This window comes from Oreochromis niloticus, linkage group LG12, assembly GCF_001858045.2.
Source record: "Oreochromis niloticus isolate F11D_XX linkage group LG12, O_niloticus_UMD_NMBU, whole genome shotgun sequence".
Classification (NCBI taxonomy): domain Eukaryota; kingdom Metazoa; phylum Chordata; class Actinopteri; order Cichliformes; family Cichlidae; genus Oreochromis; species Oreochromis niloticus.
Window position 1 is genome coordinate 28,749,629 of NC_031977.2, and position 142,491 is coordinate 28,892,119.

The 142,491-nt window shown below is 39.5% G+C and overlaps 8 protein-coding genes and 3 long non-coding RNA genes across 22 annotated transcripts in view; 4 read left to right on the plus strand and 7 right to left on the minus strand.

Moving 5' to 3' along the window:
• Positions 1-4,121, minus strand: part of LOC100701704 (UDP-glucuronosyltransferase 2A2) — a 7,643-nt gene extending 3,522 nt beyond the window's left edge. The window contains exons 1-4 of one of the 2 annotated variants that reach the window (XM_025896952.1): positions 3,279-4,121; positions 1,812-1,960; positions 1,536-1,667; positions 326-413 (exon numbers count right to left, since the gene is read on the minus strand). In XM_025896952.1, the coding sequence (XP_025752737.1) occupies positions 326-413; positions 1,536-1,667; positions 1,812-1,960; positions 3,279-3,996 (1,087 nt within the window). In that variant the 5' untranslated portion in view covers positions 3,997-4,121. The remainder of the gene's footprint in view (positions 1-325; positions 414-1,535; positions 1,668-1,811; positions 1,961-3,278) is intronic. The other variant, XM_019365540.2, reaches the window with a different exon arrangement.
• Positions 4,122-16,712: 12,591 nt separating this feature from the next.
• On the plus strand, positions 16,713-20,687 carry LOC112841802 (uncharacterized). 2 transcript variants are annotated; one of them, XR_003213179.1, is made up of 3 exons: positions 16,713-18,189; positions 18,267-18,331; positions 19,308-20,687. It is a non-coding gene; the product is annotated as an uncharacterized LOC112841802 (long non-coding RNA). The 2 variants fall into 2 exon arrangements; XR_003213178.1 differs by having other exon boundaries at positions 16,713-18,331.
• On the minus strand, positions 20,607-38,881 carry LOC112841656 (UDP-glucuronosyltransferase 2A1). Of its 5 annotated transcripts, XM_019365538.2 has the most exons (9): positions 38,793-38,881; positions 38,671-38,713; positions 35,490-36,250; positions 28,764-29,390; positions 28,455-28,603; positions 28,179-28,310; positions 25,170-25,257; positions 24,290-24,509; positions 20,607-20,892 (listed from the first exon to the last, which is right to left on the minus strand). In XM_019365538.2, the coding sequence occupies exons 3-9, from the start codon at positions 36,205-36,207 to the stop codon at positions 20,607-20,609; spliced, it is 2,220 nt and encodes a 739-aa protein (XP_019221083.1). In that variant the 5' UTR covers positions 36,208-36,250; positions 38,671-38,713; positions 38,793-38,881. The 5 variants fall into 5 exon arrangements, with proteins under 5 accessions (XP_019221083.1, XP_019221077.1, XP_019221078.1 ...); XM_019365532.2 differs by lacking the exons at positions 20,607-20,892; positions 24,290-24,509; positions 25,170-25,257; ... (1 more) ...; positions 28,455-28,603; positions 28,764-29,390 and adding exons at positions 31,926-32,771; positions 33,595-33,814; positions 34,061-34,148; positions 34,876-35,007; positions 35,152-35,300 and having other exon boundaries at positions 38,793-38,875; XM_019365533.2 differs by lacking the exons at positions 20,607-20,892; positions 24,290-24,509; positions 25,170-25,257; ... (1 more) ...; positions 28,455-28,603; positions 28,764-29,390 and adding exons at positions 32,486-32,771; positions 33,595-33,814; positions 34,061-34,148; positions 34,876-35,007; positions 35,152-35,300 and having other exon boundaries at positions 38,671-38,805.
• A 107-nt stretch (positions 38,882-38,988) lies between these two features.
• Positions 38,989-40,799, plus strand: LOC112841805 (uncharacterized). The gene is made up of 2 exons (XR_003213182.1): positions 38,989-40,048; positions 40,189-40,799. It is a non-coding gene; the product is annotated as an uncharacterized LOC112841805 (long non-coding RNA).
• Positions 40,352-54,529, minus strand: LOC100692828 (UDP-glucuronosyltransferase 2A1). 5 transcript variants are annotated; one of them, XM_025896947.1, is made up of 8 exons: positions 53,802-54,529; positions 48,293-48,302; positions 44,939-45,565; positions 44,617-44,765; positions 44,341-44,472; positions 42,965-43,052; positions 42,499-42,718; positions 40,872-41,157 (listed from the first exon to the last, which is right to left on the minus strand). In XM_025896947.1, exons 1-8 carry the CDS (start codon positions 54,507-54,509, stop codon positions 40,872-40,874), a joined length of 2,220 nt encoding a protein of 739 aa, XP_025752732.1. In that variant the 5' UTR covers positions 54,510-54,529. The 5 variants fall into 5 exon arrangements, with proteins under 5 accessions (XP_019221076.1, XP_019221082.1, XP_025752732.1 ...); XM_019365534.2 differs by lacking the exon at positions 53,802-54,529 and adding an exon at positions 48,043-48,113 and having other exon boundaries at positions 44,939-45,690; positions 48,193-48,335; XM_019365531.2 differs by lacking the exon at positions 53,802-54,529 and having other exon boundaries at positions 40,352-41,157; positions 44,939-45,690; positions 48,193-48,431.
• Positions 45,692-48,036, plus strand: LOC112841803 (uncharacterized). Its single transcript, XR_003213180.1, has 2 exons — positions 45,692-46,529; positions 47,707-48,036. It is a non-coding gene; the product is annotated as an uncharacterized LOC112841803 (long non-coding RNA).
• Positions 54,530-58,727: 4,198 nt separating the features above from the next.
• tal2 (T-cell acute lymphocytic leukemia 2) lies at positions 58,728-60,719 on the minus strand. The gene is made up of 2 exons (XM_025896954.1): positions 60,539-60,719; positions 58,728-59,954 (listed from the first exon to the last, which is right to left on the minus strand). Exon 2 carries the CDS (start codon positions 59,938-59,940, stop codon positions 59,602-59,604), a length of 339 nt encoding a protein of 112 aa, XP_025752739.1. The 5' UTR covers positions 59,941-59,954; positions 60,539-60,719; the 3' UTR covers positions 58,728-59,601.
• A 3,811-nt stretch (positions 60,720-64,530) lies between these two features.
• Positions 64,531-77,761, minus strand: shoc1 (shortage in chiasmata 1). 2 transcript variants are annotated; one of them, XM_005473588.4, is made up of 28 exons: positions 77,518-77,759; positions 77,135-77,210; positions 76,932-77,061; positions 76,272-76,362; positions 76,023-76,192; positions 75,765-75,927; positions 75,568-75,682; positions 75,361-75,502; positions 75,163-75,267; positions 74,866-74,995; positions 74,587-74,681; positions 73,649-73,894; positions 72,612-73,037; positions 71,885-72,070; positions 71,143-71,337; positions 70,943-71,035; positions 70,334-70,515; positions 70,148-70,220; positions 69,928-69,991; positions 69,335-69,510; positions 69,151-69,250; positions 68,735-68,846; positions 67,882-68,003; positions 67,626-67,713; positions 67,309-67,440; positions 66,536-66,685; positions 65,475-66,183; positions 64,531-64,684 (listed from the first exon to the last, which is right to left on the minus strand). In XM_005473588.4, coding segments are annotated over exons 1-28 (4,359 nt in total). In that variant the 5' UTR covers positions 77,520-77,759; the 3' UTR covers positions 64,531-64,598. The 2 variants fall into 2 exon arrangements, with proteins under 2 accessions (XP_005473645.1, XP_005473646.1); XM_005473589.4 differs by lacking the exon at positions 65,475-66,183 and having other exon boundaries at positions 77,518-77,761.
• A 4,223-nt stretch (positions 77,762-81,984) lies between these two features.
• On the minus strand, positions 81,985-94,579 carry krt1-c5 (keratin, type 1, gene c5). Its single transcript, XM_019366173.2, has 9 exons — positions 94,432-94,579; positions 93,183-93,577; positions 92,870-92,952; positions 91,335-91,491; positions 88,639-88,803; positions 87,588-87,713; positions 85,814-86,031; positions 84,636-84,670; positions 81,985-83,098 (listed from the first exon to the last, which is right to left on the minus strand). The coding sequence occupies exons 2-9, from the start codon at positions 93,567-93,569 to the stop codon at positions 82,983-82,985; spliced, it is 1,287 nt and encodes a 428-aa protein (XP_019221718.1). The 5' UTR covers positions 93,570-93,577; positions 94,432-94,579; the 3' UTR covers positions 81,985-82,982.
• A 10,280-nt stretch (positions 94,580-104,859) lies between these two features.
• lhx6b (LIM homeobox 6b) lies at positions 104,860-113,961 on the minus strand. The gene is made up of 9 exons (XM_019365218.2): positions 113,755-113,961; positions 112,997-113,127; positions 112,303-112,434; positions 111,795-111,916; positions 109,683-109,903; positions 108,438-108,538; positions 108,247-108,342; positions 107,332-107,503; positions 104,860-105,566 (listed from the first exon to the last, which is right to left on the minus strand). The coding sequence occupies exons 2-9, from the start codon at positions 112,997-112,999 to the stop codon at positions 105,484-105,486; spliced, it is 930 nt and encodes a 309-aa protein (XP_019220763.1). The 5' UTR covers positions 113,000-113,127; positions 113,755-113,961; the 3' UTR covers positions 104,860-105,483.
• Positions 113,962-130,755: 16,794 nt separating this feature from the next.
• The window catches only part of ptgs1 (prostaglandin-endoperoxide synthase 1), a 12,052-nt gene continuing 316 nt past the window's right edge, over positions 130,756-142,491 (plus strand). Inside the window, exons 1-11 of the mRNA XM_003454164.5 lie at positions 130,756-130,886; positions 130,970-131,056; positions 135,328-135,444; positions 136,055-136,195; positions 136,457-136,600; positions 136,672-136,853; positions 136,952-137,035; positions 138,822-139,068; positions 140,179-140,465; positions 140,921-141,068; positions 142,030-142,491. The exon at positions 142,030-142,491 is cut by the window's right edge and continues 316 nt beyond it. Of these exons, the coding sequence (XP_003454212.1) occupies positions 130,880-130,886; positions 130,970-131,056; positions 135,328-135,444; positions 136,055-136,195; positions 136,457-136,600; positions 136,672-136,853; positions 136,952-137,035; positions 138,822-139,068; positions 140,179-140,465; positions 140,921-141,068; positions 142,030-142,379 (1,794 nt within the window). The 5' untranslated portion in view covers positions 130,756-130,879 and the 3' untranslated portion in view covers positions 142,380-142,491. The remainder of the gene's footprint in view (positions 130,887-130,969; positions 131,057-135,327; positions 135,445-136,054; positions 136,196-136,456; positions 136,601-136,671; positions 136,854-136,951; positions 137,036-138,821; positions 139,069-140,178; positions 140,466-140,920; positions 141,069-142,029) is intronic.

Below are 142,491 nucleotides of genomic sequence, written 5' to 3' on the forward strand. Positions count from 1 at the left end.
AAATAAACCGCAATGGAGCAAAATATGGGTGTGTGTGTTTGGAGGATGTGTTTGTGCGGGGGGGGGGGGGGGCGCGAACATTTTTCTTGTAAAACAAAGGGGGGCCTGGCAAAAAAAGTTTGGGAACCACTGAACTAACCAGAGTAGATTTACACAGGGTGCAATATGTAATCAAGATCACATCTGTTAGAAAAGTAAATAATTTATCACATTTCCTTGTGTTAATAAACAGAATGCTCACAACCTGCATTTAATTTTAAATGCACGTTTAATTTATGTTATTGCACTTTTAAGAACTTCTGTGGTTGGTAGCAGGTTTACGTACCCAGGAGGTCATTCTGAGGGATCCAGTCATATATTCTAATGTTGGCACTCAAGGCTTCTGGTTTTTCTCCTCTGTACCTCCACAGCACCTATAAAAATAACACGTCTTAGCTTGCATGTTTTTTTTCTGTGGTAGTATACTTACAGCCCAACTTTAAGTAATATATCACAAAATATTATTCCTTCTATTTCCTGAAGAAAATGCAGTGTGAATGCTGATAGTTGAATGTTTTGAGCTGGAATGTCATGATTGTTGAATGTTCAGTTAAAAATGTTGAATGAGCTGAAGAAGAGAATTTTTCACCTGAAAATAAAAGTGCAAAACTGTTGAAAGATGACACAGAAGAAGTTTCAAAATGAAAGTAGCTAAACATGTTTAAAATACACATTAGAAAAAGCTGAGTAATGACAAAAGAAAATTTAGAGTCAGAAAACATCTGAATGAATATTGAAATCTGATATTCTTTAAATGACTTGGAAGTACATATGCGAAGTGTCAAAAAGAAAAACTTGAATCAGAACTAATCTGGATGAGTGTTGACAGCTTATATTCCTTAAATTGGTAGAAGAGTGGAATTATTTTTTTAAATGCCTAAACCCAAGAATTACAAATGAAAAAAAATGAATATTTGAAGAACATCTGCTGACTGTGTGTGTGTGTGTGTGTGTGTGTGTGTGTGTGTGTGTCAGAGTAAAAACAGAGATATTAGATGAGGTTAGATGAGTTTAAATGTGGGAGAATCCACTAGTCGCTGCAGTAAAGGCCTGGCAATGCATTAAAAAGGAGGTAACCCACTGTCTTGTGATCTCCTTGAGTTCAAGACTTCAGGCTGTCATTGTCAGCAAAGGGTTTTCATTAGAAATGAACATTTTATTTTAATTTTTATTCATTGTAATTTGTCCAATTATTTTTGAGCCCCTGAAATGAAGGGATTGTGTGTGTGTTTTTTTTTAATGCTTTAGTTCCTCACATTTTCATGCAATGTATTTGGTCAACCCACTGAAATAAAGCTGAAAGTCTGCACTACAATGGCATCTGAGTTATTGTATTTCAAATTCATTGTGGTAATGTACAAAACCAAAATTAGAAAAAAGATGTATTTGTCCAAATATTTATAGACCTAACTGTATATTGAAGGGTCTGAAATATGAAAAACTACTCAATGCTTTGCTCAAATTGATTACAGCTGAAACAAAGATTATCCTCTGACCTTTTGTGGGATCTGAGCGAGGCCTGAGGCTATCATGTTTGCCTTCTCCTTGGTGATGTTGTTGATCATGGATCCTAAAGTGAAGATCACAATGCCATCATCTCCAGAACTCTGCACAAATTCCTCCAGATCCTGTAACAAGTCAAATATTATCCCACTGCCAGCCAACCAGCTGTTTTTGCATTTTTGGTCAACATTTTGATGGCTTCACTGCTCCTGGCAGGAATATTCTGTGATGTAATGATTAATCAGATGGTAATAGTTGAGTGTCCTTACCTCTGGTAAAAGTTTAGCAGGTCTGCAGTGGATCCCACCAACATATTTGAAATTGGGGAGGAAAGGACGAGGGAATTCAAAATCCCAGTAGGTTCGGATTAGCCAGATGTCTGCTTTGCTCATCAACTCACAGGCACTTGTGGGAGTTCCTGTTGCAATGCATGAGTAATGGACATCAATGTATCACCAGTAGATAAAACTGAGGTTATTGTACTCGGCCCTGAAAATCTTAGAAATGTGGTATCTAACCAGATTCTTACTCTGGATGGCATTACCTTGGCCTCCAGTAACACTGTGAGGAACCTTGGAGTCATTTTTGACCAGGATTTATCCTTCAACGCACATATTAAACAAATATGTAAGACTGCTTTCTTCCATTTGCGCAACATCTCTAAAATTAGAAATATCCTGTCTCAGAGTGATGCTGAAAAACTAGTTCATGCCTTCATTACTTCCAGGCTGGACTACTGTAATTCATTATTATCAGGATGTCCTAAAAACTCGCTGAAAAGTCTTCAGCTAATCCAAAATGCTGCAGCAAGAGTCCTGACAGGGACTAGAAAGAGAGAGCATATTTCTCCTGTTTTGGCTTCCCTTCATTGGCTTCCTGTTAAATCCAGAATTGAATTCAAAATCCTGCTCCTCACATACAAGGTCTTAAATAATCAGGCCCCATCTTATCTTAATGACCTTGTAGTACCATATCACCCTATTAGAGCACTTCGCTCTCGCTCTGCAGGCCTACTTGCTGTTCCTAGAGTATTTAAAAGTAGAATGGGAGGCAGAGCCTTCAGTTTTCAGGCCCCTCTTCTGTGGAACCAGCTTCCAGTTTGGATTCGGGAGACAGACACTATCTCTACTTTCAAGATTAGGCTTAAAACTTTCCTTTTTGCTAAAGCATATAGTTAGGGCTGGACCAGGTGACCCTGAATCCTCCCTTAGTTATGCTGCAATAGACGTAGGCTGCCGGGGATTCCCATGATGCATTGAGTTTTTCCTTTCCAGTCACCTTTCTCACTCACTATGTGTTAATAGACCTCTCTGCATCGAATCATATCTGTTATTAATCTCTGTCTCTCTTCCACAGCATGTCTTTATCCTGTTTTCCTTCTCTCACCCCAACCGGTCGCAGCAGATGGCCCTGCCCCTCCCTGAGCCTGGTTCTGCCGGAGGTTTCTTCCTGTTAAAAGGGAGTTTTTCCTTCCCACTGTCGCCAAAGTGCTAGGGGGTCATATGATTGTTGGGGTTTTCTCTGTATGTATTATTGTGCGATCTACTGTACAATATAAAGCACCTTGAGGCGACTTCTGTTGTGATTTGGCGCTATATAAATAAAATTGAATTGAATTGAATAGTGTATGCAAGGCATCATATTTTCTTAATCAGAAAATTTTAAAATACTGTGTTTACATTATTAGCAAATTTTAAAAAAAGTTTTAAATCAGTGCTTCACGTCTATTTGCTCACCTTTGACATCAGAGTAATATCTGTCTAATACGTTCCAAAAAGTGTGATCAATCACGATGTCATGGAAAGCGTAGAAGAGAAAGTTCAATACTCTCTCTGAGAAGTCCATCTTATCTGTGAGTTTGCTCATAGCACCAGGCACAAAGGATGGTGGAGCAGGCATCTGACCACAATGTCTCTCCCAGTTAGTAGCTACAGAGAAGCGCAAGGAGAAGACGAGTGGGATCCCCAAAATATCTGCTACTAAGTCACTGCCAGGTTTCCAGGGGTCAGCCAAGAGAAGGTCATAATTTCCCTCTTTCAAGTTCTTCATGATGACTTCTGATTTCACCACACTGTCCAAATACTGGATACTGTACTGAAGGTTTGTCTTTGTAATGTTAATGAATCTGATGTAGATCTCCAAGTAGTTCATATAATCAATCTCGTATATGGAGAATTGGAAGAACTCTTCTAGACACTTCTTATAAGCCTCCAATGAGAAAGAGACGTTGAAGGGCTCATAGTGAAAGCGGGCGGGTTCATCGGTGTTCATGTATATTGACGAGCTCGGAACCAGTACAGTTACCTGGTGTCCTCTATCAACTAGCGTCTCCAGAACAGGCTTCATGTTTATCCAGTGGCTGCCTTCGGTGTACCACACCAAAACGTTCCCTCCATTTGCACTCCATGTCGCACAAAGTACCAACAGGATGCAGGCAGAGAGACGCAGATCCATGGTGTCTGAATGTCAGCAGGAAAACCAGCTGTGGTCTGATTCTTTGGTGAAATTATTTTAGGAAAGATAATTATTAACTCAGTAAAGCTGAACTTTTACTCACTTCTGTCGGTGATTGCACAGACAGAAGTTAAAAAAGTTAAATGGTAGCGATGGTAAAGTTGACTGTACTGAAGAAACGACTGATTTCTACGGTGGCCCCTAGAGACAAAGCACGTACAAACTCCAAAACATGTACAAACCTAAAAAAGCACGTACAAACTCCAAAACACTTACAAAACTCCAAAACAATTACAAACTCAAAACACGTACAAACTCCAAAACACGTACAAACTCCTAAGCTTGTACAAACTGCAAAGCACGTACAAATTCCAAAGCATATACAAGCTCCGAAGCATGTGCAAACTCCAAAACACAACGGAAGTGCTCCAGGACGCTAGGGGCAGTGTTGAGCTCGATTTGCAAAATACACGGCAAGTTTGTTGCAAACACATGGAGTTGGATACCGGTGGAAAACACCTGCAAGGACAGAACAACCACACTCATTTTTGTAATTATTTGAATATTGTTAAAATCTCCCAATTCTTTTAATCTTTGGGCTGAAGGAAGGACAATACTCGGTGTATAAATGCTCAATCAACAATACTTTATTTCCATATAATTCAACACTTAAGAGCATAAGAACCATCATGATGGGGAGACCTGCCTGCAGAGGGTCACAGCAAGTCTCAAAATGGTGACGGGTTACTCAGCTTCTTATAGCCTCTAGTAGCCCCCACCTAGTCGTAAAAGCCTAAACATTCACATGTTTTCTCTCACACGGCGCCTAAGTTATGACCTCGGCTCCCTGTCTTTCTGCTCTCTGTAAAGGTGGGGGCATGGAATGTAGTCTGTTTCTCCCATTATCAGTACAAGGCCCTCTGCACCCAACATTCTCTTCATGATTCAGCAGTATGAAATGTCAAGAAACAGTGTAACACATTCAACAGTGTCGAGTAATACAGGTCAATCCAATAGATCTAATGATTTTCACACTCTTTTAAGTCAGAAGTATAATGCAAACTAAAACTACATACTGATCACACACTCTATATTAAGGGGTATAATATGATCTACAGCAGTATCATAATTCAACTACTTTGATTACATATATAAGGTAACATATGATAACAGAATAATCTCACAATTCCCCCTTTTGATCTCTTTTTTAAGAGATCACTTATAACATACACTCCAGCGTTACAAGGTCCAGTTCTTCTTGGTCCTGAGGCCCTCTGTCCCCCTTTAACGGGTGGACCATATGTGGGATGACCTCTGTGTTTACGCAGTTCAGATGCAAGAAAAATTAGATTTACAACAATAACAGCAGTTACAGATGACACTCCCATCACTCCCCAATTCTCCCACAGCTTTATTTTGGTTCTACAGTTTCCCACTCCCATTTCTGGTGCCACCTTATACCTTTCAAATGTACTCAGACTAGAACCTCTGTCTAAGGAGCTTTTAACCTTTATTTTATTGCTGCAGCTACCAGTATCTTCCAGTTGGGTGATTCTCAGCTTCTTTCTTCGACCTCCGGGGTTAGACCACCCTTTAGTCTTTGCACAGATCAAGGGATTATTCTGCCCCGATTTCAAACAAAGATCTGTGTATTCTGGGGTCACTGCCGTGTCCCCCTTTTGCCAAGAACCTCTTGAACCTCGTTGGTCTGGTGTTCCTAGATTTTCGCCAACCCCTTCATGGTTATTGCTGTGTTTATGGGATCCATCTTCTCGAGGAGCCCAAACGCCATGACACTTGACCCCAGTTGCTGTCTCGGCAGTCCCTACATCTGTCTCTGCTGTGAAGGGTCCTCATATCTCCGTGTCCCCGTCTGGTGTCTGTTCCTTTCTCTGTAAGAGACAGAAAACCAAAACACCTCTCTCCCTAGCCTTGATAATCTAATATTGCTATCCATTGTTCTTCTAATGATTCAAATTTGGTTTAGAGTATCATGTTCAGGACTCTCTGACCAAGGAACTTATTCTAATCATTATCTATGTGTGTAAGCGTGTTTGCATTTACCCCTCTGCACTCAAAGTCAATACCTACAATTTATCAGTCCGGACAGTCACGCCGAACGAAGCTTACGACCTTCAAAAGACTGAGTGTCAACTCATTATGAGCACATTTGCAATGTGTTTATGAAAGTGGTTATAACCACTTAGTTTAGTCAAGAAATCAAAAACAAAAACAAATTAACCATTTTTTTTTTTTTTTTTTATTCTAACACATTATAAGCTTACCATACCTAAATTATTAACCACACAAATAAAGTCATAAAAAATTTTTATATAACCATTGTTTGATGTTAAAACTCAACTTCTCAACTTCCCCCTTTTTGACACACTCCCATGTGTCAATTCATCGGAGCTAGAAAATTAAAAGAGAAGGTTAGTGACACCATATCTCAGAACTCAAAATCAGCAACCAAAGGGTTAAATCTGCAGTTCCACACTCTCATGTGAAGTTACCGTCTCCTCCTCCAGCCTCTCTTATCCTCCTGCTCCTGGAAAAACAAAACAAAACAGAGCGGAGCATCCACCCTTCTCTTGCCGGCTGGGTGAATTGTTTGTCAGCATTTACTAATCCTAAAGTTCGTGCAGTCTTTGTCTCAGTATCAAGTCAGTCCATCACAGTCCAGTCACATGCATTCATTCACACCCATTCATACCAGATGTTGCTGATAATGGAGTCTCACGCGCGACCTATTCGAGTATCCATCACCAGCAAGATGACGTCATCATTTTAAAGGAAAACAATTCCTTGTTTTTTGGACTGGATTGACTCGCTGCAATCCTTTTAGACTCAGGACTTCTCACGTGATCAGTGTCCCCTATAAGTGAATTTCTCTCAAGCCAATTACAATCATGGAGAAGCACACTTTGCAACTGTTTACAGTAATAATATTTTATAGCGCTTTAAATCTCAATCTTTCAGGCCTGGTTTAAAGAGCTGATTGTTAAATCATGAACTCACAAAATATCACCACCGGTGGATCACACCTCTCAGATGTTCTTATCTCAGTGCACTGTAACAAAAACGAAAACAGACGTAATCAACAAAATACTAATAAAAATAAGACAAACTAGGGCCCGTTGCAGACATGTTCAAGCATAAAACTATCCCTCTCTCGCTTACGAGAAAGAACACAAGCCAAAGCTCACTGATAAAATCAAGCTAGCGCTAAGCAAAACCAAAAAATCAACCAGAAATTCACAGGAAAGTTTTGCTTCCTGCCGGGACAACATTGTGTAGGAATGAGAACCTCAGGTACCATAGCACCTTTGTTCTTCCTTGAATTAAATCTCAATCACAGAAAATGCCGTACTCCGACCTAAAACTTACACTATTAGTTCATCATTTTCACTCTGTGCCACTGCTCCTCATCAGGCTGTATGAAGCACAGCAAAGAATTCAGTCAAGGCCTTGAGCCATAAACAGACATCACGCACAGACATTGTTTTCATAACCAAACTGTTTCAGACCTTACCCCTAAAATCTACATAAATGTCCTCTGGGTGACATAAAACACATCCTAAATAATCAACGATAATCAATGGCTCCTCATAAAAATTATGTATTGGGATATTTGTGTGCAGCATTTTGCATATCAGCATAAGCATTTGTTAGCAAAGCATTCTTCATTGCATCAGCGTGTGTGTGTGTGTGTGTGTGTCATTTTTCACTCAATCAACGAGTGCACATCTGTTCATGTGTGTGTTTCTTTTCATCAGTGTATGTAGATGTGTGTGTTTGTGTGTGTTTGTGTTCATCACTTTCCTGTTGTGGTGTCTTGGGTAAACCACAGCCTGAAGCGTGCCCTGGGGTCCTGCCCTCCTCCTTTTCAGTCTGTTTGCAACCATTGCTGCTGCTGCTGCTCGAAGTTCTGTCCATCCTGGTTCTGACCCCAATTGGGGCAGTCCTTTCTCCAATGTCCATGCTCACCGTAGGTGAAACCTGCATCTTCTTCTCCTGTATTTTTGTCCATTCTGAGGTGCCTTCTGACCTCACTTGCTCCTCCTGTCTCGGCCACGCCCCTTTTGCTGCCCGATCATGCGTGTTGGTCCATCACTGTCCTGCACAGTGTTAATGCAGAGTTATCAAGATCAGCATTCTTTTGTTCGGCCTTACTTTTCATTCGGGCTTGGCGGGCGTCTCGTCACAGCTCTGTCAGCTGAAGCTGTCTGAGAATTTTCCCCCGTGTAGTGAAACGGGCCTTAGGTTTAGTGCTCTCCGTCTCTGCTGCATGAGATCGCATTCCTGCAGCACTGTTGACATTTTCAGGTTGTTGTTGTGGGTCCAGCTGTTGCAGCATTTGGTCAGGGTCACGTAGAGGGGAGAGCAGGAGTCCAGGTCAGCCTCGGCTTTCAGGGCCGGCAAAGCAGCCTGTAATTAAACATAAAGAGAAAAAAAAAAAGCAAAAAACAAAAAAACAAAACAAAACAAACCACAAACAAACAAAAGTGTACGAACAGGAAAATGATGTTGTGTTGGCTGTGTTACAACGAGAGGGGAGAAACACCGGGCCAGGCCCTGTGTCAGCCTTCTCTCCCCCTTTTTTTTTTTTTTTTTTTTTTTTTTTTCACAATATAATCAACTCATAACCCACCAAGTTGACAGGACAACATGCACATGTTCAAATTCTTAAGATCATGTTTAAACTCACAAAAGAGAAATTTTCTTTCCGTCAGTAATCACTTGTGTTGTTCAATCAGCAGAACACATCTCACAATTTGACTGTTAACCACTAAATTTGTTGTTTCCTCACTGGTTGGTCATACCAGTCTCTTTATTTTCTTTTTCTTTGAAGCTTAAATTGTTGTCCTGCAACCCAGAGGGTTTATTTGTTAGTAATGGATAAACTTCATCATTAAAAACAAAAACAAAAAACAGGTGCATGTTAATTTTTGCTGCTTTAATCCTTGCTGGAAAATCTTCACATGTTCATGAGTGTAAGCTGTTTTTTCATTGCATGTGTGTGCATTTGTAGGCAGGTTAATTTTAACTTTTTCTCAAACTAGGCGTTACCTTAAAAGGAGCCTTTCTCTCACATTTCTCTGCTTGTGTGTGTTTTTGTTTCACCTTTTGTTGTGATGCTCCGGACGCCTTCCCAACCTCCACAAGTCTGTTGGCCCCAATTTTGTGTTAAAACTTCTCTTAATTTCTCCTCTAATTCTCTCCTCGCTGCTGTCTGTTTCACAGCTGCTGATTCTTGCTGGGTGTGGTTCCCATTACTATAATTTTGCTTCGGCCGCTGTGCTTGTGGGGGCAGTTGGTCCAGGTCCGTAGCTTCCTGTATTAACACACTAAGAGATTTATTTAATATCATTTTCATCATTGTTAAACAGATAAACAGGCAACACGCCCACCTTGACAGCGCAAACTGCACGCCAGTCTCCCAACACATTCCTCTCTCTGCTTCTCAATAATTCTCCACTACACACCTCTTACTCTCTCTCTCTCCTTTTTTTATTGTTTTTATTTTTATTACACCACGGAGTAATACACCCAATTATGCCCGTCTATCTCTATGTGGCTCCAAATTCCCTCTTTGTTCGTAATTTCACGCTATCAGGGGACAGGCACACAACAATTTTAACCACTGAAACGTCACTGAAACGAGGACTCTAACCTCTATTTTAAGAAATGAGGACTCTAACCTCGGTTTTCTTTTTGACTACTATAGAACTCAACCTTAGATGACAAAGCATTCTCTTGTTCTATTCCAGAATAAATGTGAACCCGTGATTACACGGCCGTTCCAGTGTTATTCTGTAGCTATGCGGGAGTCCTCAGTTCCCAAGTCGCCACCTCGGCACCCAGACGACGCTGGACCGGCCTGTGCGTCCACAGACAGGGGGGTTGCCACACCTTGAACAAAATTAATTTCCACAGGTACACTAGGCGTCAACCTTTGATCTTAAAGCATTCTCTTCGCACTAATGTCCTCCTATTCACACATCAACCGTCACTGTCACTGTGTTCATGCTTCACACACGGAAACACACCCAGAGCGCGCCTCACACACAGAGCAGCACCCAGAGCGCGCTTCACACACACAACGCCCAGAGCGCGCCTCACCAGCAGTGAGACCCACAGAGAGCGCTTTTCATCAGTGGAAATTTACACAGAAACCTCTGAACTCAACTGTTAGAACTCTTCCGAAGCACAACCGCACCATATACCAGGTACCCCTTTCACTGCGCTTATGGCCGCCACCACGGGGCAAAATCGCATCATAAAACAGAAGTGATGCTCGTCCCCGAGGCTCAAAATCGACACCATAAACCAGCGTCTACTTTACCTTTAATCGGGGTGAAGTAAATATTTTACTTATAATGTTATGGCCGCAACCCTCGAGGCTTAACCGACACCATAAACCACCGTCTAACCTCTTTTCAATGTGCTGAAACCAGCAACCCCTCACTACTGTACTTACGGCCGCATCACCAGAACACGGCCGTATCATAAACCAAAACCTACGGACGTGTTTCGCATTACGCGTTGCTAGCGCTTAACCGACACCGTAAGCCAGTATCTGCTTAACCTTAATTCTGTACTAATTTTATGACCGCATCAACGAGGGCTTATATCCGACACCATAACCCACTTCAAAACCTCTATTCAATGTACTGGACTTATGGCCGCGTCTCCAAAGATTCTAATGTATTATTGCTACAGAAGCCAGTCTTAGACAAAGTTAAATGTGGAAGGTAAAGTGGGCTGCAACTAGCTCAACGTAGTGTATTATTAGTTTCTTGGTAGAAGCAGTTTATCTAACACACTGGAATTCGGCCTCAACTTATGTTGTTAGTATCTCGCGCCAAAAACCAGACACCGACAAATTTAATGTGAAAATACGTGTAACTCAGCGAACAGATTAATTTGGAAAGCCCAATATGCACATTTCGTATTTATAATACAACAGGCTGTGCTTACCTTTTTGTTTAGGCCGGCCCTCTCACTGTAAAATCTAATTAGTTCCCAGAACTCAAAAAAATTATGGAAACTCGTTGCCTCAAAAAAATTGAGTAAAGCTTAGCTAAAAATGACTAAGTTAGGACAACTTATTTACTTTGAGTACTCTGTACAAGCTCATTTGTTCCCAGAACTCAAAAAAATTGGATCAAGTTTACGTAAGATGACCAAGTTAGGGCAACTTACTCATTTTGAGTACACTGTACAGCCGTGTTAGTTCCCAGAACTCAAAAAAATTATGGAAACTCGTTGCCTCAAAAAAACTAAGTAAAGCTTACTTAAGATGACTGTTAGGACAACTTATACATTGCAAGTCTGCAGTATTAACAATAACTTGATATTTCTGACTGTACAATACTAATTGTTTACCTACTGACAAACATGTTAAGTTCAACTAAATGAAAAAACAATTTGTGGTAACCTGAATATGATTAAAAATAATTAACAACACTTTTTGTAATGACGTTAAAATGAGCCCAACTTTTATTTTCAAACACAACAAAGTATAACAGCCAACATACTGGACAATGTTCTGCTGAACAACAAACAATTATATTGCCATCACTGTTATAATCTTACAATGAAACAAAGTCTCAGATTTAATTATTCTGAAAATAAGTTTAGGCCTACCACAAGTTTGTTTTGTACTTACATTACTTATATAATCAAAATAAAATATTTATTGTTCTGTCACAAGTGCAGTCTCTAATTTAAACAACACATTTGTTTTCCATTCCAACACATGAGCTGGAATGTTGTATTATTTTAAGGATGCTTGTTTCCAGTCCAGGCATTACTGCCTGAATGACTGTCATGGATCGAGGTGATCCAAATGTAGGTGCAGAAGAAAGTCTTTAACTTCCCTTAAGTACAGTGGCAGTGGATGTGGGTTGGAGATGCAATGAGCTTGAACCTGCAGGCGACCATCTTCACTGACAACACCATCTGTGACGGAGGACTCATCTCTCCTGTTGTCCTGCAAGCAAACAATCATATTTTTTGGAACATGAACTTAATTGCTTTCTTAAAACATTTTTTTCTGCATTTGGTATAAAACAGACTCCAATTTAGACGATCTCAGGCCCCCTCCCCACCGGAGAGGTGACATTCAATGTCCCAAATTGTCAGTCTGGATAGGCCTGACCACCACCCAACATACAATAATGTCATGAAAGCATCATTTTAAAAAGGGCTATGCAAACATGGCCAATAACTTTCATTCTAATGATGTGCAAAATGATTTTGGGCACAAAACAGATTTTGCTGTTAGAAAACTTGCAGACTTCACTATATACAGTGTAGACACTCTAAACTAAGTTTGGGGGATGTGATCTTTCAAGAAATGCAGACCAAACTGTTGTTGTTTGTTTACTTACACAGCATGTCTTGTAGAATTAACTGTGGTCACCAGCAACAGCATAGTGCAGTCATATCTCAAGTCTAATAACAGAAGACAGGAAAAGATCAGTAAAGAAACAACTTCCCCAAACCAAAGCACAAATAAAACAATAAGTAAAACAGGCTGATCTAAAGTATGATTAAAGTTCAGCCTGATTAATATAAATGTCACTGACAGTTGCTAATATATTGGAAAACCAAAATACTTACTGATGTCTTTCTGTCCAACAACAGGAGTGCTGGTCCCGAGCCTCAAAGACAGTAAGAAGCAAGCAGAGGGAGAAAAAACAGAACATTTTTCAGAAACTGATTTGATCCTTAATGGCTGTGCAATCATTGTAACATAGAGTTTGCTTATGTTGTTAAATAAAGGCTAGATTTGACATTAATAGATGCCACAGATATTCTAAAGCTGCCACAAAGCATGAAAAAAAAAATAGACGTCTCCGAAAACGTCGGAGCATTTTTGCAAATATGTGATGTCTTGATAAATCGAGCAGATATTTGAAATTTACACAGCTACATTCTCGCCTGAAAATATCTTAAAAGTTTATTTTGTGACCCAGAAAAAGTAACAAGTTTTTCAGCGGCGCTCCTCCGCCATTGCCGCGCTTACAAGTACGCACAGGCTCCGACAACCGTGGCCGACAAATGCGATCCTCCTTTTCCCCAGACTACCCTTTCTGGGTCACAAAATAACCTTTTAAGATATTTTCAGGCGACAATGTAGCTATGTAATGCTCAAATATCTACTTAATTTATCAAAATATCACATATTTGCAAAAGTGCTTCCACGTTTTCGGAGAGCTCTGTTATCCACCCCCCACACCACACCCCTAACGGCTGCACCTCTCGAAGAATTTTGTCTGGGCTCTTATCTCACTTATTTATTTCAAACAATCAACAGAAAATTTCACCACATAGTTTTATGTAAGGTTTTTAAGGCTGTGGTGTTAATTTTTAAGTAACATGAGCCCAGCGGCAGCAGCAACGCTAGGCTAACACTATCTAGCTAGCAAGATTTTAAACCTGGTGCTAAACTAAGAGAAGCCACAAAATCAGTTTGAATAAGAGTAAACATTTACTCACCAAGTCAGTGTATCAGGTAAAGATCCACAGCAATGACAACAATAATATCTTGAGCTGACGCTTCTCCAGGTTTGCTCAACATATTCCATAAAAAATGCACCTTGAACATGCGGACTGATCCGAGAGGGAGGAGGAAGGTAGTCACGTGGCATTTTCAAAACACATCTTTCGTCGTTCCGCACTGAGAGGCAAAACTTCCAGCTTACTTAGTTTTTCTAAGTTAAGACAACTCAAATAAATGGAGTTTATCAGCGTTTTTGCATAAAAAGTACTGGTAACTTATTTAAATTGAGTTCTAATAACAAATTGATAAAAATTGAGTTCAGCCTATTTAATATTTTTAATTAAACACAATATTACATTTTACAGTGCTGTTCGCCTCGCCCCACGATCTCACCACAGGCCAAATCTGCCCCTCCTCAGCACACCAAAGATCCGGGTCACCAGGCACCAAGTTGTTAAAATCTCCCAATTCTTTTAATCTTTGGGCTGAAGGAAGGACAATACTCGGTGTATAAATGCTCAATCAACAATACTTTATTTCCATATAATTCAACACTTAAGAGCATAAGAACCATCATGATGGGGAGACCTGCCTGCAGAGGGTCACAGCAAGTCTCAAAATGGTGACGGGTTACTCAGCTTCTTATAGCCTCTAGTAGCCCCCACCTAGTCGTAAAAGCCTAAACATTCACATGTTTTCTCTCACACGGCGCCTAAGTTATGACCTCGGCTCCCTGTCTTTCTGCTCTCTGTAAAGGTGGGGGCATGGAATGTAGTCTGTTTCTCCCATTATCAGTACAAGGCCCTCTGCACCCAACATTCTCTTCATGATTCAGCAGTATGAAATGTCAAGAAACAGTGTAACACATTCAACAGTGTCGAGTAATACAGGTCAATCCAATAGATCTAATGATTTTCACACTCTTTTAAGTCAGAAGTATAATGCAAACTAAAACTACATACTGATCACACACTCTATATTAAGGGGTATAATATGATCTACAGCAGTATCATAATTCAACTACTTTGATTACATATATAAGGTAACATATGATAACAGAATAATCTCACAATATATATTCAAATAATTACAAAAAAAATTTCATTTACCTGTTACTACCACACACCAAATCCGATCATTGGGGTTGTGTCCAAATTCATGGGCTGCATCCTCCTGAGGACCCGGCCTTCGCGGTCTACGTGGGCCGGGTCCTCAGAAGGTCGGGTAGGCCGGAAGTAAACGGCTGTGGAATTGGACGGTCTAGCCTTCTGATTAGCGTCACCGCTGTCTCGGTGGAGTTTAATAAACTCGGCTGTTTGCTCCTTGCTATCTAAAATATAACAGGACACTGGCGTAAATTCTCGACCGTCTCATACTTCTGTTTAATCGGTTTTCTGTTTGACGTTTATTCCGCTGTGTGGAAACCAAGGAGGAACCCACCCGGGGGATTAATAAAGTTTTATTTTATCTAATCTAATCTAATAACTTTATTCTCAGCCAAACTGATTTTCTCACGAACAAATAAAACACTGAAAAAAGCCAAACAATAACATTTTTAGGTTGTCTAAGTGACTTATATATTACGTTTAACCTGAGTAGCGAAAGTCCGCGGTGATCTGAAAATGATGTGCCGGGAGTTGTGCCGTTCTCGGCGGCTTCAGTGACCCTCGAGCTCTCGGCTAGCTATCGAGCTGGTGGGTAACAGACGTCTCCGAAAACGTCGAAGCACTTTTGCAAATATGCAATATCTTGATAAACCGAGCAGATATTTGAAGTTTACACAGCTACATTCTCGCCTGAAAATATGTTAAAAGTTTATTTTGTGACCCAGAAAGATTAATAAAAGTAATTTTAAAACTTAGTAGCGGCCGCCATTGCCGGAAACTGGAGTTTGGCTGGGCCGCGCTATGAATTCTGGGATATGGTGGGCCACGAAGGACACACCCGACCCATCCTTCAAATTCGGGGAAAAGGAGGACGCATTTGTCGGCTGCATTCGGAGGAGTCTGTCGCTACCCGATCTGTACCGGAAACCTGATCGGTACCCCGCATGCGCGAATCTTACGTCACTTCCTCTCTTTGCCAGCATTGCGACATTCAATATATTTGAATGATGCGGTTAGCGCCCAGTTAGCTCCTAGCATTTCTCAACAGCTCTGCCTCATTTTCGACTGCCCGGAACATTTAAACAATGGATAATCCGTATACAAACAAAATTCACGCTTTTCTCCTCAACAGAGAGCGTCTCCGATTGAACAACACCGCCGTAAAATAAGAAGAATGGTGCCGAATTACAGACTTAATAATTCTGACTTAGTAATGTGTCACGTAAAGATTCATCAGTGAGATTAAGTGTTTTCTGACAACTGACAGTGATAGCGGACATCATCATCACTATTCCAATCAATCCTCTCCGCACAGACAAGCATAAAAACACTCGACTATCACTAAATCAAATTAAACATGCATTTGTAATGACGCTGCTTCAGTTTACAATACGGTTCATTCGTTTGGTCAGCAGGTGGCGATATCCTTATACACTGGGGAGTAAACTGCAATTAAACGAACAGAAGAAGAAGAAACACCCTGCACATGCGCAGTACGGATCGGGTAGACCCGATTTGTACGGTCCGACTTTGCACATGCGCAGTAAGGATCGGGGAGTCCTGATCCGTAACTATCTTTTTATTTTTTTGTTTTTGTCTACATTATATTAAACGTTTCATTATCGGAAACGTTTTAAGGGACACTTATTATTCTTAACATCTTAACAGATACTCTGACCCGTAACTATCGTAAAATGCTTCGACCGGAAGTAGACACCTTTCGCGCATGCGGGGTACCGATCGGGTTTCCGGTACGGATCGGGTAGTGACAGAGTCTACGAATTTGGACAGACCTTCGGCGCGTCGCTGTGACGTAATCGGTCTACAAATGCGGCCTCAGGAGGATGCAGCCCATGAATTTGGACACGACCTGGTACTTCCTGGCTTGTGTAGCCACTAGGTAACAAAAGCTCAACACTGCCCCTAGCGTCTTGGAGCACTTCCGTTGTGTTTTGGAGTTTGCATGTGTTTTGGAATTTGTTCGTGCTTTGGAGTTTGTACGTGTTTTGAAGTTTGTACGTGTTTTGGATTTTGTACGTGTTTTGGGGTTTGTAAGTGTTTTGAAGTTTTGTACGTGTTTTGGATGTTTTTTTATTTGTGCTTTGGAATTTGTAAGTGTTTTGGAGTTTGTATGTGCTTTGTCTCTAGGGGCCACCGTAGATTTCTAACCTGTACCAGTACCCTAGGGTGGCTGCGGATGACCCAGTTATTGGTTTTTTGTTTTTTTTTTTTGAAAGAAAAAGAAAAGAAATGAATGATGTTGGAGCACAAACTAAGTGAAGTAATGTAAAACTGAACACTGTTGCATCATCTGAGGAAGTTATCGTTTCCTGTGCAACGGTTTCCCTGCATGCCACTGAAAAATGAGAGTCAGGTTTGTTAGGATCTAAACACACTGTAGCCCCACTGGAGATTTCATTAAAAAACTCAATTTGATTTCTTTATGAAATGTCTTTCACAGAAAGCCATCTTAGCAAACATGTTTGGACAATCAGTGAACAGTTTTACCTGTATCACTGAAAGCTACCCCATCGTTATTTGATTTGGATTGAGCACAGTGTCTTTCAGGGCAGAGGGCATGGCATGATTCACTACACTAGTTTTTGGTACAAAGTTATGTAACAGGATGTACTGCCGTTGTTGTAGATTAACTGGCATTGGTCAAACAGATGTGTGGTAGACTTGCTTTTAAGGAGGCGATACAGACAAACCAGCAAATAAACGCTAAATATTTAATCTGTGACATTTGTGAGGTTACTATGGGCTCAAATTGTGGTCACAAATATTTTGTACTTGTAAATCAAATGCGTAGCTGTGAACTGAGTTTTGTAACCTTGTAAACCCAAATATCTGAAACTTTTATATTTGTGCGTCTATAGATGAGAATTTGTTTTTGTAAAAAATATGAGTTACAAATTGTTTTTGTTAAGGTGTGGTTACAGATACAAAGCAAAAAACTATGTGTAAAACTGCTGTCAAGTTCCCTGGCTGTGTGTGAGTTTCAGCATGCAAGTATGAATTTTGAATTATGAATAGTCTTAACTTAATTTCAGCATCTTTACTTTGTAGCTGGATCTGCTAAAGTATGATGTGCCAGCTGGGGCCAGTGTGCAACAACAGTCTCTGGACAACTAATTGTAAGAAATCACACAACCATGAGACTTTTAAATGAAATTACTAGATTTAATACAATTTTCAATTTACCCATTTGGGGCAACATAAGAACAAATGGCAAAGAGCAGGGATGTAACAAGGTGAGCAAAAAGATTAATGTTAAGTACAGTACCTGTTTTGTACAGAGCTCTGGTTAGGAGGAACTGTCCAGCCACTGGCAAATGGACATGCTCAACTGTTGCCCATCCTAAACAGCAGGAGATTACATCCTGTGGTGTTTTTGTATGCAAGGTAGGTAAAATGCTCATGGTGTATTGTACTTGAATAAACAGATTCTAATGAATAGAAAATGGTCAGCTTGCAGAACAAATTCTATCAGGGACAAAATACACAGCCCTTATGAAGAGAAGGGAGTTGCCAGGCTCAGACTGGACAGAGCGCCCTGTCTGTTCCAAAACTCAGGTATACCCGAAAAACTGCATTTGGGTCTTCATATAAAATATTTATATGTATATCCTCATTGTGGCATATATTTTCAGATGACCTTTTCCAGCCATGCCGTGCCTGTGGCAAGAAAAGCTCTGGTGCAGAAACCGATGAGTGGGTAAGATAACCAAATTAATACCTAAGACTGAAGATGTCATGATAAGGCTGTGTGGAAGGAAGTTAACTGAAAGCACAGTTTTATTTGCTGGAACTCACTCACTATGAATACAAAACAAGATTTGGAACTAGAAACTAGAAAACTCAAACCTAAACACTAGAATACACACCAGAACTGGGAACTAGAAATAAACTCAGAACACGGAAGGAAGACACACAGCATGACGGGGTGTGGATGACGTTAACGACGCGACACAGAACTGAGGGAGACGCTGACATAAATACACAGAAAGATAACAATGGACGTGGGGCACATCTGACACCGATAATCATAACGAGACAGGGAAGGGGCAAACACAGCATGACGTACACCGAGGAAGACTATCAAAGTAAAATGGGAAGTACACAGAGATGCAGACTGGAAGGGGAGAGAGAGAACATGGAGCATGAGGGAGAGAGGCAGACATGATGGGCAGGGAAAACAAGATGGAATAAGACACAAGGGGAAACAAGAACTCACGCTACAATATAAACACAGACACACAGAGGGAGACACAGGGGCAAAGACACAAGGGGAATTCTAATAACCAAAAGCTAAACCGAAAAACCTAGGCATTATAGAATAAACACAGTGGGCCTAAAAAACAAATACTAACACCAAATGACAAAAATACAAGAGACTCAAAACACTGGGTCAAAAGGACCCAGGACCATGACAGTAGCACCTTAAATAGGTTACTTAAACATGACATGTCACTTTGTTGCACCAACGGAAAAATTATACTTCAGGTAACCTGCATGCCTTTGCATTTTTAAGACACTGGAGCACATAAAGGACACATGAAAACATCTAGTGATCCACAGATAAGAATTTTGCACACAAATGTGCAGTAACTGCACATTGAAACATGTTTAGTTGCTTCACTCAACAGCCTGACTTTAGATGAATGATTCTGACAATCTAAATTTTCTTTCAGATTGAATGCACCTGCTGTGGAAAGTCATACAAGGACTGTGCATGGACTTCCCCTGTACACAATGCGACTACAAATGTTGCGCAGGCTTAATACACAGAAAAAAATTATCCCTGTTGTCTTTGCTTAATGATTGGTTTAAGTGTTGACAATCCAAATTGCTGGCATTGCATCTTTCAGCATGTTTGTGGGTAGATCTGAATGCATCAGGTTTAAGTGCAGCAACTCAGCCTCTACTCAGGGTGGTCATAGAACCAGGTGCAGATGTGTCACAAGTTAACCTGGTAGTAGGCTAAGGCACTTGGCCACAGGTGGCAGTAGTGGACTAATGCCATTGTTGCCATTGTTTGGGGCTGCATGAGTGCTGCTGGCACTGAGGAGCTACAGTTAATTGAGGTAACCATGAGTGCCAACATGTACTGTGACATACTGAAGCAGAGCACGATCCCCTCCCTTCAGAAACTGAGCCACAGGACAACCATGTCTACAAACTTAAACCCTATTGAGCATCTGTGGGGCATGCTCAAGGGGAAGGTGGAGGAGCACAAGGTCTCTAACATCCACCAGCTCCATGATGTCATAATGGAGGAGTGGAAGCGGATTCCTGTGACACCCTGTGAAACTCTAGTGAACACAGTCCAACAGAGTTAAGGCAGTGTTGGAAAATAATGGTTGCCACACAAAATATTGACACTTTGACATGGAAAAACATGTTCATACAAAAGAAGTGTATAGGAAATTTTGTCATCCAAATGTATCAGGTTTTATCAACCTCTTTCAGAACATGATTTAGTGTGGGGGTTTTTTTGTTTTTGTTTTTCCTCATAATTTGTATTAATATAATTTATGTAAAATTGTAATTTGAACCTTTTATATCTATATGATTGGTAATGGCATGGATGTATGCCAAGATACTAAAAGAGAAACTTATGTTACTCGGCTAAAGGTATAGAACTAATTTTGTGTGTGTATTTTTTTCTTCTTAAAAAAAAAAGCAATCAGTAGGCATAGAATGAATTTTGTATGTATTTTCTTTTATTAAAAAAATAAACTCAACAGCCAATCAGCATTTGGTTTTTAATGTCAGATTAACTTCAGGTACATTTATGCAAATTAGCACACTTGTGCTAATGAGGTGGTACTCATTGCAAAAAGTTTGAGAACCACTGGTAAAGTTAAAGTCATTAGTGGTGATACATAAAGGAGAAGATGAGGGACATTCAACATATATGAAAGAAAGTCTCATGTAGGTAACAAATACTGCATTGGTACAACATCTCAGCACCTGTTTCAGTTTAGTTGTTATTCAGCCTTCCTTTTTGTCTTTCCTTTCCTGACACAGCACCTGTGCAAGCAGAAACTGCAGGTCTTGATGAAGATGAATATGAGGAGTAGAACTATAGTGAGGAAGAAGCCCAGAACATCCAGGCTGTGATACTGGTACCAGGTGAGCTCATGGGCCTGGACCCTCAAGTGCTTGGCCCCTTTGTTTCTCAGCGTGAACTCGATCCAGAATACTGCCTCTTCCAGAGCACTCATGGGTCTGTCGTGGTGGATGCTGGACAGCCGCATAGCATTTTCTTTGTACCTGTGAATGTGTATATAAATAAAAAAAACAAATCTTTGAATTGTTACATTTTTATTATTTTTTTCCTCGTTATTTATAGAATTTTTACATGTAGCTTGACATATCAGGGCTAATAAAACAAGTACCAAATGATGCAAAGATATACCTCATCACAGTTCAGGCAATGCGAGGTTAGTCATTAATATTCTGCTGCATGGGCTGGGCTGTAGTTACATCGTAAGGTTTTAAAAACTGAGCTTTAAAACGATTAGCAGTAATAAAAACTGAGAGAGGCCGACAGTGATCACTGACTGATTTTAGGGGCTTGTTTAGATTAAATAGAACAAAATACAAAGCATTAAAACATGTTAAAAACACAACAGCTTTAATAAATGCAGAGTAGTTTGGACCCGGAAGCAGCATTCATCAGGTCATCACTTAAAGATTGGATATCCCACCTGCTATGAATGTTTTAATGCAGTACAGTTGTTATTATTATCACTCATCACATCCTGTTTATGACAGCTAAAATAAATAATATTCATATAAGAAATAAAATTGTCTTGTGTAAACTGTATGTGGTGTTAAATAGACCTATACTACTGTACTTTAATGTCGGTCATAAGCATGGTACTTTAACAGCCATATATTTTATGAGGTGGTACTCATTGCAAAAAGTTTGAGAACCACTGGTCTAGATCTTGAGAAGTGCAATCTGTATACCGTCTGAAACTGAATAAGGGAGAGTCTTGCACATGAGGACGAGATATGAATTCTGTCATTTACTTTGTCCCAGTAATCTTTCCCAGACTTAAGGCCCAGGTCCTGTTCCCAACTGGAAGCATTTTTTGGGGGTTCAGTAATTGCCCAATGTCTTAATTAAGGTATATATTTGTGTTATAAGAGCCTTACTGTGAGGCTTCAGCTCAAATAAGTCTTCCCACCATTGCTTAGGGGGCTGACTTGGAAACTCTGGCAAGATAGAAGATGCACAGTGTCTTATTTGAAAATAGCGGAAGAAATGATACAAGTGCAAATTTTACAAAGAAGACAGGCCACTAAAGCTTAGAAAAGTGTTATCTTTAAAAAAAAAATCATAAAAACATGTAATACCCATCCCTCACGAACTCCCATATACACGAGTCCATGAGGGATGAACTCTATGCTCCTTGAGCATTAGGCTAATCTTGGTATGATACACATATTAACGAATTAGAATATAATAGTCTTATCACTCAGCAAGAATGCACTGCAACCTTGCTAACTTTCTCGATAATATCAAATGTGTCCAATAACTTGAAACTAGACGTAACCGAAACTGCAAATTCGATAATTTTGTGCAAAAAGCAGATAGCATTTTCGCTTTAAAATGAACAAATTTGAAAAAATTAACAAACTTGGAAAAAATGTCTTGAAAAAATCAAGTATCAACGTCAATAAAATGCTAATAAAATGCTAATACTTACCTATTTTCCAAATATGAAAACTGAGTAGCATGAAATCACAGCCGGATGCTATTAACGTGCGTTTTTGAGTTGTGAAATAACGGGTAGGATGTTTTGTGAGGTAGGAGGGATTCCCAGAACACCCGGAAGCCGCCCACATTTTTAGTTTTAAGTTATTATACTTTTTCTGCCTTATAAAATAGAGATGCATTTAAAAACTCTACAACTGATAAAACTCCAAGAACTCTGTGACCAGTATTTGAAGTTAAAATCAACATCAAGAGATCTTTTAATCTTGTTGTGAACTTTGAAACTTTGTGGTACTTGAACTTTTGTGCTCATTAGACCTTTATGGTATGCTATTAATCTGTCTTTTGAACTCTCTTATGAAGCAGAAAAATAATAGTTTGTACATAAAAGATAGAAGTAGCCATTGTGACATCAACCACTGATGAGTGAAATCTTGTTTTACAAATACAAATACAGGCCATTTACCATTTACCATTTGTTTTAAATTGTGAACTTGAGCATGGCCCTGGGAACCCAAGGGCATGTACATTCAGTGACTGGTGATTACTGTCCTTATCATCTTTCTATATAAAGCTCTCAGCTTCAGGCTCTGCGTGCGCTCACAGAAAAACAGGTGTTTTGTGGGTCATGTGACTCTTCTTCTGTATGAAATAATCCCTTTGAGTACCACCTACTCCAGTCAGAGATGATATCAGAAGATGATAAATTTGTTAAACATTGCTAAAGAACATAAAACTGCAAGAATAAACTGTTAAATGAGGCGAGAGATTAATGGTACAGAAAATCATTAATCTTGAAATTTATTGTAGAGAGCCCTTAACTCCAGTTAATAATTTAATCACTTTGTGCACACTCGGTGCTGCTGTTTATTTCTATGGAGACTGCTGCACGTTAGAGCTCAAACACCAGACTGGATCGAATTCAGTGTTAAATGTCATGGTCTCAAGGCCCAATAAGAGACATGGAAATAACTTTAGTTTGTTGCAGATTTAAGTGAAACTAATTTGATTGTGTGAATAGGTATTCTTGGTGTGTGTTCTACAAGTCCATGAGTGTAAAAGAGGTTTAACAGCAAATTAAAACAAAGTACAAAAGGATTGCTAACACTTTTTAACACGACCAGTGAATAAATGCAAGTACCCTGTACTTACGTGCAATTTGCAGGCAACAGTTTAGGTTTTTGCAAGAAACAATGAAACAAGTACACTGTAAGTACCCTGTGCTTTCTGGGGCATGGGTTGTGTTATGGTGTAACTAAAAAAATGTTGTACTTGTAGTCTAACAATCTAACAATTATTTTGTTGTTTCCTGCAAAAACCTGACTTGGTACACAACATTACACGTAATTACAGGCTACTTGTGCCTTAGTTGTGGGTGCTACAGTGTAATTGTTTCATTGTTTCGCAGGTGACTCCATAATATGGCTCGCATTCCAGAAAGTACAGGGTACTTATGGTGTACTTCTTTCATTATTTCCTGCAAAAAACTGACTTGTTGCCCACAAAATGCACGTAAGTACAGCGCACTTGCACTATATTTGTAGTTTGTGTTATAAAGTGTTGCCAAAACCTTTATACCTTTTTTTGTATTGCCAAATTAATACATGCACATTCCAGTGACAATAAAGGGCTCAGTGGTTTTAGTAAGGTACAGCATAACAACTTACATTTATAAAAAAAAATAATTGCCTTGCAAAGGCTCTATAAAGCATCCCAAAACATGCTGCAAATAAATTAAAAAATAAATAAACAAATGAGAAACCAAGACCAGATTGTGTTCAGTGTAAGTTGATCACTGTGACTTGAAATTGCAAATAATTCTAGTTTAAGGTATGTTATGTTTGGCCTTCATAGTTTTCATACTCTTGAGCCCACATTCATCTTTGCTATAAAATCTATACTTTCAAATCCTAATCAAAAGTACAGATAGTTCAAAGAACTCACGATTTGTCATTGATGACTGTGTTGATTGCGTCTCTAAGATCTTCAGCCGTCATGAAGTTCAAGTTGAGAATAACTGCAGCTCCTTTTTCTTTCATATGGACCATGTTGTCTGGCTGGTCAGCAAACATGGGGATGCCCACCATGGGAACGCCGTGGTAGATGGCTTCGTAAATCCCATTTGTACCTCCATGGGTGATGAAAGCTCTAGCTTTAGGGTGACCTAAGACATGTCAAATAACCATGAAACATCTGGAGTAGGATTTTCACACCGGGACAGCAAAAAGCTTTCAATGAACCTGAACAACTAATTTGAGCTGATTTGAGTATTTAAAACATAAAATATAAAAAAATCTTAGTTGGCAGTGTTACTGTGAACTTTACTGTAATGATGAGAGCTTTAGTTTTAGGGTGACCTAAGACATGTCAAATAACCATTATGCATTTAGTTACTTATTCCACACTTGGACTACTTGGGGATGCCAATAAATGTGAAGAAGCGATTTAAGCTGAAATTTAACTTGCAAGTCCAGACATCGGTTATAGTGGAACAGCTTGGAGAAAATGAACTAAACAACATGATTACATCTGAGAGAAAATTATATTCATCCAGTTCTACTTGTTTTTATTATAAGAAATGCTCACAGTCTCCAATAATACATTTAATGTTGAATGTGGCAAAATAAGCTCCGGGTATAGTTCAAAAAATATAAATGTTTTTAAAAGCTTTGTAGAAAATATTTCTGTTTAGTGTGCAGTGTAAATTTGCCATCTTTGTGGAATCTGTTTTTGCTAAGATAAGTTTTGATGGAATTAAAGTTTCTATACTGCCCATCATCTATTGATCCATTATTCATCTGTGATTGGTACCAACACTACTTACCCAGGAGGTCATTCTGAGGGATCCAGTCATATATTCGAGTGTTGGCACCCAAACTTTCTGGCTTTTCTCCTCTATATCTCCACAGCACCTATAAACAGTAAGACATTTCTTAGCTAACATGATTGTTTTTTTTGTATGCTAGTTTTATATTCATCCATCCATCTTCATCCGCTTTATCCGAGGCCGGGTCGCGGGGGCAGCAGCCTAAGCAGAGAAGCCCAGACCTCCCTCTCCCCAGCCACCTCCTCCAGCTTATCCGGGGGAACACCAAGGCGTTCCCAGGCCAGCCGAGAGATATAATCTCTCCAGCGTGTCCTGGGTCTGCCCCGGGGCCTCCTCCCGGTGGGACATGCCCGGAACACCTCACCCAGGAGGCGCCCAGGAGGCGCCCAGGAGGCATCCTTGTCAGATGCCCGAACCACCTCAACTGGCTCCTTTCGATGTGGAGGAGCAGCGGCTCTACTCTGAGCCCCTCCCGGATGGCCGAACTTCTCACCCTATCTCTAAGGGAGAGGCCAGCCACCCTTCGGAGGAAGCTCATTTCTGCCGCTTGTATCCGCGATCTTGTTCTTTCGGTCACTACCCACAGCTCGTGGCCATAGGTGAGGGTAGGGACGTAGATCGACCGGTAAATTGAGAGCTTCGCTTTTACACTCAGCTCCCTCTTCACCACGACGGACCGGTGTAGCGTCCGCATCACTGCAGCCGCAGCACCAATCCGTCTGTCGATCTCCGGCTACCTTCTCCCATCACTCGCGAACAAGACCCCGAGATACTTGAACTCCTCCACTTGGGGAAGGAACTCATCCCCGACCCGGAGTGGGCACTCCACCCTTTTCTGGCTGAGAACCATGGCCTCAGATTTGGAGGTGCTGATCCTCATTCCCACTGCTTCACACTCGGCTGCGAACCGTTCCAGTGCGAGCTGGAGGCCTTCACCTGATGAAGCCAACAGAACCACATCATCTGCAAAAAGCAGAGATGAGATTCTGAGGCCACCGAAGCGAAAGCCCTCCACCACTTGGCTGCGCCTAGAAATCCTGAGACTTCAATGCTCACGTGGGTAACAACAGCGAGACCTGGAGGGGCGTGATTGGGAGGAACGGCCTCCCTGATCTGAATCCGAGCGGTGTTTTGTTATTGGACTTCTGTGCAAATCACAGTTTGGCCATAACGAACACCTTGTTCGAACATAAGAGTGTCCATAAGTGCACGTGGCACCAGGACGCTCTAGGCCGCAGGTCGATGATCGATTTTGTAATCGTATCACCAGACCTGCGACCATATGTTCTGGACACTCGGGTAAAGAGAGGGGCTGAGCTGTCAACTGATCACCACCTGGTGGTGAGTTGGATCAGGTGGCAGGGGAGGACGCTGGACATACCCGGTGCACCTAAACGCGTAGTGAGGGTGTGCTGGGAACGTCTAGCAGAGGCCCCAGTCCGCGAGATCTTCAACGCACACCTCCGGCAGAGCTTCAACAGCATTCCGAGGGAGACTGGGGACATTGAGTCCGAATGGACCATGTTCAGCGTCTCCATCGCCGAAGCTGCTGCATTGAGCTGCGGCCGCAAGGTGGTTGGTGCCTGCCGTGGTGGTAATCCCCAAACCAAATGGTGGACACCAGAGGTGAAGGGAGCCACCAGGCTGAAGAAGGAGTCCTATCGGGCTTGGTTAGCCTGTGGGACTCCGGAGGCAGCCGACAGGTATCGACAGGCCAAGCGGAATGCGGCTCGGGCAGTGGCTGAAGCAAAAACTCGGGTGTGGGAGGAGTTCGGAGAGGCCATGGAAAAAGACTTTCGGACTGCCTCGAAGAGATTCTGGCAAACCGTCAGGCGTCTCAGGAGGGGAAAGCGGTGCTCTACCTGCACTGTGTATAGTGCTGGCGGAGCGCTGCTGACGTCGACTGAGAAAATTGTCAGGCAGTGGAAGGAATACTTCGAGGACCTCCTTAATCCCACTGACACGTCTTCCAAGGAGGAAGCAGAGTCTGGGGATGAGGGGAATGACCCGCCAATTTCCGGGGGCGAGGTCACTGAGGCAGTTAAACAACTCCTTGGTGGCAGAGCCCCTGGTGTTGATGAGGTCCGCCCCGAGTTCCTGAAGGCTCTGGACGTTGTAGGGCTGTCCTGGTTGACACGCCTCTACAATGTTGCGTGGAGATCAGGGGCAGTACCCCTGGATTGGCAGACCGGGGTGGTGGTCCCCATCTTTAAGAAGGGAGACCGGAGGGTGTGTTCCAACTACAGGGGGATCACACTCCTCAGCCTCCCTGGGAAAGTCTATGCCAGGGTGCTGGAAAGGAGAGTTCGTCCGCTAGTCGAACCTCAGATACAGGAGGAACAATGCGGTTTTCGTCCTGGTCGCGGAACACTGGACCAGCTCTTTATCCTCTCAAGGATACTTGAGGGTGCATGGGAGTTTGCCCAACCAGTCTACATGTGTTTTGTGGACTTGGAGAAGGCATTCGACCGTGTCCCTCGGGGTGTCCTGTGGGAGGTGTTGCGGGAGTATGGGGTGTCTGGCCCATTGCTACGGGGCATTCGATCCCTATACAACCGTTGCAAGAGTTTGGTTCGCATTGCCGGCAATAAGTCGGACTCGTTCCCGGTGGGTGATGGGCTCCGCCAGGGCTGCCCTTTGCCACCGGTTCTGTTCATAATTTTTATGGACAGGATTTCTAGTTTTATATTGTAATGTAATTTTTCAACAGTTGAAGGGTAGGGGACATCTCAAGACTTGTTATTAGAAATCATCAGCCGCAGACAAAATCTGACTTTTCACACCCTGTAAGAGAAAAACTGAGTGATGTAAAATTGGAGATGGTTGATTCTCACAAAGAACATGCAGCCTAAAATGTCCACAGTCTGTAATGTCATTAAAAAAAATGGTAGTTTTGGTAGTCCTAGTCAGAAGTAGAGCACTCTGAAACTGGTTATCTGAAATATGAAAAACTACTCAATGTTTTACACAAATTGATTACAGCTGGCACAAAGATTATCCTCTGACCTTTTGTGGGATCTGAGCGAGGCCTGAGGCTATCATGTTTGCCTTCTCCTTGGTGATGTTGTTGATCATGGATCCTAAAGTGAAGATCACAATGCCATCATCTCCAGAACTCTGCACAAATTCCTCCAGATCCTGTAACAAGTCGAATATTATCCCACTGCCAGCCAACCAGCTGTTTTTGCATTTTTGTTCAACATTTTGATGGCTTCACTGCTCCTGGCAGGAATATTCTGTAATGTAATGATTAATCAGATGGTAATAGTTGAGTGTCCTTACCTCTGGTAAAGGTTTAGCAGGTCTGCAGTGGATCCCACCAACATATTTGAAATTGGGGAGGAAAGGACGAGGGAATTCAAAATCCCAGTAGGTTCGGATTAACCAGATGTCTGCTTTGCTCATCAACTCACAGGCACTGGTGGGAGTTCCTGTTGCAATGCATAAGTAAAGGACACAAACGTATCACCAATAGTTCACACAAGGCATATTTTCTTTATCAGATCTGATGGGATATTAAAACCCTGTGTTTACAGTATTAGCAAATTTTAAATAGTTTTATAAATCAGTGCTTCATGTTCATTTGCTCACCTTTGACATCAGAGTAATATCTGTCTAATACGTTCCAAAAAGTGTGATCAATCACGATGTCTTGAAGAGCGTAGAAGAGAAAGTTCCACACTCTCTCTGAGAAGTCCATCTTATCTGTGAGTTTGCTCATAGCACCGGGCACAAAGGATGGTGGAGCAGGCATCTGACCACAATGCCTCTCCCAGTTATAAGCTACAGAGAAGCGCAAGGAGAAGACAAGTGGGATCCCCAAAATATCTGCTACTAAGTCACTGCCAGGGTAGAGGGGGTCAGCCAAGAGAAGGTCATAATTTCCTTCTTTCAACTTCTTCATGACGACTTCTGATTTCACCACACCGTCCAAATACTGGATAGAAAACTGCAGGTCAGTTTTCATTATGTCAATGAATCTGATGTAGAGTTCCAAGTAGTTCATATAATCAATCTCGTATATGGAGAATCGGAGGAACTCTTCTAGAAACTCTTCCATAGCCTCCAGTGAGAAAGAGACGTTGAAGGGCTCATAACGAAAGCGGGAGGGCTCATTGGTGTTCATGTACATTGACGAGCTTGGGGTCAGTACAGTTACCTGGTGTCCCCTGTCAACCAGCGTCTCCAGAACAGGCTTCATGTTTATCCAGTGGCTGCCTTCAGTGTACCACACCAAAATGTTCCCTCCATTTGCACTCCATGTCACACAAAGTACCAACAGGATGCAGGCAGAGAGACGCAGCTCCATGGTGTCTGAATTTCTGTAGGAAAACCAGCTGTGGTCTGATCCTTTTGTAGAAGTATCGCAGGAAAGATAATTATTAACTCAAAGTTGAACTCTGACTCACTTCTTTCTGTACAGTATTGCTCATTTCACAATGGGTTAAAAGTTAATGGCAATAAAGTTGACAGTACTGAAAAAAACAGGACTGAACTGGTATAAGAAATCCACTAAGAAATGAGTAAAAATGTCAGAGCTCGACGTTGTCGTTAGTCGGGGAGAAACAGAGTGAAGTAATGCAAAACAATGGTCATTTCAACTGTATAGGCTTGGACACTGTTGCATAATCTGAGGAAGTTGTGGGTGCCTGTGCAACTGTTTCCCTGCATGCCACTGAAACACAAAGGAGTCAGGATTGTAGGATTCAAACAAGCTGTAACCCCATTGGTGATTTGACTCTGCAGGTGTTGAGGTTCAAGGTTAAGCCAATATTTGAAAGGTGATGAGTTATCATTCACAACATATTTGGTAAAATAAATGTATTGATAAATGTTTAATTTACAGTCTGTGTGATGATCTCCAGATTTTTTGAGGAGGATGTGAAGGATGAAGTTGAAGTGCCCTGAGGGAACTGCTGTTGCGATTTGGCACCATATAAATAAAACTGAATTCAACTGAAATCACTTTATCAAAAGAACCTGTTGGGTTTCGTAAGTCCTGACTCCATTCTAACTGGATACAGCCTTAAAACGAACTTCTGTTTAATCAAATTTACCTTTCAGTTTCTTTTTATGTGGGCGACTGTGGCTCAGGGGATTGGGAAGCTCATCTTGTAAGTGGAAGGTTGCTGGTTCGATCCCCAGCTCTGTTTGTCTTGGTCGTTGTGCTTTTGGCCAAGACACTTCACCTACTGAAGCCCCTGATGCCCAAAGGGTTGATGATATGGCAGCCTTGCTTCTGTCAGTCTGCCCCAGGGCAGCTGTGGCTACAACTGTAGCTTGCCTCCACCAGTGTGTGAATGTGAGAGTAAATGAATAGTGGAGTTATAAATTGCTTTGATGGTCTCGAAAAGCGCTATATAAATACAATCCATGTATTAATACACAGCTGTTTCCACATTTGTTACAATCCTTACTGAAGTCTGATACACAAGTAACTGATATGAAACCACGTGAATGTTTTTGAAACCAGAAGCATGCATGTTTGTCATATCTGAAGATGGCGCTCTGAGTGCTTGTCAACGTAATTTCTCCCCCGAACTCATCTTTTATGCTACCCCGGGGGGGGGGTTATACAATCAAAGTATTCATCACGATGAACCCAGAAATACTGCAGTTATTTCAGATGTTTTTTAAATAGCACATACAAATTCACAACTTATTGGATTATTGGGTTTTCTCAAGCCCCTATAGCAGCACATGGTGACTCTTACTAGAAGAATGTTACCTTTAGAAATTTCTGAGCACTTTGATAGGATAAGATACAAGATACGACATGCCAAACACACAATTACTTGACAGAGCAACAGATATTGAAGCGGCATCATGCTCTTGTGGTCTTGTCCTGCAGAGCTGTAATTAATTGATTATGAATAATTTCTAGGCAAAAGTGTAAAAATATACAGTAATGTTTGGGACAAAAGTGATTTGGCAAGAACATGCATACAAGAGAAATCTCACTTTATTTCTCTCAGTCTTAACGAATTTCAATTTGACAATCTTAACTGTACTATTTGTAATGTCCCTAAATTTGGCTACAACTTTGACCACCACGTGGCAGCTGGAAAGTCTTGACGTAGCTACTCGCCCCTTTCTTGAAGTAGTAACAAATATTAAAGAATTTGCAACTAAGCTAATCATATAGCTTAATTCTATGTCATATTTTATTATATGAAAAATCTCTCAAAAAACATTTTAAAACCTGTTTGGACTGTCATTAACAGTTACATATTCGTAGATATCAGCATCTTTTATCACTCTACAAGAAATGTTGTTAATCAAGGATCATTTTTACTCTTGAAGAGCTATCGTGTTTGGGATTTGTTTTTTTTTGTTTTTTTCATAGGAAATGAGCATGGTGTCTTTCTGGGAGACTCTAGTGGTCATGAGGGCCTCCTTCCAGCTGTTTCAGTCATTGTATGCTGTCCCATTGACTAAAACACTGGTACTTCCTCTGCCTCTCCATTGTATTTCCTACATCTTTCAGGGCGGAGTTAATGCTGTATCTACTCACAAGTTGTTTAAGTACTGCTGGCTCTATTTCACATTAAATTGACATATCTATTGCATAAATGTTTTGGATAGTAAAATGTAGATTGCTTTTTTGGAACCAGTAAGAAAAGCTTATATAAAAGCTGATATCTTCCTATTTACTACAGCTGCTCCACGGGATGGTGGTGGATACGTCAGTGGTCACAAGCTGACCTTCAACAAGCTCACAGCTGAATACATCATAATGATCATTCAAGAGAGTGCTGGGTCACCACCATGCAAATGTTTTATTTGTTATTACAATATCCTTACAGAGTATCATCTCATGGCTGAGTTAATATTGATCAAAGATAAATCATCATCATACAGTGAAATTTGACTTTAAACGCCACAGAATCATGATGCAGATATCAGATTTATTGATGAAGATGTTGATTGTCACATTTCCTGGATTGAATTTGTTAAAAAAAAAAAAAAAAAAAAAGTGTAAATAAAATATATACATAAATAATGAAATGCTATTTAGGAAAATATTTCTGTATGCATTAAAAAAAAAAAAAAAAAAACACTTAGAATATACTGAATTCAATCTGATGTTAGTGTTTTTCTTTAAAACAAACAAAATGGCCAATCAGCATTTGGTTTTTAATGTCAGATCAACTTCAGGTTGTGTTACGCAAATTAATGCATCTGTTAAAGTCATTAGTGGTGGTGCATAAAGGAGAAGATGAAGGGAAATTCAACATATATGAAAGAAAGTTTCATGCTGGTAACAAATATTGCCCCAGTCCAATATTCACAGCACCGTTTCAGTTTAGTTATTATTCAGCCTTCCTTTTTGTCTTTCCTTTCCTGACACAACACCTGTGCAAGCAGAAACTGCAGGTCTTAAAGAAGATGAATATGAGGAGTAGATCTACGGTGAGGAAGAAGCCCAGGACATCCAGGCTGAGATACTGGTACCACGTGAGCTCATGGGCCTGGACCCTCAAGTGCTTGGCCCCTTTGTTTCTCAGTGTGAACTCGATCCAGAATACTGCCTCTTCCAGAGCACTCATGGGTCTGTCGTGGTGGATGCTGGACAGCCGCATAGCATTTTCTTTGTACCTGTGAATGTGCATATGGGTTCAAAAAAAATTAACCTTTGAATTGTTATACTTTGATTTATTTTTTATTTTTTGCCAGACAATACAGGGATGTATTTCAAAACTCTAAAACTGATAACGCCTCAAGTTAAAATTGACATCTAAGGATATTTCAATCATTTTGTGGCCTTTGAAGCTTTTGTGGTACTTCAACTATCGTGCTCATTAGACCCTTGTTCTCTCATGACCTGCTATTATGCTATGTTCATCATTTGGACTTTAGTATAAGCCACGCCCCCCAAAAAACTTTCAATCATGAACTTTATAAAAAAAGATGGAAGTAAAATAAGCTTTGAGACAACTGAGACCACACGACTTCACATTAGAGATGTAAAACTGGATCCATTTAAACAATGTTCTACAACCTAATAAATAAGAATTGGAAATCACTTCATCAAAATTAAATTGTTTGAATAGGTACTTGTCTTGGAAGTTCAAGTTTCTACTATTCCATCAGAGTAAAAGAGGCTTAACAGCAAATTAAAGTACAAAAACATTTCTACATTTTTTTGCATTGACAAATTAATACATAGACATTTAAATACATTTAAAAGTAAAAAGATAATAATTTTAAAAATTGGCCAAACTAAGACCAGATGGTGCTCAGTGTATGTAATTTCCAGCCAGTGGATTCTCTCCTTGCTGGAAATTCCAAATAATTCAAATTTAAGGTATGTTATGCTTGGCCTTCATACTTTTCATACTCTTGAGCCCACATTCGTCTTTGGTACAAAATCTATGCTTTCGGTACTTAATCCAAAGTACAGATAGTTCAAAGAACTCACGATTTGTCATTGATGACTGTGTTGACTGTGTCTCTAAGATCTTCAGTTGTCATGAAGTTCACATTGAGAATAACTGCAGCTCCTTTAGCCTTCATATGGGCCATGTTGTCTGGCTGGTCACCAAACATGGGGATGCCCACCATGGGAACGCCGTGGTAGATGGCTTCATAAATCCCATTTGTGCCTCCATGGGTGATGAAAGCTCTAGTTTTAGGGTGGCCTAAGACATGTCAAATAACCATGAAACATCTGAAGTAGGATTTTCACACATGGACAGCAAAAAGCTTTCAATAAACCTGAACAACTAATTTGAACTGATTTGAGTATTTTTATAAAAATTCTTAGTTGGCAGTGTTACTGTGAACTTTACCGTCTCTGTGGCATCTGATTTCATTAGGATTATTTCTCATGGCATAAAAGGCAGACATAGAAAGAAATAACTGTGACTGGTACCAACTTTACTTACCCAGGAGGTCATTCTGAGGAATCCAATCATATATTCGAGTGTTGGCACCCAAAGTTTCTGGCTTTTCTCCTCTGTATCTCCACAGCACCTTTAAATAGAAAGTTCATTGGTTTTGTTTTTATTATAATACATATATCACATTATTTTAATGTTGGGGTTTTATTTTAGAATACCACCATGGAGCAATTTTTAAATCAGGAAAGCATGAAGTTAACTAAACTTAAACTGATCTGCTAAGTAGCTGCGGGAGTTGTTAATCAGTTAAAGGTTGTGCAGGTAGTACTTCAATATGTCACATTGAAAGAAGGTTTGCTGACTCCCAGCACAGTGTCATGAGTATGGAGGAGTTTCTAGTTAAATGATATTTTGGAGAGGTATATCCATGGAGGGATGCATAGACCTACAGACTAGGCAACAGTACTTTTACTGCATTTAGGTATGTGGATAAAATCCTTGGACTCATTTTCAGACCCTACAATGATGCACTGGGCCCTGGGTTCTTCTTGATGCACAGCAATACGCAGGCTCATGTGGCAGGAGTATGCTGGCAGTTTCTGGAGGATAAAGGAATGGATACCGTTGACTGTCCCCCACACTGGCCTGACCTAAACCCAATCGAACATCTTTGGGACATTATGTTTCAGTACATCCGACTGCAAACCGACACCGCCAGTTTGCACCTCAGACTCTAAGGATCTAAGTCAGGGGTGGCCAACTCCAGAGCTGAAACTGGTTACCTAAAACATGAAAAACAACTGCATGCTTTCAGGGGTTGAACAAACTGATTGCAGTTGGCACAAAGATTATCCTCTGACCTTTTGTGGGATCTGAGCGAGGCCTGAGGCTATCATGTTTGCCTTCTCCTTGGTGACGTTGTTGATTACAGATCCTAAAGTGAAGATCACAATGCCATCATCTCCAGAACTCTGCACAAATTCCTCCAGATCCTGTAACAAGTCGAACATTATCCCACTGCCAGCCAACCAGCTGTTTTTGCATTTTTGTTCAACATTTTGAGGGCTTCACTGCTCCTGGCAGGAATATTCTGTGATGTAATGATTAATCAGATGGTAATAGTTGAGTGTCCTTACCTCTGGTAAAGGTTTAGCAGGTCTGCAGTGGATCCCACCAACATATTTGAAGTTGGGGAGGAAAGGACGAGGGAATTCAAAATCCCAGTAGGTTCGGATTAGCCAGATGTCTGCTTTACTCATCAACTCACAGGCACTGGTGGGAGTTCCTGTTGCAATGCATGAATAATAGACATTAACATATCACCAATAGTTCATGCAGGTTGTATTTTCTTGGGCAGTTTTGATGGGATATAAAAACACTACATTTAAATCTTTAGCAGACTTCAAATAATGTTGTTGTTGTTGGTTTTTTTTGTTGTTGTTTTAAACCTAGTGCTTCATGTCCATTTGCTCACCTTTGATATCAGAGTAATATCTGTCTAATACGTTCCAAAAAGTGTGATCAATCGCGATGTCTTGAAGAGCGTAGAAGAGAAAGTTCCACACTCTCTCTGAGAAGTCCATCTTATCTGTGAGTTTGCTCATAGCACCGGGAACAAAGGATGGTGGAGCAGGCATCTGACCACAATGTCTCTCCCAGTTATTAACTAAGGAGAAGCGCAAGGAGAAGACGAGTGGGATCCCCAAAATATCTGCTACCAAGTCACTGCCAGGGTAGATGGGGTCAGCCAAGAGTAGGTCGTAATTTCCTTCTTTCAACTTCTTCATGATGGCTTCTGATTTCACCACACCGTCCAAATACTGGATAGAAAACTGCAGGTTAGTTTTCATTATGTCAGTAAATCTGATGCAGATCTCCCAGTAGCTCATATAATCAATCTCATATAGACTGAATTGGAGGAACTCTTCTAGAAACTTCACTATAGTCTCCAATGAGAAAGAGGCGTTGAAGGGCTCATAGTGAAAGCGGGCAGGTTCATTGGTGTTCATGTACATTGACGAGCTCGGGACCAGTACTGTCACCTGGTGTCCCCTGTCAATCAGCGTCTCCAGAACAAGCTTCATGTTTATCCAGTGGCTGCCTTCAGTGTACCACACCAAAATATTTCCTCCGTTTGCACACGATGTCGCACAAAGTACCAGCAGAATGCAGGCAGAGAGACGCAGCTCCATGGTGTATGAATGTCAGCAGGAAAACCAGGTGTGGTCTGATTCTCTGGTGAAAGCATGCCAGGAAAATTAATCATTAACTTAATAAAGGTGAACTCTGGCTCACTTCTTCATGTATTGCATTGGTCATTTTACAATGGGTTATAAAGCAATGATAGTAAAGTTGACAGTACTGAAGAAACAAGACTAGTATCTAACTTGTATGAGAATTAAAAAAATAAATATGTGCAAGCCTGATGTTGTAGCTGTTATTTGAAAAAAGAGAGAGAGAGAGAGAGAGAGAGAGAGAGAAGCAATACAAAACAATAGTCAAAGTATTCAAAAGGATCCATCTATAAAGACTGCAATCATTTCAGATTTTTTTTTTTTTTTTTTTTTTTTTTAATTCGACATAAAAATTCACAACAGCTATGGACAGATTATTGATTATTATTATGGTCCGATTATTGGGCTTTTCTCAGTCCACTATGAGCAGCACATGGTGACTGCAAGAAGGGAAAAAACTCCCTTTGTCTCTCTTTAGAATAACCACCTATAGATTTTTAAAATGCTTATGAAAAGTAACAACTCTGTAACTAACTTCATGACAAGAACAGCGCCTCACCTAAGCAATCACGGCTATTAACAGCCACTATGTAACAGCAGACAGATGAAATATGATTGGTCAGAGCAGAGGAAGCTAAAGCAACCCTACCAGAATCCTTCAGAACGGCATCCCTTTCTCAAAGTACCTGCCCTTCAATTGTGCTACTATGTCTCTTAAAAACAAAAAAAACCAAAAAAATGCACCAAGGCAAGTGAGGTGGTTTTTAATATTAATACAACTTTTTAAAACTTTGGGGGCAGGGATAGCTCAGTAGGTAAAGTGGTTGCCCCATGAGCGCTGCCCACTGCTTCACTGGGTGAATGGGTTAAATGCAGAGGAGTAATTTCCCTACGGAAAATAACACATACACATTATTACGTTTTTTGTGTTTTTAAAAAACAACAACAACTTACACAATTTGATGCCTAGAACAGAATTAAAACGATTGCGGCACCGTCTATAGGCCCAGATGCTCTCCTAAAAATAAATATCTACAAAACTACTAAAAGGATAGTTAAGGGTAGGACTTAACACTATCTGGGAACCACACACACACACACGTACAATAGAGGGCCTTGTGAAGCAGTGCCCACCACCAGGAAGGTAACAAAGTCCACCTGTTGGCCTAATCCCACAAATCCAACAACAGAAACCCCCCAAGATGATTACTGGTCAAAGAAAACGTGACCACAAGACCGGAAGGCGTTAAAGTCGGTCCCTTGACGGAGACATGACCGAGCTCCCTAAAATAAAAGTATAAAGTATCAGTATGAATGTAACTGCTTGCACAACATGGGCAAAATGTCTCTAAGAGCAGTTTACCAGAGTAAAGAGACAGTGAATCCCGACAGCAGGTGACAGAACAGCGGCTCAACACCGCCGAAAGTAAACACGGGCTGAATCCGCTAAAACTCAAGGTTATGTGTATATAACCCTGGTTCTCTGAGTAACATGAGTGAGTGTCTTACTATGGGAAGGCCTCCTGCGTGACCTCATCAGAAGCTCAAATGCCATTATGCCAGCCCTTACAGGCTGGCTAAGGGACGCCCATGTCAGGAGGGGCTAGTGCCTCCCTATATAATAGGCTGACATAGTGTCAAATGTCATTCAAAACACAACGCATAACCCTAAGTTCTTTCATATCATTCCTTTCGTGTCTCACTATGGGAGAAATACCAACTGCCGGATTGCCAGACATGCTCCAAGTAGTTCATATAATCAATCTTGTATATGGAGAATTGGAGGAAATCTTCTAGAAACTCCTCCATCTGAATGAAAGAAACAAAGTTCTAATGTATTCAAAAAAACAAAAACAAAAAAAAACTAATATGCACCCCCTGTAGCTAGCCCAACTACAGAAACAGCAGCCACAGCTAGAAAAGGGGCCTCCTTCCAGTGGTGTAACACAAAAAACAAATGTTTACAAATCTAAAACAGTAAAGAAGCCAAATACACAACAAAATAAATTAAACCTTTGATCTAGAGCAGAAGGCGTCACAGTGTCACGCCAAATCATCCTCCATCTGACTGCTCTAATTTAATAATTCAGTCTAAGAAGCTAGGCAGCAACAGGGGAAAGGAAATCCCAAAAGAAAAAGGCAAAGCAGCAGCACTTCTGTCAGCGCAGCAGTAGCGGCTCCGCTGTAGGGCTATTGGCCGCCCACTGAGGCCCACACTTCCTGCAAGGCATCATATCATGAGTGTTTACTATAGAAAAACAATGAAAGACAGAGACTGTGACAAATCGGACTTACGTACCACTCAAACGGTGTCGCTCAATTCATTAACAGAGTGGCTCATAGGAGGCTTCTGCGGCTACAACCTATATAACCCATATTAGCACCGAGTAAGATTTTGCATGGTAACAAATAAACACATACCAGCCGCGATGGAGGCTTCAGGAAGATGATCCGCGGGTGATCGCTGTAACACGAACAACACAATCAACACGAGTACCGCCAATTCAGGCTGAGGCAGCAGCAACATGCACGCAAACCACTACCTGTAACACCGGGGGAAGTCAGGTGACCGAAAAGCCGGATGCGGCTGACAGCAGGTGAGCGATTCATGGACGCTCAGGTGGCAGCTACTATTTATAGCAGCGCCATCTAATGTGCTTGACTAATAATGGGATCAAAAGCCAGTAAATATAATACTCATTCTGCTACATAAAGGAACTGATAAAAGTTAATTTTACAGTCTGTGTGATGATCTCTCCAGATTTTTTAAGGAGAATGTGAAGCGCCCTGAGGCAACTGCTGTTGTGATTTGGCACTATATAAATAAAACTGAATTCAACTGAACTCACTTTAATAAGAGAGGTCCAAAAAATCCCGTTGAGTTTCGTATCAATTTTACCTTTAAGCTTCTTTAAAAAAATTTTAATACACAGATGTTTTCACATCTGTCAGTGACAATCCTTACTAAACTTTGATACACAAGAAAAAGATATGAAACCATCTCGATATTTTTGAAACCAGAAGCATGCATGTTTGTCATCTGAAGACGGCACTCTGAGTGCACACCTTTTATGCTACCAATTTCTTGACATTAGAAATTTCTGAGCACTTTAATAGGATAAGATACAAGACACAACGTGCCAAATACAATTACTTGACTGAGAGCAACAGATATTGAAACGGCATCATGCTCTTGTGGTCTTGTCCTGCAGAGCTGGGATTAATTGATTATGAATAATTTCTAGGCAAAAGTGTAAAAATATACAGTAATGTTTGGGACAAAAGTGATTTGGCAAGAACATGCATACAAGAGAAATCTCACTTTATTTCTCTCAGTCTTAATGAATTTCAATTTGACAATCTTAACTGTACTATTTGTAATGTCCCTAACCAAAATTTGGCTACAACTTTGACCACCACATGGCAGCTGGAAAGTCTTGACGTAGCTACTCGCCCCTTTCTTGAAGTAGTAACAAATATTAAAGAATTTGCAACTAAGCTAATCATATAGCTTCATTCTATGTCATATTTTTTATATGAAAAATCTCTCAAAAAACATTTTAAAACCTGTTTGGACTGTCATTAACAGTTACATATTCGTAGATATCAGCATCTTTTATCACTCTACAAGAAATGTTGTTAATCAAGGATCATTTTTACTCTTGAAGAGCTATCGTGTTTGTTTGTTTGTTTTCCATAGGAAATGAGCATGGTGTCTTTCTGGGAGACTCTAGTGGTGATGAGGGCCTCCTTCCAGCTGTTTCAGTCATTGTATGCTGTCCCATTGACTAAAACACTGGTACTTCCTCTGCCTCTCCATTGTATTTCCTACATCTTTCAGGGCGGAGTTAATGCTGTATCTACTCACAAGTTGTGAAAGTACTGCTGGCTCTATTTCACATTAAATTGACATATCTATTGAATAAATGTTTTGGATAGGTTGCCGTTTTTGGAACCAGTAAGAAAAACTTCAGACGTCTTCCTGTTTACTACAGCTGCTCCACGGGATGGTGGTGGATACGTCAGTGGTCACAAGCTGACCCTCAACAAGCTCACAGCTGAATACATCATAATGATCCATTCAAGAGAGTGCTGGGTGACCACCATGCAAATGTTTTATTTGTTATTAAAATATTCTTACAGAGTATCATCTCATTCTTGAGTTATTATTGATCCACATAAAGATAAATCATTATCATACAGTGAAATTTGACTTTAAACGCCACAGAATCATGATGCAGATATCAGATTTATTGATGAAGATGTTGATTGTCACATTTCCTGGATTGAATTTGTTAAAAAAAAGAAAAAAAAAGTGAAGAATATATTTATATAAATAATGAAATGCTTTTTAGGAAAATATTTCTGTATGCATTAAAAAAAAACCAAGTTTGAATATACTGAATTCAATCTGATGTTAGTGTTTTTTCTTTACCCCCCTGGTTTTTAATGTCAGATTAACTTCAGGTTCTGTTATGCAAATTAGTGCATCTGTTAAAGTCATTAGTGGTGGTGCATAAAGGAGAAGATGAAGGGAAATTCAACATATATGAAAGAAAGTTTCATGCTGGTAACAAATATTGCCCCAGTCCAATATTCACAGCACCGTTTCAGTTTAGTTATTATTCAGCTTTCCTTTTTGTCTTTCCTTTCCTGACACAGCACCTGTGCAAGCAGAAACTGCAGGTCTTGATGAAGATGAATATGAGGAGTAGATCTACGGTGAGGAAGAAGCCCAGGACATCCAGGCTGAGATACTGGTACCAGGTGAGCTCATGGGCCTGGACCCTCAAGTGCTTGGCCCCTTTGTTTCTCAGTGTGAACTCGATCCAGAATACTGCCTCTTCCAGAGCACTCATGGGTCTGTCGTGGTGGATGCTGGACAGCCGCATAGCATTTTCTTTGTACCTGTGAATGTGCATATAGGTTCAAAAAATTAACCTTTGAATTGTTATACTTTGATTTTTTTTTTGCCAGACAATACAGGGATGTATTTCAAAACTCTAAAACTGATAACGCCTCAAGTTAAAATTGACATCTAGAGATATTTCAATCATTTGGTGGTCTTTGAAGCTTTTTAGTGGTACTTCAACTATCATGCTCATTAGACCCTTGTTCCTTCATGACCTGCTATTGTCCATCCGTCCATCATTTGGACTCTACTATAAGTCACGCCCCCTAACAAAAACTTTCAATCATGAACTTTATAAAAAAGATAGAAGTAAAATAAGCTTTGAGACCAGTGAGACCACAAGATCATTGTCAGAGGGTTTACTGAGGTTATAGAAGTTTAACCCAGTAAGGCTTTCTTTGTGTTAGCTGGCTCCACAAAACTTAAAACCCCAGTTGGAGATGACAGGTATCACGACAATGGTTATGAACTTTCTTTGTTAAGCCAGGCCCTCTGCTTTAGGATCTGTGTGCGCTGAAATACAAATGTGTGTTTTGCAGGTCATTTGACTCTTGTTCTGCATACTAGAGGTGTTATCTGATGATAACATTGTCATTAAATTTTTCCAATCAACATAAAGTTAGTAATGAACTGTTGTAAAGAAAACCAGAGATTAATGCTGCAGAATTAGTTTCCATTTAGTTCCAGTTAATAATTCTATTGTTGAGTGTACTCAATTTTGCATGCTTTTTAAAAATGTTTTTAAAGCGCATTGTGTTCTGCGTCCTGATTGGCTGTAGACCATTGTCAATCAACCTCGTGCCGTGTCTCCTGTACAGTACAGAATGCGTTCAGCTTGTCAAATTGACATAAATCTTTGATCGCTAGCAGTGTGACTCTGGAGTGCTGTACTGTACGTTTGTAAGTTTTCTCCCCAACAAACACAACAATGCCGACGAAACGTTTTGCACCGTCAAAGGGAACCCTGGGGACCTTTGGTTTCATTCTATAATACTGGACTTTTTATTTTTTCTATGAAAGTTTGAAAGTGTTTAAACAAGAGAGAAAAGTGTGAAAATGTTTGTGCCTGTCTGAGAAAAGTGTATAAAGTGTGTAGTGAGGGGTTTTACAGCCTTAAAGCATCTATAATAATTGTAAAAAATAAAGTTGGCTACTTCGTGGATTTCACCTATCGCGGATTATTTTTGGAACGTAACTCCTGCGATAAACGAAGGACCACTGTAATCCATATTTATGGTATGTTTTGCTTGGCCTTCATACTTTTCGAGCCCACATTCATCTTTGCTATAAAATCTATACTTTCATAATCCAAAGCACAGATAGTTCAAAGAACTCACGATTTGTCATTGATGACTGTGTTGATTGCATCTCTAAGATCTTCAGTTGTCATGAAGTTCACATTGAGAATAACTGCAGCTCCTTTAGCCTTCATATGGACCATGTTGTCTGGCTGGTCACCAAACATGGGGATGCCCACCATGGGAACGCCGTGGTAGATGGCTTCATAAATCCCGTTTGTGCCTCCATGGGTGATGAAAGCTCTAGTTTTAGGGTGACCTAAGACATGTCAAATAACCATGAAACATCTGGAGTAAGTTTTTCACACATGGACAGCAAAAAGCTTTCAATAAACCTGAACAACTAATTTGAGCTGATTTGAGTATTTTTGTAAAAATTCTTAGTTGGCAGTGTTACTGTGAACTTTACCGTCTCTGTGGCATCTGATTTCGTTAGCATAATTTCTCATGGCATAAAAGGCAGACATAGATAGAAATAACTGTGATTGGCACCAACTTTACTTACCCAGGAGGTCATTCTGAGGAATCCAATCATATATTCGAGTGTTGGCACCCAAAGTTTCTGGCTTTTCTCCTCTGTATCTCCATAGCACCTTTAAATAGAAAGTTCACATGGTATTTTTTCATTATATCTTATCATACTTATTTATTGTAGTACATATATCACATTATTTTATTGTTGTTGTTTTTTTCAGCATAACTAAACTTACACTGATCGGCTAAGTAGCTGCGGGAGTTGTTAATCAGTTAAAGGTTGTGCAGGTAGTACTTCAATATGTAAATGGCCTGTATTTATATAGCGCCTTAACAGTCCCTAAGGACCCCAAAGCGCTTTACATATCCAGTCATCCACCCATTCACACACACATTCACACACTGGTGATGGCAAGCTACATTGTAGCCACAGCCACCCTGGGGCGCACTGACAGAATGTTACAATATGTAACTTGTAACACTGAAAGAAGGTTTGCCGTCTCCCAGCACAGTGTCATGAGCATGGAGGAGTTTCTAGTTAAATGATATTTTGGAGAGGTATATCCATGGAGGGATGCATAGACCTACAGACTAGGCAACAGTACTTTTACTGCATTTAGGTATGTGGATAAAATCCTTGGACCCATTTTCAGACCCTACACTGATGCACTGGGCCCTGGGTTCTTCTTGATGCACAACAATACGCAGGCTCATGTGGCAGGAGTATGCTGGCAGTTTCTGGAGGATAAAGGAATGGATACCGCTGACTGTCCCCTACACTGGCCTGACCTAAATCCAATCGAACATCTTTGGGACATTATGTTTCAGTACATCCAACACCGCCAGTTTGCACCTCAGACTCTAAGGATCTAAGTGATGCCCTGGTACCTATCTGTGAAGTCGTCTGTAACTACAGAGTACCCTGTTTGAGTTGCTGCAATAATATTTCAGCAAAATAGACTAGCCTGCCGCATCATTTTTTCATTTTCATTTTCAGTGCGTCTTTGAATTCAGCACTTGCTAGGTTGTCTTTCCCTTTACATGTTGTGGCAACTTTTTCCTTTTATTCCTAACAGTTTACCCAGTCAGTACCACTATAGATATTCAACATGTTTTTTGCACACTGAGATCTAATGGGTTTTCAAAGGGTACTTTTAAAATACACTGCTCAGAAATATTAATGTGAAATTTAAAAGAATAAGGATATAAAAATGAAGTAAGCGGATTCCCACAAGGTACATGCAACTTGAATAATAATTGTTAATTACAATACAAAATGTTAAGAAATAGTAACTCATTTATGATGGTCAGAAGTAGAGCACTTGGTAATTGGTTATCTAAAACATGAAAAACTACTCAATGCTTTGCACAAACTGATTGCAGTTGGCACAAAGATTATCCTCTGACCTTTTGTGGGATCTGAGCGAGGCCTGAGGCTATCATGTTTGCCTTCTCCTTGGTGACGTTGTTGATCATGGATCCTAAAGTGAAGATCACAATGCCATCATCTCCAGAACTCTGCACAAATTCCTCCAGATCCTGCAACAAGTCGAATATTATCCCACTGCCAGCCAACCAGCAGTTTTTGCATTTTTGTTCAACATTTTGATGGCTTCACTGCTCCTGGCAGGAATATTCTGTGATGTAATGATTAATCAGATGGTAATAGTTGAGTGTCCTTACCTCTGGTAAAGGTTTAGCAGGTCTGCAGTGGATCCCACCAACATATTTGAAGTTGGGGAGGAAAGGACGAGGGAATTCAAAATCCCAGTAGGTTCGGATTAACCAGATGTCTGCTTTACTCATCAACTCACAGGCACTGGTGGGAGTTCCTGTTGCAATGCATGAATAATAGACATCAACATATCACTAATAGTTCATGCAGGTTGTATTTTCTTGGGCAGGTTTGATGGGATATAAAAACACTACATTTAAATCTTTAGCAGACTTCAAATAATGTTGTTGTTGTTTTTTTAAACCTAGTGCTTCATGTCCATTTTCTCACCTTTGACATCAGAGTAATATCTGTCTAATACTTTCCAAGAAAACTGATCAATCACGATGTCTTGAAGAGCGTAGAAGAGAAAGTTCCACACTCTCTCTGAGAAGTCCATCTTATCTGTGAGTTTGCTCATAGCACCGGGAACAAAGGATGGTGGAGCAGGCATCTGACCACAATGCCTCTCCCAGTTATTAACTAAGGAGAAGCGCAAGGAGAAGACGAGTGGGATCCCCAAAATATCTGCTACCAAGTCACTGCCAGGGTAGATGGGGTCAGCCAAGAGTAGGTCATAATTTCCTTCTTTCAACTTCTTCATGACGGCTTCTGATTTCACCACACCGTCCAAATACTGGATAGAAAACTGCAGGTCAGTTTTCATTATGTCAATGAATCTAATGTAGAGCTCCAAGTAGTTCATATAATCAATCTCATATACATTGAATTGGAGGAACTCTTCTAGAAACTCCTCCATAGCCTCCAATGAGAAAGAGACGTTGAAGGGCTCATAGTGAAAGCGGGCAGGTTCATTGGTGTTCATGTACATTGACGAGCTCGGGACCAGTACAGTCACCTGGTGTCCCCTGTCAACCAATGTCTCCAGAACAGGCTTCATGTTTATCCAGTGGCTGCCTTCGGTGTACCACACCAAAATGTTCCCTCCATTTGCACTCCATGTCACACAAAGTACCAACAGGATGCAGGCAGAGAGACGCAGCTCCATGAATGTCAGCAGGAAAACCAGCTGTGGTCTGATCCTTTGGTGAAAGCATGCCAGGAAAAATAATCATTAACTCAATAAAGGTGAACTCTGGCTCACTTCTTTGAGTACTGCATTGGTCATTTCATAATGGGTTATAAAGTAATGATAGTAAAGTTGACAGTACTGAAAAAAACAAGAGTAATATCTAACTTGTATGAGAATTAAAGAAATAAAAAGGATGTCAAAGCCTGATGTTGTAATTGTTAGCTGAGGAGAGGCAGAGTCAAGTAATAGGAAACAGTAGTCATTTCAAATGTCGAATTCACCAAACTTCTCTATGATATGTCCACGAACCCGTGTCACATCTGAAGATGTAAAAAACCAGAGTATACTCAACAAAGTATTCAACAGGATACAACCTGAAATACTGCAGTTATTTAAGTTTTTCTAAAAATTTGACATAAGCCGGAGAGCCGGCACTGACAGATGAAATGTGATTGGTCGGGGCAGAGGAAGCAAAAGCAACCCTACCAGAATCCATCAGAACGGCATAACTTTCTCCAAGTAGCTGCTCTTTAATTGTGCTACTATGTCTGTAAAGAATACACCAAAGCAAGTAAGGTGGTTTTTAATATTAATACAACTTTTTATTTAAAACACCACCAACAACAAATTAACACATTTTTGGTGCCTGGAACAGAATTTAAAAGACTGCGGCACCGTCTATAGGCCCAGATGCTCTCCTAAAGATAAGTATCTACAAAACTCCTAAAGGGATTGTTAAGGATGGAACCATAAAATGACGGGGAAATGAAAGGACAAACACACTCAAGATGATTACTGGTCAAAGAAAACCCTAAACTGGATTTAACTAAGGAACTGACCTTAGTCTAGGTCAGGGGTCGGCAACCTGCGGCTCCGGAGCCGCATGCGGCTCTTTAGTCCTTATACTGCGGCTCCGCCTGGATTGGGCAAATACATTAGAAGTATTTAGCTGAAGTGTATTTTATTTATGTCAGTTCTTTTTAACTCGTAGTTCTAAGTTGGAAGATTATTGTGATATTGAAATATAAAAATAAAATTATATTCTATTATTTTTTCATCGCTCAAAATAAGAGTCACACTCGCGGAAGCCGGTATACCCGCCGAAACGCCGTGCATTTATCGAGACTTTCAACCCCAGGTAGGCCAATTATGGATCTTCGGATCCATATTATGTCAGCAGCTGTTCTCCACTGTAAACTATGTTAAAGACAAACACCGTTCACGCCTGACAGATGACAGTCCTGCGTAAACTGACTTCGTATAGCCCCGATTTGCGGACTCTGTGCGCAGAGGTTCAGGAGCAGAAGTCCCATTGTAAACAAATCACGGCAGACCCGACGATGTTTCCATGAACACGCTTTTGAGAATCTCTTTATTGACCACTTTTCACACACGGTTGCTGTACGCATACAGCCGGCTGTAGCTTTTCAGCTCACAGTCCGACATACACCACCAACAACACAACAGCATAGATAACGCAGACGTAAAGGCAGCGAGGCGTGATTGCGGGTGTCGCTCAGGTGCGTCCGCCTCCCCTGCAGCGGCGCTGCAAACCACGTCCCGCCGCACGCATTAACCAGGTAAAATACATATTTAGGCAGAATTTTGCAAATATCTATTTTTCATTTTCAGCAGCATAGTGCTTTTTTCCAATTATTTTTTAAGAGTCAGGTCAAGGCTCCAACAGCGCAAAGGCGATATAAGGGTGGCGGCTGACAACAGTTTTTGTTTGCTACATGCATCATTTTAGTTCAGCTGGGTGTCTTTCCTTTTGTTATATTTCTTTAAGAGTTCAAAATGTGTTGATTACATAAATATAATTTAATTTTCTCTGTAGCACTTCATGGATTTCATAAGCAGCACACCTTAGTTGTTCACACAAAGCATAAAGATAAAAAACAATATATACAGTGTTATCTTCATTTTAGATGTCAAAAAGTATTTGCGGCTCCCAGTGTTTTCTTTTGCGTGGAAACCGGGTCCAAATGGCTCTTTGGGTGTAAAAGGTTGCAGACCCCTGGTCTAGGTGCTTAACGGTGAGATATTGCAAATAAAACCACTGAAAAACACTAAAGTTTTATTCCAGGCACAAGCTTTATATCGTGTGTGTGTGTGTGTGTGTGTGTGTGTGCGTGCGTGCGTGCGTGCGTGTAAGTAAACAATTTCTAAGTTAGCCTGCTGCCTGAACCTGACATCAACAGCTCGATGGAACAAAATCCCCCTCGAAAGAAATTACGTTTCTGTCACGAGAAATACAAGCGAGAGAAAAAAAAACACAAAGCCACAAGGAAAAACAAACAAAAAAGTAAAGAAAACAATCTTCGAGAATGACAGGTCGCCAAAGTTGTGGCCGTTATACAACCTTGATTTAACGTGACCACAATACCGGAAGGCATTAAACTCGGGCCGCTGAAGGAGACATGACCGAGCTCCCTAAAATAAAAGTACAAAGTATCAGTATGGATGTAACTGCTTGCACAACATGGGCAAAATGTCTCTAAGAGCAGCTTACCAGAGTAAAGAGACGCTGAATCCCGACAGCAGGTGACAGAACAGCGGCTCAACACCGCCGAAAGTAAACACGGGCCTGAATCCGCTAAAACTTCCCTGACTGTCAAGTGACTCCGGACCGGACCCGCCCCGGATGTACCACAGGCTCAATACCGGATCCGTAACACCGGGTCCACTTGCACAGCGGGAAGGATCATGATCGCAGTCGCAGATGTGTGGAGTCATTGTGTGGAACAAATCATTTTCCAGTTCATCTGGTCTGGATCTGTGTTGGATCCGTTCGTAGTGGCTGATTTTTGAGCAGATCCTTTCAAGATGAAATGTAGCTGAGTAACATGTTCGTGGCTCTACAAAAGCTTAGGGTTTTCTTATAACACATTTGCCTTTGATGATATTTGCAATGCTACTTTGAAAGTTCAATGTGAAATGGGGTTTAATAGTAACTCAGTAAAACATCTCAATGCCCAGTGTCAGAGAGCCGTTGGCTATCAGTGAAGGCTGATATTAGTTCAGATTAGAGATGCTCACACTGGAGAATATTAAAACAGAGTGTTTTCTGATTATAATTTTTTTAATCCAGTTCAGAAATGTCAGAAATAATTAAATCCTCTGTCTAAAAAAGCCCATCAGTAAAATGTTCATAAACTGTACTAGTTTATTACTCTTAAGTATTTTAACTTTAACAATATTTTTCAGTACATTCATACATCAGCTTTAGACAATTAAGCGCAATCATTGTGGAATATCATTATTTGAACTAAATTATTTGCAACTCAAATGAACAAAACTAAGCAAATCAGTTAGGTTAGGTAGAAGTCATGTTTTGGAGATGTACAAAACAAAAAAATCAGTGTTTCCCACACAGCGATTTTAAGATTTAGGTAGATGAACGGCTGTTAGCCCCATTTCCTGTTTTTCTAGCTGGCTTGTCACCGTTGTCGCTGTAGTGACAATCCACTAAATCACTTAAGACTGCAGTTGGACAGACCACATTATCACCCTTATATTGACTGCAGCTAGATCTTGTTCTGCCCACGAGATCTGATGGGAACTGAAATTCCATCACCCAAAAAAGAGCGCCAAGTCGCCTGCCTTCGACATGGTGATGAAATGCCAATATAGTTGCCCACAAAAATCTTAAGAGTTGAAGCACCCCGACATTTTCAAAAAGATGTGCCACAGTGCCTGCAATGGACAGAAGACTGGGTCCAAACAACTGACCCTGCGCCATGAAGAATGAGATGTCACTCAAGTTCATATACATGTGAAGGCAGATGGGAAATAATGCAAATACTTTTGGCAAGATAGAGTATCTTAACTGTGCTATTTGTATCTTGGTGCATGCTCAATCATCCAGGTAAGTAAATTCCAAAAGGTTGATTCTGTTCATCTGGACGTGTCATTTTCAGTGGGAGAAATGTTTCGTCACTCATCCAAGTGACTTCTTCAGTCTCAGTTGACTGCAGGTTTCCCCAACATTATAAACAGTACATCTGCACAATGACTGAAATCAAGGAAAAGTGTCTGAACTTCTTTAAGTTTCCTTGAAGATGTTTCACCCAGATGTTTCACCCAAGAAGCTTCTTCAGTTTTAAGAACAATTGGTGGAGAGTCCCAGATGTTAAGCCCTGTGGGAGTGTCCCCAAGAGGGTCATGGGCACCCTATTGATCCTCTAAGACCATTGATCACTGATCAGTGACCATTGATCAATGGCCATGAGTACCATTCACAGAGAGTTGGGGAATGGCTACAGTTGGAGGTTGTTTGGTTTCTCTGATGTATAAGTCCTGGCAATCCTACTGGCACTTAACAGCGTACACTGCATTACTCTGTTTGTGTCGGGGGACCCGATCCTTGGGGTGGACCAATTTTTTGGGGCATCATGTTTTGGGGTTTAAAAGCCACAGAGACGCGGTGTTTAGAAAATCGCGTCTCAACTGTTCCAATACTCCTGACACATAAGGGATCACTAAGGGTTTTTGCTTAGGCAGCAGTTGACCATCTCTCCTGAATCAGCTGGAGCTTTCATCAACTTTTAAACGTCCCCCATTACTGATGGAAATCTCACAGTCTAAGAAGGCTAACCTGCTACTTTTCATATCCTCCCTGGTGAATTTGAAGCGTTGGTCCACCGAGTTAATGTGATCAGTGAATTGTGGTACATCCTGAGATTTGATTTTCACCCAGGTGTCATCCACATCCACATACCTGAACCAATGTGTGTGCTGTTTGAAATTACCGTCTGCAAAAATGAACCTAAAACTTTCACCACCAGGTGGCAACACTTTACTGAAATAGAAACAAATTCACAGTTTGCTCTGACATAATTAAGCTAATCATGAATAGCAACTGTGTTTGTATGAAACCGTTTCACAAAAAGCTATCTTAGCAAATGTATTTGAACTGTCCGTAACAGATTGCTATTCCTACGTGTCATCATAGGCAACAACATCTCTTATCTTATCAGTTCACAAGAAATGCTGTTAATTGAGTATCATTGATTCATTTTACTCTTGAACAGCTGTAAGCTGCTCCAATGTTATTTTCTTTGGAACTGAACATGTTATCTTCTGGGAGGATCTGGTAGTGATGAGGACCATGTTCAAGGTGTTCAAGTCACTGTTTGCTGTCCCCTTGAGTAGGACACCAGTGCTTCCTCTGCCTTGCATTGTATTACCTACATCTTTCAGGACAGAGAACATGCTACATCGACTCAGTGCACCATTTTAGTGGTATTACATGACAATATAGTGGATGCTGGGGAAGGTCAAAGAAGATAGAAAAAAATGATTGGAATAATATAATTCCTAAACTGTTTATAAATAAGAAGAAATAAAGGCACAGAAGGAATTTTGTGTGTGGGTGTGTGTATTTGTGGGGGTTTTTTCTTTTAAAAAACAAAACTCAACATCCAATCAGCATTTGGTTTTTAATGTCAGATTAACTTCAGGTACACTTCTGCAAATTGGTGCATCAGTTAAAGTAGTTAGTGGTGATACATAAAGGAGAAGATGAAGGACATTCAACATAAATGAAAGAAAGTTTCATGTAGGTAACAAATACTTTCCCCAGCCCAACATTCACAGCACCATTTCAGTTTAGTTGTTATTCAGCCTTCCTTTTTGTCTTTCCTTTCCTGACACAACACCTGTGCAGGCAGAAACTGCAGGTCTTGATGAAGATGAATATGAGGAGTAGAACTATAGTGAGGAAGAAGCCCAGGACATCCAGGCTGTGATACTGGTACCAGGTGAGCTCATGGGCCTGGACCCTCAAGTGCTTGGCCCCTTTGTTTCTCAGCGTGAACTCGATCCAGAATACTGCCTCTTCCAGAGCACTCATGGGTCTGTCGTGGTGGATGCTGGACAGCCGCATAGCATTTTCTTTGTACCTGTGAATGTGTATATGGGTTTAAAAAAAAAATCAGCTTCAATCATTTACTGTACGTAAAAAAATAAAATGGCCCATGTGACAAATAACAGATTAGTAAAGTCCTATTTTGAAGCCTTGACTTGAGCATGATTAACTGAGAATCTGAGGTTACTGCACATTCATAGGGTAATGATGCAAAGTAGCCATGCCCTAAAGTGTTGACATCTGTTTTATTTTAAATGTGACCATAATTTAGGAGCGTTTTGTGTTGAAAGAGCTATAAAGTTGTATATCCTCTTATATGGATTTCTGCAGAGGCAGACTTCACTTTTCATACTCTGAGCCTACATCCATCCTTTCTTTGAATGTTTTTTTGTTTTACAGTCTATGCTTTCAGTACCTAATCCAAAGCACAGATAGTTCGGAGAACTCACGATTTGTCATTGATGACTGTGTTGATAGCGTCTCTAAGATCTTCCGTTGTAATGAAGTTCAAGTTGAGAATAACTGCAGCTCCTTTAGCCTTCATATGGACCATGTTGTCTGGCTGGTCACCGAACATTGGGATGCCCACCATGGGAACTCCGTGGTAGATGGCTTCATAAATCCCATTTGTGCCTCCATGAGTGATGAAAGCTCTAGTTTTAGGATGACCTGACACATGCCAAATAACCGTGTGACATTGAAAGTTAGTTTTTTACATTTGGACAACAGGAGGATTTCAACAACCTGGAACAGGGGATTTTAGCTGAAACTGATTTGCACATTCAAACAGCTAACTCTATAGTGCAACAGAAGAAGAGAGAGAGAAAAAAAATCCCAGCCTAATCAACACAGCAGGTTTGCACAAGAAGTAATAAGTTATCAGGATAGTATGTCCGAAAATTCTCAGTCTTCAAATTGTTTCCTTGTGTCATAAAAAGTGCTCACAGCTTCCAAAAATACATTTAACCTCGTAGGACCTGGCATCCACATATGTGGACATGGCATTTTGGGTTGTCTAGACCAAAATACTAAATTTTGCACAACAAGGGCCTGATATCCACTTATGAGGACATTATACTGCCACTGTTCTATTGTAATTTTAAACAAACAATTTTAAACCTCATATGTGGATCTCATTTTTCTCAGAAACAAAAAACAGGTAAAAAAAAAAAAAACAAAATCTGGAAATTCATTGTTTTTACATTCATCAGGTCCCAACATGCCCAAATATAATTTATAATTTCTGTATAATTTCTGCCCATCCAAGCCCATATCCATGAGTACCAACATTACTTACCCAGGAGATCATTCTGAGGGATCCAGTCATATATTCTAGTGTTGGCACCCAAAGTTGCTGGTTTTTCTCCCCTGTATCTCCACAGCACCTATAAACAGTAACACATTTCTAAGCTTACACTGTGTTGTCAGTGTATTGTGGTGTTTTTGTTGGACACAGTGTATCAAGTTGGTGACAAAGAATTTTCACACTCTGAATTAAAAAACAAAACAAACTTAAGTTGGCTTGTTCCCACAAGGGAGGGGAACTTGAAATGTCCAATTTGTAATGTCATTAATAAATGTAGTTATCTGGAACATGAAAAACTACTCCATGCTTTACAAAAACTGATTATAGCTGGCACAAAGATTATCCTCTGACCTTTTGTGGGATCTGAGCGAGGCCTGAGGCTATCATGTTTGCCTTCTCCTTGGTGACGTTTTTGATCATGGATCCTAAAGTGAAGATCACAATGCCATCATCTCCAGAACTCTGCACAAATTCCTCCAGATCCTGTAACAAGTTGAATATTATCCCACTGCCAGCCAACCCGCTGTTTTTGCATTTTTGTTCAACATTTTGATGGCTTCACTGCTCCTGGCAGGAATATTCTGTGATGCAATGATTAATCAGATGGTAATAGTTGAGTGTCCTTACCTCTGGTAAAAGTTTAGCAGGTCTGCAGTGGATCCCACCAACATATTTGAAGTTGGGGAGGAAAGGACGAGGGAATTCAAAATCCCAGTAGGTTCGGATTAACCAGATGTCTGCTTTACTCATCAACTCACAGGCACTGGTGGGAGTTCCTGTTGCAATGCATGAGTATCACCAAACGTATCACCAATAATTCATAGAAGGCATCGTATTTTCTTAATCAGATCTGATGAGATATAAACCACTGCATTTATAGTATTAGCAGATTTAAAAAAATGTTTTTTTTAAACCAGTGCTTATTGCCTATTTTCTCACCTTTGACATCAGAGTAATATCTGTCTACTTTTCCAAAAATGTGACTCATCGCGATGTCTTGAAGAGCGTAGTAGAGAAAATTCCACACTCTCTCTGAGAAGTCCATCTTATCTGTGAGTTTGCTCATAGCACCGGGAACAAAGGATGGTGGAGCAGGCATCTGACCACAATGTCTCTCCCAGTTATAAGCTACAGAGAAGCGCAAGGAGAAGACGAGTGGGATTCCCAAAATATCTGCTACCAAGTCACTGCCACGATAGATGGGGTCAGCCAAGAGAAGGTCATAATTTCCCTCTTTCAACTTCTTCATGACGACTTCTGATTTCACCACACCGTCCAAATACTGGATAGAAAACTGCATTTGAGTCTTGATTATTTCACTGAATCTGATGTAGATCTCCCAGTAGCTCATATAATCAATTTCGTACATGGAGAATCGAAGGAATTCTTCTAAAAAATCCTGCATGGCGTCCTTTGAGAAAGAGACGTTGAAGGGCTCGTAGCGAAAGCGGGATGGCTCATTGGCATTCATGTACAATGACGAGCTCGGGACCAGTACAGTCACCTGGTGTCCCCTGTCAACCAATGTCTCCAGAACAGGCTTCATGTTTATCCAGTGGCTGCCTTCGGTGTACCACACCAAAATGTTCCCTCCATTTGCACTCCATGTCGCACAAAGTACCAGCAGGATGCAGGCAGAGAGACGCAGCTCCATGGTGTCTGAATGTCAGCAGGAAAACCAGCCGTGGTCTGATCCTTCTGTAAAAGTATATAAGGAAAGATGATTATTAAATAAATCTGAACTCTGACTCACTTCTTTCTATGAACCATTGCTTATTTTAGCGTGCGTTAAAACGTAATAACCATAAATTTGACAGTGTTGGAAAAAACAAAACAAACAAATAAGAGAAAAACACTAGGAAATGAAAAAAGTTTTCAGAGCACCAGTTTGTGGTTGTTAGTATAGTACAGGTAGAGTGAAATTTCAGTTATATAGGCTTATACATAACTCCCACAACATATGCGGAACTTAGTAAGTAATAGAGTTAGTAATATGATGTCTCATACTTCTGATCCCTTCCCTTTTTTAAAAAAGCCTCCTGTTTCACACAAAGTCTCTGCACGCCCTTCGTCACTACTTACTGCTACATCTACGATGTAAATCTGGATTATGGATGCTAGAGTTTTATATCTGACCTTGGAAAATGTTGCATCGGTGCATTCCTAGCTTAAAACTAGTGGTTAGTTCCAGCATCTCTGCAAGTTTGTGTGTTCTTTGTCTTTGTTATTTTTGTCTGGCATGTTAGGTGGTTTAGTGACTCTAAATTAAACCCAACATTGCCTGTGACCCGTCCAGGTTGCATCCTGCCTCTCTCTAAACATCAGGGGATGGTCCAGGCTACCAACCGAAAAAGTAGTTAAGAAAATAGATGGGTGAAGTTTTAGCTCTCAGTATCATGAACTGATCCTTACATTATTATGTTTGAGTTTCAACTTTGGTTTTTGAGCAAATACTTTCAGATCTGACAATATTCACTTGTGCCTCCAGTCCATATTTGGATAAGTCACCATGATACACTACGATGTTGAATTTTATACCATTAGCACTTAGCTGAAAGTCCTACAGTGTATAACTACACAATGTCTCCCAACATTTTAAAGACTCGTAGTAGAAAGATATCCAGGAGCAGAAAGAGGCAGCTGATTTCAGAAATCTGCTGAGGCCAGAAGGGTCGGAAGAGTTGTCAGCCATGCCTTCAGGAATCGTTGTTGTTCTTGGGAAATGTCACTGCTGACTGTTTGGGCGTGTAAATCTTAACTCTGGGTACTTTGTCCCCCTCATTAACATTGTAGATTCCTTTTGACACTGGATTCAGGAGCGTCTGGAAAAACAATAAGCATTTGAATATTGGATTCAATGGCCTGCTGAGGCAGTCACTGGCCATTCAGTGTGCGAGTGTGTACTGTTTTCAACCTTAGACCTCCCCTGGTGGTGCGGTGGATGTGTGAGAGTGAGTGATCAATGAGTGATTAACCAGCAGAATCACTGAGCCCCTAACTGTGCTTTTGCCCTCATATTTAATTTTCTCTGGAACTCAACAATCTACCATTTCCTGTTTGCATTCCTACTGCTTCCACTTCTTCCTTCCTTGCTCTGTCTTCCCACCACAGGGTAAGGGGTTACAGCGCAATGCTTTTTGAAGTAGACATTTGCATAATCAGATTAGGATGTGTGATTGTCAGTGGGCTCCCCCATCAGAGGGTGCTCCAGAGGAGAGAGGGTGCTGTCCAGCCCAACAATGGAAGACTCCCCTCCTCTCACTATCCAACCAGCCCTGCACCTGCATCCCACCCAGCCACCCAGCCACCCACCCACCCACCAACCCGTGCTGCAGGTCGGCAGCTTCGCAAGTCTATGCTTGGACTCGGAAGGGTAAGAGAGAGAGCGAGAGGAAGGTGCAGGGGGAGGAGGAGGGGTTCGAGTGCGTGATGGGAGTGGGAGGGCAGGGGTTGAGCTGAGATATTTAAACATGCAGAGTGTGAATTGGCTTTAAGGGGATAAAGAGCTCAGGGCCTATCGGTTGGCACCCAACTCCAGAAATTCTTTTTCATGGGCGCCTCAGCCGAGAGAGCGAGGGGCTGCCTGCACTGATCTGGCCCATTGTGATAACGGATTCAGACAGTGTGCTAGACGCTGATAAGGAAATGTGCTCTCAATAGACGATTGCCCACATACTTGGGAGAGAATAGTCAATCAGGCAAATATACTTGGTGGAGGGAATGAGAAGCGTACAGATTTGTTATTATTTCTCAGTGCATGGTTTCATAATCCTTGTGGAAAGTTGAGGTCAGAGTTATGCTCGCGCTGCCGTTAGGCGTTTTCTGTAAATAAGGTGGTTCAACAAAATGCTTTTTCACAGCCTTATAGCCTGTACGGAAAAGGCTTCACACGCCTTCAATGTCAGATGACTGAATTATGGAACATCATGATGACTTTCACCAAAACGTTCAGCCCACAAAGCAGTCCCCTGTTATTTTAATCTTTTTGCATTTTACCAGAAAGTTGCTCAATTTCCCGTTAAATTCCTCAAGCCATAAACAGTTCCTAAATTCATGTTATAGATGAGCCATACTGCTTGGTTGAAATATTTGTCATTCTGCCTCTACCATAGAATTCATTTAGTATTACTGCAGCATCACAAAGAGTCACCTGTCACTTCCCACAGGCCTGCAGTCACTGTGTCCAGCTGCCCTCTGCTCCGTTTACACACCATTAGCCGGAGTTTAACAGCCGGGGTGAAAGCGCCTAAAACCGACTCAGTGTTTACTCTGCAGCTCAGTTAGTTACTGCCTCTTGCCTGAAAACGGGGCCCATTTTCTGTAGTCACAATAGGCGATTAGACATGTAAATGTCTGACCTCAGTTTAACCGGCTGCCAAACAAGAAGACTGTTGATACTGTAGCTAGAGGTGAAAGAAATAATCCATTAATAGGTTTGCTGACTGAAAATTGATCAGCAGCTATTCTGATAATTAAAAAAAGGCCTAATTATTTACTGGCAGCAGTAAAAATAAGCAATGCAATGTAAAATTTCTTGTTTTTAAAGTACTGTAAACTGAATGTTGCTTTCAGAGTGTTTGTCGAAGAAAATATCTGAAGAGCACTTTGGATTATTAAACCCTATATATATATATATATTTATATATATATATGTATGTATATATTTGTATTATGTATATATTACATTTACTTTAGGGCTGCTAAATACTTTATGAAGCAACAGAGTGATGCTATCCTTTAAAAAATAAGAGAAAGAGAGCAAGAACGGCATTTGCACTCTGGTCATCTCAACAGTGTTTGACTCCAGAGCGACCTCTGACCTCAGAGGTTGCAAGTTAAGCGGTCACATTGAGCGCTCATCCCTCAGGCCTCTGGTCAGTAGACAGAGAGCAGAGGTCAGTTTTGTGTCCACACTGTCATCACAGGCGCTGCTGAAAGCAAATGTCTCTGGGCTTACAAAGACGCAGCAGCTTTGCTCTTAATTTCACATCAGCTGTGTTTCTGACTTAGTGTAAAAACCTACACTATCTATCTATCTATCTATCTATCTATCTATCTATCTATCTATCTATCTATCTATCTATCTATCTATCTATCTATCTATCTATCTATCTATCTATCAGAAATTATATATAGCATATTTATTGGTTATTGTTAATTATAAATTATTTTTGTTTTTTTTGAGAGTTTGTTTGTTTTTTGTTTTGTTTTTGTTTTTTTTTTACCTCAAAAAGGAGTAGGAGTGTCCACTTTCCTGTTTCCTCAAACAGTTTAGAATAGTGATTCCCAACCAGGGGTACAAATATCCCTGAGGGCACTTAATATTAGCATGACTAAAACAAAAAAAAGGAAACAAAATGTAAAAACAAAAATTATTGATAGCTAGAAGAAGTGCATAAATCATTTAAACACGGAGGATGGATGGGTGAAACAACTAGCTTTTGAAAATGAAACTGTTAGATAAAAAAAACAATAAAAGGTGGAAATGGCAAAGCAAATTAGTTAAAAGATGGAGTTTATTATCTAAAAGTATACAATTAAATTTTTGGTTAGCTGCATTGATACATACCTGGGGAAAGATGGGTAGAAGTCTGGATAATCTTTTTAACTCCTCTGAGCAGTTCATTTGTTGCATTATCTGATAATGATGATAATGCATTATCTGCATTATCTTTTATTGAAGTATCCTGAATGATTAGATTTCATATCAGCGCCTGGAGTAAATGTCAGACTGAAACTAGTCCAGATCCCCTTTTCTATAATAGGTTCAAATGATAAAATGTATCTATGTCTATGTGATTCAAAATTTGCTTACTGGGGGCTTTGAAACACTTTAGTGAAACAATTACTCATACTTAACAATTCAGAAGGTAACAAATCATTTATTAAATAAATAGTTCAAATAAATAACATACCTTATATTCACAAACAAACCAAAATAACTTACAAAAGAGGTATCAGAAGATAATCAGCACACTCTTAACAGGAGACAATCAACTTATTATTATTATTATCATCTTTGGCTATATGACATGCGTATTGTACAACAAATAACCAAGTGAAAACACAGCGAAGAGATTTGTGTACAATTACTGAAAGAAGATTGTCAGTTTTGCCAAAACCCAACCCGACTAGTAACAAATACTGACACTGTTGTGTGAAAGGGATGAGAAAAGGGGGAAAGGCTTTCGTAGGATTGATTTTTGTGAAGTGGTATAACCTTGATAATTGAAAAGAAAGGTCACATGTAGTCTTCTCTGGGAGGAGGGGGGCAGCATGTCGACTAGTGGGGAAAAAGTGCCCTTGGTTATTTTGAGATTATTTGCAGTCTTGGCTGAACCATTATCTATTCAAATTCCTTATTCAATCTTTTGCTCGAAATGAGAAATTCCTTAATCCCTTCCATTTTTCCTCATTGGCAAAACACCCCGATGCTGCAAAACTAAATTAGTTCCAGGCGGGCCGGCAACAAGGAATATTAACATAAAGACATGAGGGGAATAGTACATCCAGGTTTTTACACACCCATGCAGAACACAAATCAATTTCACCTGCAAATTATATTTCATAAGTTCAACACAGAGACGGTGCTCACTTTTCAGCCACGTTTGACTATCACACACTCTGCCCTGAGGGCAGACACACAACAGTCTTTACAGAGGACCAGATCAGTGCAGAAACCCCAGGAAGAAAGAAAGGGTCCAAAAGTTCACTCCAGAGTTGCTTCTGTTAGATGAGCTGCGGCTCTACCAGGCCTCAGAGCTGTCACAGCTGGATCCGGGCGACGGAGCCTCCGTGTCACTGGTCAGGGCCCAGGGGTGAGGAGGGGAGTGCAGCTGCTCCATGTTGCCTCTGAGAAAGGTGAGCAGGGCGCTGGGGGAGTGGCCGGCTGGCTGGCCGCTCTGGCTCTCCAGCAGCTGGACCAGGAAGTTGATGTAGCGCATGGCCAGGCGCAGGATCTCGTTCTTGCTCAGCTTCTTCTCCGGAGGATGGGTAGGGATGAGCTTGCGGAGCTCGGCAAAGGCAGTGTTGACGTTGTGCTGGCGCCAGCGCTCCCTCGTGTTGGTGAACACCTTTCTGGTCATGGTGCTGAGCTCAGCTGCAACAAGTGACACAACGTTAGGCTACTTAATTCAAGGCATGACAGTAATTTGTGTTTATTTTGAGTTTTTGGTTCCAAACTCAATGCAAGACAGAGAAAATGGATATAAAAGCTTTAAAATATATAAATAAGTAAATCATCAGTCACAGTGGTGGTGCTGAAAATGATAGGAGGAAGGTGGAGGCACCAGGAGCAGGGAGAAATTTGCAAATTGTTTTAAATCCCACAAAAGCATTTATCATAATTGATTCATTTGCTACCTATTTCTGCAATACGCAGCCTTTGTGTTTTTCTTCATATTTAAAGGCATATTCCAGAGTTTTTTTTGGCTGGCACAAGTGACACATCAAGTTCTTCTGCAGTGTTTACCATTTGCAAGCAATGAAGCTTTTAAATCATTAACAGATGGTATTTTAAACTACATTAGACACTATTTATTAAACTTCTTTTGCACTTAATATTTTGAAAACAAATATCTGCAGCTATCAAGCGTTTATTACAGCACATTAAATATCTACTATGCTACTATAAGTGGAAACATTGCCTCGGAGGAGGGAAAATCCTGGAGAATGAAGTCTCACCTGTACCTGTGTGTGGGAAATGTGCAGAAATCTCAGAGGCAGAGGTTCCTTTGTCATCAGTGTGTCCTGGAGACCAGTGTGAAGGTCCACTTAGACGCGTCTCCTCATGCTCACCGAGCTCCTAATGAATTAGAGGAGAGGGGAGAGACAGAGAGAGGGAGGGAGGGATGAGAGTGCCGAGTGCTCGCATCCCACATTTTTATAGCAGCGCGAGCTCCATTGTGTGACGTGTGCTGTCGTGGAGCCGCTGCGTGCATTGTGTGAGGTTGGTGTGATTGTTAAAACACATAACTCCTCCCTTTTCTGTCACTTGGAACAAGTGTGTGTGTGTTTATGATGCTGCTGTGTTTAAATGATTTGTCTTTATTTGTGGGGGCCTTTCTGCAGCTTTTATGATTTAACAGCTCTTTAAATGACTATTTGTGCTGCTTTTATGATTCATTGCTCATTTAATCCTTGAAGGTTAGCGCTAAAGGTGACAAATAAATTCCTATTGAAGTGAAACTGAGACGTTCATCTCTCTGATCCTTCTCTTACTGCTGTGGACACTTATTCCTTTCTGTTTCTCTGACATTAGGCATGGACAACCCACCGTCCCCTCCACCGAGGAAAAGACCTTGATATCAGTGGCTGCTCTGCTTTGAATCCGGCCTGATTGGGCCACAAAAGGTAAAAATACCATATCCAGATTGACAGTCGGACAATATGGGTTTTGTTATGACTAGGGTAATCTTGTTGAGCCATTCCAAGGGGCCACACATAAATTAGAGAGGAAACACGGAGAGCACAGCGTCTAACTCACCTCTCTGTAGCCACTCCTCACTCCCCCATCTCACCCCCTTCCTCTGCCTCCCACTTTCAACCTCCGTTCAGACAGAAAAACACATCTAGTTTAACCAATTGTCACTGTTCTTTTTACACCCTTCAAGTGTTGTTTCAAAGACGCAGCCTTCCATAAAAGTCTCTGTGTGGAGTAGGAATTTACATAATCCGATTAGGGGCTGGGATTAGCCCCGGGCCTGGAGAACAGGCCCGATGGGGGCCGTTTTCTGAATCGGGCATTCATGAGACCCCGCTGCACGTCCAAGAGGCTGCACCTGCAGGCCAGGCGCCGCTGCTCGCTGCCTCCATCCAGCCTCCACTCCAGGTCTGCAGACTCACTTCTCTGTGTGGTGGTTTGATGGCAGAGTGTACCTGCTGTAAGTCATCATCATCATCTGGGAGCAGAATGAGGGCAAACTCGTAAAATAAATTCAACTGAATGAAGTGCAGCATGTTGTTTTTTCAGGGGGTTCTGCAGAGAAAATCTAAGCCAGAAGTCACTGCAGAATTCATATATAAAGAAATGTTGTACTACATTACAAACACTGGATCTTTTTTTAGCAGTAGACCAAATCACATTACTTCATCTTACACTGTTACAACACAGCCAAAGATCAGAGAAGTTACAGTAAAATGAGTCTGAGCTGTTTGGATACTTCCCATTTTTAACTTTGTATACTAATTTATATAACGTAATAAGTCCTGCTGATGCAGTCCTTCAAACAGCTGACCAAAACCACATAATGAGGTGTTTTATTTTTTGGGTTTTTCCTTTGCAAGTTGATGCACTGGACCAAAAATGTTCCTTTTAATTTTATCCAAGCACCATCTCATTTCAACAGTTGGTATCACGTGAGGAGTTTTCATCAGAAATGTAAAACAAAGCAATCTTTAAGCAGCCTTGTTGATTGGGGCTTAGTTTTGCTTAGCCTTAAAGACATTTTTGTTCATCATCGGGAGGCATATAGTGGTAAACTTTATCATTTTTTAATCAACTAAGGCAACACAGAAGGTACACATTCAATCGGGCTCAGTCTACCTGGAAATGTCCATTTTTTGTGGCACAACACCCTGAAAACTGAAGACTGGAACCACATTTTGTACAGATGGACATTCATGTAGCATTTTGGTTATCCTCTACAGCACCATCATTAGTTTAAACAATTTAAATCATTCAGTCTAAGCTAACATTCATACGTTAGCCTATACAATTATAATTTTAGCAAAACTGTGACACCATGTGTGCAGTGGATTGCTAAGTCAATGATTCAAGTGTCGTCACAGTGTGACTTGACTTGAATTGACACATGACTAAATTGTTATCGATGATCACTGACTGACCAGTTATTATTACATGAACTGTTTCCTGGAGGCACTTTTTTTTTTAAATAAAAAAAAAGAAAAATCCTAATCTTAAATTCACTTCATTTTCAAATGTATTTACCTTAAAAAATGTTATAAGAACCCTGTGCAAAAATCAGCACCAGCTTTTTAGATATTTTTTTTAAATCAGTGTAAGAACAGCAACCCCAGAATAAAATTAAAATGGTAATAAACCTTATATATTAAAACTAGAACCAGGCAAAAAACTACAAGATAAATCTACATTTGGATTATCAAATACCAACACGTTACTCATACTTCAGAAAATTTTATTCTTACCATGCAAATCATTATTTCTTGATTTGTTTCATGGAGCTTGTGTCATTTACCTTTTACTCAGCATTTTGAGGTGCTGCTTTTTATGCCCAAAAGCAATCATACATCTCAGTTTCCCCCCCTCTTTATCTGTAATAACTATCCAACTATAAAGGTGCTTCTGCTAGGGCTCCATCTCTTCTTTAAAAGAGAAAACTCACAGGTGACTCTTAATTGCAGGCTGTGATTAAAGATAACAGTGTGACCTTTACAGCTGAAGCCAAAATAGGAGCCAGACTAAAGGATGCTTTGGTTTAAACAGCCTGCTCCTTCCCACAATATCTCTCCTGTCCCATTCAGTGCAGGGCTCCAGTGTAGTCAGGGACCATTACTGCACCATTAGGCTACTGTTTGCCTCGCCTTCATAGGGGGACTCCTTTGACCACCCTGCTGACTGCTTTTGTTCCTGTGCCATTAAAAAAACAAACCATTTCTCTCTTTGTTTGTCCACTGCTTCTAAGCAGGCAGCAGCCAGGGAGACGGACACGTAGAGAGAGGGACACATTTAAAAAAAAAAAAGAAAGTGGTGGGTTATTGATGGTGGTAGTCAGTGCTTGATATGGCTGTCCAGAGGCAGGGAGGCTTGGAGTCGATGTCCCTGGGGTCGTCTTTGTCTGGGGATCATTCCTGAGGGAGCTGGCTTCACTCTGCTGGCTCGTGAAGATAAGCACTCTCTCCACATGCTGAGAGAGCACGATAAGGGGATTGCTTCACTAAATTATATATATAAAAAAAGAAGCCCCGCCATTGGAGCTGCTAAAATGAGACTTTATCAGGTTAACTGGGAAACACCCTCCATCCCATTCCTCCAGCCATAAATCACAATTTGTTTTTCCTCAATTGAGCATGCTCAGTATGGGGAGGGGGCACAGCAAACATGTGCAGATAATTATAATTATGCTTAATCTTATTTTGTAAGAAGAACCTGCCAACACCTTCTCCTTGTTACTTAGCAGTATTTAAACATATAATCATTTATAACACATTATAATGTAGTTGTAAGCAGATTTAAGGCGTTAATCAATTTAAAATGCCACCATGTTATTAGTACTATTCATTGTCTGTTTCTATACCAGCTTGGGAAACTTCAGGGACACTTACAAAGAAAAACACCAAACAAATTCTGAATTTTGATAAATTAGAAATAGATAACTAAAATTAATTAAATTATAAATAGAAAAGGAGCAGCGTGCCCTGTAAAACTGCTTAAAATAGCTAATACTATAATATGAAAAAGTGCAAAGCAAATTTATACAATAAATAATATTTTACACTGAGATAATACAAAAATCATGATATTGCCTTTGAACTTTAATAAAATTAACTGTTCCTCCTTTTTTAAACATTAACAGCATTTTTGGTGACAAAAAAGGAATTCAGAAAGTCACAATTGCTTATAAACATTTAAAATGTAGACTTTTAGGTGAAAAACTAAAAATGTAATCTGAGAAAAAAAAAACCCCACTGCAAACTATGCCATGACTGAACTTTTAATGTTTTAATGCATTTTAATATTTTTTATTCCTTCTCCCATTCTTTTCTAAAACAATTTAAGCCTCGTCTGTCCATCACTTCTCCCGGGCACTCTCTCATAGCTCAGCCTTCCCTTCTTCGATGGTGACAACACTGCAAATGGAAAAAAAAAAAACAACCAAAAAATAAAGTAAGAACAAATGAGCCATGTTAGCGCCTAAACTTTTACCTGCGAAATAAGAAAAAGGAGACTGTAATGTGCATTTCCAACCACAAAATCTGTTCAGGATCATTTTCTCGTGCAGCTCTGAACATGGGATCTATAAATTAGATCACCCAACACAACTCCTGTTATGCCCACTTATTGTTTGCTGGTTCTCGTGTGACTATTCAACAAAATTTTTAATTATAAGATGTAGATAAAGGACCTGGGAGGAAAATCGAGAGTTAAAAAAAGTTAAAAAAAGATTCTGAGCATGCACCTAGTCTGCTCCTCACCTGATGTGCTGCCTTCAGGTTTGGAAACTATTGACTATTGAAGTAAAAGCTGCTCTGTTGTCACCAGTGACTCAGCTCACATCAGCAGCATAAAATTCAGGTTAGTATGCCAGACAATAAAAGTTGTTTGTTCTCTGTGGAAGTTTGAGGACCATGGTGTAAATCTTGTGAATGGTCAACTATACAAACTACATTCGCTTTCAAAGTAAAAGCTCCACCTTTTTGAAACAACTTTTACTCTGAAGGCGAATGGTCTCCATTTGTGGCTTGTGTGGAAGTTTTCAGTTTTACTGCTGCTCAGAGGGATTTTGGTGAGTGTTTACAGACATAGACATCTTCCACAAAAACTACAGGGAACCATGGCAACGTAAGTATAGTATCAAAGGTTGTGTCAACAGCTAGTATCGTGCTAGAGACCCGAATAGCTTCTATTTCTATTTTTCACCTGATCCAATCAAGCCTGCAGCTTCTCTGCTCCTCTTCCTCTCCTGTCCTGTCCAGTATCTGGAGCCATAGTTGGCTGAAAGTGATGCCATCTCTCCACCAACGTGATCATGACCCCACAGGATACCTGTAGGTGTGCTAAGACTGGAGGTGACGTGCTGACTGGGAGGATTAAAGTCCTTGTAGAGTGTAGGGTATGTGGACGTTTGGGGGCTGGCTGGCTGCTGCAGGGAGGTACTGTAACTGAAGGTGGAGTCCAGTTTGAGTGGGTTGTCAGCAGGGTGTAAAGAAATGGTGCAATCGTTTAGCGGAGTCTTGTGTGTCCACCCATCGACTGATCTTTCAACAACCCTCCCCACTGCTCCAGCTATGCTCCTCCATCCAGAGATCTTCCCATCCTCTCTCCATGGATCATTGCTGGTCCAGCTTCCCTGGAAACAAACATCTGAACTGCCAAAAGTATCACTCAGGTCAAGTTTGAAATCCGAGTTGCCATCCTCGAATGTTGGGTAGAAGCTCTCCTGTGGACTCTCGAACAGGAAGCTGGTGTTCTGGTTGCTACAGAGAAGGTCTGGATGGGGGGACTTCATGCATTCATAATCCCCAGTGTGAGTCTGTGGGCTGCTTTGTTGGTTTGTCCCAGTGGTAATAGTCTGAGGGCCTTTTGGATCTGGTGCCAGTGGATACAGGGAGGTCGTGTCACTGAAGAGCTAAACTCGGAAGAGAAGGGCGAAAAAATCCAATTTAATTTCTTAACAACTCGGTTTATTTATGTATTTATTTTCTAAATATTTTGGGGGGATTTTTTCAGCTTTATTTGATAGACGCAGTGAAAAAAGGACAGGAAAGCGGGGGCAGAGAGAGGGGAAGACATGCGGCAAAGGGCCTCGGGTCGGACTCAAACCCGGGCCGGCTGCTCTCAGCCGTACCTGCTCAACGCATTGAGCTAAACCGGCGCCCGAACTCTGTTTATTTTTATTTGTAATTTCCCTTCTGTCTAAAGTAATAAATTTTTCTAAAACAAGTGTTCCAAATACAAACATATTTACTGCACATGATCACCTTTAGCACTTTATGTGGCACCTCAGGAAGCAGCTCCTTCAGCTGACACAGTGAAGCCCCCAGGAGCCACTCAAAGGATGGCACTCTGCTCAACATCAGCTGTGCAACCAGGGGGTTAATGCAAGGGAACTGTGACAAACACTTTTCTTCCTGGAGGAAGCAAATGGAAAAAAAAGAAATGCAATCAATGACAAAACATGTAATAGATTTTGATTCATAAAAAAATATATAAAATCACACAGCAGACATAAGACAGTTGTAAAAGGTGCATTTAGTTTTTGTCTCTTTGAAACTTCACCACCATTTATGGAATAATTTCTGTTTCAAACCTATGAGGTCCTGACTGGTCTCTCAGTATAAGTAGTTAATGAAAAAACATTCTGTTAAATGTGAATTTCTGTGCATGTAGATGGCAACAGATCAGCATTTTTTCCTGATTTATCAGTCCTAATTATCACAGTTAATAATAAAGGATCCTGCATACAGTAAGAATAATTTCAGTTGTTCCTCAGTCTCCAACCACTGTTTTCTGCAGTGTGACTACAGAAATACAAAAACCGAACTGCACAGAACCTGCATTTTCTAACTGTATGCTGTCCAGTTATCCCTCTTGATTACAACTGGACCAGCTTATAATTAACCATTGATAAAAAAGTATCCACATGCTCTTAAAAATAGAGTCAAAACACTGCTTTAATTCATCACTGATGTTGGTGCAATTTATTCTAGACCTTTCCGTATGAATAGCTTTGATTTGGGGATATGAGCTTCACCTGTGAGGGCATCACAGTCAGCCAGTCTCTGTTCAGGAACCTGACAGGGTCTCTGTCACTGGACATCAGGCTGTGGAAGCAGATCTGACTGATGGACTTTGCTATTTCCAATACATCTGACACAATCAGCACCTGCAAGACAATGTTCAGAAATGCCTGTATCTTACTGTTGTTTATTCTTTTTTATAACTTTTGTTTTTTTTGTTTAAAATATTGGTGAAATGTCTTCAATATCCTGAAAGGATATTAATTTGATTTGAATGAAGATGATAATAATAATAATGATCTGTTACAGAGAGGGGCACCACATGTTCTACCTTTACATCCAGATCCTCAGACTTCATTCTCAATAGCACCAGAGATGAATAGACTAGCACCAAGTTGCTGAAGGCTTCACTGGAAAATCTGCACACACACAAAATCAAGCCTTCTCATACACTACTACTGTTTAGGGGAGATAAATAAGGACCCTTTTGGAAGACAAAATCATCAGGTTTTAGGGTCAATACTTGGTTCAAAGTTAAATACACTCTCCAAGTGAGGGTGTAGGGTTAAGTATATGTGGACACCCACCTTCCTCCCTGACCTTCTGGACAATGAAGGATGAGCCAGCAGCAGCTGTACTGAAGAGAGAGAGCAGTCAGCCTCATCACCACTCTCTCACTGGCTCGCTCTTGACATAGTTCATCCTGCTCCTACACACACACACACACAGTCAGCAAAAGTATGTGTGTTTTTCTTTAAGTAGTTGCAGAGTTTGTTGGTCAGCATTTCCACTTAAGAGACTCATTAGAGCATTGGGACTAAACGCAGAGGAAATCCGCCCTCATAACAAGTCTGTGTATACTGTCTTTATGAGGACTGATTGGACTGAAATTAAAGTTAAATAATGCTTCAAAATAACTGCCCAGAAGTGTATCAAGATGGTCGTCAAGTGGTGAGAGTAGGATCTAAAACAGCTTGGCTAAAACCAAGATGTTTAAAAACATGAAACCATAAACGTAAGTATGGAAGCAGACTTTTATCACTGATTTTGTCTGTAAGTCAAAATTCTGAGTTATGCATGTTTAAATTCTAACTTCAAAACTCTAAATTTTGAGTTAAGTATCTCAAAAATTTCATCAACTTGAAAATAACTTACCAGTTTAAATTTCATGTACATTTTTTTTCAGTGTTAGAAAAAAGCTTCCGTACCTAAGTGAAGCACATGTTACCAGTTCCCTTAAAACACTGTCAGACATCGGATTTTTATTTTGTCACTGACACATTTACAAACCATGAACAGCCTGAGATGTGTAAAGAAAAATGTTTCTTTTCCCACATTCGCGCAGTCTACTGTTATTGTATGTGCTTTAAAATTTACAACCAGCACCGTATTAAATGAAGTTTCCTCACAAAGATGAAGTGTTTATGTGTTTCCTGATACCTGAATGACGATGGTGGTGCTTTCGTCCACTGTGATGACAGTGTAATTGTGGATCCCTCCGAGCCTCTGCAGCGAGGGACAATGGCTCCTCTCGAGCACCGTCACATTAAACCTGTGACAGACATGTTTCACCAAATAATCAAACAGCGCTCATCAGGACTGGGAGGTCGGGTAAAAAAACTACAAAAAAAAAAAAAATAGCCTTTGCTGTCTGAAGGTAAGGAAAGTCCAAGGCAGAGGCAGCATATTGACTGATTGATTTTTAGCTGTCAGAGTTATAATTATCTGTTAAAATGTCAAAAGTGATGCAGCAGAACTAGAAAATAAGTTTCCTCCATGCATGATATGAGTAAACTCTGTGATGACTACGACAGCACTTAGACTGCTGGCTTACTTCCAAGGATATTTAAACTCACTCTGACTCGAGTGTTTGCAGTAGCAGCGGACAGTTAATAAGTCCCTCCGTCACAAATAACACATATGGGACGTTGTCCTCCAGGCACCACGAGATATTCTCTTTAGGGAAACAAGCACATTTAAAAGAATTTAAGCGAAAATATCAGACATAATATTAATACGTGGAATTTGGTGGCAGCTGACCTGCATCAGAGACGCTGGTGTTGAACGTTAGGTGGCTGATGCTCCTCTCCCTACAGATTGCAGACCATGGAGACTGGCCCGGATGGTCGTACTCCATGACTAGAGAGAAACAGGTCCAGGGGAAGTCGGGGCCAATATCCTGTTCATACACCACCACGCACACGCTATCATGCATGCTGGAAACAGGATAGAAGTATGACAACAACATGTTTACTTATACTCAAGACAGTGTGATGAATGGCTCCTAATCTGAAAATATAGCCATTAGATGTATACATTTTGCTATTGCCAAAATATAAAATAACAAAATAGATATTATTTACCCTTTGAAACTGAAAATACCCTTTTCAAGTCTTTTCAGAAACACTCATATGAGGCACTTCAGAGAAAATAAAATAAAATAAAATAAAGAATGTATGTTAATTTAAAAAAAATAACTTGGAAAGTAGGGGATGGGACCTCAAGCACAGCTTTATTATGTCTCTATAATATCCAACTACATCAAAAATATCATGTAATTATTTATGACTTCATATCTCTATATACCAATGTATCACACAGGCCTAGATGAATGAACTATGATACACTTTTACCTGCTGACTACACTTGCACCATTGAGCTTTATCTTGTCCTGCTCTGGACAAACTGCAGTTGCACCTCAAACAACAAAAAAAAAGGCAAATATAATTAACTCTATGACACAACGACAGTCACCTGTTTGTCTTATTTCTGCATGTTTTGCAGCATTTAATTTTTCTTTGAATATTTTTTAGTTTAGCAACCTTTGACTGAAATGATCAGTGAGCTACTTACCTGTAACCTGGTTCAAGCTGTTGATTATTGTTGATCTGCTGCTATCACAGTGAACTGATATGATCACAAGAATCTACACAAAGGTAAATAAACAACTTATCAAGTGTTTTTCACATAAAGATTTATGACTTTAACTGATATCATATTTAGCTGATAGAAGTATATGATTGATTACACAATACTGACTTTATCTTTGGTGTTCTGTCCTTTACTGCTGTTCAGCCACTCAGCCACCAGGTGCTGGAGCTCCTGCAGTTTGAGGTTGGACTCCTGGTTTTTCTGACTGAGGTAGAGGATGATGTGTAGCCTCTTCAGCAGCTGCTGCAGACTCTGCTCTGCACATGCCTTAGGTGCCTTTGTCAGGTACTCTGTTGTCCAAGAAGAGCAGGTTAAAAATCTCACCATATTTCATCTGTTTGGTTAAAACCTCAGTGCAGACACTGAAACTAAAGTTAAGATTTTGGAAACTCCAGCTTCCAGTTTTGAGTGATGGGATCCCACATGATTGCTTACTTTCTACCTTACTTTTTTGGGATATTTACAGGAGATATTTCTGTATCTTGCCCAGGTTCTCTCCTACTGGCTCGACAAAGTCATTACTTATATGAAAGTAAAAACAATATCATACTACATTATAATAAAAATAGCACAATTATGAAATTTACTTCCAGTTAACTGTCTGAACTTTGAATTTATTACAATGTGATTTTTTTCCCCCTTTAAAACTGCAGCATTTTGAACTAACTTAATAAACTTTAAAGGTTGGCTGCTTGTGTGACAGTAGATCAAGCTCACCCAAACCCGTACTGAGGTCGCACTTCAGCAGCAGCTCCTTAAATGTCACCAGCACATGGATCAGAGCTGCAAGGTTGAAAAGCGCTTCCTGATCTGCAACACAGTGGGAGAGGGAGTAGATAATTTACTTCTTTTAAATCTAGGTTTAATACATTAATACAACAACATGCAAATTAAAACATTAACATGGCATTTCCTACCTTTGATCAGTTCTGCAGTCTGTGCAGGGGCCCCGCAGAGCGCCCTCTCCTGTTGTTTGAGAAGGAAGTGAGTTTGGTCTGGTGCCAGGCTGCTGAAGTCTCCACACCCTGGGAAGTTGAGCCCCAGCTGTCTGGCAGAGCTCAGACAAGGCTGAGCGAAGGCCAGCAGCTCACAGTAGGCTCGCTGCTGGCTGTCTGCACAGGGTTTAAAACACTAATTTAAAACACCATCTGAACCACCATGCTTTCCAAACAGACCCTACTATAGTCTGGTCAATGAGAAATGCACTCAAGCAGCCTGACTTCAAAACAAAAAGGCAGCATTAAAGTAACATGTTACAACTGATACTAGCAGTGATGTTTTTGATGTCACAAAACTGCAATTGTTCTCCAAGAGCTTCTGTCGTCAGCAGTGGCATCGCCAAGAGGGGGATGGGGGGGCACTCCCAAACTTTGCTGGCCCCCCTAGTGGTCCCCCCTGTCAAGACCTCTCTCTTTTTGACATATTTTTCAAAAAACCTATATTGGAAATTCTGTTTTTGGTCTGTGACCTATTTTTAGTGGCCCAGATAGGGCCACCCCTATGAAAAAATTCTGGAGGCGCCCCTGGCTTTCAGGTCTCCATATAATCGCTGCTAATGATACATTTGTAAAAGTGTGAAATTACTTGACTGAAACTCAAATGTGAAAGTAAGGTGTGGATATTTGTTACTTTACTTCACTCTGATAACTTGTGTCGCACCTGTAGGTTTGATCTTAACTACTTGGCTGTCCTGTCTTTGCTGTGATTTTCCACTGAGTTGACCCGTCCACTGATTAGCAGGTTCTTCCTCTCTGGCCGAATTTCCTGGCCTCACGTCCAGTGTTTGATTCTGCACTGGAGAAGGCTGCAGCTCTGACAATAGTGCTTGCTGGTTCACCTCATGTGCTGATAAATAAAAGGATGAGGTTAGGTAAAACATGTTTTCATTTGGCTAAATTAGTTTTTACAGGCATACATCTGGAGTCATAGCAAGAAAGTTCAGACTAAGGTAAATTTACTGGATCTGTTGAGGTTTTTAACTATTAAAAAATAATCAGCTTACCTGAGAGCTTTAGAGCCTCCTTAGAAACAATGCCTTCTTTATGTGAGTTGGGTGAGCAGAAGTTTATAAACTTACCGGGATTAAAAGATTAGCTGAAGAAATTATGATGATTACTGAGGAATCTAACATGAAGAATCTAAGAGCTTTACAGTGCATTCACGCGTTTTGTTTTCTTGTGTGGGAAATGTAGGGATCTGTGGCTACACACAGTTTTCCTGTGGAGACTTTGGCTATAATACTTCATTTACATTTTTCACATAATAAATACAAACAGTCTGGTCTTAAGTTCAGAAAAAATGTTTGAAAATAAAGCTGCAAAAGCATAAATCAGGTGCTGAAAATCACCTTCAGACTATGCAAGAACAGATAGTAAGCATGGTGTACCTGCAGTGCTGCCTGAGCTCTGAGGTGATGCAGAAACAGGAGCGATCTGCTGAGACCTAAGCATCATGAAGGTGGCCAGGGGGTCAAGGTCCAGCTCTGGTGGATTTCTTGCAAACAGCAAACCTCTGTCATCATCTCTAGTATTCAGTGTGGAGGCGACAGCCTCCTTAGAAATGTTCGCACCCAGCTCCATCTGACAGTCGTGTCCTTGTCTGCCGATGCCTTTTTTATGAGCTGAAGAGCAGCTTGCAACTTCAGAAAACTTCTTGCCACCAATATCATATCTGGTGCTGGTGACAGCAGCTGGTTTTACATCTTTATTCACTGTGTTGAATGCAGGCATCTGGGAGGCATTCGGAGATGAATCAACAGTGGTTTTCTTTTGGAGAAGAGTTTCAGCTGTGGTGCTCAATAGAAAGGAGTCGACTGAAACCAGAGTAGAAGGAAAAGTGATGAGGTCTGATGATACTTAATATGAATAATTTTTGCACTTCACCTAAAAAAACAAACCAAAAAAACAACTGAAACAATTAACCTGGTTTTGACTGCATTTCGGCATTTAAACCAGCTGCAAGTGAGCTGCCAAAAACACATAGCGATGGACAAAAACTACCATGCAAACCACTAACACCACAGAGTGGACAATTCCTAAAGGGGTCTGAGCCCCACCTGAGACTGATTACTGCACAGCATCAAAAGGAGCAAGCAGAGGTGGTTCTGGCATAGGATCATTTCAGGATACCACCTAGATGAGATATTTTGGGCATGTTTAGCCAGAAAACCCCCAAGCAGACCCAGTACACGTGGAGACATTATGTCTCTCAGTTAGATGGGAACACTTCAGTGTGTCATTGAAAGAGATGGATTAGGTGGCTGGGGAGAGTGAAGTCTGGGTATCTCTACTCAGACTGCTGCTCCCAAGAAATGGATGCGGAAAAGTGTCAGTAAACCGATGGCTTAGTAATTAATTACCTACATATGTTTAATACAGCTACCACACATGGACACATTCACATGTAAAAACCAAAAATACTCACCCTCCACATGTTCAGGTGGCAGTTTACTGAAGTCTTCCCCAGTTTCCTCTGTGATGGAGGGAAGATCAGACTTCACACTCTCTGTGAAGTCGCAGCAGCAGCACGAAGATAACTGCGGGACTCCCGTCTCCATCTCGGACTGCAGTTTGTCAGCAGCGCTTATGAAACTTTCTTTCTCTAGTTTGATAACTTTTAAGGCTTCCCACAGAGGCTGGAAGTCAACAGCTGGCTCATACATTTGAGGCTCTGTAGGAAATACAGCAATTTAGTGACACAGTTCACAGATTTCTGTGTTCAGTAGGTCTGTAAATGTGACAGATTAGAAACAAAAAAAACCCAAACCAAAACAAAAAAATCTCACTTTAAGTCCAATCATGACACAAAAACATGCACCCCAGAGTTTCCATGATAGCAACATTCATTTGAATTGACTTTCTCTGCCTGGTAAACAGTCACATTTTGTCAACGCCTGTCCCTCGATTGTGATACATTAAGTTTTAAGTCTCTACATCCAATTTGAGACTCCATTTAGAGCTGCAAACCCATCAGAAATGTTTTCAGTAGATGGGTGGTTGAAGACAGAGGATGTTTTGGGGCCACAGTGACATCTGGTGGTCTCCAAAAACATCAGTCTTTTAACTATTGATGCCAAAGCAGTGCAGCACCTCAGTGATTTTAAAAGTCCTCTTAGTCAGACGTGCTGCAGCAGATGCACCACAAATTTTGCATAATAATACAAAATGTGTACTCATATCATTTAAACTTAATGGCTTTTGTTCCCCCTGCTGATTCTCTCAAAGTCACTTTAGCAAAACTGTCACAGTGAACAAAGCAGTTTCTAAAGAGCCAGTGGAGGCTTTGGCACTTTTCCACTGTTAATCAGTGTTGAGTATTTAATGTGGAAAATTTGTGGAGTCTTCCTTTAATTACAAAATTACCTGACAACACAAAGCCCACCACAAAGTTCAGGTGCTTCTCTGCCTTCCAAAGTGCCGCCTTCATCTCTTTCTGAGCTCTCGGCGACACCAAAGATCTAGATGAAAATCATTACTGTTTCAAAAGCTTCTCATCACTTATATTTTCTCATCATGCTGTAGCAGTTTATAAGAATTTATATCTTAATATACATGTTAATCCAGTGTGATGACATCTCTATTTGTGCATCATGTTTGTTCAGTTAATGTGAAATCAGTGAAAATAAACAAAAAAACACACACATTCTGCAACAAGGAGACAGCTCTTCCTTCTTGAGCTCAGAGGTGGACAGACTGATGTCAGTTTGACTCTTCAGGGGAGTCGGGGTGAGAGTCAACTCCAGCTCCATTTCGGTGGGAAGCACCGCACATCCTTAAAGACACAGTAAACTAAAACTTACATGCTCACATAAAAAGATAATTAGACACCTCAAACAATCGAAGAGACATGGTGTGCCTGATGTAGCTTCTGTACATTTCTCTACTGTTGGATAAAAAGTGCAACCAACAAGTTACAGTTTTTATCTAAGCTCTCTGTACCTGCAAAATCTGACTCAATCAGACCTCCATTCATCTTGGTTTCTTCACCGGCTTCATCTGGTACATTAAACTTGGAAATATCCACTGAAGGATTTGAAAGGGAAGCTGAAGAAAAGTCAAATATATCAGTTTATCTTTTAATAGTGTTTTAAAAAATATATTTTTTATTTCATCTTAAAGGATTTTGGTCTTTGTCACCTTTTTGAAGCACATCTAGGACTGGAACCTCCTCATCCATCAGCTCAGTGGAGACACTCACACGACTGCAGATGCTTGAAAACCTTGTGAACTTTTCTGTGCTCAGCTGAAGAGTCTCCACTACAGCAGGCAACAGCAGCAACTGCAGAGGAAAAACTATTAACAATAAACTGAGCAAATAATCTCATGTTTATAAGGATTAGTTACCTCTCCGTTTGTGAGTGGCTCTTTAACAAACTCCTCTTGAATGTCTGCGCATGTCTGAACATTAGTGGTGTCCACAACTGCCAGTTTTTCATAAGATGCACAGTGCTTGAAACAGCTTCAATCCAACAGGTTTGACACGATGGTTAGTGAGGCCATAAACACACAAAGATTGTTTATTTGCAGGTTTTAAAATACACCTGAACATGTTGTCTTCTGAGATGGGATTTCCCAATGAACTCAGCAGCGGGTCAGCTACAGGAAGCATCCTCAATCTGAACAACATGACTCTCAGTGTAGGCAAATGTCTCTTAAACTCGGGCAGGTGATCGACTGGAATGAGCTCTTCTGACAAGAGGAGGTCTTTCACAGAACACAAACATGTTTTATTAAGCATAACTGATTTCCTTAAGAAGATTAGACTCACAACTTTATTGTAGTATACAGAAATGGTTCACCTTCACTCTTATCTGTGATCTCATCAGGTGTCTGCTTTAAAAACGATTCCTGACATGGACCGTCAGTCTGTGAGTCTTTTAAAAGGGAAACATACAAATCTTCATCTAAATCCTGAAGTGAGTCAGGATTAGAGCTGGGTATCACCTCCACCTCATCTTTCACATCAAATCTGAAAAGTAAAAGTATTTATCATATCTCTCCACAAATACAAAATTCAGTGAATGGATTGTGTTTTTAAAAGGGAGAACCTTTCTGTTGAATTTACTGGTGGATTTTTTTCTCTCAGATTATCAAGGACAGAGCCACCGACATTAAGTCTGCAAGTGGAGATCACCTGTCCTGTCAAGGGAGTAAATATATAAGCAAATTAACTCATATGGCAGGCATGTGAAGATTACCTGTATCATCAACATGCTATTACTGTTTTTTTACGATTGCTTAAGTACTTTCAAAATTACTTTAGTAATTTTACACTTTGACTTATTACAATTTAAGCCCAAAGAGTCATGCTGACAGATTTCTTTCAACTATAGCAGCATTTCTTTATCATATATAAAAACTGAGATGTACTATTGAAGTTGCACATCTTTTTCTTATAATAGGATTAAATATGCAGTCAAACTTTTTTGCACTAACAGAAATGAGATTTTCACTAGTCTGGTCCACTTACATCCCCGCTCTACAAACTGACTCTATAATCTTCATTAAGCCAGCTCATATAAATGGCAACATATGACAGGGTGCACCAAATACACATTGACAATTACTCTGTGCAGAAAGCAGTCAGCACTAAAGTTCTGGCACACCTGCACAAATACCCAAATGTGTTAATGATGGATGTGCATTTTAACCAAAATCTTTAGCAATAAAAATACAATTTTTCTTTTCTCTTTCTTTTTTTTAAATACCTCTGACCCACGGTTTCCTGTAGGTGTCTTCAAGCAGCTTTCCACTATGTGGATACAGGTCACTGGCACCTGTCAGGTAAGGTGTTGGCAGAGCCAGCAGGTTCAGCATGACTTTCAGACTGGTGGTGGCCTGAAATAAACACACAAAGAATCAGAACAACAAGCTTTTAATGAAATACTCCGGGTAAAATGAACAAGCTCACCTCAAAAACATAGTCAAGAGCTTTATATCTGATAGCAGGGAAGACTTCAGTCTGGGGAGAGTTGTCCTTTTCTGACCTGTGCACACAAAGAATCGGAGTTACAGGTAACATGTCTGTACCTCAGTATCTTACATCACACCAACTAACTTAATGTCTCACGCTATAAACAAATATATTTATGTAAACGGATAAAAACTGTCACATGGAAATCTTTCAAGTTTATTAGCTTGCTTAGCTAGCAAGTATCGTACTATAGCTAGGTTTTAAGGTAAGACTTTTTTTTTTTTTACACATTTTAACTCTAAAATTAAAGCTTTAAACATGGAAACCTGACAAAAAAAATTAAATAAGAACACTGTGTGTTTGAGTAACAGCAAACTTACATGATGTAATTAAGTTTTAGTGTTGCGCGGCTGTAGTGTCCAAGATTGTTTATTCAAGATGCATTTACGCATGCGCTCTGAGACATGTGACCAGTAAAGCTAGGATCTGCCTTTGAAAAAAAAAAGTTTGAATAGTATTTGCCTAAAAAATGAGAAAACCTAAAATATTTCAGGGACCCCAACGAGCTCTTTGTCAATCCTGGAAAGGCCCCCACTGAAGTTATAGACCCATGGACACAAATATTCAATGGACGCTGGCCAACGTTTTTTTCTGTGGTCGTGTGGATGACAATGTAATACCTAACATAGGCCATCAGAGGCGCTAGGATTAAAATGACTAATTACAAAATTATACGCTACACTCATATAAATGTTTTTGGTCTGATAAGGAAAGATTAACTTGTTTCCACACTATAATGGTCCATGAGTCTTTCGTTTCTTCTTGGTGACGAAGCATTTCTATCTCAGGATGTCGCCAGATTTCAGTTTGGGTCAGTGCCGACAGGTCTCATTATGGCAGAAACACACATTTATGTGTCAAAACGCCTCTTTAAATTCCCCCATAGACTGAACAAAATAAAAGGTAAATTTAAAATTCCTATATTATTCCTGTATAAAGCCAGTCCACCAAGGATAACATCAACTAAGATGTTGACTATGGACTGAGTTTAATCACTTAAATCACAGATAACCATAAATAAATCTCACTGTAATACATATTTCTTAGCTATTTATTCATTATTTTCCCAACACAGTATTTGTGTAAATGTGCCATGTTGTGGCACAATACAAATTGTTTCTATATTTAAATATGGAAAAACAGGGTTGCAATTTCCCATACAAATCGACACAATAATAGTTATAGTGTAATAATGAACTAAATGGCTTCTGTGTTTTCTGCTTTTCAATTGCACGGACACTCTACTTTTCACCACAGGAGGGCGCTCTTCACCAGCAACATCAGTCAAGGAAGTACAATTACCAATCCAATTCTTCTATATGCCTGCAAGATATGGGCCCTTCGGTTTTCAGTTTCCAAACGAGATGATTTTCGATCTTACAGAAAAGAAAAGAAAGAGAAGAAAAGAAAAGAAAGTGAAACAAACTGCAAGGTGTTTCCGTCCTCTCTATTATATTTCCTCTCATTAGAAAAAATGGGTGTGGACAGTTTTATCTTTGTGTTGTCTCTTCTGTGACCTTGTAATTCATCTGTGTATCCTGATTGGGTAAATTGAAAATTATTAAACGCTTAAAGGTCTATGTCTGGAGTTCGCTAGTTTCTCATCAAGGTGACAAAATACCAGCATGCTTTACAGGCTTCACTTTAAGACAGCATATTCTGGCTATGTGAGCTTTCTCACAGGAGTGATAACATGCAGAAAATTCACACTGACATGAAACTGCACTAAATGTGAGCTGGTGTTTGTCTCGATTTCTGGATTACTGCCTCAGGTATTCACAGAAAAAACTGAGTGTGCCTCCGTGATTTAAAACATACAATATAAACAGATGAATATAAACAACCTTAATACAAGGCACAAGTATTTATATAATTTCTAGTTAGAGTCAACTGTATTATAATTATAGAAACTAAACTAGTAAATATCATAGCTTTCTATAGTTTTAACTTACAGTAGGGTGTGTGTTATGCAGCGTGGCTCCATGTGGTGACAAGCTGCCTGAACAAGGAAGACATTAGACTGTGAGACTTCATAACGATGTGAGAGAAAACAGGAGCGTCAGAGGGCTGCTGAACAGACATTCAAGCAGCTGCAGCAGACTTCAGGACAGTAGCAGACATCCTCACAGGATGATTCATCATAAACACAACTCTTATTCTGATGTTTTATTTTCATGTAGAGGATGTTTTTCATCCAGTCACACTGTCAGTGTTTAGCTCAGTTTGGTCTCAGCTACTTTATTCATAGTATATCATAGTATATAGATATATGTTTTAACATTTATCCATTATCTTCAGCTTTTTCAGCATTTTATACAACATATTATGACTCTTTACCCCTTTTGTTAAATACCTATAACTTTATAACTATATTTACTTACATAGATATTTATTCCAATTGTTATTATATGTATTTAAACTTAAAGAAATATTGCCACATTTATGTAACTATTTAGTTTTTACTTAGTGCTTTACTATTCATTTAATTACATTTACTTTTGCATTCTATAGTCTTTTTGTGGTTTATCCATACTTTGAAATAAATAACCTGTTCATATTCATTAAGTCCTCTAATTATATTGTAATTTAGGGTTTGTTTAGTTACTTGAGTAATATTAACCTGGTTACTCTATCACTGGGTTAGGAAATAAAATGACAGACATGCTATCAATGGCAGTCAGATTAACTATTTACACAGCCTTACAATGAAAACGTTAAGTTAAATTGCTCGTGACTTGGTAAGGATTACCTGTCATGCTCAGACAGTGTGGAGAGAAGAAAACAGAGAATGTATTTAGATCAGGTGAAGTTCAGTGTTGTGCCTCTACAAGACCACAAGATTGTCAAGGCTATATGAGGGTTTAAGGCGCGATGCCTGTGTGAATAAGAATGCTCCCAACACTGAATTAAAAGATGACTCCCGCTCTCCAGAAGGTTGACAGGAGAGGAATTAGATGATGATGCCAAACACACTGCAACAATCACATCCAGTGGTTTTTATAGGAGAGCTGGTGGTTTATTTTCTTTGACTGGAATCCTAGAACCCCCTCTGTCATAGAGCAGCTGTGAATAATTATCTAAAGAACAGAAAGAATCTCTACAGTTTATCAAAAGAAGACTGGTTCATCCAAAACATGTCACTAAAAATAAAGGAAAGTATTATATGTGTAGCATGGGGAAAACTGAGGACAGTGATGTCCATATGTAGAACATAGAGCAGAGGTGTCACAGCAGGTTTTAATTAAAAGTTATTTTCAGTCTGGGGAGCTTTAAGGGGGCTGCTTCAATGTTCTGGACTGAATCCCATTCAACACATCACCTCTATCCACACAAAACCCACACCACACACTGAGTGTTTTCCCATCCGGCTGTCAGTAAGAAGCCACAACAGTCAATGTGGGTTAAATAACTCACTATTTTTCAAGACAAGAAGACAGACACTGGCCAATTCACTCCCCAGAGTTCTTGGTCATAACAGAGCCATTTAAGCAGTTTGAGCTTCTGTAGTTTATGTCCAAGCAAAGCTCAGCTAGACTGCAAAAAAACAGAAAGAAAACAGAAATGATTACACCAAACAAACCAGGTACAGAAGGGAGCAGCCTCCAGGCAAAAAATGTGTTGACATGTGAGTGCAGGCAAGTGGAAATTACAAGTGAGATCAAAAGCTTCCCCATCAAAAAAAATGATGTAAATGTATACAGTAATACTGGATGTGCTGAATACTATTGGTTAATTTTAGATGGGAAACAATATATTTTTCATATTTTAAAAGTGGGCTTTCCCCCATGATTTGATCCACAATCTACTCCTCCTCCTCCCCCTCCTTTACTTTGCAAACGGTGAGATGTTATTATTTCATCCTAACACTCAGTAAGTTAATCACATTTACTGTTCTAACCAGGCTGTGTCTTAGCTTTGATATGTCCATATTAAATGTTGTGCTTTGGTTTAGGTGCCATGTTAATCTTAATGCATGTTTATGGCAGCAGGAGGTGTGTGCAAATACAACTCACTGAACTGATTTTATTTGGTTTTAACAGTTTCCTCAATGTCCCCCACGCCGGCCTTTTTTAACAACCCTGGAAACACCCCTGCTGCACACCTGCCAGCAATCCTGACTATTCATTACTTTGTGTCCCAACTGCCTGGTCCTTAGTGTTCTCATATTATGTAGAGTCATCACAAGAGCACACATTTTTGAAATGTATTCAGTATTTAAATGAAACCTCCCTCAACACACAAACACCTCTAAGAAAGATAAAATCCTTCAGCGACCAGACAACAAAAACTCAAAGTGGCTGAAATCCCCAAATGACATCCTGACTGCACACGGAGCACTTTGTTTTCACAAGGAAACAAAAAGAGGAACATTTCCCAGTAAAAAAACACAAAAACAAAGACGAATCCTCTGGGTAGACACCCAAGTATCTTTTGTTCAAGTCTCACATACAGCAAAAAAGCCCAAAACAAACTCTGATACAATTCTTACCTGTTCCACCTGTTGCACTTTGACTGTAGGCTCTTTGTTTCTGCATTGACATCTGACTTTTTCATACACCACCGCAGCAGACCACATTAAACACTGCAGGAGCTTGCTCTGCCATCTTTTTGTAAATTTTCACTTTAATGTGAACACAAACTCACAGAGACACATGCACAAAGGTTGATACCCGACACTGCTGGATTCAGGTTTGGTAGTTTCTGCTCTGTTGGTGCAGAATCACATTTCGTTTTGTTCTCTGAGTATTAGTCAAAGTTTCTGTTTCAAACAAACCCGGAACACAAAACACATTTTAATCACTGAGTTTTATTGGCACTGTAAAGCCGCTTTGGTTAATATGTTTATTCGGATATTAAAAGTACATAACAATACTTTCAGTAGTTTTTCACAGTGGAACTATCACACGATAACAGAGTTGGTACAGTCACTTTATGAATGACATTATTGGCACAGTTAAGACAAATATTTAATCACATTTAGCCTCCAGTAATGATCAAAAGAAAGGGTTTAAAGTTTGGGAAATACTTTCATTTTCACTTTTCACATACATTAAACCTTTAAAATATTGGAAACCACAAAAATACATGATTATTTTTTTCCTGGACGTTTCATTTTAATGCAGTTTGAGCAAAGTCATCTATGACAGCATAAAGGGAATAACATGTTGTGGCAGATAATTTCAAAAGAAACTTTTCTAACAGCTCAACAAATATCAACACAAACTGTTTGCGGGCAGTGTGTGTGCTAACTTCATGGATTTGAATTAAAAACTGAAAAGCACAACAAAGACCATCACAGTGCATCATTTTCTAAACTGACTGTAACCCTCAAGTGTGGAAGCGATTACAAATCTTTAGTCAGACTTATTTTAATATTGAAGAAGAAGAATCTGGTCAGCCCTGTTCCAATACACTGACAATCACAGTGATCTTGTGAGGTCTTATTCATCACTGCTTATCACCACAACCCTAACCCTATGGTAGAACAATATGCCATTTTTGCTTCTTTTTTTTTTTTTCAATTCTTTGCAATTGTGGGGAAAAAACGTTATTTTAAGTAAGTGTATAAACAATTTATGTAAGGCTATTATATAGGAAAGAATACCTTTTTATATTTCTCAAAAAAACAGGTGTTGGTTCAGAGCTGGAGCCATTATTTGACCCTCACAGGGCTAATATTAGCTGTGATTAAATAAAGTCAATAAAGAAAACAATAATTTGATCCACAGTCAGCTAACGCTTTGGATTTATGAAACATTGCTTCTGTACACTGATGCACCTTGGCTCATTTTTTGGGTTCCTCGATCTCCTCCACCTCGCTGGACTCATCGACTATTTTGCCATTGATCACTGTTTGAGTGACGACTTTCACAATCTTCCTAGTCCTCACATCAGGGTCTTCTGTAACACAGGAGCGTAGATAACAAGGGTTAATCACACTAATGTTGGTAATCTAAAGCCACAGAAAGTGTCATTAACAGTGAAACAACAGTGCAATGCTTGCATAAGAAGTCTATATTGAGGCTACGAAGCGACACTGAGCCCGAGAAAAGGGATTCCTACTTTCCCCGAGTGAGTCATGTGCTATTTTGATTTTTTTATGATCCCATGTGAATATCAAGTGAACACATGTTCACAAAAGAGTTTGAATAGCAAAGGAAAGGATCAGATTTTCCTCCATTGTTGGCTTACTGGAAGAATTTAAGATGACTAAAAATACCCAGCTTTACAAGAGCAGACTATAAAAGACATAAAGGACAACAGCACTCAAGTCCTTTTTATACAGACGGACCCTTTTGCAGTAGTGATGAATTCTGGCCTCTGGTATGACACTGGATACCATTCAACAATGGTGTGGTATGGTATGGTATGGTTTTCAAACCTTTTTTTGCCCAGAGCGCACCAAAGTTTCGAGGCACACCTGCATTAAAGTGTGTAAAAATAGATTCTGTGGCCTCGATCATGCCTGCTTGAGGATAAGCACACGCACGAGAGCTGCAGAAACTGCTGGTGAGTATGCCTTCCTTTTTACCTTGGTTGCGTTTGAGTGATGTACATTTCATCACCAATGAGGTGAAAACCAGGCTTCGAACTCCATTATTTGTCTAAGCAAAGCTTTATCAAAATTTACCAAATAAGAGTGTGTTGCTCAGAGAGACTCCAAGCAGACTGAATTTTTTTTTTAAATGTAATAATAGTGACAAGACGTCCCATCTCTGCAAGCGATAATATCCAGTTAAGTTGGCCTTAAAACGCATTGCGATTGGTGGATTGTAGTGCGACAGTGTGCCGCAGTGTGTCACAAAACATTTTCAGAAACACGGACATCTGCATCGAGCCTTGAATTTATGTCACTCTGTCCCAAGTCACATAAATTCTCAGAAGCTTGAGGCACAGACAGCAGCAGACACCATGAATAAATATCTATTCTATTCTCTTGTAAAGTTCTCTGAAGTTCTCCTGTAGAGCACATTTGTTGATGCGCTGTATTAAATGGCTGACAAGTGGACTTCCGCAACGAGTGTCAGGATGACTGTCTCTTGACAAGTGACATCACTCTGACCCAAGCAGACCTTAGCACACTTTTGAATGCAAAAACTCTAATTATAAAAACCATAACTGTAAGATTAAGGTACTTCTAGTAACCTATCTGTGGCATCTGCCTGTAGTATGACACCCACAATTTCTTATACTGTATTTATAACTGTTTCTTTTGCTCTACTAGCAAATAACTTTTGTTATGAAAGAATTTAACACAAACCATCGACAGCCTTTATAGTTCTGGTTCAAATTCAGCAGTTTTAAAGCAACTCAACTCTGGCTCAGAAAACCTGTTGGATTTCAAGTGCTTCTCCCAGACTAGCATTATCCAACCTGAACTTGCAGATGACACGCTCAGAATGGAACAGATTTGTTAAATTTAATAATCTGAACTTACTTTTAAGAGGCGGAGGGAGTGGAGTTTCTTTCACCCTGTAGGACAAAATTATAATCAGTGAAGACAAAGCAGAAAGCAGGTTCAAGCAAATACAGTTCTGCATTGTGGGAAAAAACACTTTGTTCTCATGTTTTCTTTTTGTCTAATTATTTATTGTATTTTATATCTATTCTTTTTTTCACTGCAGTTATGGGCATCATTTATTACACCTTAATATTAATACCTAATATTCTAATATTCATACCAGTCAAGGTCATTACGCTTGTTTATTAAAACTAAAGTAAAAACTAAAAGTAGATGTGAAAAACATTTTAGTTAATGATTAAAAAATGCTTTAACAAACTGAAACAATTGTGCTTAGTGTAGTAAAAATGTTATTACATCTTGCTTGACGAGGCATTGATGCACATTTTTATTGAGAGTCTGACCATCAGTCAGTTGCTTTAAAAACGTTATGTGTTTTTATTAGATTACCTGCACTGATTTTTCTAAATCTGGCCCCAGAGACATGTCCTCCATTCAGTAATTAAAAAGACTAAAACTAAAACTGAAACTAATAAAAACTATAGTAAAACTAAACATTTCCAAATTCTGAAAACTAACTGAAAAGAAACTAATATAAAAACAAAAAGTCAAATATGAAATAAATATACTAATTAGAAAACACAAAGCTATAATAACTCTGATATGAACAATCATAGTGAACTGAATATGAAGCTACAGTTGCTTATGGTTAGCTTAATTTTAGCTCTGTCCAAAGTTTAGTCTATACAAACGTATGTGCAAAAGTAAATAACCAAATAAAATATAAGGTGTTAATAAGCTTGAGATTCTTGGTAGGCTGATTTTTCTGTCTAAATGCTACCCCCTTTTTTTTAAATCTGTGCTAATCTAAAACAAACTGTGGTCTAAATTTACTGGACAGACACGATAATCTTATTTCTGCTAAAAAATGCACATATGTCCCAAAATGGAGAACAAGTCCTTTAATTCGAAGAATAATAAATGCACAAATGCCTCCTTCTTGTAGAAAGTATGTATAACTACAAGAGTCAATTGTTTTTTTTGATAATATTCAAGTAAAATAATATGCATTTGAAAAGAAACTGGTCCTGTGACTGTTGTTATTTTGGGACTGTGCATCCCTTAGGTTTGGATTTGTTTTTCTACTTGCTTACACGTCCTCTCCTTCCAGCAGCCTCCTGTAGGTGGCGATCTCCATCTCCAGGTTCTGCTTGATGCGCAGTAATTGCTCGTAGTCAGTCTTGTTGCGCTGCATGTCCAAACGCATCTGAGACAGCTCATCCTCCAGCTGTGTCAGAATGGCCTGAAGACGGTCCATCTCCACAGAGTACTTGTGTCCCGATTCTCCGAGATTTCCCTCTAAAACGCTAACCTGTAAACACAGCATACTGATGCTGAATGGCCACAACAGATAACATCTTCTCCTCCGTGTTACATAATTACTAAAGCTGGCTTGAATATTCAGACAGGTCACCACCAAACAATAGTAGAAAATTCGCTATATGCCATCAAGAACTGCGTTTAAGGAACAACTTTTTGTTTTATCCTGAGAAGCACAGATAACAGTGTGAGTGGCAGAAGCATGCTTGGTTAAAAACACATAATGTCTTTGGAAACAATAATCAGATTTTGGAGTTAGTTGTCCAAAATGTCGTCCTTTGCTTACTTAAGATGGTACTGCCCACTTTGACATTTAAAAAAAAATATTATTTGCTGTTTTCCAGATAGTAAAATGAAATAATTAATGCTCTAATGTCTGTGTGCTAAAGATGAAGCGTCACTAATGAGGATGTTGGCTTAGGGTGAAAGTAGAGTAGATTTGCCTTTTGGGGAATTAATTACAGAGCAATCACAAATAACAAAATAACAAAACAGCTGTTTTAATATTTAAAACTGCATGAACATTTTTATTTTGCTCTTAATGGCATATACAAGCTGCATTGGTCATCGATTGTGTAAACAGTGATTCCCGACAGTCAAACAAAGCCAGAAAATTTTAAAATGACACGTTATTCTTGATTTTCTGACTTTCTTTTAATCTTTAACTGTTAAATCTCATCAGTAGTGCAAATAGCTAAAATGAGGCACTGACTATAAGAAGCCGAAATGAAGCCGTTACTGTGAAGGAAGCTCAGCACCAGGAAGTAAATCTTTAGGAGACTAAAATGAATCAATTAAAACATAAAGGAGGATCAAAGCTGTGTTAAAGGTTTGACTTTGTTAAAGCTTTTCACATTTCAGAAAGTGGTACAGCAGTCTTAATTTTGGAAATGGCTGAAAAAAATATTAAGTTGTTAATTTATAAGTCTGCTCTAAAGGGGTGTATGGTCTTCATGTAACAGTAGAAACTTTTAGGATGAAGGTAAATACAGTGAGGATAAAATGTTAAAACATCCGTATTAATTCACTGTTCACACGGACCATAAAGAGTGTCACCACTGTCAGACAATCAGTCAAAAGATTGCTGCTTTGTAATTTTACCTATTAAGAAGTTTTCCTGTCAGCACTATAATACGGCTGCATTCATGACTGTGTGATCAGGCTGAGCAAATATCTGAGAGCTATATTTGCCTCCAGTGAACATGTCTGTATGCTGTACATTAGTTCTGAGTTCACAGGAAGTGGAGACAAAACACCAGGTTTTTGTGTCTTGTCACACTGATTGATTATGGAAGCATTATTAACCTGCTGTGTACATTGTATCTATACAGCAGCAGCTCTTCGCTGACAAAAAGAAGGCAGCTGTTACCTATAGCTAGTCTCGACAAGTGTGCGGGGGAGGATGTGAGGATGTGGTGAGGACCAATCATTCATGTGCCCTCATACAGGGTTTCTAATGTCTCCATCTCACGGAAACCTCACTGCTGAAGAAGACAAGTAGGAAGAAAAGCCAGTGATTCACATGTATATGAACAAACTGTACTGTACCTGTTTACGAACGCTCTCAAGCTCAACTTCTAGAGCCTGAAGGAAACGCCGCCTCTCACCGAGCTCACTTTGGGCACAACGCAAAGCCTCGTTGCTTTCTTTGACCTCTGACTGTACTGCCTCTAACTGTAAACACATAACAACATAATATTCAAAACAATTCACTACAGCACTCATCTCAGGGTGCTTCATACTGTAAAGTAAAGACCCGACAACATTAGGTTGAGAACCCCCCAAAATCAGGCAATCCCTTATGACTTGGAGACACTGAGGAGGAAGAACGTGCTTTAACAGGAAGAAACCAGAACCAAGATCAGGGCGGAGCAGTTATCTGCTAAAACTGGTTTGGTGATGACAGAGAAGGGAAGGGAAAAGAAAATTAATGTAGTAGCACAAAAATGCTTAATGAGTAACAAGCGGTGAAGTACTTGATTACTTTCTAGCAGCCTAAGCTGGATAACTAAGCAATGTTTCAGGTTAACATGATGCAGCGCTAACTATAAGCCAAAAATGAAAGTTTGAAGCCTAATCTTAGTATATAATTGAACCTAGTTAGGGAGGTGGTTCTGGTAGCTGAAAGCTTTGCTTCCAGTTCTATTTTTAGAAACTCTGGGAACCAGACGAAGGCCTGCAGTCTGAGAGTGAAGCACTCTGATAGGATAATATAACAACTTAAGGTCTTTAAGATGTTATGTGGACTGACTCTTCAAGACTTTCTATGCAAGAAGGAGGATTTTAAATTAAATGATGAGCTTAACAGGAAGCCAGTGAACAAACAAGGGACGAATATGATACCTCGCTCTCTCTCTTTCTCTTTTCATTTGGACCAACTGACAGTTATTCAGGGAGTTTTTAGGACATGTTGATAAAAAGGAATGACAATAGTCCCGACTAGCTGTAACCAATGCATGGTTTAGTTTTTTAGGTTCACTCTGCAACTGGATGTTTCTAACTTTGACAATATTGCAGAGATGAAAGAAAGCAGTCGTACATATTTATTTACTGTGGGGAAAAGACAGAAGAACAAGAGCTGGTTTGTGCAGTTACACACCTTCTTCAGGTACCAAGACTCAGCCTCCTCCTTGTTCTTGCGAACAATACCCTCATATTGGACTCTGAGTTCAGCCAAGATGGCCCCAAGATCAGGACTTTGAGCCGCCTCCACCTCCACGTTCACCTGCTCATTGTCCAGACGGGCCTTCAGGGAGTTCATTTCCTGCAGACATTTAAAGAAGGAATGGGGGAAAAAAAACAGCATCTCACTGTAGATGCACTATAATGTAAATCATGGTTATAACAGAAATATTTTGATGTAAAAACACAATTGAAGAGCCACAGTGGGTCTTCACATTTGACTCGACTTATATACAGTACTTTCCTTACGCACACAAAGCACACTGACACGACAACATGTGCTGTACTTTGTTTTGAGATTTGTGCGTTTAACTTAAACTTTTCTTCTCCACCTTTTGATCCACCAACTTCAACTTCAAGTGGTTTTAGTACACTTAGTACTCTCTGATGATACAGACACTGAGCAAACAAAACGAATATGTGTGTAAAAGAGCTGCTATATTAAAAGAAAACCATTAACATTGTTGACATTTGTTTGTTTGCATTTAGTCATTTAAATGTCTCTGGTGGATTAAGCTGGTAAACTGAGATGTTCAGGGACCAGAGCTGAAATTAAGAAAAGGTCTGATGTTCAGATGGAAAAAGCCTGTTGAGCCTGCTCGTTTTGTTTGTTTGTTTTTTATAAAGGAGGAGCTTTGAGGCTTCCTTTTATTTGGCGTGAGACTGTTTTAGCAGCGTGAGACTGAAGGTGAAAGTCATGCCATCACCGTGAGAGTTGGTAAATCTGCTTTAACATCATCCACGTTGCCTAATTGGCTGTTTGTTTTCAATGAGCTAACCTATTGCTACAGCAGATGTAGGTTGGAGTCAATCAAAACTCTAATGTACTTTGTTAAATTAGCTTTACAGCTGTGCAACTTTAGTGTAAACCTGGTGCTGCAGATGCTATTCAGCAGTGAACTCATAAAACCTCTTACAGTAGTGCACAGCATTGCCAAAACCACACCCCATCTCCATCATTAAGTAGCTTTAGTTTATGTCTGTGAAGGTTCTCAGTCATCCAGGCCATCAAAGTCTAAGGAGCTTGGAAAGAAAAGCGTCTGGACTTTAAGTTTCTTGAATTCAAGTGAATTCAAGAAACTAGCATTCTGTTTCTTCCTGCTTCATTGCAGTGGTCTGTTGTGTATTTAGTTCTATTGAAGTTTCTAAACTAGACTAGCTTTAGTTTAGTATTTGTATTCTCAGGTCTTAGTTTTGCTAAGTTTGCTCATATTCACGCCTCCCCTGTGTTCCCTGTGACTTCATGTGAAGTCAGTCTTGTTTCAGTGTTTGTTTATCTTTCTGTCTTTGTGTCATGTCTGAGTTTCTGTTTCCGTGTTCTGTTTCTTCCTGTTTCATTTCGGTGGTCTGTCGTGTATTTAGTTCTATTTGCCTGTCACCTGTAATTAGTTACAGCTGTTCTCACACCTGTTGGGTTAGGGTTTTATGTACATATGTGTGTGTGTGTGTTGTCTCATTCATCCCTTACCCTTTATCACAGTCTCTCTCATGGCTGTGTCCTTCCTCGTGCATTTCCCCAGAAGAGTTGTACTTTCAGCACCTGACCTGCTGCTCTTTGTTTAGTTAAGAGCTGTGCAATAAAGTTGTTCTTGAATTTTAATTCTTGTCTTCCTACCTTTGCCTACCTTGACACCTGTAATAACATCAGCTACATGTGCAGGACTAATGCCACAAAATCAGGTCAGCTTTCGTATCACAGAAACACAGAAACTTCACAGCTCTCCGCTAACTATTTTATGCCACCATTTTTCACTTCCTTTTACATCTTTTCAGTAGTTGTAAAGTTTTTATTCACAACATATGAAGCCTCAAGAAAAAGTCAATGCCAACTGATAATCTTCAGAGGACTAGCCAAATATAATAAGATTTTTTAAAGAAGGAATGCCACAGTGAATTAAAAGTTATTACTGTATTGTTCATAAAGCTCACAATATAATTAAAGTTTAAATGAGTGATGAGTTTAAATGATCACTGTAGCTGCCTAAAAGAGTGTCACCACAGGTTGTGTGTCAGAAGGCTACATCTACTTCACCCTTGCTACAAACTAATTTCTGAGACATTTATTTGGTAGCTGCATCAACACCCATTGGGTTTTGCAGTTCTTACTTGCTGCAACAATTAGAAAATATTTGTGTTTTTAGATTCTCGTTTTGAGAAAAATTAGATGTGTTAAAAAATAACGAAATTAAAAAAGCTGCACTGTACAGTTATCATAACACTATAATTACAGTCAGTCAAATTTTACACATTTTTAAAACAAAATAAAAAAATTCCCTCCGTGCAAAATTCAGTCTATATCCTGGACACCACACCTGACTGCCTAAACACACACAGACTGCTGCAATGACTGGGCTCAAACACTCCTGCTTTGTGTACATTGGAGTTACCTCGTTATCTTGAAGCAGTCTGGTTACAAAGATGAAGGGTGTGTCCCTGTACTTATATTATCGTATTTCAGACACCGAACACTGTTTAAACCTTGTGGGAGAAAACACAAACTGACCTGGCAGAGAACTAGTTTATATGAACTTGTGTCTTGTGAAGAAGATTATAATAATGGATATGTAAACACTGTTTAATCTCATGTAACCTTCGTTTTGGCAGCAGTCTCACCTCCTGGTGGTTCTTCTTGAGGAAGTAGAGCTCCTCCTTCAGGCTGTCCAGGTCTCCTCGGAGAGTGGCGATGATCTGGTCGTGATCTGACTTTGCTCTCCTCAGAGCCTGACAGTCCCTCTCTACTGACTGGCACAAGGTGGCCTCTGCCTCCCATCTGCAGTTTAAAAAATCAGCATTAAAGATAAGTTTAAATCAAATAAATCAACTGTCACACTTGTGCTGTAGCTCTGCACTTGAGAACAGAAATATCTGATGTAGTCAGGTTGGATATGAGGAATCAACAAAATAACAGCTGTCCCATGTGTTGTGTTGAAGAGATTTCATATAGCAATTTGTACCACAATTTTGTGGCAAGTCAGCCAGGCAAATCAATAAGAATGCACACATACATTATCCACAACGTTCTGGGAAAAGCTAAAATTTCTTGAGGAAATGGGGGTAAATGCAGAAAGTAATCACAGAAACTACTTTTAACCTGCCAGCTCTTCCTGTACACTTTATCCAGGTAGCAACGTTACCCATGGCGCATAAAGCATTTCTAGTTGTGTGAATGTGTCTGAAGCGGCTACTTCCTGCTGTCTGCACATGTGAGACATCTGTGGAAAATATCCCAACATGATTCCCTGTAAATTCTCACAAGTTCATCTTAAGAGAATAGAAGTTCATCAGTAAACATGTGCAATATTAGACCAGGTTTCTACCTTTTGTGTACATTATTGACAAATACTCATTGTCATGAGATCTGAAAATACTGCAGGTTATTTAATACAATCTTTCTGTACCTATAGCTCAAAAATATTCCTGCTTGTGCATAAAGAAAATGACTTTTGAACAAGTAGCCGAACACTTCCATGCTATTTTCATTTTTCCTTAAGTACCTCAGGAGGCAACTACCTCTCAAAGAAAATCAGTTTCCATAAAATCCTACAGTAAAATATCCAACTTTACAACATTAGATAGCAGATTTAGAGCCTGGTAACTCGTTCATGTGGATACTGGTGTTGGGGGTGTTGACACTTTGATTAACAGGCACCTGATAAAGGCAGCTGGAGCTAATTAGTAATTCTTCTGCTAATTTGACACTTAGGCCACTCAGGAATGGATGCACAAATGTGAAAAATAGCATGCAAACTCCTGCAAAGCTCTGTGTTATTAAGGTCCACACTCACTTTGCTGTAAATACCATGAATCACTGTGAGCTGACATAATACTCCCTCACGATAGACCACAAAACATACCATCAACACACTGTGAAAAACACCAGCAGCAGGTATTTCCTGACTCTGTCACCTTTAGCTTCACCTTGCCAACTGTAGAATCTCCGTAAGGGGACGATCCTCTTTCTGTCCTGCACCATCTATCATATTCTCCTCTAACTGACGTGCCATTGTTCGGTACTGGAGCACCCACCGTGGGAATAAGGCATTTATTTCGGCGCCTGACAGAAAGGTCATTTATTCATACTGTTTTGCAGTCTGGCGCTCCCATGTGAACATTCACAGCCAGGGAAAAGGCTGCAGTGTGACACTCACTTGACCCTGAAGTCATCAGCCGCCAGCTTGGCATTATCAATCTCCAGCATTATTCGGGCATTCTCCAGTGTCTTCCTTCTCACCTAAGTGGAAGAACACAATGCACAGCAAGTTAAAATCATGTGTAGTTTTAATGTGTCTAGCTCTAACATATGTTAAATATTAATGTGTTAAGCTGAGTTCTTCCACCAAAACTGTACTTCAAATTAGAGAATTCATGACAAGACATCACGCACAAATATGAAAAAATAAATAAATCTCAAGACAGGAAGTCTTAAAATTAATTGTATAGTCTAAAGCACTAGACACTGACCTCCTGTCCAATGGCATGGGCCTGTGCCATCATCCCCTCAATGTCGTGCCCTTTTGGAGCTCTCTCCAACATAAGCTGCTTGATCTTCACCTCCAGCTCAGCATTGGATTTTTCCAGCGACCGCACCTTGTCCAGGTAGTTGGCCAGCCTGTCGTTCAGGCCCTGCATGGTCTCCTTCTCGCTGATGCTGACACTGAGGCCATTGATGGAAAGGCTGGAGCCCAGCACGTTGAGGCCATTGCCCAGAGAGAGGGAGCGTGACAGACTGCCGATGGAGGAAAGATTGGAGACAGCGGGTTTGGAGCGGATGCTGCGTCCACTGCCCCTCACAGAGATGCTGGAGAAGGATGGCTGCCGCACCGAGCGCACAGAGAGAGCAGAGGCCATGGTGTCCACTACACAGATAGTTAGATACATTTGGGTCAATAAGATCAATAAGGAAGACAAAAACACACCTAGAGGTCTTTTTATGCCTATCATACACCAGAATACTCTGAAAGGGCTAAAAGTCAAGGCACCCTGTCATATCTTAAGCTAGTATGTCATTAGGCTATAACATTGTTCAAAGAATGGAGTCACTATTTACAAGACTATAACTAGTTTCCTTTTGAGATGATTTCCCATCAAGAAAATAAAATAAAATAAAACTATTAGTAGATTGATACATGAATAGGCTGTCATGGCCACTTTTGTCTTATTTTGTTCTCAAAATCACCCAAAAGGAAAAAATAGAAAGTACTTCAGAATAGACAACACTGGTTAGGAAAACAGAGAGCGCACACCTATTGGTTCTTAAAGTCACATGATTAATCCAGCAAGCTCAGCCATGTGATTTGTCTTGTTGGATTTGATAGATCTGAAACAAGTTTTATGACTTTCTACTAAACGATTACCAAAGATGTAACAATAAATGATTTTCTTGAGATCCTGAAAAACTTAAAAAGTCATTTGAATCACTCTGTCTCCCTGTCTCCCTTTTTCAGGTTTCTGTTGAACATTCAAGCAGGAAATATTACCAATCATATTTCTAATCTACTAAAGAAACATTGTGTTTGAAATACAAGTGCAGGATACAAAGCATCATCAGTCTTTCCTCGTCACAGAGTCATTTAAAAAGAACAACAATGAGGATCAAGTAAATTTCAAGTCCCTGAGAGCTTTACATCATCCAGAAAATGTGTTCCCTGTTCAGCTACTCTGAGCTGTAATTTGATGAAGAAAAACAGAGAAGGACAAAAACAGTATTTACCTGGAGCTCAGTTGTTCAGTTGGTCTCTTCTGGTCGCTGATGGTGAGAGTGACTGTTGTTGCTGGAGCAGCTTTCACAGGTGAGTCCGGCTGTAGAGGATCAGCTGTCCTGGCTGGGGAGGAGCCAGTCATGTAACCAATCCCACAGCAACAAAGAAGAGGATGCAATATGACACCTTGTGGAGGACTGAAAAAATACAGAGGTGCGCATGAGTTTAAATCAATGTGTCCTTTCATTTGAGGAAAAACCTGTACTGCTACTGTCAGTAGTTTAACCTGCTTTTTTCAGGTAATATAAGTATATCTAAGATGAATATGGCAGAAAAAAATGTTAAAATGAGAACAAATGTAATAGTTTGCTGGGGTAAAAAAAGTTGTATTCACTCAATATTGTTACATAAAAAACAAACCAGTCCTACCCAGCAGAAAATTTGGCCTTTACTGCTATATTTGTCCTCACAATAGCTTCCTCAGACTTGAATCTGACCTGTCTCTTTCCACAGTGGTTGTATTGAGAGCGGACACAATGGCTTTAGAGTGATGTGAGAAGGCTTCACCTGAGGATGGCCAGCCAGGATGGGCAGAAACGAGAGGAAACGGGAACAATGAAGAGAAAGAATGAAAAGAAAGTGAAGACCCCTGAGAAATACACAAAGAAATGCAGGGCGTAGGTGTGGATGAACTGGAAACCTGGCTTATATTTACACACACACAGACACACACACCCACATCAACACGCACACGCACCATTTTATAAGGGTGAATTGTCTCTCAGCCCTCTATTTCCATCTTAGCGCATATAATCCCCTGTTACTGTCGAAAACATGTATGACTTTTGATTTCTTTGGGCTTTATTATGCCAAGAAGATCAGAGCTCTCAGTGACAGTGACCTGATTTAGTGCTGTATGAATTACATCTCATTGCACCCATCCCCGCCCAGCACTCGTCTGCATTGGCCGGCTACCTTCTGGGACAGCTCAAGGTGGAAACTTTCTTTTGTGCCGTTTCTAAGCTAACCGTACAAGCCACCTATCACCCGTCTGTTTCTACAGGCTGCAGGCACACTAACATTAATGACTTAAAGCTGTCCAACTTGGCCCAGAATGAATCAAACAAATGGATAATTAACTTAAAATAAATGTGGTCTTAACTGCAGGACAAGTGTGTCTGTATTACTGTGTCACTACATCATAGTGTAATACAACTGGATGCATACATGTTGTAAAAATACACTTGTGTTGATATTCGTTACATTTTTCTCATGTATGTGTGGGATCTTTGTTCCTTGGACAAACGGGAAAAGCCATAAAACGGATTCTCACGAGGACTGAAGCAAGACATAGCAAGGATACAGCGCCTTCATGTGGCTTAAAACACATACTACAGCAGAGAACTTCAGTATTTTCAGACACAAGTTACTTGAATCGTAAAGAGCCATGGTATGAAAATTAAAAGTTATATAGAAATATAAAGATTTATATTCCAATAAAGTGCGCAACTCTTGACCTACTCCTGATTTCTTTATGACCCAGACATTCTTGTAATTTTTTAAAGCGGTCTTGAGCTGTAGGTCTCTAGGCTTTGGCTACTTCACTCATACTTCACAGTCCAGTCTTTGTATCTGACCATTTTCAGAAGAATTATGTTTAAGTTACTTAGAAATTATTCTTAAATCATTCAAGCACAAAAAGGGAATCTATAACTCAAGGGACGAATCAGTGCTGTTGCTACACACAACAGACGACTTGAGCTATTAGTCCAAAACTAAGGATATCTTGGCATGTTCAGTGTCTCCTTGAAAAATTAAGTAAATATGACAAATATGACAAATGGAGGTTGTAGGCTTCAAAAACGCTATCTACCGCAGATGAAAAGCATCTAAAAGTCCTTTCCTTAAGAAATATTGGGAGAAATACAGCAAATCCCTGACACAGGTCCAGTCCAGGTCAGGAGAGAAGTACAAAGGTGAGTGTCTAAAGCCATGATGGAGCCTCTGTCATGGGTTGGGTCTGTATTTCAGCCAGTGGTGTTGGGGGATCTTGTCAAAATGAATGGAATTGTGAATAATCTGATCAGCATGGTAAATGGCCTGCATTTGTATAGCGCTTTTCTAGTCCATAGGACCCCAAAGCGCTTTACACTACATTCAGTCATTCACCCATTCACACACACATTCACACACTGGCGATAGCAAGCTACATTGTAGCCACAGCTGCCCTGGGGCGCACTGACAGAGGCGAGGCTGCCGGACACAGGCGCCACCGGGCCCTCTGACCACCACCAGTAGGCAAACATGGGGTTAGTATCTTGCCTAAGGATATTTGGCATGCAGCCAGGATGCAGCCTGGGATCGAACCACCGACCTTTTGATTAGTGGCTGACCTGCTCTGCCACCTGAGCTACAGCCACAGCATAGTTTCATTTTTCCTAAACACGTAACGTAACGCAGACTACTAAAGCCATGCTGGTGGCAATACTGTCATTCATAGATTGGCGTCCCCAGAGCCCAGAACGCAACATCCCTGAAGCAGTGTAGGATCATCTTGACAGAGAACGGAACAAAAGGCAGTTGACATAAAAAAGCTTCTTCTTCAAGAGGCCTTCAAGACTAACTAGCAAAATTCCAAGAAGGCTTACCTGAAAGTGTTTATAAAAGTGAGCATACCAAATATTGACTTTCAAGCTTACTATAAATTGCCCTTATTTGCTGTATTCAATGTAGGTTTGCACAAGTTTAAATAAATCACTTCAATTATTTCCCACTTTCATGTTAAAATTATTCAAAAGTTCGAGATAAGTTTAAGCTCAAGACACAATATCTTTCGATAAGGATAATGATTTATGTGGTGCTTCTGTTTAGCTTACAATACTGAAAAACTGGAGAATAACTGGAAAAACTGCTTCTTAACGTGCAGACTTTAAATTAGACTACAGCCAATATAATCTATAAATAATGTATAAAGTGATTGCACATGTTGTCCTCATGCTTTTGATATCCCATGGCCTGGAATAAGGACAACTTTAGCCTTAGCAGGCATCTCATTCCAGTATGGCAGAAGCTCAAACTGGATACAAAACAAATATAACTTTTTCATGTTGTCTTTCCCATATCTTTATCAGGCCATTACCAGGAGACTGATAAATTATTCTGGACTGGTGATAGACTTTATATGATCAAACCTTTAAGTGTACTACTACAAGATTCACAAATAAGTGTACTGGGTGTACTTTCGTAAAGTTTTTTTTTTTTTGCAAAAGGGGAGGAGATAGCATTAAACCCGCTGGTCACTGTGGCCCATTTTTAAAGTCTGAAAACTTCATGGGACCCAACAAAACCTTTCTCTGATTACCCCACGAGCTGAGAATGAAACACTTTCTACTTTGTGTTTCTATCAATTCACTTATTTGGGAATCTCCGTTAAAACAATAATCTGTAATTTTAAAGTGCAGTACCTTCACGGCCCACAAGGGGCCGACAGACCACACTTTGGGAATCACGCTTTAATAACTTTGAAAAAGCCATCATCAGCAGCCATACGCCACATAACTGACATGGAAATGGTTGAGTGCAGAGATTAAAAACATTTAGATCTTTCTTGTAATACACTACAGTGACTTCTTCTTTACTTTATATCTATTTAGTATTTGTCCAGGACTGAATTATAGGAGAATTTGAAATTTCTGAATGTGTCTGTGGAACCTGTGGAAATGGAGGAAGCTATACAGATATGCATGATATACAGAATCATTTCATTTAAGCTCCATCTGAGAGGGTAAAATGTAGTAATTTAACAGCATTCTCAGCCTTCAGGTGTGCTTTAGTGCCACTGTCTTTATATGACATGCAGCACCTAATCATATCAGTCTTCAACATGTCTCAGGAGATTGATTCAGAATCTGCTCCAGCTTCTTATAAATCAAACTTAAGTGCAGTGATGTTTCAAAACCAGTTGTCATTTCCCCAAAGTAAACACTATCTGGGAACCTGCTGTGGAGTTCTATGTTTATTTTTGCATGGTGCGTGGTTGGCCGTCAGCCTGGGTGAAGTGAATCATAAGTTTCAGCTATTTCCTTGCCTTTCGTCAGGGCCCCTGCTCTCATGTGCTACTGTAAGAGTTATCGTTTACACACACAAAAAAAGGGTCTTTGTTTATTTCTATGACTTTCTACAGCGCACTATGCAAAGGCCCAAAATCCAGAGCCAAATAAATTCCTTTTGCTTTGTTTTGACTTTGTTTGGAAACATGATACCAAATACAGTTGTGCAGTGCTTTTATAGCCAGGGTTAAATGGTAGGGCTGTGCAGTATCTATATTTAAACAAAACACTCTAAGCCATAAAGTAAATTCACTGTGGTCCAGTTTTCCTAAAGAAAGGACATTTCACCTAAAAATGCTCACTCATGTAGTGTTAACCATCACGCTGTTTGTCGACGTGGTCTAGCTCTGAAGCCTCAAACAATCCACTTTTGAGGGACAAATTTAGAGTCTTAGAATGAGAAAAGATGAAAATGTTGATGGTTGATGACATTACATTTACAAGTGAGACCTCTGCAAATAAACACCTGTTTTTTGGGAGGAAATTAGCAAAGTCATTGCTGTTTGGCTGACAGCTGGAGGACTGCAAAAGATGAGAAAAGAAAAGAAAGAAAGAGAAGGCTATTATAACCAGATCTAGGTTATAGAAATGACGGTAAAATTTTTTTTAATTTAAAATCAGTTATAATTATGGTTTCCAACAATTATGAAATAAGATAATTGAGAAAAGAAATTGCATCATTTTTCCTTTCTTATATATATTTTTTCACCATAATTGAGCAGCCCTGGTGACAGGTAATAAAAGCTAATCTAATCTAAAAGCTAATCATAAGTATCAATCTTTAAAAGATACTGGAGCTCTTAGACACTCTGCAACACTTTTCATAACACCCAACTATGCTAAGGCTGAGCAGTATCAATAAGTTTACAACTAAAAATTTGCAATAAATGTAGCTAGCAGCGGAGTAGCTAGCAAACCTATTTTCCTTGTAACTTTATTGACAAAACTGATAATAAAATAATAAGAATATAAACTGTTATTATATAAAAAATATAACAAAATAACTAACATGATGCATAACTGAAAATAAATAAATACATAAAAAAATCACATGATGAAGTATCTTCTCAATTATAGCTGATTAGCTGCTTAAGCTAACATTAGCTTAAAAGGAAAGTTTAAACATGATAACTGCTGTATAAATTAAGTAAACTGTCAATATCATGAAAACTAAATTTGAAGCTTCTTATACTAAAATGTAGGAAAGGCTACATTTTAGCATAGCAAAGGCTAGTTGACACAAATCAGTCAATCACCAGTCAATCTTCCAGTTGTAGAAGGAAACATTAACTTGAATAACCACTTGTTACAAAAGAGACATGCAGAACAGCATCTCAAAACAAACCTTGAAGCAGATCGGCTACAGCAGCAGAAAACCACAGTATGTGCCACTCTTGTCAGCTAATAACAGGAAACTGATGCTATTCACTGGGGCTTAACAAAATTGGACAATAGAAGATTGGAAAAACATGTTCTGGAGAGTCTCACGTTTGCTGTAACATCCAGATAGTCGATCAGCGTTAACAAAATGAAAGTATGTCAGGGGTGTGGAAGCATTCCTGGAGGGGGTATTTACTTGGAACTCTTTGAGCCTCTTGGTACCTATTGAGCATCATTTAAACTCTCCAGCCTAGTTGAGTGTTGTTGCTGTTATTTCCAGCTCTTTATGACCACAGTGTGTCTGTCTTCTCATGTTTCCTTCCAGCACATCTCAATCTGGTCACCTTCGGGATGTGGTGGACATGGAGATTCCTATCATGTAAGATGTGAACACTGAAAATCATCATTTACATTAAATTCGCAGTTGATACAGTCTGATTTTATCATGTCAGCATAGTCTAGAGCCTTGTAAGATGTTTGCAAGTAAGGAATTTAACTTATACTGAGTCAAAATAAAAAACAAAAGTTTAAAAATGCTGTAAGAATCGAGAACATAATGAAAGCTCAAAGCTGTGATGCCCTGTCTTGCAGCTCCTCAGTACCCCTGATCTGAATGGTGGAGAAGGAGAAGCAAAGTTAGAATGACTTTTAGAGCCACAGTAGCAGCCTTAATGGGAAATACATCTGATTGAAATACACCAGAATGATCTTTTAATATGCTTAGCTGATGTTTTAACTGGGAGAGTTTCATGCCAAGATGTAGATAGACATCCACTGTGAGTCACAGAAGACTGTCTGTGGGAAAAAATAATTGTCTTCCAGAATAAGGGACATCAGAAAAAAGACTCCTTGCTCATAGTAACTATGACTGGAAAAAAATGTCCTTCTTCTGGGATTGAGTTAATAATTACATGATTAAGAACATGAAGAACCAAAAAACCATTAATAAAGATATTAGAGATACATGACTGAACAACTTAAGCAGAGAAGCTGCTTATGTGTAACTAAGGAGAAGGGTTCAAAGAAGCAAAGAAGACCCTAATAAACCTTCGGGTACATCTTTCTTCCATGTTTTTACAAACTGATACACAAGGCTTAGCAAATACCAGTAAATCAAAAAGCAACTCAACAAAACTGTACTGAATTTGTTTAGAGCCTGATCTGCCAAGCTAGATCAAGAGGTTTTGTCAAGTGTGGATGCTCTGACATGGAGAAATATCAGTTTCAGTTTTACCCAGAACATTATTGAATAGATATGTTAGTTTCATCACGTTGTTTCATGTATGCACACGGATGTCTCCACAACCAAAGTTATTTAATCATTTAACAATCTAGGACACTAGTATTGGTTTACTCAGCAGGAACTTCATTAGGGACACTTTACTAGTACAATGTTGGACCCCCTGTTCCCTTCAACTGCATTAGTTCTTCATGCCACAGATTCAAGAGAGTGCTGGAAAGATTCCTCACACAGCTGCTGCATTTGTTTGGGTGTATATGAATTTCCCATTTCACCACGTACCAAAGGTGCTCTACTGGACTGAGTTTGACTCTGGTGGTTGACTACAATTAACTCAGTGACATAAGAAATCAGTTTTAGATGATTTGAGCTTTGTGAGATGATGTGTTATCCTGCTGGAAGCACCCATCACAAGTGGGCACACTAATTACAAAGGTATAGGCGTGGTCAGGAAATCATTTAAACAAGCTTAGTTGATACTAAAAGACCTAAAGTGTGGCATGATAAACCACCAGCATCCTGAACCACTGATACCATGCTTTCATATTGTTTATGCCAAAACTGACCTTACTATGTCACCGCAGAAAGTGAGACTGATCTGATCAGGCAACGATTTTCTTCTATTGTTCAGTTTTGGTGCAACTATATTGCAGCCTCAGTTTTCTATACTTAGCTGACAAGAGTGGATCTAGGTATGGTTTTCTGCTGCTGCAGCCCATCTGGCTCAGGGTTTGATGTGTTGTTTATGCTCTCCTGCATACCGTGGATGTAACCAGTGGTTATTTGAGTTACTGTGACTTCCTATCAGTTTAAAGCAGCCAGGCCTTTCCCCTCTCTCCTCTGGCATCATAATCCCCCAAAGAACTTCTACTCATGGGATATTTTCTCTTTTTCAGACCATTATTTGCAAAACCTAGAGAAGGGTGTGCAGGAAAATCCCAGTTGATCAGCACATTCTGAAATACTCAGACCTGCCCACCTTGCACAAACAACCATCCCACGTTCAAATTAAATTAAATAACATTTGATCCCCATTCTGATGTTCAGTTTGAACTTCAGCAGGTCATCTTGTTCAAGTCTGCACTGGGTTGCTGCTATGTGCCCGGGTGATTAGATATTTGCTGTAGCGAACGGTTGAACAGTACTAAAAGAGACGTATTACTGCGGTATTAGGTACTACTACTGTACCTAATGAAGTGGCCACTGAGTGTACATTTCATTGGTTCAGGTTTTGTACATTCAGTGAGAACTATTATTAGTGGGATATTTCAACATGCTTAAAAAAAACATGGAACTTCCCAGATTTTCTGAAAGCAGATCCAGGGTCAAAGAGGAGGTCAAAAGGTCAAAAGTAGAGATAAAAGTTGAAATGTGAAAATTCAGTTTTATACTTCATAGAGTTTTATTGAAACTAAATGAATAGTTAAGGAAGAATGATGAAATGAAAATTGCCTGGCCTTATGCGGGACATTTTTTGCCAAATTTCAGTGGCCAAAATGTATTTGAGTTTTTTCTGGTTTCAATTAAGAACTGACTTACTGACTTAGGTACATGCCATGAAACCAGAGCCAACCAACAAATTTAAGCATCATTTTTAGTTTCTTGTAAAATTAGCAAAGTTTGACTACATTTATTTGTAATGCATTTGACTGTAGACCACTGAAGTAAGAAAAAACACAAAACATCTAGCTTCTTTATTTAAACTGAACTGAGCTATTATCATGTTCATCAGCCTTTCAGTTACTTTGTATAACATCTTCAGTGCAATCAAATAATATAATCTAGTGAAGCAGGAAAAATAACACACACACAAAAAATTCTAAGACCCCGCCAGCATATGGCAGTCTGAAAAAAAAACTAGAGGAGGAGGAGGGTGCTGATGAAGATGGCTCATGTTGCAATCTTCCACAGAGGTTTTGTTGACTGTTGTGCAGGGGAGAGCTCATCAGCGTGAAGGAGAGAAATGTGAATACGTGGAGACGAGGGGCACTGCAGTGTATCTGCTCATTAGGCGGCCAACGCTGTAATTCAGCGAGCGAGCAGCTCTGCAATCAGGGGCCTATTCATTAGCATGGGGGGCCCGCTTTCATCTGCAACCACTTGAGGCTGCCAATCACAGAGGCGGACGCATGACAGCATGACAAAAATGGGTCGACTTTAGCGTTCGGGGATGCTTGTGCATGGAGAGAGACATGCCTAAACGCTGCCTTAAGCGCTCGCGTCTGAGAGGGGAAGAAATGTGCGTTTTTACAGTGTAGTGCTGGCAGGTGGCCCAAGCTGTGTCAGCCTGATAATCATCTCTGCTCAGCATGAAGACAGCTTTTGTTCTGAGATTTCACAAGGAGCAGCGTCGTTTCAGTGAACAGGTTTCCTCCTGGATTGAATTGATTGAAAGCGATTGATTAGAGGAAAGTTTGATTTAAGCGCAAAGTTTAGGAAAGAACAAGAGCACTGAGATAATACAGCACTCATATATACATTAAAATCAGCCTCAATAGACACTCAAACACACCTGGCCCAGCCAACATATGGACATCTTTAATTAAATCTCTGAGGAGTATAAAGGAACCATTGTGTGTGTGTGTGTGTGTGTGTGTGTGTGTGTGTGTGTATGTGTGTGTGTGTTTATCTGCTGTCTGCTTAAGGCAGCAGGGGCTCAAATGGACTTTCCTGCTTCTTTTTTACAAGCAACAGGAGGAAGACTACCATCAGTGGAAAGTATGTCAGTTCACTGATCCTGGTGTTTCTGGATTTTTGTGCAAATAGCTATTTCATTTCACAAGATATAAAATACAAACTAGGAATCTAAATAAGCAGTTATTTACTGTGCATTTATGTCCTTTAAATGGATCATTCTTTATACACAGAAAATAGCTTTTCACTTTGATTGCAAACAGTCAATTTCTGTAGGTAAAGAGTCATCTTCAAAACTTACCACTTGTCAGAAAATGTGCTAATGCTAACATTTGTGCTAATCCTAAATATATCTGTATCTATAAACCACATCAGAAAACTGGTTTAATATAATAAAAAATCTCTAGTAAATCAATACGCACCCTATTCTTTTTAACTGTATACTGGTCACATGGTCACACATGTGATCTCTTATTTGATTTGTTAAACTCTACAGAACCTGACAGGGGTCTTCTTGAGCAGGAATGTGAAATTGCACAGGTGCCGCACTCTTGGATTTGCTGTTAAAAAGCCCCCACATTGATCCGGTTTTGAAAATACACATGTAACGATATGCTTTAGCTTGAAGTATCCCATTCACTCTTTGCCATCACGGCGCCTTAAGTGCTGTCAATCAGTATAACAGCTGTAGATACTCTGTGCTAAAAGAGCTCATAAAAGCCGACAAACTGCCCAATCGATGGCCACGCTTCGAGTGAAAACGGCTATAATCGTTTTCACAGTGGGATTGATCACATTTCCTGTAAAGTACAGCGTGTAAATTGGAGATGATGTGTAGGTTTGTCGTGGGATATTGCTCTTAATAACAGGTTACTTTAGGTACTTAGCCTCTGACAGGTGACCTTTAGATTTAGTGGTTTTGAGTGTCCTCATACAACATCGCATTTTTCTACTCCATCTTCGACAAGCTGTTGCATTTTCAATCACACACACACTTACGTATAAACACTTTACTCCTTGCTCTTCAAGTCAGCCTGATTGTCTATTATTCAAACACTAAAACCTTCATAAGGGATCTGATACATTTTATTAAACCATGGCCGTATTTACAATGTACAGTAACTGAATTTTTCCATTTCAAGACACATTCAAAAGTGCGTTTTTAAAAGTGAAGTTTTGCTCTGAATAAATAAGAGTTTCCATTTTCTGACAACAATACAACAACAAACAACAATAAAGCTGCAAATGTGCTCATCACCAGTACAAAATGTAAAAAAGAAAAATGCTGAGGTTTTACTGTAACACTGCTACAACCACTCCTCTTTTCTTCTGTTCTTTAAGATCATGTTGGAGCAATTAAAATATCTTGTATGAAAGTGAAAACCAATTCCGATGCAATGTTTCGTGTCCCGTGGAAAAAAAAAAAAAAAAGGAAAATAAAATAAAAGTGGTCTTCTGCATTATAAAAAAAAAAACAAGGCAAAATTAAAAAGTAACTCCTGTGTTAGCCTGAAGGCTTCACCACAGTTTACTCAGCAGTCTCACAATGAAAAACCCGACTGATTAGAAAGCGCGGTCCTGCCGTCACCCGAGGACTTGACTTCCAAACGGAGCAAATTGCTGACAGGGCGTCCCGAAGGATTTTTTTTCCCTCCACAACATCATCAGAGTGTCGATGGTGGAAAAGTAGACACAGCAAGTCAGCGGCTGATGGGAAGTTGTGGTAAAGAGATGGACGGGTGGGTCAAGTGGCCCGGAGCAGCGAGGACAGAGAAGGGATGAGCTGCACAAAGAAAGAGAAACAACATGAGCTTGGCAAGCAACATGACCACGTTATTATAATTAAGCTGAACAAAAATGCTACTGATGACTGACATAAATACTTAAAGCATCAAAATAATGAGATAAACCACAGAGAAGAAGGCTCAGAGTGAATGTTTCAAAGAATAGTTCAAAATCACAAAATATTCCCATATAGGGTTTTAAAACCTACAAAACACACCTTATACTATTACAGCATTTTTATAAAAGTGTAACTTCACTGGATGTAATCTGTACCTATGAAATACTTGCTGATACCCACATAGTGTACAGTGGATGTTGCTGGTGTTGTCACCAGCAACGTTCTGCACAAGCTGTTCACAAATAACTTCCACCCAACAGCAAATTTGTCCTGTGGTCAGTCTGAAGAACCTGGACTGGGTGGAGATGAGGTGGGTGGATGTTTAAACTGTGAAGTCCACCCAACAGTGATTAGTTATTTATAGCTTTCTTCTCCCAACCTACACTTTTGTAAACAACATGTTTCTAAACTTAAGTTTTGGCATCCAGTTTTTACATCACCATTCCTAAATGATTTCTAAACTTTATTTCTTTATTATTGCTGTTTTTTTTCTGTTGTACATATGCAAATATAAAGAAATTTCAAAATCAGAAAAAAATTTTTTTACTCAAAACAAACATGTAAGTCTGTCATTGTTTTTTAATGTGAAGCTATTTTGGGTGCAAATATTTATAGCTAACGTTTTTTAACATTCACTTTAAGTTCAGTGCACAAATAGAGTAATACATGTTAAAAATCAGTTAAACACAAAAGAAATTAGGCTCCTTGTTCTTTTTTATGTAGTAATCTTTGCAGTTTTATTACCTTGTGACCACAAAGATGTGCAGGCTAAAAACTTTCTATACTTTACAATGCTAAAAAACTAGCACAGTTTTCTCTTTTAACTTATTTTCTAGTACAAATGTTTAATAAACAATATTCTAAGCCACATATTATTTCATGGCGCTTGAACAGAAAGTTGTTGTTTTTTGCTCAGCTAGTTTAAAACTTGTGTGCAAAGCGATTCCAGTGAACATTTAAGTACCATGAACACAAGTGGAATTTACCAGCAATGACTGAAAGTCTGATAAATACATTTTTCTGTTTTGTTGCCAGAAATCAAAACAAAATTCTGATGAGAAAAAACAAACAAACCAGAGAGGGGATCCCTCCTTCACAGTCCTTCAGATTTCCATGTTAGCAGTCAAATGTTTCCATTATTTTACTTTAAAGCTTCCCTTAGAGCTCCAACACTCGATGAAATTTTCAGCTTCCACCCCAGAATAAAGCACCGTTTATCTCCCATGCAAATCATGATATTGCAAACATGAAATTCGCCATTATTCACAAGAGGTCACCAGAGTGGATGGCTCCCCATATTTGATTTGGCACGATCCCAAAGGGATTTGTGTCTCCTCCAGGTCTCAGACCAGGAATCGTTTGTGTGTTGGGTGATTGTGTTTCACATGTAAAATAATTACATCTTTCATGACTTTCCTTCCTTAAAGGAAGCACGAAGTAGCCTCCTTACATACTTCAAGTTCCTACTTAGGGGTTGCACTTGAGTAATTCGGCTTCCACCTGTGCATAGTTTATGATATAAAAGAGAGAGATTGAGGTAAAATGTCACATTTAAGCAGTGGAAGCTGATCGTTCACCTGCCAGGAGTGAAAAAAGGACCCTGCATTAAATGGCACTAGCAGACGATTAAAGACTTGACACTCACTGTCCAGGTATCCATGCAGGGCCAGCAGGTGTGGTCGGTCTGGGCTGCTGAACGGTGAATAGTGGATATCTTCTGGCAGTGACGGGGGCATCCTGGACAGCGGGGCGCTTTGAGAGAAGCTGCTCTGAGGCGGCTGCTTTTTGTGTCGCGCCCGGCAGTTCTGAAACCAAACCTGTAAAAAATATTACTGATAATGTGATCGTGCAAAATGCAGGTGGATATGATCAAACGCTACAACAACGCTGAGCAGGTCCCGGGTTCAGATTCCCCTCACCACACCCCATTAATTTCTTCATCTAAGCCAGGTGATAACTCCAGTTTGATGTGTGAGTGTTTTACTCTGCAGCTTAATGGTGTTAGTGTTTAAACTGGCCTCTCTGTAAAGTACAACAATGGTAATTGTGTTTTATTGGTCTTAGAGTTGAAATGGAATCATTCCCAGAGGGGTCATGTTTTTAAAGCACTAACAGTGAAAAGAAAGGAAAACTTTCTCAAAGATGTCTGCTTTTTCTTTTGGAAACCCTTAAAATCAAAAACTTTTGGGTGGAAATTAAGTCATAATAAGACAAAGCATCATCAGAGCAAATTGCAAGAAAAGCATTGCGAGGTACGAGTCCGTTAGCATGTGAAGTTTTAATGTAAGAATAATGGGATCACCCTTTTAAAACTCTGGATACTAAACAGATAATATTATACCGTGATTCCTCAGTTTCTTTAACTTATGATCCTAAAACATCAAGTTACAATCACAAATTTGTGTTATTAAGTGTGATTATTAACCAGTTTCCAGGAGCCTGAAAAAGCAAAACCATCCTATTCTTTTCTATCACGCTTATATTACATGAAAACTTTTTTTTGTTTGATATAATGTAGAAGTTGAACCATAGTGTATCACCAGATTTGACCATAGCCTACCTGTATGACTCGCCTGCTCAGTCCCGTCATTTCTGCCAGTTTCTGCAGCGTCTGAGCATCAGGGTTGTTGTCCTGGGCAAACTGAGTCTGCATCACCTGCGAACACACAAAGCCACACACAGAGGGCATGAAATGGCAAGTAACACTGTGCTGCACACATACACAATCATATGTATCAGAATGGTGCTAACCTGCAGCTGCTCTGCAGTGAAAGATGTCCGTGCCCTCTTGGCTGGTTTTGGTTGGCAGTCCTGATCAGAAGGTAGTGCTCCTTCCAGAGTCAGTCCTGTGCCTTAAGATAGACACAGTAATCATTCACTAATTAAAATGCAGTCATCAGAGTGCAAAGTTACACAAAGCAAGTTAAAGGAAAAGAAAATCTTATTACAATGTCCCAAAATGGAAGATTTACTCAGTAACATAATTAAAATGTTTTCTTGCCAGCGGCCGCACTATCCAAAGTATTTACACCATTATGGGATACGTTTGAATCACTGAGAGCACAGCAGAGTGAGAAATGAAGGAATTATTCCTCTATTTGTCTTTCATCGAACGTCTCTTATTATTGTTAGCCCTCCTCAAAACTTCCTTTTTTCCAGGCTCTCTTAACCTCTACACTCTCTCTGTTTTCAGACCCTCGCAACTTAATTTTAGTCCAACAAGTTAACAGGAGGGAATTTAGATAGTCAAAGTAAAGCAAAAGCAATTCAGAAATTTTACACCAGTTAAAATGATGAATCCGAAATCCAAACACATCAAGAAAAACATTCCATTCAACTGATTATTTGCATTACATCGCTGTTAAAAAGGGCTGAATAGCTCGAGAGCAACTGAAGTAGAAGAGGTTTAGAGCTTGAGCTGCTCCTTCTGTTACTGAGGCTTAAACCAAGGCTGGGTTACAAAACAAGTGAAGTCATAAGTACACAGGGGCCTCAAAAGCCCCCTCGGTTTACTCCAAATTATTTAATTAATAACAAATAAGTTTGAAATCTGAACCACTGAACCAGCGTGTCAGCCATGTTGGTTCTTCAATCTTGTAGCCCGATTCTTAAAGATGTTTGGACCAATTAACACTCCAAAAGACATTTGTGATATTATTCCACAAACGGATCAATGATGACTTACTATCAGTAAGATTGCTTCTTCTCTCTAATTACAAAGTCAGGCCGTGCAGAACAAATAAAAATCTTCTTATATCTTGTCAAAGACCACAAAAATGTTTCATTAACCAAAAAAAAAAAAAAAAATCCCTCAGAATTGCACAACTAGACATTGTGTATGATTCAGGTTTTGCCATTCATCAGTCATCAAAAATCTGCATTTCTAGTGTGCCTAAATACTAGCAGGTACTTTCCCCTCAGCGGTTTTAGCTGGTAATCCAACCTCAGACATTCATCTTCAATGTCTGTGAGATTAACTTTCACTGGTTGGGTTACCGTTCTCTGCAGCTCTGCGTAGATTGTCCAGCATGATGTCGTAGTGGCTGCGGCAGAGCACCCTGCCCTCCACCAGGCCGAACTCCTCCCCGGTCGACAGCTGCCTCTTGCAGGAGAAACAGGCGAAACAGGCCAGGTGGTACACGCTGCCCCGAGCCCGTCGCACCCAGTCACTGGCGTACACCTGTCGGCCACACTGGGCGCACTTAGTGCCGAACCTACTGTGAAGAAGAAAAGCACGAGCAGGTGAAGGCTGGCTGCAGGTTACAGAGTTCAAGAAGGGATATTCTGGTGTCCAACCAAACTCTATTCTATATTTGTTAAATTTTGTTAACACACAAAAAGACTAAAAAAACAGTTTGACTATATAGAACAGCAAAATATGAAATAATTAGTTTTACTGTTTTGTGTAACATCTGTGCGGAGGAGTCGTATTACTGATACGATCTTGCATCATCTGCTCTCAATAAAGCTTTAGTTTTTGAACATGACTTATCTTAGCATGATCCAACATCTCTGTTTGGGGTAATTAAACATTGCACACACACAGATTGTTTGTCCACCAAATAGAATCTGCATGTAGCCTGAAAGGTACAACCCAGGACAAAAACAATGACTCAACATGATCTCACTGAGTGTATGAACATTTCTGGTGCAGAAAGAAAAGCCAGTGAGATTTTGGAAAACTGGAACCGTGAAAAGTGAAAGGTGGAGGCATTCCTCCCACCAGTGGAAACTAAATGTCCTACGCAGAGATTTCTGTGAGTCACTCGGTTTGAAGTAACTGGACTGAAGAATAAGTGAGTGTAAGATAATAAGTGTCCTCTTTCTCTTTGAGTGATTTGTGTGAGATGCTGGGTAAGAGGATGTGGGAGAGCAGGCAGTGGCAACAGACTGCTACATCTCAAGATGATTGAATTTTGTATATTTTTAAAAAGTCAATCAAAAGAAGTTCAAATTAAAATAATAGCCATCACTTCCATTAGAAAGAACCACAAAATTAGCCAGTAAAACTGTTGATTTTGCACATTTCGCCAGTTTTCTATCAAATTTGCAAATACTCAAAAGGCCAAAACTAACTGAAATGGAAAGGGACATTTAGGGCAGCCAGCTGGTAATCAGGCTGTTTCCTCTGGAGGCTTTTGGTCATTAGGTTTTATGAGAGTAAGCAGATAGAAACACAAGAAGTCATTTTTAAAACATTGTTTTACTGGTGATTTATTCTATTTTCTTTTTTTCAATTATGACTCTAAAGCCAAATCATGTTGAGACCAAAAGATCAACTTGGAGAGCAAAAATCAATAAGCTGTAAAAACAGCTGGACATTAATTTAATTTAGGTGCAATAATTTATCACATAAGCACAATAATGTTTTATGGCAAGTTTTTTCTACTCTATTAAATGAAGGATTAAATGTAAAATATTTAGGGAAAAACACTTTCCACCCTTTCCGCATTTTAAAAGGTTACTTTTTGTATTTTTCCCCCAAATAATTGAAGATATGTAGAGTCTGCCCAACGAGTCTGGCTGTGTAGATTTCTATTGATATGATAAGACAGGCGGGTGCTGTTAAAAATGGCAAGATAAATAATCTGTATCAGCATCATGCTTTTAGTGAAATACACATTTTTCATTTGTTTATTCTTTTCCGTAAAGAGGAATTAATGCGCCGCGTTGTTTATTAATAAGACACGTTTTTAGATATTCTCAGTTAAATGGAGTGGCATCGAAACCACCAAACTAAATCGTCGCATTTATTTTTCTGAATAAATTACATCGATCAGGCAAAAAAGCGACCTACACTTTACTAAATTTTTTAATTATTATACATTATTCTTTAATAATTGCCAAATTTAATATTAATCCTATAGAAACGATAACTAATGATTAATAAGTTTCCATTCAGGCCTTATAGAAAAATAAACACATTTCAGTGCTGTGGCTGTTATCAAATTACATATCGGAGTTTTTATGTTTTAACGGTCGAAAAAGCTCTAAGGAAAAATAGTAAGAAAATATTAAGAAAAATATTAAAATGTCAAGAAAAGCTTATAAGACTCTTACAGGCAGCTTTGGAAAACTACAGTCGTCGTAAAACATCAGAGCTCTTACCTGAAATAATCGAGCTTGCAGTAGATTTCTTTGTTTTTAACGTAGCAGCTGCTGTGTTGGCGCAGAGACGCTCTGCACACTGAACACTCCAGACAGCCCAGGTGCCAGTTCAGGTTGTTGACCTGAGTAGATTCAAACACACACACACACACACACACACACACACACACACACATTGACATATCACACTCCGATAGCTCTCTTAATCGAGATGCTCAACTAGAAATTAAACCGCGTTAGAAAAAAAAAAACTAAAACAAAAAGCATTTGAACAGTTCTGTACAGTCTTCTTTGGAATTCTACACTAACTGGGATTTTCTTCGAAAAGAAAACAGACATGAAGAAAAATGGACAGCAACCTCAGGAAACGTTTGCAAAATGATCATTTCTGTCATTATCAGTGATTTCCTGAAGACAGGGATGTGAAGAGAAGCTTACGCTTAAATAAAAAAACAAAAACAAAACAAATCTTACTTCTCACTGTAGGTTTTACGGGTTAATTTCGCACCTTCAGTAGGTAGCGGTCGTGGATCTCCATGCCGCAGCTCGCGCACTGGTTCTTTGCCGCCGGAGGAGGGCAGAGGCAGGCGGCCTCCGACGGGCTAGACTCCCCGGACTCCTTCTTCACCTCCGATTTAGACTGCGCAAAGACAACAAAATAAAATTACATGAAATAAAAGAAATAATAAATAAATAAAATAAATCACTTTTATAGCAAATACAGTTTCTTGCATCTTTTAGATTTTATTAAAAAAAAAAAAAAAACCGTCAGTGAAATATGTAAATCCTAACCAGAGACGTGGTACCAACATGAAGATCCAGTCCAGAAAAAAACATTGATATCAAACAAAAAAAATAACTCGATCTGGTTTGCCAGTGAGTGCTAACTATTTCTGTGTATATTTACTAATAATTTCCCCGTATATGTTGTATGGTATTTCGCAATTTCAAGTTTCATAAAATTACATGAATCTGTATCTCAGCCTAGAACCTTTGCAATATGTGAACTCCAACCGCAAAAGGAAAGTGGATAAACTGAGTTTTGGCGTCTTTACGCTCCATCTCCTCCCGATTAAACCTGCGCTTCCGCCAAATTAACTCTATCCCGCTACGAAAATAAATAAATAAAATAGGGAGAGTCAATGAAAGACAAAGAAATGAAAAGGTTGAAAACCAAACTCGTCCAGATGTTTGTGACTCACCATTTTCGGATCTTGAAGGCTGCCTATTTGGAGAAGAGATGGAGCTTGCTCTGCGCATTACGCATCTCTGCCCCAACCCACACTATATCCGGTCCAAAACAAGGAATAACAGTTTCTCCTGCATTTAAACCCTGGCAACAAAAGAAATTTTGATGCAATTAGGAGGGGAAAAACTATATATGATCGATCATTCCTCTTGTGCACGATAGGAGGCTGTATTCCCATGCAATCAAACGCAGTGAAAAGAAAGGATGGCACTATATCTGCAATTAGCGGTAGATTGAAATGCTTCGCTTGATAAGAGGCAACCCGAGTGTCAATTTCATCTGTCAATCAAAAAAAAGCAACCAAGCCACCAAGCTAAGAGAGAGAAAAAAAGCGCCACATCCTAATTTCAATAGCCGTATAATCGAAAATCGAAAAATCTCAAAGTGAAGAGGCTCAATTGGAGATCGGTCTATTCATAACAGACAATGTGCAGAAACTGCAGCTGATCTTGAGACATAAAGGAGCTTGATTGTCTCTTTCTCGTGATGGACCCATTTAAGTACTTGAGGCTCCCCTGCGTGATTACAGCTGCATTCATAAACTGCCAAAAAATCTGCGTTTGGGTGGCAATCCGGACTCCGTGTTGTCCTTCATTCCTCGAAATTAACACGAATGCAAGATTATGTTAATTACCAGCTACGGTATAAATATTGGAGGCAGTAAAATGAAGCGAGAGGGCCTATGGGAACATAAAAACATATACTTCATACATAGAAAACCTCCCAAAAGCAGAGAAAACATCGTCCGATGAAAGTTTTTCCAAAACATCACAGGTAAAATATCCAAATAATTCCGGGGACCATGTTTTTTTTGTTCTCCCAAGGGCTTCCTTCTGTTTTTCTGCATTCAACACAAAAATAATAATAATAATCCAACTTCATTCACTCTGCAGGACAAACCAGTGGCTCCAGTGACCCTCCCAAACAGCCTCCCAGTTCTGCTGTTCCTCCCCGCCTCGACTCGGAGTTTACACCCAGTTCAGTCAGACAGGATGTGATGCTGCACGCTGGACCAGCAGATCTCCTTTCTCACAGGAAAATGTACATTTAGCGCATTAATTCGAGAAAAAACGAGCGAACACCCGCTAATTAACTGAATTTCTTCATTTGGATATAAAGGTCGCAGCTTTGAGGCCACTTCATTGAAATCGCTTCCATGCATAAGAGCTGATTGCAACTTCAGGAGTTTAATGACGCCTGCAGTGATAATAATCAGTCATATAGAAATTCTCTTAATTCTTCTAAAATGGTTTAAGTGTTATACTTTTTTGCATTATCAGAATGAAAAAAAAATCTATTTGTGATCCTATAGGATATAGGAAATGCTGCTCTACAGAAATTTAAGGTCTATTTAGAGTTTAAACGGCATATAATTAGACCCAGAAGATTTCTATTCATACTTTTAGAGAGTCCATGTTCAGCGCTTTAGCAAATAAGTGAATACTGTTCATAAAATATACATTTGGGGTACAAAAGTAATATTATGTGAGTTAAAAAAGTTTCAGTGAGAAGATGAAGTCCTTCTGCTTAATGACAGATTCAAGTGACGCCATACATTTTGGGGATATTCTAACAAACATGATTTCCTCCAGAAATGGTTCAGTGAGGTTAACAACTACTCTTCAAGTAGTTGTATTAAAACTGTTTTGGGGGTATCTTATATTTGCACTAATATGAATAATGTTTTGTAGTGATGCAAAGCAGAGGGCGGAGGATGTCGTCATAGAATAGACTACTTGATCGTGATGAAGGAGACTTTGTAAAGATGTCCAAGCAAAGCACTGAGAAAACACCCCCAGACTTAAACAGTCCCACCACAAAGTTTCACTCATACCCTGAAGGATAAAATTCTCCAGCTCTTTCTTGGACACCTTTCTATTGCCTGTCAGAAAAGAAACATGCTGATATAACTTTGTTCACCTCAAGTATTTGGCACTGGTCTCCTCCAAAGAAGGGGTTTTGTGATGCTTCTCCTCCACTGATACCATCGATCAGCCTTCATTTGACAGGATTTTTGCTGGCCGAGTTATTTAGGTCTTCATCTATGATGTTTTTTCTCTTTTTTCTCTGTTATGCAGCTGCTTTTCCACCACTCAGTGAACAGGCTTCATGTTTTGATCTTCCAATGGACACTTTTGTTCTCCCTGATCATGCTTTAGAAAATGATCCAATAATCTACACAGTATTTTTACAGCGCCTTGCAGTGAACCCATGATTTGGTGCAGAGAAAGCCCCTCATTGCTTAGAATAACAGTTTTACTTCCAACACTTAAACTTAGTACTGATGACACGTTTCCCAGCATCACACTGCTACTTAGTAAACTAGAGAGGCAGCTCTTTCTTGGCTTTTATTATCCCTGACTGATGGTTTCTGTTGATCTGCTGCCATGTTTGCCACCTGCACTGACATTTTTAGGCTGAGAAATACCACAGGAAATTAAATATAATGTTACTGGTCCAATTGGCAGTATTTTAGAGACAATATTAAAGTTTGATTGAATCTCAGGAACTCTGAGGTAATTTAATCAAACTGAACGACATACAAAAACACTTGAATCTAAGGGACTCTGCAGTACTGTGATCGTTGTGGATACCTATTCTCATGCTTACTTACACATTTGAACAATGAAGGGACGTGCAGAGCACATCCTCTACCAAGTCCACTTTAAAGAAAGTGAACTGAAGCAGTGCCAACATTTTATGGTTTCTTCCTTTGCCTATGCTCCACCTCTTCTGTAAGTTTCATGAAATTTAGCTCGGTCGTTTTTGTATAATCTTACTAACAAACAGACAGTCAGCACTGATCACACACCTCATTCTGCTTGCATCCCCACAGGGATACTTAAGAGGCTTCATTGTTTAACTGCAGTCATTTATATGATGTTTTATGTTGTTGCTAAATATGCTAAAATGGCAACATGTTACGACTGCCACGTTCACTTCAGTGTTTCCTGAGGTCATGGAGGACAAATAACACCTTAGCTGTTGTGTGAATATGATGATGTAAACATTCATGTTTGATTGGCTAAACTGATAAGTAAATGTGATTTATGAATAGCTCCCCTGATACATGGTAATATAAAACTGAGTTTCTGTAGAAAGAAACTTTCGTTGACAGATGTTTAACTACCATTTGGGTACAAATATACATTTGAAATGTTTCGATCTTTCTTTCTGTGCTTTAAGTTATGTGTTCCCTAGAGATTTTACAGCATCGACTTCAAGAATATTTTCCCTTGTCTATAAATATATATATATATAAGGTTTTACTCCAAACACCTTCAGAGGGGGAACAAAAAGACCAAAAGTAAAGGTTTCCACAAAATCAATGACTCTTAATTTTTATTGATCGCTTAAAAAGCACCCCTGATTGTCTCAGTTTGTATTGTCAGTGTAATGCACTTCAGCAGCTCTCTGTGTTAACTGTAATTACTAGATGGAGCAGGGTCAGCTTGAAGTGGGCTGGTCAAGCTGTAGGAGAAAAGAGGTTCTTTAATGATAATGTGACCGTGTTTTTGGAGGGTTTCGACCAGTTTCTGACCATGTGAACACTATGAGGTTTTTATCAAAGACAGTGATGTTTGAAGGATGATCTGAAAGGACCATTTTCATCCTCAAAATGAGAAGTGGCAAACAATGATGCTTTCTGGAGCGTTTACTTAGTGTGAAGCCAAAAACTGAATTCCGCATATCACCCAACTTAAACAGTGTCACGACAAAAGAAAAGGGATGTTGTAAACTAGCAATAAATTAGGCACTTCATAAAAATAATAATGTATTACTTATAATATTATAAACCTGTATATGAATAAAGGTGTACTCCAGAATTCTGAATACCAACATCTGTTTATGCTGATGTGTTGTATATTTTGCTTCTCCTGGAATTTTCAGCATCGCCAGTGTTGATAATTTACTGAGCAGCTGTGTGTTTTAATTATTGTTATTTTTGCTAATACTTTGCTAATTTTTACAATAACTCAATAATGAATTTCAAGCATTTAAAATGTCAATATTTTGAGCAATCAGATGAACTCTGTGATTCAAAAGCGATAAAGTGGTTTTTATGATGAGAGATTTAGTCTAGTTTGCTGTTCAAGAACATCATCAACATATAGACCAAAAAAGTCATCAGGGATTAATGACAGATTTGTTACCTGCATTTCCAAAAAGGTATGTTTCCTGCGACTAAGAAACCATCGGAATGCCTATATGAAAGTAGGCTGTAATGACAACAAAGTCAGTCTGGTGACAAAACTGTCAGCATTAGCTTGCCTACATGCTGTGCAGCTAACTGGCTATTTATTTAGCTATCTGGCTCATAACACCACCGTTGTATTGCTTGTAGATGGCAAGCTTACATGATATATGGACCTTTAAAATGATTTTTTTGTAACAGTCTCAAAATCTACATCATTTGTTTTATTTGGTCCTTATTTACTAGTAATTTTCTACGCTAGCCATTAGCCAGAGGAAAAGTGTTACACAGTTGTTTGAATACACTGACAATACTAACTCTGGTTTCTTCTGCCATTTGGCCAAATATGATTTACTGGATAAAGTCATACACAGTATAAGAGACGGACAAACCTACCATGTCTGAAAACCGAAGGGAACACTTAAGTCCCTTAAATCTGCAGTGTTTTCAGTGGCCACCAGGGGGTAACCCCTGTGTTTGCAGAAAGCCTTTTGTTTATATTGAGCTTTTGCACACATGTGAGCGCCAGCCATTTGACGTAAACATGTCAGCCATTTTGGGCATGACAAATATAATGACAGCGTAGAATCAAAGCTGGGCAATGGTCATTTGGCAGGATGCAATGAGGGAAAAACAAGAACTACCTTGCCAGTTGCAAGTGGTTGCTGGAGGTTGATCGCAGCTGTTGGCACTGGCCTAAAGATGGTCAGTGACCCATATCTTTCCCTAGTGACCCAACTATCACAAGCATAAACCTCCTTGTGACTGTATTGGTTCTCCATTTCCGGTTTTAATACCAATCAGCTATTACTTAGTGAGTGTTAGCAGACAAACATGAAAAACTACAGGAAAGTGTGTAAATTTCAGGTCCAGGAGCTTCTTTGCAATTGATTTCACCCAGCGAACCACTGCAGTGAACCACTTTTGGGGTTCACTGCAGTTGGGGTGCAGTTGGGAAGTTACTTTTTTCCCTAGCAACCAGTGGCTATATCATGTCCAGTATCATGGAAAAATCTCAATAATGTGCCCATGACATCACATGAGAAATCTTTGAAAATATTTGAAAATGCTTGCTCTCTGAACTCAGCGAACACTTTTATAATGAGTTAATGGCTTATGTCTCTAGTTGCTACTCATACTGAATAGAGCATTAAGACCATTTGGCAAATTATGAGCATTTTTTGAGTCAGAAAGGTTCACAAGTTGCTAGCAACTCATCTTATTTCAAGGCTTCTTATTGGGATTTCACTATATTTCACTAACATGGGTGACGTCATGCTGAGCATGTTGTATATGCTTAAAACTGTCTTTCCTCTGTTAGATTACATGTGCTAGTCACCTCACATTACAGCTCACTAGCAAACCTTGGCTTGCATCCTTGATCATGTGGTGAGCAAAAAACTATCAGAACCCACATTAGTGGTCCACGTTGCTGGGAGATGGTTTTTCTTGTCAGCAATAAATGGATCACATTTCCAAGTTAGTGTTTTGCATGTTTGGCACTGCAGGAGAGCAAAACAGAGGCATTTCAGCAGGGCGCTGTGGAGCGACTATAAACGTCAGACTGGATTGGATTTCTTTGGATTTCTGCTGAAGATCTTCTACTAGTTCTTTCCACAGAAATTAGTCCACAGGCTGTTAGAGGCAACCTGAGAGAGTAAAGGAAGTGAGCGTTAGAATAATTTGCATTATGCAACAAGTTTATTTCACATATGTGACTTCTCATTTCTTTGTCCTCGCCTCCCCACCCACCCCCCCGCTCACTGTACAGAATTTCCTCTTTGAAGATCTGGCAAAAAGAAATGCACAGCAGCCTCTTGACAATGCAAACATCTGATGATGGGTCACCTGTTGCATCCTGTGCAGCTTTGTGGATGTAATGATTTCACACCACTGCTACTATACAAACAATAAGAAATCGGCATAATGCCATAATAAAAAAAAAAAACTGCAGCACATGCTAAAGTCATTAGACTCGGTAGGCCCCAGAGGATTGTTTTATAGCTAGTATGTCAACAACGTATGACGTCTGTTGTCCACTCACAGTGGACGTGCAGCAAGGTTCACATAAGGGCAAAGTCTAATTTAAAGTGAGGAACGCTGGGAAGCACCCGACATTGAGGCGGGGTCCTTTTGTCATAACCCAGTAACAATGCTTGTGTAACGTACTGGCCTGTAGTCAATGAAGTTATGAAAGAAAGACAATTCTCACACACTTGGCACATAAATCATCTTTTTTCCAAGTTTTCCACACAAGATCTACTTGTGCTCTCAACTGTGTTTTTTTTTTCTTTTTAAGGAAACTGTAATTTATAATTTCTCTCAGTTTCCAACTTTTCTAATATCAAAACAAATGTATGAAACCCCTGATTGGTCTATTGAACAGAATAATTTATTAATGTAAAATGCACAGCTGTCTGCCATATGTCTGGTTTTGCCCTTTCTTCTCTATTCTTAATACTATTACACATTGTTTAGCCTATTGAAGTTTTGTTTATCTGATATGACTCACTAAAAAGGTCATCTCAGTCTCCAAAATATGAGTCTTAGTGCATTTTTAGTATGAGTCATTCTTCTTGTCGAAGGTGGAATGTGCACATACAAGTTTTTGAGTGTACTGTCTCAGAGTTTGAGGAAAGGAGTCCTGCAGTACCTGGACAAAATATGTTGTGCCAATCCTACACCCTGTGGTAATTTCACATGAGAGATATTTGTTTTTACAGTTTTGTCTGTGGTCTTTTTACACTGCTTTGAAGTGGGCGAGTCTCACTTTTGCAAAGGGCACATACTCTTGTGAACCAATCAGGATTCAGCAGCATTTGACTCAGGATCAGAGGACAGTTATGGGTAGTTTGCTTATGTTGTCCATGAATTCTGATTAAACTAAACCCATATGATGGAAAATGTGTTTTTTCACTGTAAAACTCCTATTTAATATTTTTCACTTTACTGGTAGATTGTTTAGTCAAAAACATTAAACAGAAATAAAGTTTTCATTTGTTATGATGATTTTCTTTTAGTTATTATCATTGAAATCCCCAATTTTATATTGTAGCGTGTATGTAGTAGAGTAAAATGTTACACGATTTTTCTTTAATCTCACTAAAGATGTGGTTGCAGTCTCACACAAAACTGTAAAAAGCCACAAAATTTGTCACCTTAAACCAAAGTTATCTCGTTGTACATCGACCGTCTTTCTTGTACAAAGCCTGATTTTTGAAGTAGAACCTAATTACAACAGTTTGTCACAACATTAAGATTTTTTTTAATGACATGAAACTGAAGTAGAAAAATGATAATGATGTTGTGGTTCATCTTGCCTGCACACTGTTTTGTTTTTGTTCTTTTCTTCCTAAATCGATTTAATTTATTTGTTTTCTGGCAGCACAGTTTAAAGACTAAACACAGACAGTCAGTATTACATGTTGCATCACTTCTTTTGTATCTGTCCTGCCATTGTTGAAACAGCAAGGATATACATTTTGATTATAGGATTACACAGTTAAACATGCAAACTTTCTTCTTTAGAAGACAGATATATGCTCTTAATGATTTTGTCGGTTTTCTGTGATTCTTTTGGGGTGAGCTGCAGTCACAATGCAGTGCGCATGATTCGTGACTCTCTGTATCTGGATATTACAGAGAACAGGGCCAAAGTCACATTACAGGGATGATTGATGCTCTGCTTGGCATCTTGGCCAAATTTAAAATGTTTGGAGAAGGGTGGAGTGAGCCCTAAACGCAACAGTAGGTTCTTATCTTGTTTCTGTAGAAACTCTGCTACTCTGTGTGAGTATTGTTACATATCCGAAGTCTGAGTGAGAGCAGGGCTCTAAAATGTTGTTGGAAACTGATTTATCTGCTCTACTAACCAATTCACAAGGTTACTTGTGTAGTCACCAGAGTGACCCCCGAGTGAATGTGGAAAGCCCGAGTCTCTCAACCGAACAGAGAAGTTGTGAAATGTACTTTATATGTTTACATATGCCTGCTAAAGATAAAAACATGGTTAAAAAATGGTTACATAACCATATATGTTAAAATTACAATAAATACAAGTGTTCGTCGATATCGATTTATCCACTTCAGGGTGACATGGGAGTTGGAGCCTGTCCCAACTGTTATAAGGTGAGAGGCAGGGCACACCCTGGACAGGTCACCAATCTGTCGAAGTGCTAACATAGAAAACAGACAACGATTCACAGTCACATTTACCCTTACAGCCAATTTAGGCCATTACTGTGACCCTGTGCATGTCTTTGAACTATGGGAGGAAACTGGAGTACCCGCAGAGAACCAGTGCAGACATGGAGACAGGAAGAACATGCAAACTACAGGCAAAAAGGCCCCAGGATTCAAACCCGTGAGCTTTTTGTTATGAGGAGACAGTGCTAACCACCACACCACCCCCACTGTTAAAGGAAGAAGCCACAGACTGATAGAAAGAGTTTGAAAACAGACCAAGAAGAGACATCTATGGCACAATGATTTCCTCAGTTTATGAATTCAAGCATTTCTAACAGGCTGATAAGCTCAATAAATAGTTTAAATCTTCTTTAGTGCAGCACAAAAAAACCTTTTCTGTGGCATCTTGGCTCCTTATATAAGGTGGCCCTCAGGATGTAGCCAGTCATCTGTAAGCTCTACATTCTAATTAAACCATCTACTGTCACCAACACTATGCTGACCTTTTTGTTTTTAAGAAAAAGAAAGAAGACAAACAAAGAACATAAAGTAATATAACACATAAATATGACACCACTCATAACATCCTGTTTAGTGCAGCAATATCTGACTAAGCAGGGTATATTTTAGGGAATGCCTACCATATGATTTAAAGTCTGTACTGTGCCAGATCTCTTTGGCTGTTCAGTACTTGGCAGTACTTATAGTCACTTTAAAGATTAATCCACAAATAGAGCCTTCTTTGTAGCACATAAGTTGGTCACTGGAAGGCATTTCAGGCTTTGGTTGCATGGATAACAATCCAAAAGTATAACTGGTAGTTACTTCAATCATTCATCTCAAAGCTCAGCACTTGCATTGCTAACAGTTAATTTGCTTGGTGTTGCTATAACTTATATTTTGATGACCTTTCTTTGCATTGCTGATCTCTTCCATAAACAGTATAAAAGTTTGGAAGTAACTGTAGAGTGACGCATCGACCCTGCTCTCCTTTTAAAGGCCACCAGGAGGCGATACCTTTGTGAACTATACAAGTCTACGGAAAAATGGGTTGCTTTCCTGCTAAGGCTATCGTCTGTGCCACTCATTTCCGGTAACACCAAATAAAATATAAAGTCCATTTTGGCCATTTTTGTCATTGTGTGGAGTGTCATACCATGTATGCTCACTAGCTAACAACCTGTGAGTGATAAGTTGTTAGCCACTGACATCTCATTTCAAATCGCAAAGATTTTGGCAGTGAAAACACTTCACGGCTTCATATATGACCTTATCATAGTAAATAATGTTAGGTTGTTAGCTAATTATGTCTCATTCAAGTGTGGCCAAATTTGGGTCAAAAGACTAGGATGCTGAAGTGAAGTGTTCAGAACAGTTCAGTGGTGGATTTGCCTTCATTCGTACAACTGCAAGAAGTCACCTATGTAAACATTGCTCATTTTAGCCCCCAGTTGCTCTCCTAATGAGGTCGGGCAGCGTTTGGAACGTGATAAATGAGCTCAAATGGAAAACTGGAAACCAGTGCTACAAGTGTCCTTATATGTTTGTTTAAATCCATTGCTGTGATGGAAGTGAGGAAAATTATGTTTGGGGATTATTTTTTCGTCACAGAAAAAGTAGTGAAAATGTGACGATGCATGAATAAAACAAGACAATACTCCATCCAGCTAGTGAATGTTGCAGATCCGCTTTATGTTTAAAGACTTAACATCCAGCAGTGTCCATTGTTCAACAGGCTGTGTCTACTCTAAGATCAAACCCATCTAGATTACAGTCCTGCAGCCAAGCTTTCAACAAACAAAGGAAATGGCACATTACACCATCCCTCTCTCTGAAAAGTTGCACTGGGGAGGAAAAAAACCCTCTCCAGTTATTTAACAAATACAAGTTTATTTGAAGTACAGACAAGGAAAAATGAAGTGCTTTTTTCAGGCCTTGCACTCCATATGACAGCAATTTGGGAGTATTGTGTATTTTGGCCCAAGCGTGTGGTCTATGATAGATGACAGGAGAGAAAATCACGAGCCGCTGGCTTGAGCACAGACATGCAAATTGCTTTCAGCTGATTGCCGTATTCTCCTTGATATTTATCAAGTGGGTTACAGTATGCCTCTTTATTTACAGACAGGAAGCAGCTGATCAATTCCACTACAGGAGGGAGGAAAGAGACCAAAGCCTTTTCCTCTGCTAGGTGAAAGTAGAAACCCCTCTAGTAGCCAGTGAGCACCTGGTTTACCCGACTAACAGGGACAAAAGCCAGAGATATACACATCACAAGTTTATGCCAAACTCATATTGGTTTGTGGTGAAATTTCATTTACAACGAAGATATCTTATAACATTAGTAAAAGTAGCAATTTAAACTTTTTTTCTTTTAATTTTGTGACCTCTTTGCAGCTGTGCAACAAGCTGTGAGTACAATTCATGCTGATTGATGCAAGACTGCCCAAGGCTTACACCTACAGCTCTACTGTCATTCAGATTATATTTGTGAAAATATATATGTTGAGTATTAGTAGTACAGGCTTGAATTTGCTGGATTTACTGTACATGACATCTGCTGTTAAAAATAAAAGTTCATTTTATTCATTATGGACAGTGTGCCATGATGTTGGGATCCTGTCAATTCATTTCCAGTTTTATTTTATTATTATTGGGCTTCGTGTATCCAAGCTGGTTTTACTTCCTGTCTCCATTGCTTTTTCCCTCCTTTGTGACTGTAGGCCTAATTAATCTTACCTGTGTTGTCCTTCACACCTGTGTTCAATTAGCCTAACATGTTCTGTTCATGGTACATATCCTCCTATGTGTTCAATTAACACTTTGTTCTTTCTACCATTGAGTCATCTGTGGTAGATCTCTTGTGTACTTATTTTACTGTCTTCTGTCACTCTGGTGAAACTTTTCAAATTTTGTGAAAGAAACAGTGTTGATGTCATCAGGTTTTCGGTTCACATTTCAAACGGTTTGACTAATTATTAGCATGATGCTGAGGATTTTTAATCTTTTGATGATTCTGACCTGGATCCAACTTCTCCACTTAGTGAATTTGACCCCTCACCTCCCTGAAGGGTTTTGTTTTTTATTTGTTGTCTTCTCTGCTGATAATAACAAACATATGTACACGCATCTGCGTGAATGAAGTTTCGAGGGGTTTTTCCCCGCCCTGGCAACTACTCATGACAAAAAACAAGTCACTGAGAACGAACAGGAGAAAAGTATTTTAATGTAGTTCAGTTAAGTTGCTTCAGGTGCAATAATTCCATAGTTCTCTAAAATAACAGGAAAAATATGACAATTATCTACAAAACGTTTAACTTTATGAGCACAACATATTAATCTACCCCAAATCTTGCCTCTGATCAGGCTCCAGCTCAGCTCTAGATATGTTAGAGGACTTGGGTCAGTGTCAGAGATCAGCTACTTACCCAATCAGGTAACCAGCTCCAGAAGGAAAATTACTTCCTTCCGACCACTTGTACTCACCTGCAGTGACCCGCAGCAATCAGAGGTGTACGAGACTCCTAATCATGAAAACCCCTTTAGGTCAGCACATGCACACCCCACCACAGCCCACCCAGCCTCCTTCAACACCACCACCCCCGAAAGGTGAGCTTTGAGTTCAAGTGTTTAAACTGTCACATCAAATAGACTCAGCGTGGAGATTACTTGTGCAGGACGCATTGTGTGTTTAGTTTGATGCCGACTGCAATATCCTGAAGCTCTATTGATCCCAGCAGCCCCGGGTGTAGGGCAGCACTTTTGAGCCATGTCAAGTGGGGGTGACTGGCAGCGGGCACACTCATGTTCTGATGAACAGGGTGAAGTGTGCAAGGTGGGCCAGGAAACATAGGGGTGTTTTAGCAGAGAGCACTGGGAAGGATCTACGACCCGGAGCACAAGCAGGACTCCCAAAGAGTTTGTTTTCATATGAGTGCGAATAAAGAGCAGAATAGCGTGATAAAGCAGAGGGTGCCAGGGATGAGATAGTTTAGACAAAAAGACGGTTGGCACATTATAGATTTAGCAGTTCTGAGGCCGTTTCTGGTAGAGTGGCAAATTTGCACGCAAGTTTTTATTTTCTCGACCATATGTGCCTCTAAGCGTAAACACTTAAAATGTGGTCTAACTACAGAGTGGCTGCATTACAGAGGGGGCACTCTGTGTTTTTCTATGGTGAACTGTGCCAGCTCGTCGACAGCTGATGAATGACTCCAAATCTGGCCCCTCCCACAGATCCCAGATCATTTGTAACAAGTAGTGTAAAGGCCTCAGCACTATGGCCACCTAAACAGTGCTCACGAGAAACTATGTTGACCCAGTTAGAGATGATCTCTACAGTATAGAGCTATTTTTAAATGGAGACAGGCTATTTCTATTTATCTCGGGTACCATTAGGTAGTAACAATGTTGATATGTTTTGTATGCATATAAAATCCTTATATAGGAAAGAAATATAACAGTTCTATTTCAATCAATTTGCAGCTTTACATGAAAATATATCAAAGCAGCTGCTTTGAGCCACTTGGTAGCAGTAGAGCAAAACACAAAACTTCCATCATCATTTGGTTACTACATATTATTAATATATATTTTACAAGACAATAAGCAAAATTATTATTCCTTTGTAGACCTAATATTTGCACCTCTTTGTGCTCGATTTTGGTCTCTAGTGGCTCCTGAGGAAACTTTTCTCAGTGGTCCGAGTGAAGCCACAATTAGTTTTAGTCCAAATTCAAACTTTTCAACATGTCCCTTTTCAAATGAAACATTTTTACTTTGGTGATCACCTGACTTTTCATCAATATAGGGTGCACAAATAATGACATTTCCATCAGTTTCACTTGTTTTCTCATGCCAACTGCATCCAACTGTCTGCAGGACAGCGATATGACTACAGGACACGCTCTATAAGTAATACCTGGTAGCCATGCATGTATTAGTCTAATCCAGCAACCTAGGCAGAGCTAATCTGAAGGAACAGTGAGATGTTCCCAGATCTCTGCGGAGTGTCTACTCCAGGTCTACCCTGGGGCCTCTCCCTGTAGGACATACCCAAACCACCAAAGCTGGCTACTTTCAGTGTGGAGGAGTTGTGGCTGTACTGTGAATCCCTAATAAATGAATGAGCTCCTCACCCTGTCTCTAAGGGAGAGCCCAGTCACCCTCTGAAGAATGCTCATTTCGAACACTTCCATCCATGATCTTATTCGTTCGTGGCTATAAATGAGACTTAGCTCGACCAGTAAATTGACAGCTTGGCTTATATGCTCAGGTCTTCCATTACCAAAAAGAAAGCTCAAATTATGAGAGCTCATAAGAACAGCAGCTGAATGTAATGTAAAAAAGTAGGTTTATTTAAAAAGTTTTCTTTAGTATGTCAGTTTTGGTCTTTTGCCTTATATCAAGAACAGTTTGAAGCCAAGTGTTGTTTAAATGCCCAAACCTTTGGAATAACAGACTGACATTAGCTGTTTGGGGTTTTTTTTCTTTTTTTCATTTCAATCTGCTCTTTGTACCTGATCATTTAAACTTTTTGACCATATAAAGAAATTACAAGTTGTTTGTATATAAGCACTTAGTCCAGCTAGATCCTCACATGATGCTGGCAAACAATATTTTTGAAATTTGTTCTTTTTACACAATTTGGCTAGTGACTAGCTAATGTCAGCCCATTTGGTCCAATGAGTACTGTACTGTTTGTACTGTACACAAAATGTTACTAGTACAGCTGGACGACTTAAGTAATGTAGTAACTTAATATGGACCACCACCTGACTCCAGAGGAGGTCTGCCCTCCTTTGCAATCAGCTGCTTCTTCTAATAAGTTGATACTTTCAGGATCCATGCTGTGTGGCTCTGTCAGAAATCCCATTTGAGATAACACATGATGCCATTGCCCATACACCTATTGCCTCTCCATCAGTTGGTTTGGCTTATTCCACAACTGGACAGGAAGTCTGCTAATCTGTAACCCGAACCAGGGGAAGGAAGAAGTCAGGAACCAGCCTTCACTGCTTTCACCAATCGTATTCATCACCAGAGCCGGGCCGAGGCTCATTTAGAGCGGGAGCAAGGCTTAACTAAACATCTTCTCCATAAAATAAATGCTTCCAGGTTACTCCCAGTCCAGGTTCCACTCAGAGGAGCATCTGATCTCAATTACCAGGAATGCTGTAGGAAGCAGCGAGCCTCGGTTGCAGCCTGCGCCAACATCTCCATGGCAACCTTCGCAGATAGGTCCTTTTCAGGCACTTGTAAGGCGGGAAAAGATGATTTGATAATTAGTTCCTGATGCGTCTCATTCTTCTTCATATCGATCATGTCTAGGAAACAGAATGGAACCCAAATACAGTTTGAAGCCTCAGATGTTGGTTGGCTGGTTTGTACACTTAATGCTCGCTGAAGAGTGATCCTCAGTTTTCACTTACAAAGCTTCAAGATGCTAAACTCCATAAAACTGTGAAAAACCGTGCTCAGACAACTGTAAACAATAGGTGTGCTGATTTCCTCTGAACAATAAGTTGCTATAAATTGTGCATTTTTTTTTCAGAAAGCACACAGCAGAATGAGCTGGATTAAGTTATTTCATATAAAATGAGAGTGTCTTCATTTTGGTTACAGAACAGTGCTGTTTTTGATGAACTCGGGAAGAATATAAAGCAAGCGAATGCAGAAGAAACTATATATGGAAATCGAGGATGTGTGCCATTTTTGAGGTAATTAAAACAACAGTGGAAAATAGATTCTACATGAAGTGGACTTTTTACAACACTCAAAACATTTTAATTGAAATGGGAGATTTTAGCTAGCGCAAAGAAGGCAGAAGTTTAAATTCCTAGGGGATAATAGTTTAAACACCTTATTTTGGGCATAGTCAGCAAAAGTTTCTATTTGTGACTCTATACGTAGAATTTTTATTCCCCAGTGCCCATTAATTAATTTAATAATAAAATAACTGTCCAAATTGGTGTACAGTCATTTCTCCCGTATCGTTTCTTGTTGTGTTAGTCTGTTCATTTTCTATATGAAGGTTAAGTAACTAAGTTTGTGAAGGAAAACCAGCTTTGAAGACTTTGAAATGTCATCTTTTGTTGTTTTTTTTTTTATTATTTTGTTGCAACTTTTAGAAGTCTGATTTTCTGGTCAATTTAAAGTAGACCTTCAGCAATCTTTTTGGAAACACATATATATCATTAGAAAACAGTAATATTTTCCTAACTTAACAAGTTAAATCAATAAGTTAGATTAATGCAATAACAATATTACAAATTAAAAAGCGACATTAATTTCACTGAGGATTTTGGAGAAAATGGATAAAGTATCTGTATGATTTTAGCAGGCATTTAAAGCTACAGAGCACATGTTAGATATAAGGCTAACAAATAGCTTATATTGTTATCATTTTACAACAGATTTGATTAACTTCCTTCCGAGACACCACAATTACAGAAGTATGCAAAGTTTAAAAGAATTAGCTGAATTCTTCAGTCTAGATCAAACTTATCTGAACAAGGACACTACAAACAGGTTAGCTCTAAAATTGCTACAGTATGCAGGGAATTATACAAAAGTGCTTTCAAAAGGCTAAAATCTCACAAAGGTTTGGCTCAAATAGCATCTCAACTGGAAGGTATCAGAGATCAGAAAATGGAAACTCGGCTGCATTTGTTTCTTTCCTTCCATTTCCCCAGTGATTCAAACCTGGCTAAACCAGTGACAGTGTTCCTATCTTTATTGTAAGACTGGTGACCTCAGCCTACTAAAAAATAAACACAGCTCTTACTTTCTAAGATCACAGCCTTTTGTTTCATGCATATGAAAAAATTTGGCAGAACCCAACAGGTTTTGACCTTCATCCAAATAAAAATTACCAGGACTGTGATTTTTGACACATTTGTTTTATAAGTGTGATTTAATTTACTCTGACTTTAAAAATACGTTTTTGATTATAAAATGACAAAAAAAAAAATGTAATATTAACCTTTATAGAATTCAGTAAAGTCAGTGAAGTCTTTCCTTTAATTATATGCAGACTACTTGTACTCATGTGCCTACTTATAGCAGTTATATAATGTATTTTCAATACATATGTTTATCCAATAGTAGATCCTTACAATCATTTCTTACCTCTCGGACAACTAAAGTATTCACAATAATTAAAAGGGAACACAACCTTTATCTACAAACACAAGGGCCAATAATAAGTTTAGGAGAAGCCCGTATTCTGGTATTATATTTTTATGTATGATGATTAGGCAGTCTTAAAGTCTTTACTGGTAATACAAGTGAAAACAACTGAAGAACCAACTTTTTGCCTGAGTAAACTACTTTATTTATGTTTGGGGCTGTACTGTATGTATGTATTAATGTATTTGGTTGAAAACTTGCCTGAATGGATGTTGATGTTTACCATAATTAATATAAAATAAAATAAATACAGTGTGTCATTGCCTTTAAGCTCCTTAAGAGCAAATAAAGCACCAAATAAACCAAATAATACAAATTTATCCAGTAAAGATATGGTTCTAACTTTCTTATGAAAATGTTTGTCAGATCTTTCTAAAAGATTGTTGTGTGGGTGCAGTCTCAGAAGACCTGCGCCACTGTTTCATTATGAGTTTTATAAAGCACACACGTCACTTTCTGAACAAACTACACCCCTGTGACTCCACTGTTTCCTAATGATACTTCAGTGAGTGAAACATCCTGGGTTAGGATTAGGGTTGCTTCAGCGTCCAAACTAACTATGGACCAAAATTCAAGTTTTTAGAAAAAACAAAACAAAACAAATTATTTTGCTGTGAAATTCTTGGGGGGTATTTATGTTTTGATAGGTGCAAGTACACTACAGAAAATACATACAACAGTAAGTGCAAATAATTGTGTATGCTAATTAAAAAAAGAATGGTGGCTTGACTACAGTTTTGCATCATAATGGTCAGTTGATTGTTGATTTTTCCAGAGCTAATGCCCCCTGTATTAATTTAACCGTTCACACAATGCGATTGTAAATTAATTTACCAGCAGGTGGGGATATAACACCTTGAAACTTTCTCAAAGCGGTTTGGTTTCACTGCATTGATCTGAATGGTATATATATATATATATACATATATATATATATATATACATATGTGTATATATAAAAAGGGTCCATTTCAGTTTTTGAAGTTTGAATTTCTGCCAGTCTGTCTAAGACTGGCCAATTAGAAAGCTTTGAAGCCAGTAGCACACTGTGGGTTTTCTGTGAAATTCTGCTCAAAACTAAATAGAGGAAGTGGAGGATGCTTTGTTACCGCCCATTTCCCGATAGTTAATTATAAAGCCAGTGAGACTGCATCAGAATGGTCTCAATGACACGTTATGAAGTCAGCAGCCTATCTGTTTCTTAAATATATTAGAAAGAACAGAATAGCACTGTGATAGAACATTTAGACTCTAATTTAGCTCAGCATGAAAGGTGAGTTCTAAAATTATCTAAACTTGATGCTTGTTTTTAAAACATCAACTCAGTGTCATCATTATTATTCTTATCTTCTGTAGCATTTAGCATCTTCATCTGGGTGTTCATCACCCTGCTGCTGCTGCTGCTGCTGGAGAGTTCATCATGTGCTGGTGACTCAAGTGTTGGTAAGCAGTTTCTTTAATTACAACATGGGACATGATGGTTGATTATCCTGATGACCTTTTGATTTTCAGTAAACAATAATTTCTCCCGTATCGTTTCTTGTTGTGTTAGTCTGTTCATTTTCTATATGAAGGTTAATCAAGCATATTATCAACCACCCAACCAACTATAATATTTGCTGATTAAACATTTAGCACATAAAGAGTCATAAAGAGTCAAAGCTGTGGCCTCAATGAGAGTGTGGGGAATGAGTGGGAGGGTGGGCTGGGGTGGGGTGGGCTGCTTTTAACCATGTAAAGCACTTTGTGCTACCGTTTTTTTTTGTATGAAAAGTGCTTTATAAATAAAGATTGATTGATTGATTGATTGATGGGCCCAAAATTAGCCTTCCCATTCATTCCATTGCAGGGCTTTGGAAAGTGCACAGTGGAAAGTGCACTAATATTCCTGGTATTCCCGCCAGAAAGTAACACCTCACCAAACTTCAGCTGTTCACAAACATCTCAAGCTGCCCGTAGTGCGTTCTCTCTGTCAGTGGTTTGCTTATTAAACAATATTTATAAAACTATCTGTCATCCATTCTTCTATTATGACTTTTAATTGATGTGCTGCAGAGCACAGTTGCATAGTAACAGTCATTACCCACACATGTGATGGTTAGGAAATTATCTGCTTCCTTTTTCATTCATCATTCATTCAACAGCAGAAGACGATGGGTGCAGAGAGAGCTTCAGATCAGGAGGAACTATTGAGAGCTTGACAATGCTTTAAGTTCCACTGTTTAGTTTGTTTCATATATGGTTTAGAAGGGTTTCATATGAGTGCACATGTAAATTCGTGTGCTGAAATTTGGCAGGGTACTCTGCACAAAGAAAGAAAGAAAAAAGGTTTTTAAAAAGCCAAGATAAGGGAAGGTATTTAGGAAGGAAGTCAACAAAGGCATACAGATTTAAACTTCTTGCAACATAGTTACTATAGTCACTATAGTCAGCGACAGTAAATAGGGAATCTCCAAATGTTCTTATCTTGAAAGTGCTTCCATGCATAAGAAAAAACGAATTACTTAACAACCCATCATGAATTAGGTCGACTATGGATCAGAGAGATGAAAAGAAGGCTTTTTCCCGAGCTCGCAAATGTTGACCCCTGTTGGTTTCAGATAAGGTCATTTTCTTTACAGACATACACAGGGCAAATTATTGACTATTCTGACATGAATTTATTGATCATGGGAGAGCTTGCTTTTTCCCCCCAGTACCACTGGGAAAAGGGGTGACATTTAGAGCGATGGCACTAACAAAATACGCATTTCACGATCATTGTGTGCACATTTAATGGTGTTGCCACTGTGTAGATCTTTACAACTCATAGCATTAGAATTTACATGGTAAAACCTCCTTGTGACCTAAGGGGAAGTTCTTTTTGCTGCCAAACTCGTGCGGGAGTATGCTTTATACTTCCTGTGCAGTATTTTTGCAAAGTTAAAGTATTTTAATAACTTTATTGTTAAAAATAGTGTAGAGCCACCTCGCGCTTTTTTGACAAATTCACACTGGTACACCTAAGTCTATCTGTTGTTCATTCAAGGCTAGACATGCTTAACTATCCAGTCATTTCCAACCAATGAGGAAAAAAATGCTTCAGTGTCACATTATCTCATTGAACTTCTGCAAGCAGGAAGGGGGGGGAGGAAGCGATATTACAGCAAGCGTTAAAGTCACAGTGAGGTAGCTGGGTTTATTCGTAGGCATTATATGCTTAGAAACCATTAAGTCAACGTTTAGTTTCACAGTTCATACATGGACTGTTTTCTATGTTAAAAGCTAAATGCAAACTCTGTCCTTTATTAATCTGTTGTAGTTTCACAAAGTGCACAGAGTCTAGGACACTCCACTTCACTGATGTTTTGTTTTTGGTTCTTTTGCTATATGCCTCTGGTAACATTTTTGGGGAAGTGAGTTCACCAAATGTTTAGCTTAAGGACTGTGAAAAGCTTAGTGAGACATGCATACATTAACAAGCACAAATGCAGCTAAATTCATCCTGCACTTTCACACTGTCTGTGCCTTATTAAAATGAGCCTTTAAAATCATATTCAGTGGGTTTTTTGAAGCTATTTGAATGGAGATGCAGATAAAGCTCAAGTCTAGAATTCTGCTTCTTAGAATTAATTAACCGTAATTTAAAGACTTTTGCTTAGTGTAATAAAAAACATCCAAATACTGTAACTCCATGTCTTCTACAGACATACCTACGGTACATGTACAAAACAGCTCACTGCTAACATCAGAGACGCACCAACCCTGATATTTATCGCTGATTTATTTGTAAGTTTCAGTGGTATTTTTACTTTACAGTGACCCAGCCACCCACCCCCCACCCCTATGCATTCACTCACACACACATCTTGTATATTATACCAGAAAAGGAAAATTAATTTGTCATGTTAAACAATGAAGTCATTGCCAGTCAAACTCCCAATGAATACAATGTCGATCCATCAAGAGAGTCTATAGATGGCTTTAGACACTGTTGTACTGCTTTTCTGTCTTCCTCCATACATATTGACATGGAGACAACAATTTGAACCAAAAGAATTTAAATTTGGATTTATCCTTGTATAGGACTTTTTGCACATGATTGTCATGTTTAATTTTGCATACCTCAGCATTTTTCCTTTTTTGCCGCTTCCTTGAGGCTTCTCGACAGCCACTCTTACACTTAGACCACTTGTGATTAACCTTAAATAAACAATAAACTGGTCAACGCAGCAGGGCTAAAAGTGTGGACCAACACAGACAGAAGAAAAACAGTGCCACCAATTTTGTGTAACCACCTTCCTCTTTTTGCAGCCACAATGACAGAGTGAGAAGAAGGGCAATTAGGTCAATAGCCATCAGGGCCTCAGAGATCATTAACAATTCTTAGTAGAGCTTAAAATACTGAAACCATATCAAGAATCACACAAAGATAAATTTGCCCTGGATTAGGCCTAGGACAGCTGATCTCAATAGTTATGTCCCGCATCATGACCCATGATGTAGATTACATGATGTAGATTGCAAGGAGGGAAAGCACAAAGTCACTTTGATGTTTGCATTTATGGCTCAACACTTCAGCCACCACTTCTTAAAGATAAGCTGTGACGTTTAAGGTCGGCTTCACCAACGTTTTGGGACCAAGAGTAAAATTATTTTAGTATTATTAGTAGTATTTTGTAGTAGAGACATGATTCTGCACACCTTTTTTGGTGCCATACAGACTTCCTGTCTTCCACTACCTGTTGCTGTTGCTCCATGCTCACTCCTCTCGTTTTACACTACAGCTCCTTATTCATCAAGACATGCATTTCTCTCATCATTAATTTTACTCATTTTATTACATATATATTTAAGATCAAACTATTAATTAATGCTTTGAATATCATCAGCCTGTCTGTATTAATAGACTGTCCCACAGGCCTTTAAAATCAGTCATCACATGACCCAGCTAATTATAGGACAAACTTCAGTCTTCCTTTTATCTCAAAAATTCTTGAAAGAGTAGTTGTAAAACACCCAATCATTCATTTGCAGAGGAATTGTTTATTTTCAGCGTTTTCGTCAGGATTCAGAATTATGATAAAGAAACCGCACTAGTGAAGGTCACAAATGATCTTCCTATGGCCTCTTCCATTGGACTTATGTCCATGCTTGTCCTGTTAGAATATTAGAATAGAATATTTTATTACAGAGACTAGAACATGCCGTAGGTATTAAAGGTACTGCAATGCAGTGGTTTGAGTTATAGGTATCTGATTGTTGAGTTTTTATTGTATTGTATCGATTTGGCACTGTAGATGAAATGTAGTTGAATTTCTCACTGTGTAATGATTGACTTCAGTTGCTTTGGAAATGGCCTTACAACCCAATAATAACAATTCTTCTCTACAATCATTGCTTATGTCTTTCCAACTACAATCAAACCTTCTGTTACACCTGCTGATGATGAGTTAATCAAGTGCATTTAATTAGTAGCGTCTTACTGTTACTTACCCTCTTAATTCCTGTCTAAGCAGTAAAGGTGCACTTAATTTTTCACGTCTGTACAGAGTCATGCAAAAACTTTCTTTTTCACATCACTGTATATGCATTTAGTTGTTTGAATGTCAACCGTTGCTTGATATAGATAAGCCAAGTATCCCTCACACTCTCGTCCCATGAACCGTTTCAGTTAGTTTTTTTTTTTTTAAATTTCAACAGTTATTCATCTATTTTTTTTTCCTGGCTTGCAGTGAATCCCTGTTGCTACTACCCTTGTCAACATGCAGGAGTGTGCATGCGATTTGGTACAGACAGTTTCAAATGTGACTGCACTCGCACTGGCTTTTATGGAGACAACTGCACTATTCGTGAGTACAAAAATTTTTAAAAAACTGAGCAAGCTGATCTGGAATACATAGCTAACCCTTTATCTTAAAGTTTTGTTTACATAATCCTATCTGTGCACAGCTATGATAGATTAGTCAAAAGGAAGCACTCATGAGTAACTAGATAAAAGAGCTGATGTTTTGCATTTAGAAACCACCCTCTCAATATTTGTCTTTGGTTGAGATGAGTAGGTTTAGGTTTTGTGTGAAGGGAGGAGGTCAGAGTCACTGAAAAAACAAAATGCAAAACCTGTTTGTTAAGCGTTTCTTACTGATATTTATCAAAGTTTTTAGTTGGCATGCATGTGTCACATTCGGAAACATCAATTCGAAATTACCTAGCACCACTTTCAAAATGTCAACCCCAATGCTTAGATTTTATAAAAGTTGTTTTAGAGTTAAATTTTTGGCTAAACCTGCCATATGTGATGAATAAAGAAAACAAATAGCGTTATGTTCAGTTATACATATACATTTATTTGTTTCCCATTAGTACAGCCATTAGTGATATATTTATAAATGGCTTACAACTGGCATTTAAAGGATGAAAAACTGTTTTTTCTTGATTTTTAAATTGTTTTTTTATGTGTAGCGGAGTTTTGGACCAGAATTCAACTCATGCTGAAGCCCAGTCCTTCTGTGACTCACTTCATCCTTACTCACTTCCCGTGGTTTTGGTACCTGATAAACAACTCTTTCCTACGAGACACCTTCATGAGATTAGTGTTGACAGGTAGGTGAAATGAATAAACATTCTTAAATGAGTTACTCAGTCAGCAAACTATAAGATGTTTAGATAATTCATTTACCGATGAGAGGGTCCCAGAAAATCTCATGACACATAAAAGTCATTCGAAAATCACGTTATAGGGATTTGACATTTTCCTATTTTCAGATAAACAGCTGCAAATAACAAAGCCCGCAAGATATGAGAAGAGCTTATAAAGCTACATTTCTGACATTTTACTTATGACTTTGACATTTATTCCTAAAGCCAGGAGTGACCTTATTCCAAGCCCTCCCACCTACAATACCAAATATGGATACATTAACTGGGAGTCCTACTCTAATATCACCTACTACACTCGGCTCCTTCCTCCTATACCTGAAGACTGTCCTTTGCCCATGGGCGCTAAAGGTGAGACCTACACAGCTAAAGAGACATACCTGTGTTTCTGTGGAAAGCTTCAAGAGCTTCTTTCTCTGCAGGTAAACCTGTTCTTCCTGATGCCAAAGTCTTCGTTGAGAGGTTTTTCAAGAGACAGAAGTTTAGGCCAGATCCTCAGGGAACCAATTTGATGTTTACCTTTATGGCTCAACACTTCACGCACCAGTTCTTCAAGACAAACCATAAAGTTCAGGGGGGCTTCACCAAGGGTTTGGGGCATGGGGTGAGTTTCTGACATTCTGCATAACAAAGATGTGTGTTGTACATTACTTCATTACACCAAATGAACACCTTTTTTTCCCTCTTTTTTTACCCACACAGGTAGACGCAAGCAACATCTATGGAGAAGATCTCGTGAGACAACATCAACTTCGGCTTCATAAAGATGGAAAGCTGAAGTATCAGGTGCGGCTGACATAGCTGCATATAAACACTAAAGGAAGAACCTTATTATAAAAAGTTAGAGAAAGAAAAGAAAGTTCTTGAGCTTTCTTGCATACATAAATAGTATGACAAGCAAAACGCATATACCTATCGACAAACCTGTAAACACTGTCATATACATTCATAGTTATATACACACAGTTAAACAAAGATAGAAAACTTGAAGGAAAACAAAAACCTTTTTAGCTTAGATTTTTAATCAACTTCCAATAATACTTGAACAGGAATACCATCGTTTCCATATTGTATGGAACATTGTGGAACTTCTCTGTGTTCATAGTTTAATCAATTTTGATGAAATCTCCAAAACGACTGGTTGAGCCCCAAACCATGACAGAGCATCCACCATGCTTTACAGAGGGGTGTAGATACTTGTTGTATCTCTCATCTGACCTCCTTCATACATATTGGCGAAGGTTTGAACCAAAAACTTCTAATTATGCGTAATCGCTCCATAAGACCTGTTGCCACAGATATTCCGTCCAGTTCTTCTGTAGTTTGGCATACATCAGCCTTTCCTCCCTATTTCAGTCTTTAAGAATGGCTTCCTGACAGCCACACACTGAGACTAGTTCTCATGAGGCTTCAGCAAACAGTGGATAGTCCTGTATCAGGTTTTTGTTGGATTTCTTCCCCCTTTCCCCCCCTATTTTTTTAAGGACATTACTTTTATTGTTACAGTTTTTTGAGCCTGACACTTCTGTCTTCCACTTGCCCAGTTTCCTCAGATTTTGAAGGATAATGACCTTCAGAAAGCATGAGGAATATAATGCTCACTTGGTGTTCTCACCAGAAAAATGAAGCTTTCTCCACAAATACACGTGTATTTTTTTAAAGAAAATTTCTTCACCCACATGAAAAAGCAGAAAAATTATAAGCGCTATCAAGACCATGCCACAGCAACAGATGTCAATATAACCGAAATGTTGGCCTAACCTAAATTAGCTGAGAGCTGTCTAACATGTCAAGCTATATCTTTTTAAGCCTTTAGGTCTTTCAGACATTTTTTAGATTTCCGAGTCTCGACCTTTTTAAGATGAAAATCTGTCAGCCTTATATGTTAGAAAATTAGACAGTGGGTTTTGAGTCTTACACTTTTGAATTTAGGTGGTTAGAGTGAGCATGACATCAAAGATGAGATTTGCACTGTCACTGTGAGAACCATGACCACCCACAGTCTTGGAGGTTAATCTGATCTAATGTACCAGACAAGCAAAAATTTATTATTAACTCCAGTCAGTCATATTTATTTTTCAAGTAAAAAGTTTAAAAAAGTAATACCTGTAAGTTTTCAGCAGTATCTTGTAAGGTTTGTACCTAATACGGGTATCATACTACATTCAAATTTACCTCCTCATCTCTAAGAAAACTCTCCAGAACTGTCTGTTGTATATGTTCACTGAGTCAGATATAGATAGCTTGCACTTCCTGCAGCACGTTAACTTGTGAGAACATCGTGTTGGATTTTCTAGATGACTGTGGTAAGTGGTTAAAACTTCAATCGGTGACTATTGTTTCACTGCCACCTCATCAGCATGTCTTCAGAACAGTTTAAGAAGCCTCTTTATTTTACCCATCTTAATCTAACAGCCTGAGGTTGTTGCTTTACAAATATAGTCCATCAGATTTTTGTTTTTGTTTTGTTTTTTATTTTATTTTACATGAATTCCACTAGTATATGTTAATTTCTTTAATATAGTCAGTAAACATAGTAAAGAAATCACTGAAATTAACTCCTCTTCCACAGCTGGTAAATGGTGAGGTGTACCCTCCTACAGTATCTGAGGTCCCAGTGCACATGGTGTATCCTGAAAACATCCCAGCAGACAAGCGTCTGGCAATCGGTCAGGAGGTATTTGGCATCCTGCCGGGTCTAACCACGTATGCCACCATATGGCTGCGGGAACATAACAGAGTCTGTGACATCCTGAAGGCAGAACATCCCACCTGGGATGATGAGCAGCTTTTCCAGACAGCCAGACTCATCCTTATTGGTGAGTAAAAGTAAATATTTAATCAGAGAATGATTGAATCACACAAAGTATGTGAAACACAGTAAATTCAAACGCTAGTCTTTTTACTTTTTGTACATCTTTATCAGCTACTTGTCTGTGAGTTGATATCTTTTGTTTTTTGTTTCTTTTTTGGCTATAGCGTTAAAGTGGCTACAGTTTGTGACCAGTGGTGAACCGCTGCTGGTAAAACAGACTGATATGAAGTTTTCTGCAGACATTCATAGCTAAATGTCCTAAATGGCTCTGCTTGAATCTGATTGAATCAGCTGAATATTGTGCAATTCTGTATAGCCTGGATGAAGCATTTGAATGAAAGGTTATATTTTAGCTTGTTATTTTAGGGACTATGCAAAGTAATCATCACTTGTCTACTATAAATGTTAAGTCAAGTTTAATTTATGTATATAAATATTAATGTCTCATCAATTATATTACTTGAGCAGGATTATGATTTTACTTGAGTAAAAGGGCCAAAACAGTTACTCAACACAAAACATATTTCAGGCTCTTGGCCAGTACATTTTTCATATGATACATATGTATTAAGATAAAAGGAGACATATGAGCTTGAAAATGGTCTTCTATGCAAGTTTTGCACGCTGTAATTTCTCAGGTTTCTAGGATGATGCACGTCAGGCTATGAGTGGGTGTTTTCTAATTCATTTCTGAGGCATAAATCAGAAAAATGTCCATATACTCTCAGTATACAAAAAAGGCAGGTTTAAGAGTTATTATTAATGTGTATTAAAGTCATTTGCCATGTCCTGTTTATGGCAGTGCCTCAGCCTTAGAGCTGTGAGATTTGAAGTTTGAGGTTGTAAATTTAAAGGTTTGTGCTCTGCTTTGAGAACATGATGCCACGATCACTACGTGTGCACGGTTGCTGTTCTTTTTCCGGCTTTGTTTGATGTGTCTGCTGATCGCTGTGTTGTTGGTGAAACTACTCAGTATTTGCCCATTTATTCACCAACAAATCACTCATGAATTTGACACTGTTCACAGTTTCAGTGTTTCGTTAATTACTAAATATGAAGATAAATAATATTATTTTTCCACAAAGCTGAGCTAATTTTTCTATTTCACCCACAGGTGAGATCATCAACATTATAATAGAAGAGTATGTGCAGCACCTGAGTGGCTACATGCTGGACTTGAAGTTTGACCCGTCCCTGCTCTTCAATACACGTTTCCAGTATAACAATCGGATCGCCCTGGAGTTCTGCCACCTCTACCACTGGCACCCTCTGATGCCCGACAGCATAGTCATAGAGGGAGAGGAAATACCATACTCTCAGTTTTTATACAACACCTCCCTCCTGATGCATTACGGGGTGGAAAGGCTGGTGGATGCATTCTCTCGACAGATTGCAGGACAGGTAAGAGAATTATAGAAATCAGAAAACAGGAAACAGGGTCGTGTATATTTTTTTTCATTGCATAACGGCAATGCCGTCAATCAGTTAACAGAAAGCAGCACCATGAGCCTCGTATACTTTATCGTTTTATAAATAAAGATAAAGCACACTGTAAGATAACAATAATCATCGGTTCTCACTGTGTTATGAAACTACAGCTACTTATGACAGATGATGCAGTGCAATACATTTTCACAAACACTGAACATTTCATAACTCACAATTACTTCCTAAAATGAGATTAGTGATAATGCTATCAAATTATGTCTTTTAGCAGCATTAGATTAATGCAAAGTGGTATAGTACTTCTGTTTGTTGCAAGGCTGAGAACGTGTTGCAAGCTGTCATGGAACAGCAGAGTTTGTCACTCACTGCTCATGAAAAAACATTTTTGTGGCTTATATTCACACTTTCAGATAGGAGGAGGTCACAACTCTCATCAAGTGGTGCTTAAAGTTGCAGAAATGGTCATCAGAGAATCCAGAGCTACACGTGTGCAGCCTTTCAATGAATATAGGAAGAGGTTTAACCTGAAGCCTTACACATCTTTTGATGAATTAACTGGTAAGTTAAAGAAATATGAACACATGCATGCCCCCTTTGTTACTCATTACACATGTGTGGCACAAAATGCAATATTTGCATGCATGCATTTTCTTCAACCATGCAGCAACACAGCACATTTGTGTAAACGGCACTGGGCTTTGTGTTTTTGACTGTGCTTTTCAAAGCACTGTCTGCATTTCCTCACAGCATTGAGATATATTTATTTTTCCTGTGTTGAACACATGATCAGTAAATTCAAACGTCCCATATAGAATGATAATTTGATTCTATTGTGATACTTAGTAGTTGGGGTGGCTGTACCTCAGGAGGTAGAGCAGCTCATCTAATAATTAGAAGGTTGGTTGTTTGATCCCTGGCTGCTCCAGTCTCCAGTTTGCATTGCAAAGTGTCCTTGGGAAAGAAACCTGCATTCACTGGAGCGTAAATGTGAGTGTTAGATAGAAAACACTTTAGAATAAAGTGCTTATAAAAGTATATAAGTGCTCAAATAGAGTAGAAAGTAGTGCTTATACTTACATAGTAGTGCTATGTAAGTATAAGCAAATACTCACTTTTGTAAGTTCTTTAATAAAAACCCTTGCAGTAGTCCTGGAGCCCAACCCAGCTGAGTGAGAGGCAGGATACACTTTTTGACAAGAAAAATATCAATTGTAAACCAAAGCAGCAGAAATATTCAGCTGATAGTGCTGGATGAATTTTTTTTTATTTTATTATAACTTATCCAGATGATGACTTAAATATGTGCCCGAAATTTTACAGTAAACCATTTAGTGTATGTTGAGTAATTTGAGTTGCCTCATGTAGCTTGCTGGAGAATCAGTGGATTCTGTGGGCTTTGTGCAGTATGAATGTTTATATATAATCAAATAAATCACTGTTTTTATTTCACATTTACAGCAGCACAAGAATTAAATCAAATCTCTGCAGTAATTTCCTGCCATTCTTCTTTTCCAAACAGACAACACTGAAATAGCCCGAGGTTTAGAAGAGGTCTACGGTGACATAGACGCCCTGGAGTTTTACCCAGGCATAATGCTAGAGAAATCCCGTCCTAATGCCATTTTTGGAGAGAGCATGGTGGAGATGGGTGCTCCATTTTCCCTGAAAGGCCTGCTTGGAAACCCAATCTGCTCGCCTGAATACTGGAAGCCCAGCACCTTTGGAGGAGAAACCGGCTTTAATATCGTCAAGACGGCCACTCTGAAAAAACTGGTGTGTCTCAACAGCAAATGGTGTCCATACGTGGACTTCCATGTGCCGCGCAATGAGGACGAGGCAAAACCGAGGAAACCGTCAACTGAACTTTGAATTCCGACCTGAATTATTATCCTACTCAGACCCAGTTTTTTGGCTTTTACTGAGAAAGGATGATTTTAATACTCAGTAGGTGTAACCCTGTCAGCAGTGAATGATGTGCCAA

What these genes read in the sequence shown, in the direction of transcription:
- LOC112841656 (XM_019365538.2), bottom strand. Translation starts at nt 36,207, where the DNA reads ATGGAGCTGCGTCTCTCTGCCTGCATTCTGCTGGTACTTTGTGCGACA. An exon ending in CCCTCAGAATGACCTCCTGG is followed by an intron (nt 24,510 to 25,169) that starts GTAAGTAGTGTT and finishes GACATGTCTTAG; the next exon opens with GTCACCCTAAAGCTAGAGCT. An exon ending in ACAGTCATCAATGACAAATC is followed by an intron (nt 20,893 to 24,289) that starts GTGAGTTCTTTG and finishes ACACATTCACAG; the next exon opens with GTACAAAGAAAATGCTATGC.
- LOC100692828 (XM_025896947.1), bottom strand. Translation starts at nt 54,509, where the DNA reads ATGGAGCTGCGTCTCTCTGCCTGCATCCTGCTGGTACTTTGTGCGACA. An exon ending in TCGCTCAGATCCCACAAAAG is followed by an intron (nt 43,053 to 44,340) that starts GTCAGAGGATAA and finishes TTCTATTTAAAG; the next exon opens with GTGCTATGGAGATACAGAGG. An exon ending in ACAGTCATCAATGACAAATC is followed by an intron (nt 41,158 to 42,498) that starts GTGAGTTCTTTG and finishes GCACATTCACAG; the next exon opens with GTACAAAGAAAATGCTATGC.
- tal2 (XM_025896954.1), bottom strand. Translation starts at nt 59,940, where the DNA reads ATGACCAGAAAGGTGTTCACCAACACGAGGGAGCGCTGGCGCCAGCAC.
- shoc1 (XM_005473588.4), bottom strand. An exon ending in AGTTAAGATCAAACCTACAG is followed by an intron (nt 71,338 to 71,884) that starts GTGCGACACAAG and finishes AACCCTGTGCAG; the next exon opens with ACAGCCAGCAGCGAGCCTAC. An exon ending in TGACTGTGATGCCCTCACAG is followed by an intron (nt 66,686 to 67,308) that starts GTGAAGCTCATA and finishes TGCTTCCTCCAG; the next exon opens with GAAGAAAAGTGTTTGTCACA.
- krt1-c5 (XM_019366173.2), bottom strand. Translation starts at nt 93,569, where the DNA reads ATGGCCTCTGCTCTCTCTGTGCGCTCGGTGCGGCAGCCATCCTTCTCC. An exon ending in CCCATGCCATTGGACAGGAG is followed by an intron (nt 92,953 to 93,182) that starts GTCAGTGTCTAG and finishes TCTTCCACTTAG; the next exon opens with GTGAGAAGGAAGACACTGGA. An exon ending in AGTCTTGGTACCTGAAGAAG is followed by an intron (nt 87,714 to 88,638) that starts GTGTGTAACTGC and finishes ATGTGTTTACAG; the next exon opens with TTAGAGGCAGTACAGTCAGA.
- lhx6b (XM_019365218.2), bottom strand. An exon ending in TGCAAGCTCGATTATTTCAG is followed by an intron (nt 109,904 to 111,794) that starts GTAAGAGCTCTG and finishes TCTTCTTCACAG; the next exon opens with TAGGTTCGGCACTAAGTGCG. An exon ending in ACGCAGAGCTGCAGAGAACG is followed by an intron (nt 108,539 to 109,682) that starts GTAACCCAACCA and finishes GTCTATCTTAAG; the next exon opens with GCACAGGACTGACTCTGGAA.